At 43.1% G+C, this 144179-nt stretch overlaps 1 protein-coding gene across 2 annotated transcripts in view; it reads left to right on the forward strand.

Annotated features, from left to right (window-relative positions):
• Nucleotides 1-7200, forward strand: part of LOC124038478 (dual specificity mitogen-activated protein kinase kinase 6-like) — a 56684-nt gene extending 49484 nt beyond the window's left edge. For both annotated transcript variants that reach the window (XM_046354408.1, XM_046354409.1), the window contains exons 8-12: nucleotides 388-515; nucleotides 1423-1500; nucleotides 4193-4332; nucleotides 5681-5726; nucleotides 6040-7200. In XM_046354408.1, coding sequence (XP_046210364.1) covers nucleotides 388-515; nucleotides 1423-1500; nucleotides 4193-4332; nucleotides 5681-5726; nucleotides 6040-6117 — 470 coding nt within the window. In that variant the 3' untranslated portion in view covers nucleotides 6118-7200. The remainder of the gene's footprint in view (nucleotides 1-387; nucleotides 516-1422; nucleotides 1501-4192; nucleotides 4333-5680; nucleotides 5727-6039) is intronic.
• The last annotated feature ends 136979 nt before the right edge of the window (nucleotides 7201-144179 follow it).

Raw genomic sequence — 144179 nt, forward strand, 5'->3', positions numbered from 1 at the left:
ACCAAAGGTCAAAGACTCTATTTCTTGTGTCTAAAACCTCAGTGTTCCATGCGTCTGTTTCTGTATTAACATTGCATGTAGTAATTTAAGATGATTGCAGGTTACTAAAATAAAGTGAAAACTGTGCCTAGCCAGCAACCACAGTCCTGCTGCAAATGTGTTTTGAGGGCTGTGTGTTTGAGACTGTTATCTGCTTCCCAGTTCTGTCACTGTGGCTAACTGACTAGGCAGATTAAATCAGTGATGACCCTGTTTCTCTTTCACTTCCGTCACACTCCTCTCTCTTCCATATCTCTCTCTCTCTCTCTCTCTCTCTCTCTCTCTCTCTCTCTCTCTCTCTCTCTCTATAAACTTCCATCTCCTCTTTTTCTCCCCTCTCTCCCTCAGATGTGAAGCCATCAAATGTATTGATCAACACACAGGGCCAGGTGAAGATGTGTGACTTTGGGATCAGTGGTTACCTGGTTGACTCCGTGGCCAAGACCATAGACGCCGGCTGCAAGCCCTACATGGCGGTAAGTGGGTGTGTGGTAGGAGAGGTATAGGGGTTTTAAAATATATACAAAATAGATGTCTACTCAGTAAAATCAAACTATTAAGGATTTAGGCTTAAAGATGCTCATGAGCCAAAGCAGGTTCCCAAAACTGTTGGACAGCTGTGAATGTCATCCAATTCCTATGATATGTTATGTCCTGCAAAAATAGTATGAAAATAAATACATTTCCTTCAATTCACATGACCTATTACGAATTCCAATTCATACAATATGTTACTTGTAAAAAATATATTTTTTTATACATTTAACCTTTATTTAACTAGGCAAGTCAGTTAAGAACAAATTATTATTTACAATGACGGCCTACACCGGTCAAACCCGGACAACGCTGGGCCAATTGTGCACCACCCTATGGGCCTCCCAATCACGGCCGGTTGTGATACAGCCTGGAATCGATCCAGGGTGTTTAGGGATGCCTCAAGCACTGAGATGCAGTGCCTTAGACGACTGTGTCACTCGGGAGCCCAAATGCTGGCTCAGTGAATAACTGTTTACAGAACAGAGATATGATACATGATGTTAATGAATTATTGTACAAGTTTGACTGAGCTGACTGCTTGCTGCCTGTATGTTTAAGTGCTACAGGTCTCTATGTTATGTCATTAGCCATGCCCTTTAATAACCACGGTTAGCTTTTAACTGCTGTGTGTCCACAGAGCCTTTGATTGGCTGAGCAATTTAAGGCCTGGTAGCACTCCGAGAACAGAATGGGTTGTGTGTGTTTGAGGTACAGATGATGGGGGGGAGTTTGGGTCGTCTAGGACAACTAATGTTAATTTGCAATACTAAAGTGATATTATCCGGGTCTCGTGTGTGTGTGTGTGTGTGTGTGTGCGTGTGTGTGTGGTTCTGTTCTGTCCCCCAGCCAGAGAGGATCAACCCAGAGATTAATCAGAAAGGATACAACGTCAAGTCTGACATTTGGAGTTTAGGAATCACTATGGTGAGTCTCTATTCAAATGTTTACTTATGCAGATTATTCATTTATAATTATAAAAAAGTGATTATTACACTAGTAGGCCTATATTATATTTATTAATGCTACAGTAACCACAGATTAAATGTTTTATTTTAGTTTTCCTGGGTGACATTTTGTACATTGCTAGTAATAGTCATAAGTGGAGAAAAAAAAGTTATATTGAATTTAAAATAATTATTGTGCTAATAGAACATGTTTTTCATGTTCAAGAAAAGCTTTGTCTTTCAGTGAGACATGATGACCCTCTACTGCTCTGCTCCAGGAGAGCTGTTACATATTCCTCTCTCTCATTTGCACATCCTAAATTCTATCACACCCAATAACAGTTTGGTGACAAAAGAATGTGATGATCCTCCAGCTGCCAATGGTAGTTTTCAGAAATGTAACTGTCTAGGGCAGGGATATTAAACTCCTAAACTCCGGAGACTGCTGGTTTTCTATTCTACCTGATAATTCATTGCACCCGCCTGGTGTCCAAGGTCTAAACCGGTCCAAGGTCTAAACCGGTGCCGATTAGAGGAGAACAATGAAAAAACACAGTGGAACTGTATTCAAGGTCCAGAGTTGAATTGAGGGGTCTAATGTCACAAATCACCCCATTTCTGGCGTCTAACGACAGAATCTTTAGCTTAGTGCATTTTATGTACAACAATACAATGCTGCATTTTATGTACAACAATACAATGCTGCATTTTATGTACAACAAAGCTATATTTTATGAACAACAATACAATGCTACATTTTATGTACAACAAAGCTACATTTTATGTACAACAATACAATGCTACATTTTATGTACAACAAAGCTACATTTTATGTATAACAATACAATGCTACATTTTATGTACATTTACATTTAAGTCACATTTAAGTCATTTAGCAGACGCTCTTATCCAGAGCGACTTACAAATTGGTGCATTCACCTTATGACATCCAGTGGAACAGTCACTTTACAATAGTGCATCTAAATCTTAAAGGGGGGTGAGAGGGAATACTTATCCTATCCTAGGTATTCCTTAAAGAGGTGGGGTTTCAGGTGTCTCCGGAAGGTGGTGATTGACTCCGCTGTCCTGGCGTCGTGAGGGAGTTTGTTCCACCATTGGGGGGCCAGAGCAGCGAACAGTTTTGACTGGGCTGAGCGGGAGCTGTACTTCCTCAGTGGTAGGGAGGCGAGCAGGCCAGAGGTGGATGAACGCAGTGCCCTTGTTTGGGTGTAGGGCCTGATCAGAGCCTGGAGGTACTGAGGTGCCGTTCCCCTCACAGCTCCGTAGGCAAGCACCATGGTCTTGTAGCGGATGCGAGCTTCAACTGGAAGCCAGTGGAGAGAACGGAGGAGCGGGGTGACGTGAGAGAACTTGGGAAGGTTGAACACCAGACGGGCTGCGGCGTTCTGGATGAGTTGAAGGGGTTTAATGGCACAGGCAGGGAGCCCAGCCAACAGCGAGTTGCAGTAGTCCAGACGGGAGATGACAAGTGCCTGGATTAGGACCTGCGCCGCTTCCTGTGTGAGGCAGGGTCGTACTCTGCGGATGTTGTAGAGCATGAACCTACAGGAACGGGCCACCGCCTTGATGTTGGTTGAGAACGACAGGGTGTTGTCCAGGATCACACCAAGGTTCTTAGCGCTCTGGGAGGAGGACACAATGGAGTTGTCAACCGTGATGGCGAGATCATTTGTACAACAAAGCTACATTTTATGTACAACAATACATTGCTACATTTTATGTACAACAAAGCTACATTTTATGTACAACAATACAATGCTACATTTTATGTACAACAAAGCTACATTTTATGTACAACAATACAATGCTGCATTTTATGTACAACAATACAATGCTGCATTTTATGTACAACAATACAATGCTGCATTTTATGTACAACAATACAATGCTGCATTTTATGTACAACAATACAATGCTACATTTTATGTACAACAATACAATGCTACATTTTATGTACAACAATACAATGCTGCATTCCTGCATTGCACCTCCATTACTAGGTCGCGTCATGCCATTGTTTTGAATGTTCTAAAGCCACCCTCTACCGGTGACGCAATACTGGTGCCCTAAAGTCGTGATAATCCCAGTCATTCTGGGCGGAGGCTAACAACTGTTTAGTGTAAATTACACTACAGTGCCTGGAAATACGATTATATTGCGAAAGTAGTCAAATGTTTAGTAGGAAACAACTTTGCCAGCATTATCATGTTGTCAAATTTACTTTCGACATACGGCAATATTGTCATTAGCCAGCAAAATTCCTCAAAAATAGCTAGCAATGCTAACGTTAGCTATCTTAAATCAGGTGACCTCTCGATCTTATTCTAACTGGCTACCGTTATACTGCATCGAAAGTCAATCTGGCGACATCAAAATGATGGCAAAAGGTTTTACCACAAATTATTTGCCTCTCTTTGAATGGCATTGTATTTCCAAGCCACTGTAATGCACTTTTGATGAAATGCTCATCAGCGCTCATTGACGATGCATTGAGTAGAATGCTCAGTTGCTCATCAGTAGAAAACAAACGTTCAAAATAATATTGTGACGAAACATGCAACCCATGAATAGCCTGCCCTCTAGCAGTGCCCTGTGATATAACTGTGCCCTGTCATCTCATTCCCTGTCATATCCTGTGCCCCCCTCTTCAGATTGAGCTGGCCATCTTGCGTTTTCCCTATGACTCGTGGGGCACCCCTTTCCAGCAGCTGAAGCAGGTGGTGGAGGAACCATCCCCCCAGCTTCCTGCTGACCAGTTCTCCCCTGAGTTTGTTGACTTCACCTCCCTGTGGTACGTTCTCCTCTCCTGTAAAGCTAGCCTGGTCCCAGATCTGTTTGGGCTGTCTTTCCAAGTCTATGTATGGTCGTTGTTATGTTTGTCATGATAGCAACAATTAGATTTGGCAAGACATCAGAAGCAGATCTGGGACCAGGCTTACCTGTACATAATTTAGGCCCTACAAAAGTGTTGTCAGTGTCAGTTATGTCAGTATTTTCTTTCTGTACTTTGCCTCGTCTAATTCCACTCAAGGTCTTTGGCTATTGTATGAGTCCTACTTGAGCGCTTGCTGGATTGAGACTCACAAGTGAATTTCTCTTGACAATTTTTCCAGTTGTTGTTGTAATAGCCACAAGTACTTTATGACCAGGACAGAATGTGATGCATGTGCCTGGGTTCCAGAGACTAGGCTACCCTCTGTGGAATGTGTCTAAATGTACATTCTCACCGGCCTGTTATGTCTACCGCTCACTGTTAGGCCTCCACACCAATTATTTCATATCTACTCATGCCATTTTTCCCTTCACACAACCCTAAAAGGTTTTACATTTGTTTTACATGTAGGCCTACAGTACAGAAGATACATTACATTTTTCCCACCATAAAACCTTACTAATGGTCATCTTGGTCTGTTGTGTTGTACAATGTAGGCCCTAGTTTTTCAGTTTTATGGCTGTCCGAAATGGGAACGTATTACCTGCAGCAGGGATGAGCAACTTTGATCTGGGTGGGGGCCACACAATCTGAACTAATCATGAGGGGCCGGCACTAGCCCTTTGGGAGCCCCCACCTTGCGAGCAAAAGATTTTAGCAGCCTCCCTCTTGACAGCGGAGAGAAAAAAAATTAAGATTTAAAGTTAAGTTCCTGCATTTAAACATGGGGCGTAGAGAAAATGTTGCCATTTTAAAGCAAGTTTGCTGCAATTCTACACTTTTTGCCATGGGGCAGAGAAGATTTGGGATTTTTATAACTAATTTCATATGTTTCTACTCATCGTGCCATGATAATTTGTTTCAGTTTTACAGCTAATTTCCTGCTATTCTACTCATTTTGCCATACTGCTATAAATGTTTTTTTGAATATGAAATCTGTGTGAGAATGATTAACAAAATAAATGCCCCCCCCCCGATCAGTAATTTGACCATGATTACGAGAAGTTTAGTTCGCTGGCTAGATGAATTTACCAATCTTTGGGTTTTTACTCCGTTGACAGGTCCATGTCCGCTTGCAGCTGATTCAATCTGGAGTAGAGTGTAGTGGGAGACACATTACCAGATATGAGTCATCTAAAAGTATCTCTATATGAATCATAGAGATTGCAGTTGTAATCCTTTCTCTCATTGCCCTTTTCATTCGCAGCTTAAAGAAAAATTCCAAAGAGCGGCCAAACTACCCAGAACTCATGGTGAGTGTGTTTTGAACTTTGGAGATGTCTTATTATTTAGTTACACACTTTATTTCAACTCTAAGAAATGTTCAATACAAAGTGAATGTGAGCATGTCCTCTTCCATTACTAACAGTTGACCACTAGATGGCAGACTTAATCCACTAATAATTTGTTTTGTAATAATCTTCCCACTTAATTTAGATCCAATCAATGCTATTGATTATATATCTAACTTTTGTTGAGTATATTCTTTTTATACTTTATTTGATTTTACATGAATCACTTAAACTGTCTCATTTATTTTCTTATCTTTTCTTCTCTTCATCCCAGCAACATCCTTTTTTCATCTCCCACGAATCCAAAGAGACTGACGTGGCTTGCTTTGTCAAGGTCATCCTCGGGGACTGATCTAAGAACGCTCTGACCAATTGCCACAGGGGGAGGCGGGCCTTTAAAAAAAAAGCACCAATCGCAAACCCTGTTACCTGCGGGACTCCACAACGCCTCCCCAGTTCCCGACCCCTCCCTCTGGCACAGATACAAATGGACAGTAGAGGAACTCCGAGGAGATGAATGATGCCCAACCATGTTGGAGGAATGAGGACTTAGCCTTAAGGCCTCAAGGCCCTCACATATAAGATATAGGCAGTGGGGCAACGTGTAATTTACTGTTGTTTTGAGGATTGGAGGGCCGGGCCATATGTAATCTGGATTAATTTAACTGTATGAAATTCGACTCTCGCCGATTCTAATTTTTGTCCCACCCATGTTACTGTACTAGACCCACTGCTCAAACAGTGATTTGGATGTTAGTGAATTTAGGAACGTGTGGATTATGCCCTGTGCTATCGGTCAATCTCTAATATATTTTTAAACTTGGTGTGAAAACATAAAACAGAGTTTTAAAAACAACTGAAAGTGATAAATATACATATATATAATCTAAATGTTTGTATTATACTCAAAGAAAGTTGCATTGGTTTACTAATAGACTGCACATGTACAGAACATATCTACTATATAATGAGTGGGTTTCAGTCCCCTTAGATAAACAGAGAGATTCAAATTCTATGACTGTCCAATGGTTGAGCTGTAGACCGCTAGACAGGCTGGAGGCCTCAGTCAGAACTGCAATGGGTTCTTCAAAGTATGTTACTGCAGTTTGCTCTCAACTGCTCTCTAATGTTGTGGGCTGTGTGTTTGGGTGGGTGGGTGGGTGGGTGGAAGCCTTCCATGCATGTGTTGTGAGATATATGTGGGCGATGTCATTGTTGTGGGAGGGGTGCATCTAATCCTTCCTAGTCACTTCCTGAATATTCTTCTGTTCAACTCGAATAGAACTGGAGATAAGTTATACAGTTATTATTTTAAAGATATATAGCTTTTATTTATACTGATGAGATACAGTATATTCCATTGTGCTTATTTATTAACTGCTGTTTTTTTCCCTTTGAAGACTTTACATTAACAATAGAGAACTTTCTTATTTTACTGTTTGTGTGTATTTATTGTGTGTCGCACTTGACAGGTAATGCTGTACTGAAACAGTTACTCATAACACAAGCCTTATACGCTGACTATACATTAAGGACACCTGCTCTTTCCATGACATAGACTGACCAGGTGAAAGCTATGATCCCTTATTGATGCCACTTGTTAAATCCACTTCAATCAGTGTAGATGAGACAATTGAGACATGGATTGTCAGAGGGTGAATGGGCAAGACAAAAGTTAAGTGCCTTTGAACGGGTTATGGTAGTAGGTGCCCGGGGGCGCACCGGTTTGTGTCAAGAACTACAATGATGCTGGGTTTATCAAGTGCAGCAGTTTCCCGTGTGTTTCCCCCCCCCCCACACACACACACACACACACACACAAAAGGCTTTCCAGCCAACTTGACACCACTGTGAGAGGCATTGGAGTCAACATCGCCACAGCATCCCTGTGGAACGCTTTTGACACCTTGTACGGTCCATGACCCGACGAATTGAGGCAGTTCTGAGGGTAAACGGGAGTGGGGGTGCAACTCAATATTAGGAAAATGTTCCTAATGTTTAGTATACACGGTGTATGTGCTGCTCTAAAAAGTCAAACAAAAACTCTATTGGTGGTCTCATCTTTATTTACTCAGCATGTGTCCCTTTGTCCAATTGGGTCATTTCTGAACAATATTTAGGGGACACCTTTTGGCTCAAGCGCACCACAAGAAGCAAACAATGTATAGTCTCTTTTGTGCAGTGTCAGCCCCTCCACATTTCTCTACATTATCAAGTTTACTATATCGGCTTAAACACTGTAGGATTATATAAATTCAACATTAGCGTGCATAGGTTACATAATTAGTTTTCTGCGCTTAACCTTTCCCCCACACTTACCAAAACCCAGAATACTTTATAGTAACCCAGGCTACTTATTAACCAATAGGGTCAGCCCCTCCACATTTTTATATATCATCAAATTTACATTACCTTCAGAATGTATTCATTCACACCCCTTGAATTTTTCCGCATTTTGACGTGTTACAGCTTGAGTTTAAATTGGATTGAATTAAGATTTTTTTTGTAACTGGTCTACACACAATACCCCGTAATGTCAAAGTGGAATTGTGTTTTCCCAAATTTGTACAAATTAATACAAATTAAAAATTAAAATGTCTTGAGTCAAGTATTCAACACCTTTGTTATGGCAAGCCTGCATAAGTTCAGGAGTAAAAATGTGCTTAATTTAGTTTCTCATTCTGTGTGCAATAGTAGCTTTTAAATTTTTTTAATGACTCATCTCTGTACCCCACGCATACAATTATCTGTAAGGTCAGTCAGCAGCCTCCACTGCTTTCAGCACGACAATGACCTAAAACACAAAGTCAAATCTACACTGGAGTTGCTTACTAAGAAGACAGTGAATGTTCCTCTAAGTGGCTGAGTTACAGTTGACTGAAATCTACTTCAACATTTTACGGCAAGACTTGAAAATGGTTGTTTAGCAATGATCAACAACCAATTTGACAGAACATTTTAAATAGAATAATGGGCAAATGTTGCATAATCCAGGTGTTAAACTCTTAGACATACCCAGAAAGGCTTCCAGCTAACATGTATTGACTCAGGGGTGTGAATACTTATATAAATGAGATATTTTTTTATTTTCAAAACATTTGCTATAATGTATACATACGTTTTCACTTTGTCAGTTTGGGGTACTGTGTATATGTGAACAAAATGCAATAATCCATTTTGAATTCAGGCTGTAACATCAATAGCCTACATCAATGCAAATGCAATCGAAAATCACATCAAGAAGTAAAACTGGCCTCACTGTGATTGATCAGTTTGAAGAAAGAAGTTCCAACAAACTGTGGAATAAGTCAAGGGGTATGAATACTTGGGCTGCAGTGTCATTAACTCGCCACTTGCTTGCATACATTGCAAATGTAGCTGTTAATGCACTTACCCTCTACTAGATTGGGAAAGAGGGATACCTAGTCAATTGAATGCATGCAACTGAAATGTGTCTGCCATAATCAACATCCACAGCACCCAGGGGACAGTGGGTTAACTGCCTTGCTCAGAACAGATTTTTAAGTCTGGCGTTCACTAGTGGCTTGATGCTGTGGCAAAAACCATACAACTAATTTACGTGAGTTTTCAAAAACAGCATTTCTGAAACTCTAGACTAGTTTGATGGAATCCTTGGTTGTTGCATTTTGTTTATTGTGGTGGCTGATATTGTATAGTAGGTCATTGTCAATTACTATTGTGCTTCTTTCGTAGAGTGACTGACAGGATGGATGATGCTTTTGAGTCTCTGCCATTACGCAAGTACTCATGTCATCAATATGAAAACTTGAATTGTTATGATCTGGCAGGATCTTACTATGGTTGTTGTGGTAACCGTATTACTGCCACACTGGCAGTCATGAGTCATGACCGCAGTGAAATTCCATGTCACCATTGAGCCACAGTAATCTCTGGACATGCGTTGGTAGTACACAATCCGCTAACCACGCTAATGGCCTGGTACTCAGCACTCTGTTGTCCCTCTAACCCAGTGGTGTCAAACTCTTTCCATGGAGGGCCTAGTATCTGCTGGTTTTTGGCCTTTCAATTAAGACCTAGACAACCACGTGAGGGGAATTCCTTACTAATTAGTGACCTTAATTCAACAATCAAGTACAAGGGAGGAGTGAAAACCGACAGTCACTTGGGCCTCCATGGAATGAGTTTGACACGTGCTCTAACCACTGACATCAATGCAAATGCAATCAAATCACATCAAATCAAATGTTCTAATCATCTTATTTGTCATGTGCCGAATACAACAGTGAAATGCTTACATACAAACCCTTTTAACCAACAATGCAGTTAAGAAAATAATTATTCATTTTTTTTAAAGTATGAGAGAAGAATAACATAATTATAGAGCAGCAGTAAATAACAATAGTGAGGCTTATGTTACGAATCCCTTTTGGCCCGACAGTCTAGGGGGGATGGTAATGAGACCCGTAACATAACTCATGCAAATTATTATTGTGACAAAGTAAAAGTGTGCACGAAATAACCACGACAACAGAAATCTACCGTCAAACTCTAGGTTTATTTATAAAACACACGGTAATGGGGGGAGCAGGAAAAGGGGCTGAGCTGGACCCAAGGAAAGAAACAATAAATACACAAAAACACACCCCTAAGCTAGACTAGCCTACTTTAACAGCGAACTAACCAAAAATACAGTGGGTGGTCCGCCCAGTTCTACCTAGTGTATTTAACAAAGTTCACCTACGGGTAGTGTATGCCCATGGGCGACTTGTCTTGGTTTCCCCCTTTTCCCACCAGCAATCAAACACAAACACCATAAACAAAAACAATACTCACAGGTGATGACAAAGTGCTATGAGGTGCTTAAACAAAAGAGACGTTAAGACACAAAGCGAGAGTGAAACACAGAGACCTACAGACATGGGATTGACAGAGAGATTGACAGAGAGATTGACAGAGAGATTGACAGAGAGATTGACAGAGAGATTGACAGAGAGATTGACAGAGAGATTGACAGAGAGATTGACAGAGAGATTGACAGAGAGATTGACAGAGAGATTGAGCTGAGCAGAGCTAGAACAAACAAATGATGGGGTTTTTAAACCATGGGGAAGGAACTGTGATAGGTCAGGAAATAGGAGGAGGTGTGTCTTCTGATTGATGATTGATTGTTGACTGATTAGGGAGTGATGGTTTTCACCTGTGAGGGGAGAAGGAGAGAAAAGAAACACACACAGGATACACACACACACAGGATAACTGTATCCGTAACACTATATACAGGGGGAACTGGTAGAGGGTCAATGTGTCAATGTGCGGGGGCACCGGTGTCGAGGTAATTGATGTAATTATGTACATGTAGGTAGATCAAACACATCAAAATAGTTTCATGCTTTTAAAACTCACCTCACTGTGATTGATCAATTTGAAGAAAGAAGTTCAACAACAGGTTGAAACTGAGTGGAAAACATGGTCGTTGTGGATGTTGTTTCAAAACCTAACACAACGAAATGGAGAACGCTTTCTAAGGTGATGATTAATTCAAAACACCCCTATTATTGGAGCTTATGCACACGCATAGGCCTATATATGAAACCAAGTCCGTGAGAAAAAAACTGGTTCATTGGACTGATTGATTGTGCAAGGGCGGCTAACATTTAGCCTACAATTATAGTGAATTTGATTTTGAGTGGCCTTTTCTTAATAAATAGGCTGATACATTGCTTTAGCTGCATAATATCTCACTACTGTATGTTTCCATCTCCTTTCTCGTCTTCATTACTCTCGAGCTGTCACGTTGTTTGTAATAATGATGGTCGGATCAAGGCGCAAAGTACTTCGAGTACAAAACAAAATAAAGTATAAACGAACCATGATGACAATGCAGTGCGAACAGGCAACTAAACATAAACAATATCCCATAACCCACAGGTGGAAAAAATGCTACTTAAGTATTATCCCCAATTAGAGACAACATACAAATCATCAGCATGGAAAATCAAACCTAGAACCCCACATAGAAAATATAAACTAGAACAAAAAAAAACAAATCCCCCCCCAAAGGTGCGGACTCCGACCGCAAAACCTGAAACAAAAAGTGAGGGTTAGGGGGAGTGTCTAGTGTTGGCTCTGGTGCGGGACGAAGTACCCGCTCATCCAGCCATGGACTTTGAAGTTCCGGACCGTGGACCGTCTCAGGAGGTTTCCGGACCGTGGAACCTCTCAGGAGGGGAACCAGGGAACCGTCACCAGAAGCTCTGGACTGAGGATCTTCGCAGGAAGCCTGGTGCTTGGGGGCGGCACTGGTGGTACCGGGCTAGTGACACGCACCTCAGGGCGAGCGTGAGGAGCAGGCACAAGATGTATTGGACTTGGGAGGCGCACTGGAGGCCTGATGCGTGGGGCCGGTACAGGTGGTACCGGGCTAGTGACACGCACCTCAGGGCGAGCGTGAGGAGCAGGCACAAGATGTATTGGACTTGGGAGGCGCACTGGAGGCCTGATGCGTGGGGCCGGTACAGGTGGTACCGGGCTAGTGACACGCACCTCAGGGCGAGCGTGAGGAGCAGGCACAGGATGTATTGGACTGGGGATGCGCACTGGAGGCCTGATGCGTGGGGCTGGTACAGGTGGCACCGGACTAGTGACACGTGCGGGGAGGAGGCACACTGGACTGGGGACACGCACTTCAGGGAAAGTGCAAGGAGCAGGTACAGGACGCACCTGACTGGGAAGACGCACTTGAGGGAGAGTGCGAAGAGCAGGCACAGGACGTACTGGAGACCTGGTGCGTATAGCTGGAAAGTGCGAGGAGCTGGCACAGGACATACTGGGCTGTGAAGGTGCACTGGAGACCTGGTGCGTATAGTCGGCAAGTGCGAGGAGCTGGCACAGGACATACTGGGCTGTGAAGGTGCACTGGAGACCTGGTGCGTATAGTCGGCAAGTGCGAGGAGCTGGCACAGGACATACTGGGCTGTGAAGGTGCACTGGAGACCTGGTGCGTATAGCCGGCAAGTGCGAGGAGCTGGCACAGGACATACTGGGCTGTGAAGGTGCACTGGAGACCTGGTGCATACAGCCAGCATCAATTGTTCCGTTAAGTGTATAGTGCATACGTCTTTTCCCCGTACCCCTGTTCCTGCCTTGTTTGATAATGGGCCATTCTAAACTAATATGACATTTTAGTAAAGACAAGATTAAATTGAGGATAGTCTGATAAGTGAAAATATGATCACTTGATGATAAAACAGGTTGTGCAGCCTGAGGCAAGGAACAGAGCACAAGCTTTTTTTTGCGACTTTCTCAAATCCTCAATAGCCTATAGTTGCGTCATGCAGCCCACATATACTTTGATTTCTAAAGTTTCCAAAATAACTCTAAATCTAGCATATATGACCTGTTTAAAATGATCACTATTACGCTGAACATAGCAACTTCATATGCTCACTCGCATATAAAATCATAGAATATTGTTTTTTAAAGGCACAGGATTTATAAGTATATCTTGTCTGCTAAATTAACTATCCTATAGTCTATGGCATGGCGCACAGCCAGATAACATACAGTAGGCCAACTCATAATCTACTCTTCTGAAATACATTTTCTTTATAACATAGCATCTTTAGACATGCCTAAAACAAATAACGGATGTATTGTGATGGTGTAAATGAAATAGATTTATTTGACTTGTTTAAATGTAGATGTTCCAAGGGTGTGCATCAGCAATTTGTATGTGTGGAGGCCTGGAGATACTAAACTTGTGTATGTTAATTAAAGATCAATTGCAGTGAGACTGGCAGTAATTTGCATGACAGTAATCAGCTGACAAAATGTCATGACAGCAACAGCCCTAGGTATTATCGCATTTCAATAATGAAATACACAGTTCTCTGTCAACACATGGTTACCAGGTTGTCAGTTTGTGCTTTTTTCAAATGTATTTTTTATTTCACCTTTATTTAACCAGGTAGACTTGTTGAGAACAAGTTCTCATTAACAACTGCGACCTGGCCAAGATAAAGCAAAGCAGTGCGACACAAACAACAACACAGAGTTACAAATGGAATTAACAAACATACAGTCAATAATACAATAGAGAAGGTCTATATACAGTGTGTGCAAATGGGGTAGGATAAGGGGGGTGAGGCAGTAAATAGGCGATAGTGAAGAAATGATTACAGTATGGCAAATTAACCACTGGGGTGATAGATGTGCAAAAGATGAGTGTGAAAGTAGCGGCACTGGGGTGCAAAGGAGCAAAATAAATAACAATATGGTGATGAGGTAGTTGGATGGGCTATTTACAGATGGGCTATGTACAGGTGCAGTGAGCTGCTCAGACAGCTAGCTGGTGCTTAAAGCTAGTGAGGGAGATATGAGTCTCCAGCTTCAGTGATTTTTGCAGTTCGTTCCAGTCATTGGCAGCAGAGAACTGGAAGGAAAGGTGGCCGAAGGAGGAATTGGCTTTGGGGGTGATCAGTGAAATATACCTGCTGGAGCGCATCCTGCGGGTGAGTGCTGTTATGGTGACCAGTGAGCTGAGATAAGGCAGGGATTTACCTAGCAATGACTTATAGATAACCTGGAGCAAGTGGGTTTGGCGATGGATATGAAGCGAGGGCCAGCCAACGAGAGCATACAGGTCGCAGTGGTGGGTAGTATATGGGGCATTGGTGACAAAACGGATTGCACTGTGATAGACTGCATCCGATTTGCTGAGTAGAGTGTTGGAGGCTATTTTGTAAATGACATCACCAAAGTCAAGGATCGGTAGGATAGTCAGTTTTACTAGGGTATGTTTGGCAGCATGAGTGAAGGATGCTTTGTTGCAAAATAGGAAGCCGGTTCTACATTTAATTTTGGATTGGAGATGCTTAATGTGAGTCTGGAAGGAGAGTTTACAGTCTAACCAGACACCTAGGTATTTGCAGCTGTCCACATATTCTAAGTCAGAACCGTCCAGAGTAGTGATGATGAACGGGTGGGTAGGTGTGGGCAGTGATCGGTTGAAGAGCATGCATTTAGTTTAGCTTGCATTTAAGAGCAGTTGGAGGCCACAGAAGGAGAGTTGTATGGCATTGAAGCTCGTCTGGAGGTTAGTTAAACAGTGTCCAAAGAAGGACCAGAAGTATACAGAATGGTGTCGTCTGCATAGAGGTGAATCAGAGAATCACCAGCAGCAAGAGCGACATCATTGATGTATACAGAGAAAAGAGTCGGCCCTAGGATTGAACTCCATGGCACCCCCATAGAGACTGCCAGCGATCCGGACAACAGGCCCTCCGATTTGACAAACTGAACTCTGTCAGAGAAGTCTGAAACAAGATTGCATAATGGAGAAGGTACGGTGGGATTTGAAATGGTCGGTGATCTGTTTCTTACCTTGGCTTTTGAAGACCTTAGAAAGGCAAGGTTTGATAGATATAGGTCTGTAGCGGTTTGGATCTAGAGTGTCTCCCCCTTTGAAGAGGGGGATGACCCCGGCAGCTTTCCAGTCTTTTGGGATCTCAGACGATACAAAGGAGAGGTTGAACAAGCTAGTAATAGGGGTTGCAACAATTTTGGCGGATCATTTTAGGAAGAGAGGCTCCAGATTGTCTATCCGGCTGATTTGTAGGGGTCCAGATTTTGCAGCTCTTTCAGAACATCAGCTATCTGGATTTGGGTGGAGAAATGGGGAGGCGAGTTGCAGTGAGGGGTGCAGGGCTGTTGACCAGGGTCGGGGTAGCCAGGTGGAAAGCATGGCCAGCCGTAGAAAAATGCTTCTTGAAATTCTCAATTATCACGGATTTATCGGTGATGACACTGCTTCCTAGCCTCTGTGCAGTGGGCAGCTGGGAGGAGGTGTTCTTATTTTCCATGGACTTTAGTGTCCCATAACATTTTGGAGTTAGTGCTACAGGATGCATATTTCTGTTTGAAAAAGCTAGCCTTTGCTTTCTTAACTGCCTGTGTATATTGGTTCCTAACTTCCCTGAAAAGTTGCATATCGCTGGGGATATCCGATGCTAATGCAGGATGCCACATGATGTTTTTATGCTGGTCAAGGGCAATCACGTCTGGAGTGAACCAAGGGCTTTATCTGTTACTGGTTATACATTTTTTGGAAAGGGCATGCTTATTTAAGGTGGCGAGGAAAGCACTTTTAAAGAACAACCAGGCATCCTCTACTGACAGAATGAGGTCAATATCCTTCCAGGTCGATTAGAAAGGCCTGCTCGCTGAAGTGTTTAAGGGAGAGTTTGACAGTGATGAGGGCTGGTCGCTTGACCGCAGACCCATTATGGATGCAGGCAATGAGGCAGTGATCGCTGAGATCCTGGTTGAAGACAGCAGATATGTATTTGGAGGGCAGGTTGGTTAGGATGAAATCTATGAGGGTGCCCATGTTTACGGATTTGGGGTTGTACCTGGTGGGTTCATTGATAATTTGTGTGAGATTTAGAGCATCAATCTTAGATCGCAGGATTGCCGGAGTGTTAAGCATTTCCCAGTTTAGTTCACCTAGCAGCACGAACTCTGAAGATAGATGGGGGGCAATCAATTTGCATATAGTGTCTAGGGCACAGCTGGGGGCGGAAGGTGGTTAATAGCAAGTGGCAATGGTAAGAGACTTGTTTCTGGAGAGTATAAGCTCAAATTCTTTGGCCACAGACCTGGATAGTATGACAGAACTCTGCAGGCTATCCCTTCAGTAGATTGCAACTCTGCCGCCTTTGGCAGGTCTATCTTGTGGGAAAATGTTATAGTTAGGGATGGAAGTTTCAGGATTTTTGGTGGATTTCTTAATGCCAGGATTCAGACACGGCATCCGGCTAGGACATCCGGGTTGGCAGAGTGTGCTATGGCAGTGAATAAAACAAACTTAGGGAGGAGGCTTCTAATGTTAACCTCTTTCGGATAGGGGACGGTTGCGTCAAACTTTGGCAAAAAACAGGGAAAATGCAGCGAGTCAAATTTTAAAAAATTATATAAAAATCTAACTTTCATTAAATCAAACATGTAAGATACTCAATTAAATCTATACTCGTTGTGAATCCAGCCAATATGTCCGATTTAAAAAAAGCTTTTCGGTGAAAGCATAAGAAGCTATTATCTGATGATAGCACAATAGTGACCAAAGAGAGTAGCATATTTCAACCCTGCAGGCGCTACACAAAACACAGAAGAAAATATAAAACATGCATTACCTTTGACGAGCTTCTTTTTTTGGCACTCCAATATGTCCCATAAACATCACAATTGGTCCTTTTATTCAATTAATTCCGTCCATATATATCCAAATGTCCATTTATTTGACGCGATTGATCCAGAATAAAAAAACTTCCAAAAAATGCAACGTCACTACAAAATATTTCAAAAGTTGCCTATAAACTTCGGCAAAATATTTCAAACTACTTTTGTAATACAACTTTAGGAATTTTTAAACGTTAATAATCAATCAAATTGTAGACGGGTCTATCTGTGTTCAATACAGGAAGACAACAAAACAACGCTACTTTTCATGTCTTGCGCACTCTCAACAGTGTTACCCAGTTCCTAGATGGCCTACTTCTTCATTGCACAAATGAATAACCTCAACCAAATTCCAAAGACTGGTGACATCCACTGGAAGAGGTAGGAACTGAAAACAGGTATATAATTTGCCAATGAGAACTCAGTGAACAGACAGAGACCAAAAAAAAAAAAATCTGAACGGTTAGTCCTCGGGGTTTTGCCTGCTACATAAATTCTGTTGTACTCACAGACATGATTCAAACAGTTTTAGAAACTTCTGTGTTTTCTATCCAAATCTACTAATAATATGCATATTTTGTATTCCTGGCATGAGTAGCAGGAAGTTGAAATTGGGCACGCTATTTATCCAAAAGTGAAAATGCTGCCCCCTATAACTTAAGAAGTTAACATACATGAAACCAAGGCTTTTAAGGTTACAGAAGTCAACAAAATGAGAGCGCCTGGGGAATGGGAGTGGAGCTAGGCACTGCAGGGCCTGGATTAACCTCCACATCACCAGAGGAACAGAGTAGGATAAGGGTATGGCTAAAGGCTAAAATAACTGGTCATCTAGTACGTTCAGAACAGAGAGTAAAAGGAGCAGATTTCTGGGCACGGTGGAATAGATTCAAGGCATAATATACAGATAAGGGTATGGTAGGATATTAATACAGTGGGGGTAAACCTGTGCATAGAGTGACAATGAAAGAAATATTGTCTCTAGAAATATAATTTAAACCAGGTGATGTTATCACATGTGTAGGAGGTGGAACTAAAGTGTTAACTAAGGCTTATTGAGCAGGGATAGAGGCTCAAGAGTGAAATAAGGCAGTCATTTCTAACAATAACAGCAATGGACAAGGCATATTGACGTTAGGGAGAGGCATGCATAGCCGAGTGATCATAGGAGTCCAGTGAGAGGCTTCAGGCAGCTAGCGGGCCGGGGCTAACAAGGTAGCAGAAAGGCCTTTGAGGGATGTCGCGACGGTAGAAAGTCTGTTGTGGCCCCCTAGTGCTGTTACGTCGGCAACCCCTACGGATCAGAAGGGCTCCGTGTGGTAAACCAGGCCAATTGGCAAAATAGGTATAGTTGCCAAAGAATTTGTCCGATGGGCCTCTTAATAAGCTAACAGTCCAATTAGCTCTAGACATCGAGCAGGCCGCGGTTAGCAGGCTAGCGGATGGGCATTCGGTGGACGTCGCGACGGAGGAGCCAGTTGAGAGACCCCCCTGGGCGAATCACGTCGGTAGTCCAGTCGTGATGGGTCGGTGGGGGTCCACGCCAGTCGGCAAAATAGGTATTGAAGCCCAAGGAGTGGCTGATGGACCTCTATGGCTAGCCGGGAGATGGGCCTAGCAGATTGGCCTAGCAAGGCTACCTCCAGGCTTATTGGTTCTTGCTTCGGGACAGAGACGTTAGTCAGGAGTGGCCACTCGGATAGCAGCTAGCTAGCTGTGATGATCTAGGTGAAAAAAAGCAGTGTGTCCCTGCTTTTGAAACTTCCAACAGTCCTTTAAGTAAAATAGTTATATTATTTAAATATTGCTTAACGAGATTACAAAGATACAGAATTACAAACTGCATACATTCATACCTGTATTCCTGTCTCAAGGACCCAGATTTGAGCATGTTGTAAATTAGTGTTAAAGGCAGCTGTGTTAATGAATTGTTAGGACAGCTGTGTTCTCTGTGCCACTTTGGTGTTTAGTCCCACTTTTCTCTTTTGTCTTATTGTGAAGTAGCGTGTTCTCTTCTATAAACTATACAAACATCCATGCATTGATGTCCTCCGCTTGTCTGTAGAGGCAGTCAGCCCTGGGCTATAAAACCTTTCCTGTCCTTCATATCTGTTGGGGCACCTTTCTTTCAGCTCTCCAACTTTGCCGATAACGTCTTCATTGAGGAAAATGTACTTACTACGATTGTGATATGTGGTTGTCTCGCCTAGCTATTTTAAGATGAATGCACTAACTGTAGGTCGCTCTGGATAAGAACATCTGCTAAATGACCTATTGTCCTTCGCCTCTTGGCATGACAGGTGCTGTGCCATCAACAAACATGGATAAGAACATCTGCTAAATGACCTATTGTCCTTCGCCTCTTGGCATGACAGGTGCTGTGCCATCAACAAACATGATTGCTAGGGTCTGCTCACCCACAATGTGGCACTGATTTTATCCCAGCACTGTTCAAAAGAATGTCTCTTTTGAATGGTGTTCCACTGTTAGCAACTTAAAGCCCATCCTCTTCCATAACTGTTACTGTAAGACGGACAATGTTTTATTAAATTAGATTAGACTAAAGATGGATTATAGGACCACAATATATAGGTCATACTTTTTATATAGCACAGACGTAAATACTTCTTTTGTAATGGACAGGCAGTCCAATTCTGATATTTTTTCACTAATTGCTCTTTTGACCAATCAGATCGGCTCTGAAAAAGATCTAATGTGAAAAAATCTGATGAGAATGGTCAAATTTTTTATTTATTTTTAACCTTTATTTAACCAGGCAAGTCAGTTAAGAACATATTCTTATTTTCAATGACGGCCTGGGAACAGTGGGTTAACTGCCTGTTAAGGGGCAGAACGACAGATTTGTACCTTGTCAGCTCAGGGGTTTGAACTCGCAACCTTCCGGTTACTAGTCCAACGCTCTAACCACTAGGCTAATACGAATTAGTGGAAAAAATATCGGAATTGGGCTGCTGATCTAAACACAGCCTAGGTGTGTCCAGTAATCTCCACCCATCTCCTCCAATTCTGAAATAGTCCCATCATTTCAGCTTGCTATTTTTTTAAGTATAGCTTTTAACTCTACATGCACGCACGCATGCACGCACACACTCCTTATCTCTCTCATACACACACACTGACCACTGTGAGTCTTGTGACCACCCACTGATGTCCTGGCTGGGTCCCTTTAGTTGCATTTAGACAGGCAACCCAATTCTGATCTTTTTTTCCACTAATTGGTCTTTTGACCAATCACATCAGATCTTTTCACTTCAGAACTTTTTTTAGAGCTGATCTGATTGGTCAAAAGACCAATTAGTGGAAAAAAAGATCAGAATTGGGATGGCGGTCTAAATGCAGCTTAATAGGCCCAGTCTCCTCTCTATTCATCACACACACACACTCTTTATCACTCTGATTAAATTAACCAGTGGGTCATAGCTGATTTGTAAAGCCAGGGAACACGTGAGTTCAGGCTGAGGACAGGAAATCTAAGTCGGGGACATTTTGTCTGTGGCCACCTATTATTTTGGGATAGACACTTAACATCAAATCAAACAGCTGGCCAGCGCCCAAGCAGGATGGGGAATATTTGGTTCTGTTCCAAGATTAGTGTCCTGATTCGGTGATTAAGGGCTTGTAATAGAACACAGGCAGTTAGTAATTACGTACCCATCTGCTGGTCTCTTTTACAGTGGCGATTTTAGCATGTAAATCTTGGTGGGTCAAACAAAGCCAGCAAAGCCACAACACTAAAGAATACATTAATTGCACTATAACGGTGACAAATGGTGCCCACAAACTGTTAGGGCCTACATAAAGCTGTCCCAACAGCAGAGCTTTCTTAGACTGAAGATGGACAATGGAATGAATCCTTACCACTGCTACACCTGGCTATCAACGGAGCCTTGTCTGGTGGTGAAACAGTTCATTCAGCCTCATTTACTCCCTTTTAAAAGAAACTAACTGACATGGCTGACTTGCTTAAACAAATGTGGTTTATACTGACAATTTAGATGTACAAACTATTTAATAAGGGCACAACAAGCGGATAAGAGGCAATCAGTCATTTCAATTAACACATTCATGAGCAAGCTAGGATGAATGTAGTCAATATAACATTTTTTTCAGCACTTTTGAAATGTACAGCAACATAATTCAGAACATGGGCTGTTCTTACAGTATTATCCCTGTACACCAAGGCAAAAGCATAAGATAAATTAAAGGTGACATATAAGCAGACAATGAAAGCTTTTAAAATATTTTATGATTACATTTCTCTAAAACAGGCTATAGGCTACATGAGCACCACCAAGTAAGAACAGTAGGCTAAGTTATGAGGGGGAAAGGGACCAAATAATTAGGGTGAGGCACATGGGCTACTAACAGCTTACTAAACAACAAAAACTTAGTATTACTTTCTTAGCTACAGTATAAAAAATCTCCCTGGCATGTTAAATCATTTATGCAGCAGCATAATACATGTTTGGACCTGGCGCGACGGTCCTTCTTGTGGACAGATTTTGTCATCAAACTTTGTCATCAAAGTCTGCCATTCTTTGGATTTATAGTGCTTTCAAAACAACTGGAACTTGGGGGAAAAAATAAGGTTGAATCATTACATTTACATTTAAGTCATTTAGCAGACGCTCTTATCCAGAGCGACTTACAAATTGGTGCATTCACCTTATGACATCCAGTGGGACAGTCACTTAACAATAGTGCATCTAAAACTTAGGGGGGGGGTGGGGTGAGAGGGATTACTTAACCTATCCTAGGTATTCCTTAAAGAGGTGGGGTTTCAGGTATCTCCGGAAGGTGGTGATTGACTCCGCTGTCCTGGCGTCATGAGGGAGTTTGTTCCACCATTGGGGGGGCCAGGGCAGCGAACAGTTTTGACTGGGCTGAGCGGGAGCTGTACTTCCTCAGTGGTAGGGAGGCGAGCAGGCCAGAGGTGGATGAACGCAGTGCCCTTGTTTGGGTGTAGGGCCTGATCAGAGCCTGGAGGTACTGAGGTGCCGTTCCCCTCACAGCTCCGTAGGCAAGCACCATGGTCTTGTAGCGGATGCGAGCTTCAACTGGAAGCCAGTGGAGAGAACGGAGGAGCGGGGTGACGTGAGAGAACTTGGGAAGGTTGAACACCAGACGGGCTGCGGCGTTCTGGATGAGTTGAAGGGGTTTAATGGCACAGGCAGGGAGCCCAGCCAACAGCGAGTTGCAGTAATCCAGACGGGAGATGACAAGTGCCTGGATTAGGACCTGCGCCGCTTCCTGTGTGAGGCAGGGTCTTCAGGTTGGAGCTCTAGAAAGAGTCCAGAGTTCCCGACTTGGTTTTCCGAGTTGGATGAACGTTCAAAACATATTGTGACAGCCGGAGCTAGTTTTTTTCAGAGTTCTCAGTTGTTTTGAATCAAATCAAATTTATTTATATAGCCCTTCGTACATCAGCTGATATCTCAAAGTGCTGTACAGAAACCCAGCCAGTGTCTAGGAAAAACTCCCTAGAAAAGGCCAAAACTTAGGAAGAAACCTAGAGAGGAACCAGGCTATGTGGGGTGGCCAGTCCTCTTCTGGCTGTGCCGGGTGGAGATTATAACAGAACATGGCCAAGATGTTCAAATGTTCATAAATGGCCAGCATGGTTGAATCATAATAATCACAGGCAGAACAGTTGAAACTGGAGCAGCAGCACGGCCAGGTGGACTGGGGACAGCAAGGAGTCATCATGTCCTAGGGCTCAGGTCCTCCGAGAGAGAGAAAGAAAGAAAGAAAGAGAGAAAGAAAGAGAGAATTAGAGAGAGCATACTTAAATTCACACAGGACACCGGATAGGACAGGAGAAGTACTCCATGTCACGAATATTACGAAGGTGACTCCACTTCTTGTTCGGGTGGCGCTCGGCGGTCGTCGTCGCCGGTCTACTAGCTATCGCTGATCCGTTGTTCTGTGTTCCTTTAGTTCTGTCTAATTGGTAGCACCTGTTTCTTGTTTGGTTGTTAGGGTAGGGTTATATATAGTCTGTTCAGCCCGCTTCTGTTTCGTGCGGGCTTGTTCGTCTGTTTTGTTGGTTGAGTGTATTTTGTTTGCTTTTGGGTTTCACGCTGTCAGGTTATATTTCTGTTCATTTGTGTTTCCACTTTTGTTCATCTTATGTTTCCGGGACATTAAAGCGTGTTTTTTCCCCCACATCTTTTGCTCTCTGCGCCTGACTCCACACCTCATCACTCATTTACGTTACACTCCAAATATAACAAACTGACCCTAGCCCCCCGACACATAAACTAATGCAGCATAAATACTGGAGGAACTCACTGAAGTCTGAGATTTCCCAGTTCTAAGTTTCCAATTGTTTTTAACGGGGGAGGAAGTCATGCTGTATTGGCAGCGTGGGCAATGTATTCACAGTTTTGCGAGTAAATGTTTATCCTTTTTTAAGCTAACCCTTAAACCCAGACTCGGAGCACACACCCACTCCACTGAATAGCAGGCAAGTGAATGCTTTGTTGAATTTGCAATTTCCAACGTGTTGTGTAAAGTTTATGTCCAATGGCCGATGAGGATGACTGCTTTCAAGCTTGCTAGCTAAGATTTTGAAAGTATCATCAATCCAATCAAAGCTATGGTAGATATAACGTGATTTGATGTAATTTTGTCTTTGGAGAATGACATTGAGACGTCTTGGATGGGTACTTCTCATGTACATCTATAGCAGCACCTTGGGGGCTTACATTTTTGAGCTCTCACCATAGATTTTTCAGTGATGTAGTGTCCTCATGAGTGACAGAACAGTCAGGCAATCACAACGCAACTACCAACCCCTACGCTCCATATTTTCCACTGGGTCCCCACCACTACAGAAAGCACTGAGCTAGGCTGAAACACCTGCATTTTGGAGCTGCCTTACTCAAGAAAGCAAAAAAGACACCATGTTTGTATGTGGCTTTATTATTATTATTATTTTTTTTTACATTTGAAACATTTTGAAACAGGCAATAACAACAAAAAAATCAGAAGTTTGAATACACCTTAGGCAAAAGAATGTTAAATGTCAGAATAATAGTAGAGAGAATGATTTATTTCAGCTTTTATTTATTTCATCACATTCCCAGTGGGTCAGAAGTGTACATACACCCAATTAGTATTTGGTAGCATTGCCTTTAAATTGTTTAACTTAGGTCAAACGTTTCGGGTAGGCTTCCACAAGCTTCCCAAAATAAGTTGGGTGAATTTTGGCCCATTCCTCCTGACAGAGCTAGTGTAACTGAGTCAGGTTTGTAGGCCTCTGTTTGCACAGAATTTTTCAGTTCTGCCAACACAATTTCTATAGGATTGGGGTCAGGGCTTTGTGATGGCCACTCCAATACATTGATTGTGTTGTCCTTAAGCCATTTTGCCACAACTTTGGAAGTTGGCTTGGGGTCATTGTCCATTTGGAAGACCCATTTACGACCAAGCTTTAACTTCCTGACTGATGTCTTGAGATGTTGCTTCAATATATCCACATAATTTTCCTCCCTCATGATGCCATGTGTTTTGTGAAGTGCACCAGTCCCTCCTGCAGCAAAGCACCCCCACAACATGATGCTGCCAACCCTGTGCTTTACCTTTGGGATGGTGATCTTCGGCTTGCAAGCCACCCGTTTTTTCCTCCAAACATAACAATGGTCATTATGGCCAAACAGTTCTATTTTTGTTTCATCAGACCAGAGGACATTTCTCCAAAAAGTACAATCTTTGTCTTCATGTGCAGTTGCAAACCGTAGTCTGTATGGAGGTGTCATGCAGGTGATAGAGGACCCAAAAGCGACTTAACAGAAACAGAGTTTATTCAAGTCCAAACAGGGAATAACAGAAATCCTCTAGTCTGTAGAGGGGAATAACAAGAGAAGCGGCCACAGACTGCAGGTCGCTTCGGGTAGGCGCAGGCCGTAGTTGACAGAGACACCTGCTCACACGCAGCATCTGATGAAGGCAAAAAACACGACAGGACAGGGCGAAACACAATCACAGCACGGTGAATACTAAACAAGGAACCGACGGGACAGGAACGGAACACAAAGGAATAAATAGGGACTCTAATCAGGGGAAAGGATCGGGAACAGGTGTGGGAAGACTAAATGATGATTAGGGGAATAGGAACAGCTGGGAGCAGGAACGGAACGATAGAGAGAAGAGAGAGCGAGAGAGCGAGAGAGGGAGGGGAGAGAGAGGGATAGAAAGAGGGAAAGAACCAAATAAGACCAGCAGAGGGAAACGAATAGAATGGGGAGCACAGGGACAAGACATGATAATAAATGACAAACATGACAGTACCCCCCACTCACCGAGCGCCTCCTGGCGCACTCGAGGAGGAATCCTGGCGGCAACGGAGGAAATCATCGATGAGTGAACGGTCCAGCACGTCCCGAGACGGAACCCAACTCCTCTCCTCAGGACCGTAACCCTCCCAATCCACTAAGTATTGGAGACCCCGTCCCGAGAACGCATGTCCATGATCTTATGTACCTTGTAAATAGGTGCGCTCTCGACAAGGACGGGAGGGGGAGGGAAGACGAACGGGGTGCGAAGAAAGGGCTTAACACAGGAGACATGGAAGACAGGATGGACGCGACGAAGATGTCGCGGAAGAAGCAGTCGCACAGCGACAGGATTGACGACCTGGGAGACACGGAACGGACCAATGAACCGCGGAGTCAACTTACGAGAAGCTGTCGTAAGAGGAAGGTTGCGAGTGGAAAGCCACACTCTCTGGCCGCAACAATACCTTGGACTCTTAATCCTGCGTTTATTGGCGGCTCTCACAGTCTTCCCCGCAGACAAAGGCAGACCGGTAATGAAGTCTAAGGCGATGTGAGACCATGGTCGAGAAGGAATGGGGAGCGGTCTGAGACGACCGGCAGGAGGAGAGTTACCCGACTTAGTCTGCGCGCAGTCCGAACAAGCAGCCACGAAACGGCGCGTGTCACGCTCCTGAGTCGGCCACCAAAAGCGCTGGCGAATAGACGCAAGAGTGCCTCGAACACCGGGATGACCAGCTAACTTGGCAGAGTGAGCCCACTGAAGAACAGCCAGACGAGTGGAAACAGGAACGAAAAGGAGGTTACTAGGACAAGCGCGGCGGCGACGCAGTGTGCGTGAGTGCTTGCTTAACCTGTCTTTCAATTCCCCAGACTGTTAACCCGACAACACGCCCATAAGGAAGAATCCCCTCGGGATCAGTAGAAGCCACAGAAGAACTAAACAGACGGGATAAGGCATCAGGCTTGGTGTTCTTGCTACCCGGACGGTAAGAAATCACAAACTCGAAACGAGCGAAAAACAACGCCCAACGAGCTTGACGGGCATTAAGTCGTTTGGCAGAACGGATGTACTCAAGGTTCTTATGGTCTGTCAAAACGACAAAAGGAACGGTCGCCCCCTCCAACCACTGTCGCCATTCGCCTAGGGCTAAGCGGATGGCGAGCAGTTCACGGTTACCCACATCATAGTTGCGCTCAGATGGCGACAGGCGATGAGAAAAATAAGCGCAAGGATGAACCTTATCGTCAGACTGGAAGCGCTGGGATAGAATGGCTCCCACGCCTACCTCTGAAGCGTCAACCTCGACAATGAATTGTCTAGTGACGTCAGGAGTAACGAGGATAGGAGCGGACGTAAAACGTTCTTTTAGAAGATCAAAAGCTCCCTGGGCGGAACCGGACCACTTAAAACACGTCTTGACAGAAGTAAGAGCTGTGAGAGGGGCAGCAACTTGACCGAAATTACGAATGAAACGCCGATAGAAATTAGCGAAACCTAAAAGCGCTGCAACTCGACACGTGACCTTGGAACGGGCCAATCACTGACAGCTTGGACCTTAGCGGAATCCATCTGAATGCCTTCAGCGGAAATAACGGAACCGAGAAAAGTAACGGAGGAGACATGAAAAGAGCACTTCTCAGCCTTTACGTAGAGACAATTCTCTAAAAGGCGCTGTAGAACACGTCGAACGTGCTGAACATGAATCTCGAGTGACGGAGAAAAAATCAGGATATCGTCAAGATAGACAAAAACAAAGATGTTCAGCATGTCTCTCAGAACATCATTAACTAATGCCTGAAAAACAGCTGGCGCATTGGCGAGACCGAACGGCAGAACCCGGTACTCAAAATGCCCTAACGGAGTGTTAAACGCCGTTTCCACTCGTCCCCCTCTCTGATGCGCACGAGATGGTAAGCGTTACGAAGGTCCAACTTAGTAAAGCACCTGGCTCCCTGCAGAATCTCGAAGGCTGATGACATAAGGGGAAGCGGATAACGATTCTTAACCGTTATGTCATTCAGCCCTCGATAATCCACGCAGGGGCGCAGAGTACCGTCCTTCTTCTTAACAAAAAGAACCCCGCCCCGGCCGGAGAGGAAGAAGGCACTATGGTACCGGCGTCAAGAGACACAGACAAATAATCCTCGAGAGCCTTACGTTCGGGAGCCGACAGAGAGTATAGTCTACCTCGAGGAGGAGTGGTCCCCGGAAGGAGATCAATACTACAATCATACGACCGGTGAGGAGGAAGGGAGTTGGCTCGGGACCGACTGAAGACCGTGCGCAGATCATGATATTCCTCCGGCACTCCTGTCAAATCGCCAGGTTCCTCCTGAGAAGTAGGGACAGAAGAAACGGGAGGGATGGCAGACATTAAACACTTCACATGACAAGAAACGTTCCAGGATAGGATAGAATTACTAGACCAATTAATAGAAGGATTATGACATACTAGCCAGGGATGACCCAAAACAACAGGTGTAAACGGTGAACGGAAAATCAAAAAGAAATAGTCTCACTGTGGTTACCAGATACTGTGAGAGTTAAAGGTAGTGTCTCAAATTTGATACTGGGAAGATGACTACCATCTAAGGCAAACATGGGCGTAGGCTTGTCTAACGGTCTGAAAGGAATGTTATGTTTCCGAACCCATGCTTCGTCCATGAAACAACCCTCAGCCCCAGAGTCAATCAAGGCACTGCATGTAGCACCCGAACCGGTCCAGCGTAGATGGACCGACATAGTAGTACAAGATCTAGATGAAGAGACCTGAGTAGTAGCGCTCACCAGTAGCCCTCCGCTTACTGATGGGCTCTGGCCTCTTACTGGACATGAATTAACAAAATGTCCAGCAACTCCGCAATAGAGGCACAGGCGGTTGGTGATCCTCCGTTCCCTCTCCTTAGTCGAGATGCGAATCCCTCCCAGCTGCATGGGCTCAGTCTCAAAGCCAGAGGAGGGAGATGGTTGCGATGCGGAGCAGGGAAACACCGTTGATGCGAGCTCTCTTCCACGAGCCCGGTGACGAAGATCTACCCGTCGTTCTATGCGGATGGCGAGAGCAATCAAAGAGTCCACATCTGAAGGAACCTCCCGGGAGAGAATCTCATCCTTAACCACTGCGTGGAGTCCCTCCAGAAAACGAGCGAGCAGCGCCGGCTCGTTCCACTCACTAGAGGCAGCAAGAGTGCGAAACTCAATAGAATAATCCGTTATGGACCGTTCACCTTGGCATAAGGAAGCCAGGGCCCTAGAAGCCTCCCTACCAAAAACTGAACGGTCAAAAACCCGAATCATCTCCTCTTTAAAGTTCTGGAACTTGTTAGAGCAATCAGCCCTTGCCTCCCAGATAGCTGTGCCCCATTCTCGAGCCCGGCCAGTAAGGAGTGAAATGACGTAAGCAACCCGAGCTCTCTCTCTAGAGTATGTGTTGGGTTGGAGAGAGAACACAATCTCACACTGCGTGAGAAAGGAGCGGCACTCAGTGGGCTGCCCGGAGTAGCAAGGTGGGTTATTAACCCTAGGTTCTGGAGGCTCGGCAGGCCAGGAAGTAACAGGTGGCACGAGACGTAGACTCTGGAACTGTCCAGAGAGGTCGGAAACCTGAGCGGCCAGGTTCTCCACGGCATGGCGAGCAGCAGACAATTCCTGCTCGTGTCTGCCGAGCATGGCTCCTTGGATCTTGACGGCAGTGTAACGAGCGTCTGAAGTCGCTGGGTCCATTCCTTGGTCGGTTCCTTCTGTCATGCAGGTGATAGAGGACCCAAAAGCGACTTAACAGAAACAGAGTTTATTCAAGTCCAAACAGGGAATAACAGAAATCCTCTAGTCTGTAGAGGGGAATAACAAGAGAAGCGGCCACAGACTGCAGGTCGCTTCGGGTAGGCGCAGGCCGTAGTTGACAGAGACACCTGCTCACACGCAGCATCTGATGAAGGCAAAAACACGACAGGACAGGGCGAAACACAATCACAGCACGGTGAATACTAAACAAGGAACCGACGGGACAGGAACGGAACACAAAGGAATAAATAGGGACTCTAATCAGGGGAAAGGATCGGGAACAGGTGTGGGAAGACTAAATGATGATTAGGGGAATAGGAACAGCTGGGAGCAGGAACGGAACGATAGAGAGAAGAGAGAGCGAGAGAGCGAGAGAGGGAGGGGGGAGAGAGGGGATAGAAAGAGGGAAAGAACCAAATAAGACCAGCAGAGGGAAACGAATAGAATGGGGAGCACAGGGACAAGACATGATAATAAATGACAAACATGACAGGAGGAGTGGGCAAAAATCCCTGCTGCAGTGTGTGCAAACGTGGTCAAGAACTACAGGAAACGTATGATCTCTGTAATTGCAAACAAAGGATTCTGTACCAAATATTAAGTTCTGCTTTTCTGATGTATCAAATACTTATGTCATGCAATAAAATGCAAATTAATTACTTAAAAATCATACAATGTGATTTTCTGGATTTTTGTTTTAGATTCCGTCTCTCACAGTTGAAGTGTACCTATGATTAAAAATTACAGACCTCTACATGCTTTGTAAGTAGGAAAACCTGCAAATTCAGGTTCAAATACTTGTTCTCCCCACTGTACATATATATATATATATATATATATATACATACATACATACATACATACATACATACACACACACACACACACACACACACACACACACACACACACACACACACACACACACACACACACACACACACACACACACACACACACACACACACACACACACACACACACACACACACACACACACACACACACACACACACACACACCATTTTGCAATTATGTTAGCATATCTGAAAACCGTTGTTCTGATTAAAGAAGCAATAAAACTGGTCTTCTTTAGACTAGTTGGGTATCTGGAGCATCTGCATTTGTGGTTTCGATTACAGGCTCAAAATGACTAGAAACAAAGACCTTTCTTCTGTAACTCATCAGTCTATTCTTGTTCTGAGAAATGAAGGCTATTCCAATGTGAGAAATTGCCAAGAAACTGAAGATGTCGTACAACGCTGTGTACTACTCTCTACAGAGAACAGTGTCTAGTTTGAGAAACAGACATCTCACAAGTCCTGAACTGGCAGCTTCATTAAATAGTACCCACAAAACACCAGTCTCAACGTCAACAGTGAAGAGGCGACTCCGGGATGCTGGCCTTATAGGCAGAGTTCCTCTGTCCAGTTTCTGTGTTCTTTCGCCCATCTTAATATTTTATTTTAATTGGCCAGTCTGAGATATTCACTGTATATAGATTTTTCTATTATGTTTTTGACTTTACGTTTGTTTATCCCATGTGTAACTCTGTGTTGTTTTATCTTGGCCAGGTCTCAGTTGTAAATGAGAACTTGTTCTCAACTGGCCTACCTGGTTAAATAAAGGTGAAATAAAAAATAAAAAATAATTAAATATGACTTTTTCTTTGCAACTTTGCAACTCTGCCTAGAAGGCCAACTTCCCAGAGTCGCCACTTCACTATTGACATTGAGACGAGTGTTTTGTAGGTATATATATTTATATTTTATGTTTGAATTATTATTTTTATTTTGTTTGCTAAACAGGTGGGGCTCCAAACAAGTGGAGCTATGTCTGAATGATTGGTCATCACTGCACTTTTAGCTGGCCAGTGAACTTAAAATTTGGTTCTGGTTTCTGAGATTGGTTGACAACCACGTGAAAACAAATGGGACTCTTCACTCATGTTGCATTTGTTTCTTATATCTCGTCAAATACCATTCTATGTCAAGAAATCTATGCTTGATGCTGTTTATCTTTTAACTTAATCGTCAAACGCTGAAAAGCTTTAATATCTTTAGCATCATATAGCTTGCTGTTGGTGAAAGGAAGTTTCAGCTCAGCCAATGTTAGGGGCAGTTTGTGTGGTTACTGTTTGAATTGAGTATTTATATAGTTTCAAGTGGCGCTGTTGAAGTTGATTTGAAATTACATATGTTATTTATGTGCATAAGAGGTTGCAGACAGTCTTTTGTCATATTTAAATGTCTTGTGGATTGTCAGATGAGAGGAGAGTGCTCCGTTTTGTTCTGACCGTATAGATTCTATAATATCAATTCTGGCTTTGTCGGACAGTTGCGTTGTCGGACAATTGCGTTGTACTCTACGTATGCTGTGACTGAATATGTGTGGGGGGGAGGGGTAGTGCTATCTTTATCACCACTGTTCCTGCACTGAGCTGTATTTTACTGGAAGATATCACCAGTCACATGTCTGCCACACACACACACACACACACACACACACACACACACACACACACACACACACACACACACACACACACACACACACACACACACACACACACACACACACACACACACACACACACACACACACACACACACACACACACACACACACACACACACACACACACACACACACACACACACGAGTGTCTTCACATCTGTGTGTGTGTGTGTGTGTGTCTCAGTTCACGTCTGTGATTCTATTTGTGTGCTGGTTAGTAGTACCCACATGCCGTTGAAATTGCCACCCTGTGTTTGTCCTTGTGGCAGGATGTCACAGTGGAAAATATGTCCATTTGATTATATGTCCTCGTTATCATTTCCCACTGTCTGATGATTCTTCCTGGTTTCTGACTTTGAGAGTTTTTTCCAGCTGTATATTTTGGGACTTTGTGTTTGGTAAAATGTGAATTCTCCTTACGGGATTTGGAGGGTTGGTTATTAGTGAAAAAGGGTTGAGGTCACCGGTCAGATAGGTAGAGATGAGTCGTTCTGAATGGTCAGAAAATAAGAATCATAGGAAGTTGTATTTGTCATCATCTTCCTCACCCTCTTCCTCCTCATAAAACCGGTGACATGATGACATCCCATTCACAAACTGGAAATGAAATGCTTTCGTCAGTCTGTAGTTTCCCCCATTGTTTATGTTGGTCTCTATGGAATAAATAATGTATCTGTCAAAGAGAAGAAGCTGTTGTCTTCTCTATACACTTAAAGCCCTTTCTTCAGAAGCTGTAAATAAGTCGTGAGCAACATCATGGTGTAATGTTCTGTTATGCATTTGCTAGACTATATCAAGTGTAAATCGGTCGTGTGTGTCTGAGAAGTGTGTGATTTCATGGAAACGGATGCTTGAATACTATGCTTTTGTTTTCACACATTATTGCACAAAACTTTTGATTGAATGTCCCGCGTTAAGTGAGCTGTGTAGGCATCAGATTAACTGTGTTGTAATATAGAAACTTGTGTAACTTTGGAGCCTGTGGTTGATGTGTGCAGAGGGTTGAGGCGAGGAGAGGGATGGAAGCTATACTGTTACATTGATGCTCTTGACCCGGATCACTGGTTGCTGCAGAAAAGGAGGAGGTCAAAAGGGGGGTGAATGTGGCCGATGTGAAATGGCTAGCTCGTTTATGGTGGTTTGCGCTAATAGTGTTTCAGTCACTCGATGCTTCAGGGTGACTGTTGATGTTTGCAGAGGGTCCCTGGTTCGAGCCCAGGTTGGGGCGAGGAGAGGGATGGAAGCTATACTGTTACACAGGTACATGCAGCTGTGCTTGTCTTATAACGTCGCTGTGTTGAGCTCTTTTGTGGGGAATTCAATTCAAGCCATGATATAAGGACACAAGGTGAGACCCAAATGCAGACACAGGAGGCAGCTGGTAGAGCTCCAATATTTATTATAACCAAGGGCGTAGGAAAAGGCAGGTCGGGGACAGGCGAGAGTTCATACACCAGGTCAGAGTCCAAACAGTAGATAGGCAGTCTCGAGTTTAGGCCAGGCAGGGGTCAGAAACCAGATCAGAGTCCAAAACAGTACAAGGGAATAGGCAGACTGGTAGTTAGAACAGGCAGAGTGGTCAGGCAGGTGGGTTTGGAGTCAGGAAGGGCAAGGGTCAAAACCAGGAGGGCTATAAATAATCAGAGACTGGGAAAAATAGGTGCAAGGAAAAACGTTGGTTGACTTGGCAAACAAGACGAACTGGCACAGAGGGACAGGAAACACAGGGATATATACAACAGGGATAATAAGCGACACCTCGAGGGGGTGGAGACAATCACAAGGACAGGTGAACCAGATCAGGGTGTGACACAAGATTGTGTTGGTGAGAGTGAGACTAAGGGTGGGTGGACGGGTCCTTATTGTCAATGCTGACTGGTTTCAGAAAATATATTTTGGAGAGATGGTTGCAAATGCAACTGTAAGGAAGTGGGGAGGGGGCATATATTTGATTGTTTTGTTGCATGATGGGCGGGTGGGCAGGAGTTAACGTGGCAACAGATGCCTCCGGTAAGACAAAGCATGGCAGCATGTGTCTATTTGTAAATAACAGCTGGTGCACAAAATCTAATACTAAGGAAGTCTTGAGGTAGAGTATCTCATGATAAGCTGTAGACCACACTATTTACCAAGAGAGTTTTCATCTACATCAACAAGCTGTATAAATCCATAAGCAAACAAGAAAATGCTCATCCAGAGACTGCTCTCCTAGTGGCCGGGGACTTTAATGCAGGGAAACTAAAATACGTTTTACCTAATTTCTACAAGCATGTTAACCTCTTAAGCCTAGCCCTGTTTACTGCCTCTAATGGAGGAATTGGGTACCCATATAAAACAGGATACATTTTTGTCAAAAGTTGCAAATATATGCATATAAAAAATATTATCGAATAGAAAACACTCTAAAGCTTCTAAAACCGTTTAAATTTTGTCTCTATGTAAAGCAGAAGTCTCAGGGCATGCATTCTCCCAAAATCTCTCTTGTCATGGAAAAAGTTGGCCCAACTTTGACGTCATCTTAAACGCCTTCCCAAACAACTGCCGCTCTGGGAACAGTTCCTACGTGTTCAGCGCGAAGCCTGCTTTCAATGGGGCTTCTCATTGTGTGAATCGCGCGCTCACGAGACGTTGAGCGTGCCAAAAGGTCTCGGTCACGTGAAAAAAAATTGTACGTTTATGCGCGCTCTGCTCCCACTCTCTCTTTTCTTCAGGATCAATTACAAGACGTGTGTGTTTCACTTCGTCCTCACAATTGCTGTACACCTTTATAACATGTTAAAGCTTAATTATGAACATAGTTTGACAAGTTTACTCGACATATAATATATAATTTTGACGTTTTGGTGCGCATCCACTTGAATTTTGCCTACATTTCGACCGAAAAGTGGCTATTTTGAGAACCGAAAGATGCAGACTTGAAAACTAAACGCTGTTTTGGTAAGTATAATCCCTTCCAGGTCTTTTGATGGAAGAACAGCAAAGGTAAGGGAATATTTATGTGTTAATTTTGGGTTTCTGTCGACTCCAAGATAGAGGAGGCATAATGATACATTTGGAGCGCCGACTCCTAGTATAGCCTAGTAAACGCAAACTGTAACGTTAAAAATAAATGTAACACAGCGTTTGCATTTAGAAGAAGTGTATCTTCCTATACATATGTAAAACATGCATATTTAGTCAAATTTTATGATGTGTATTCCTTGTTAGCTGACGTTATCTGCCGGAGCTATTTCATTTCTCCTGACATTTTAGTAGCATTTTTTGAACGATGCGTCATTGTAAACAGAGATTTATGGATATATATTGCAGATTATTGAAAAAACAATGAATGTACTGTGTAACATGTTATATTACTGTCATCTGATGAAGATTTCAAAAGGTTAGTGAAATGATTTTCTTTTTAATCCTGCGTTTGTTGATTGCATATTTTTTCCTACTTGGCTATGCTAATGAGCTATGTCTGCGGTGGTGGTTTGACATAAATATGTGCTATGTTTTCGCCGTAAAACATTTTAGAAATCTGACTTGTTGCCTGGATTCACAACGAGTGTAGCTTTAATTCAATAACCTGCATGTGTATTTTGATGAACGTTTGAGTTTTAACTAATATTATTAGCATTTAGCGTAGCGCATTTGCATTTCCAGAGCTCTAGATGGGACGCCTGCGTGCCAGGTAGAAGCAAGAGGTTAAATGCGCAGCCAGAGGGGAAAAAAACTAGACCACTATTTACTCCACACACAGAGATGCATACAAGGCTTTTCCTCGCCCTCCATTTGTCAAATCTGACCATAACTCTATCCTCTTGATTCCTGCTTACAAGCAAAAATGAAAGCAGGTGACTCGCTCAATAAGGAAGTGGTCAGATGACGAAGATGCTAAGCTACAGGACTGTTTCAGTCTGCTAGCACAGACTGGAATAAGTTCCGGGATTCCTCCGATGGCATTGAGGAGTACACCACATCAGTCACTGGCTTCATCAATAAGTACATCGATGACATCGTGTCACGAGAATTTTGCTATCTCAATGGATGAACTCAACTATCACTCAAGCTTTGACCAATTTCCAGAGGTTGTATGACTCTAGTTGATGAAGAATTAGACATGCAGCGCAGGTCTTTTTATACACATACACACACTTCTTTCTTATCGTAGGCTACTCTCTGTTTAGACAGGCACAATAATTTTAATCTCGTCTCACAGTTGCTCCCTGCTTGCATAGCTACACAATAATACAATAATACAATGCCCTAGTTATAATTCTAACCAAGCTACACACATTATATTCTTATGATTCTAACACATTTCACAAAGTTTCAGGGTGGAATACTTTAAAATAATTTGTATGTTTAAGATAATGACTATCACATCGTGCCCACAGTGACTGTACCTACATACCCCAACCAGGATGCTTTTAAGAAATCCTGCTATGCCCTCCAACGAACCATCAAACAGGCAAAGCGTCAATACAGGACTAAGATTGAATCATACTACACCGGCTCCGATGCACGTCGGATTTGGCAGGGCTTGCAAACTATTACGGACTACAAAGGGAAGCACAGACGCGAGCTGCCCAGTGAAACGAGCCAACCAGATGAGCTAAATAACTTCTATGCTCGCTTCGAGGCAAGGCATGTGCATATGCTGACCAAATGGCAAGTGTCTTCACTTACATTTTCAACCTGTCCCTGACCGAGTCCGTAATACCAACATGTTTCAAGCAGATGACCATAGTCCCTGTGCCCAAGAACACCAAAATAACCTTCCTAAATGACTATCGACCCGTAGCACTCACGTCTGCACACATGAATCTCTTTGAAAGGCTGGTCATGGCTCACATCAACAGCATTATCCCAGAAACGCTAGACCCACTCCAATTTGCATACTGCCCCAACACATCCATATATGATGCAATCTCTATTGCAGTCCACACTGCCCTTTCCCACCTGGACAAAAGGAACACCTACATGAGAATGCTATTCATTGACTACAGCTCAGCATTCATCACCATTGTGCACTCAAAGCTCATCACTAAACTAAGGATCCTGGGGCTAAACACCTCCCTTTGCAACTGGATCCTGGACTTCCTGACGGGCTGCCCCCAGGTGGTGAGGGTAGGTAACAACACATCTGCCATGCTGATCCTCAACACAGGGGCCCCTTAGGGGTGCTGGCTATGCCCCCCTCCTGTACTCCCTGTTCACCCATGACTGCATGACCAAGCACGACGCCATGAGTTGACTACCTCAAGCTCTAAACCATCAGTGGTAGTAATAACACCTGTGGGAAGAGGGGCATTCTTCTTACCAAACCACATTATTTTTGTTTTGGAGGTGTTCAGAACAAGGTTATAAGGGTAGAGAAAGCTTGTTGGACACTAAGAAAGCTTTGTTGTAGAGCATTTAACACAAAATCCAGGGAGGAGCCAGCTGAGTATAAGACTGTATCATATATCATCTGCATATAAATGGATGATAGAGCTTCCTACTGCCTGAGCTATGTTGTTGATGTAAATTGAGAATAGCGTGGGGCCTATGATTGAGACTTGGGGTACTCCCTTGGTGACAGGCAGTGGCTGAGACAGCAGATTTTCTGACTTTATACATTGCACTCTGAGAGTGGTAGTTATTAAACCAGGCCAAAGACCCCTCAGAGACACCAATACTCCTTAGCCGGCCTACAGGAATGGAATGATCTACAGTATCAAAAGGTTTGGCCAAGTCAATAAAAATAGCAGCACAATATTGCTTTACAATCAAGGGCAATGGTGACATCATTGAGGACCTTTAATTATTAAGGTTGCAGTGACACATTCATAACCTGAACGGAAATCAGATTGCATACCCGAGAGAATGTTATAGACACATCAAGAAAGTCAGATTATTGACAAGTTTTTCCAACACTTTTGATAAACAGGGAAACATAAAAATAGGCATATAACTGTTAGGATCAGCTTGATCTCCCCCTTTAAATTAAGGATTGTGGCTGCCTTCCAAGCAATGGAAAACTCCCCGGAAAGGAGAGACAGGATAAAACATTTGGAGATAGGCTTGGCGATGATAGGGGCAGCCACCTTAAAGAAGGAAGGGTCTAAATCATCTGACTTTTTGGGGGTCAAGTTTAAGGAGCTCATTTAGCACCTCGGACTCAGTGACTGTAGCAGGCAGGGGAAAAAAAGAGGGAGAAGCATTGGGGGATAGTCGCATTAGAAGGGGCATGGCTGAGACAAATATGAATCCTGACTTAATGAAGTGGTGATTAAAGAGCTCAGTCATGTGCTTCTTGTCAGTAAAAACCACATAATCAACATTAAGAGACATCAGCAGCTGTGAGGAGGAGGGTTTATTCTTCAGGTCTTTATCTATTTTCCAGAACTTATTGGGGTTAGACCCACAGAGAGAGAACTGCTCCTTATTGCCTGAACAATAACCAGTCAGCTTGAGTGTGCCTGTGCCAAGCCTTTCGCCAAATGTAATTCTTGAGGTGGAGTAACTCTACAAGATCACGGTCGAACCAGCGGCTGAACCCGTTTTTAATTCTTATTTTCTTTATGGTGAGTGTTTGTTAACGATACCACTGAAAATATCAAAAAAGAATGTCCAAGCGTCTTCGCCAGAGGGGATCAAGCTGATTCTGTACCATTTTACAGAGGCCAGTTCATGAAGGAAGGCTTGCTCAGTTTTTTAACAAGTGTCTATGGCAAATCAGGACAGATTGTTTCACTGAGCAGCCATTACGAACACAGGCTGTAAAACAGTGATCACTAAAGTCATTACAGAAAACACCAGACTGATACCAGACAGGATTATTTGTGAGGATAACATCACGGAGAGTAGCCTTTTCTGGGTGTTTGGAGTCATAGTTGGTGGGATTGGTGATAATCTGAGAAAGATTTATCTGAATCCCATTGCTTTAGGACTTGGTCAGGTGGTTTAAGTATGTCCTAGTTTAGGTCACTTATCAGGACAAATTCAGACTCAGTGTAAGGGGCCAGGAGAGAGCTTAGGGCAGGTAGGGTACAGGCCAGTGCTGATGAAGAACAATAGCACCCATCAACAGTCAACAAAGAGCTATTTGAAAGTTTAATGCTTAAAACCTGTGAATCAATTCTTTTGGGGACAGACTTGGTGGAGACAACCGAGCACTGAAGGTGATCCTTGGTAAATATTGCCACTCCCCCACCTTTGGAAGATGTCTTGCTGAAAAAGGTTATAACCAGAAAGGTTAACGGCAATATTCAAAACACTCTTTCTTAACCACGTCTCAGTAATGATCAACACATCTGGATTGGAGGTGTGAACCCACACTTTCAATTGATCCATTTTAGGTAATACGCTTCTAGTGTTAACGTGTAGAAAAACCAGGATTTTATGAGAGCAGAAATCAGTGAAGCAGATATCAGAGCACAAGTCAGATTTGGGGCTAGCAACAGTAGATGTACGTGCACATTTCCAGATATCGTCAACAGTAATACAATCAAGGCACGGCATAGTACAAGGAGAGCTCTGCAGTGCTGATTTATGACATCTGAATGTGCATCGGATGGCAACAATCTCATATTGTACAGCAATTTCATCATGTAACATGAATACAAAGCCGGCTTGAGGTGGTTAGAATATGATGGGAGGCCAAAGGTCTGTGTAACCAATAGAGAGTCAGAGTCCCAAGTGTGGGAACAAACATAGTCTGTCCCATGATTGGGTAAAGAATGTTTGTAGTCTGTGGAGGGTAGCTTCCTGCATGTGTACCTGCTGAAAAATCCAAGTTTTAAAAAATCCAACTCCCAACTCCAAAGTTGTGGCAGGGGTTGCTGAGATGTTGGCCAGGGTAGGGTTAGCCAGGTGGAAAGCATGGCCAGCTGTGGAGAAATGCTTATTGAAATGATCGATTATCGTAGATTTATCGGTGGTGACAGTGTTTCCTATCCTCAGTGCAGTGGGCAGCTGGGAAGAGGTGCTCTTATGGACTTTACAGTGTCCTAAAATGTTTTGGAATTAGTGCTATGGGAAGCAAATTTCTGTTAGAAGAAGCTAGCCTTAGCTTTTCTAACTGACTGGGTATATTGGTTCCTGACTTCCCCGAAAAGTTGTATATTGCGGGGGCTATTCGATGCTAATGCAGAACAGGATGTTTTTGTGCTGGACAAGGGCAGTCAAGTCTGGGGTGAACCAAGTTATTTATACAGTATAGGGAGTGGAAAATAACATGGCCTTATACAGGGAGTAGAAAATAACATGGCTATATATAGGGAGTACCAGTACTGAGTTGAGGGGTACGAGGTAATTGAGGTCGATACTGAAGGTACATATAGGTAGGGTTAAAGTGACTAGGCAACAGCATTGATAATAGACAGTAGCAGCAGCATATGTGAGAGGTGCAGGGGGGCTGGCTTAATCAACATCCACGTCTTCGGTGCCGGGGGAACAGTGGGTAAACTGCCTTGCTCAAGGGCACATCGACAGATCTTTATATTGTCAGCTTGGGGATTCAATCTAACAATCTGTGGTGGTAGGTAGCCTAGTGGTTAGAGTATTGAGCCAGTAACTGAAAGGTTGCTAGATCAAATCCCTGAGCTGACAAGGTATAAATCTGTTGTTCTGCACCTGAAGAAGTCAGTTAACCCATTGTTTCTAGGCTGTCATTGTGAATTTGTTCTTTACTGACTTGCCTAGTGTAATAAAGGTAAAAATAAATACATGTATTTTGCTTACTGGCCGAATGCTCTAACCACTAGGCTACCTGTGGCATCAGTGGGCATATGTACTGTATGCTTTGGGGTGTCAGTGTACTCTAAGTGAGTGTGTGGTAGAGTCCAGTGTTTGTGCATAGAGTCGATGCAAGAGAGTTAGTGCAAAAAAGGGTCAACACAGATAGTCCGGGAAGCCATTTGATTAGGAATTTAGCAGTCTTGTTCAGCAGTCTTATGGCTTGGTAGGGTAGAAGCTATTAAGCTATGGTAGGGTAGAAGCTACCATGATAGTTTGTTGGTGATGTGGACACTAAGGTACTTGAAGCTCTCAACCTGCTCCACTGCAGCCCTTTTGATGAAAGTGGGGGTGTGCTCGGTTCTCTTTTTCCTGTAGTCCACAATCATCTCCTTTGTCTTGAACATGATGAGAGAGAGGTTGTTGTCCTGGCAGGTCTCTGACCTCCTCCCTTATAGGCTCTCGTCGTTGTCGGTGATCAGGCCTACCACTTTTGTGTCATTGACAAAGTTAATGATGGTGTTGGAGTCGTGCCTGGCTGTGCAGTCTTGAGTGAACAGAGAGTACATGAGGGGACTGAACACGTGCCCCTGAAGGGCCCCTGTGTTGAGGATCAGCGTGGCGGATGTGTTGTTTACCTACCCTTAACACCTGGGGGCAGTCCAGCATCCAGTTGCAGAGGGTGGTGTTTAGTCCCAGGGTGGTGATGATGTGAGCCATGACCAGCCTTTCAAAGCACTTCATGGCTACAGATATGAGTGCTATGGGTCGGTATTAATTTAGGCAGGTTGCCTTTGTGTTCTTGGGCACTGGCACTATGGTGGTCTGCTTAAAACATGTTGGTATTACAGACTCGGACAGGGAGAAGTTGAAAATGTCAGTGAAGACACTTGCCAGTTGGTCAGCGCATGCTTGCAGTACATGTCCTGGTAATCCGTCTGGCCATGCGGCCTTGTGAATGTTAAAGGTCTTACTCACATCGGCCTCAGAGAGCGTGATCACACAGTCTTCTGGAGCAGCTGTTTCTCTCATGCATGTTTCAGTGTTATTTGCCTCAAAGTAGTTTAGCTCGTCTTGTAGGCTCGTGTCACTGGGCAGCTCTTGGTTGTGCTTCCCTTTATAGTCTGTAATGGTTTGCAAGCCCTGCCACATCCAACGAGCGTCAGAGCTGGTGTAGTATGATTCGATCTTAGTCCTGTATTGACTCTTTGCCTGTTTGATAGTTCGTCGGAGGGCATAGTGGGATTTCTTATAAGCTTCCGGGTTAGAGTCCCACTCCTTGAAAGCGGCAGCTCTAGCCATCAGTGCGGATGTTGCCTGTAATCCATGGCTTCTGGTTGGGGTATGAACGTATGGTCACGGTGGAGACGACGTCATCGATGCAGTTATTGATGAAGCCTATAACTGATGTGGTGCACTCCTCAATGCCATCAGAGGAACCTCTGGCATATTCCAGTCTGTGCTAGGAAAACAGTTCTGCAGCTTAGCATCAGCTTCATCTGACCACTAGTCACTGGTGCTTCCTGCTTTAATTTTTGCTTGTAAGCAGGAATCAGGAGGCTTGAGTTATGGTCAGATTTGACAAATGGAGAGTGAGGGAGAGCTTTGAATGAGTCTCTGTGTGTGTGCAGTAAAGGTGGCCAGACGTTTTTTTTCTACCTCTGGTTGCACATTTAACATGCTGATAGAAATGAGGTAAACGTATTTAAGTTTCCCTGCATTAAAGTCCTTGCTACTAGGAGCGCTGCCTCTGGTGAGCATTTTCCTGTTTGCTTATGGCGGAATACAGATCATTCAGTGCTGTCTTAGTGCCAGCCTCTGCCTGTGGTGGTATGTAAACAGCTACGAAAAATACAGATGAAAACTCTCTAGGTAGATAGTATGGTCTACAGCTTATCATGAGATACTCTACCTCAGGCGAGCAATAGCTGGGGACTTCCTTAAATATCGTGCACCAGCAGATATTTATGAAAATACATAGTCGGCCGCCCCTGGTCTTACCAGACGCCGCTGTTCTATCCTGCCGGTGCAGCGTATAACCAGCCAGCTGTATTTTGATAGTGTTGTAGTGTAGGTAGGTCATCTATTTTTTTGTCCAAAGAATGCATGTTTGCTAGCAGAATGAAAGGAAGTGGGGGCTTATTCAATAGCCTACGAATTCTCAGAAGGCAGCCGGGCCCTTTTTCTTCGCCTCTTCACGCAAATCACGGGGACCTGAGCCTGTTCCCGAGAAACCAGTATATCGTTCGCGTTGGACTCGTTAAAGGAAAAAAAGGATTTCGCCAGTCAGTGGTGATTAATCACAGTCCTGACGTCCAGAAGTTATTTTTCGGTCATAAGAGACGGTAGCGGCAACATTATGTACAAAATAGATTTCAAAAAATGTTACAAACAATGCAAATAAACGAACAAAACACAATCGTTTGAGGGCACGTAAAACGTCTGCCTTCTCCTACGGCGCCATTTTCATTTTGTTCTGTGCCATTATTTGCTTGTTTGTGGCCCGCCTCTTAGCTTGCACGATTCTTGCCATCCTCCTTTGACCTCTCATCAACAAGCTGATTTTTGCCCACAGGACGGCCACTGAAGGGATGTTTTTTGATTGTCAAACCATTCTCTGTAAACCCTAGAATCTCTCATGCATGAGAAGCCCAGAAGGCCTGATGTTTCTGAGATACTGGAACCGGCACGCCTGGCACTGACGATCATACCACTGTCAAAGTCGCTACCATAATTGGAATTAATGAATGAATGAAATTCATTGAGGGGAGTTGTTTGTATTTCATAGTATTTCATTGTAATTACAATAGGTTGGTGCAAGGAGGTTGGCCGCTAGGTATTGTGTTTACACATTACAGCATATTAATGAATATTTTGTTATATCACTTCTAGAGGCCTAAACAAAGGCTTCCAAACTGGCAGCGACTACAGGGCAAAACAGGCCAAAAGGACATGGCAAAATTCTCAATAATTTAAGGTGTAAGACTAGGTGCCACTCCAAACTGTCCTCTTTATATTTTAAATTGATGGCGCACATAACCACTTGGAGTTAAATTGGTACAGCATTCTCACTCTCAAGTGCAACAAATATAGTCTCTTACAAGGCAAAATGTGTAAATGAGCCAGAAACAATACCATGCACCCACTAGTGGTCAAAGGGGTTTTGGCACTTCAAAGACACAGTTAGGTACTGTATTCTGTTGGGTTGAATTAGAGTATCATTCGGGAATACAGCAGCTCTTTCCCCACCCACAACATTTTCCCACTATGCACCATCATTTACAGTTTGATGCAGTAAAATGTTTCAGAGTATTTTACCATTGATGATACTGACAATTACCACATAAATGACAGTTTTCTGCTCAGAAAAATGGATTTGCTCATTGTTTTGAACAAGAGAAGAATGAGGTAGGACATTATTGATGACACCCCATAGGCAGTGACTGACTGTCAGTCTGTGTCCTCTGACCTGACCATAATAGTCTGTCATTGACACACCACCTTGGAAGGCTGAGGTTCTAACCGTGTCCCCAATGTCCAGCTCCTACCTTTTGGATATCCACTTTCATTGGAATGAGAATATACAGTAGCTAACCGAAATGTATTTTTAACAGCCCTTACATTTTCTGTGTGCCAACAAAGCTGCCATCCTCCTTGGCATAGTCAGACGTCATTTGCTTCCTCTCTCACCTCAGAGTTTGGTCAATATACTCATAGACAATCTAGGAATGATGCCTTTCTTTTAGCTTTGGGCATGAGGGTTGGGTTAACGCTTTGTTATTGTCTCATACAATACTTGTTTTGCCCAATAGTTGACCCCTGACCTTTGGCTTAATACAATAACAGCCTCACCTGTTGATGCAATAATCAGATCTGGGTGAATGATAACTCTGAGATCTGTGCCAACCAAAATGTAAAAATTTGATGACTCATTCTATTGAAGAAAAAAATGATGTTTGTCACGTGCATATTGTATGTCCACTCACTCTAGAGAATGTCCCAGTATTAATGCTTCTGTATGGCCCAGAAGGGTCCTGGGTTGCATGAGTACTTGCTTGCTTTCTCTGTGCACTGGTTTGAATTTCACAATATAAGCGACTGACTTCCCATACTGACAGTTGATGATGTCATGGAAACTATTCTTTCTGAGTGCACTTAAAAATAATAATTTGTAATGAAACGCAGGCTCTCTCTCTCTTTTTGGGGTGGGGGTGGGCAGATTGGTTGAGGGTGGAGGTGGAGTTGGAGGGGGGGGGGTTCTGTTAGATTGTATTTATTGAACGTGAATCTATGTAACCACGAGCAGCCCTTACGTCCTCCCTGGTCAAAGGCAAGAATTCCTCCTCCCCCCACCTCCGATATTTGAAAAAGAAGAGGAAACAACGCCTGCTCTTAATGCCCTATTTTTTTTTTACGGCCCGTACCGGCCAAAGTTTTTGAACGCTCTCACTGTAATTATATCACAGAACAAAGGCTTACTTGACTTCATTCTGCAGCCCCACTCTTTCTGCAGCAAAGCCCCAGCGCTCACTACTCATGCAGCGCCCATTGAATATAATGGAGCGCCACTTAGGGCTGTGGCTTAGTAGCTGTGTGATGTGACAACTGACGTGACTGGGAGCAGTGGATATTTGTATTCCAGCTGGGGCAGAAAAAAAGGCCCAAATAAAGCATAAGGTCTTACATAAAGATGAAATGTAATTCTAAATCAAAGTCAGGAACTCTTTACAGAACCTTCTTTGACCCGTGTCTTACATGACGTCCCAAATTCACAGAGGTCGGTAATGGACCGAGAGATCCCAAAAGTAACTTTGCTGGATAACAATGGATGGTTTTGTAAGGGGAGAAAATATGGTGTGTGTGCGTGTGCATGCGTGTATGTGTGTATGTGTGTGTGTGTCTGTCCATTGGAGAGAGAGTGAACAAGTGAGAGTTGAAGCAGGCTACATGTTCTCAAATGGGAACAGGGAAAGAGTTGAACTTGTTCGGGTGGGGGTTTTCAAAGGAAAGAGGGGGTTCATGGAGGTTAGAGGAGGGCTTGTGCACCTGCGTTAAAGTAGCTTCTTGGGAAAGGGAAGAAAACAGGACGTGAAACTCAAACAACATCCTGTTGCTTCCCTTGCCTCCCTGCCTCCCTCCCCGCTTATCTCCCTCCCTGCCTTCCCCTCTTCCATCTGTGTCTCTCCCTCCTCTCCCTCCCTGCTTCCCCCTCCTCCCTCCCCACTCCCACTCCTGCCTCCCCCTCCCTCCCTCCCTCCCTCCCTCCCTCCCTCCCTCCCTCCCTCCCTCCCTCCCTCCCTCCCTCCCTCCCTCCCTCCCTCCCTCCCTCCCTCCCTCCCTCCCCCTCCCTCCCTGCGTAGCCCCACCCCAAATCCCTATGCTGTTTGTACTCATGCTATTCTTGCCTCCTGTGTAGATAATTGGAAAGGGATGAATCAGGGGTGGAGAATGGGGTTGAGGAGGGGCTCTTCCTGTTTTCTGGCTTATGCTCATCTCCACTATATTCACTGGCTTGACTGGACTGACTGACACACTCACAAACTATTTCCTATTCATCTTTTTGATTCAAATCTGGGTTCGCAGATCCTGTTGTGAATGTGGGAAATGTGATTCCTTGCCCGTGTATGTTTGTGTCAACTCACGTATGTGATTCTGTTTCCGGGTTAGGTTAGTGTGAGTGAGAGGAAGAGCACGTCCTTATCTGTAAATATAGCTGAAGAGGTATGATCAAGCTTTCTAGTCAGTCACCTTAAAATACAGGATACTCTTCCTTGTGGGAAATGTTTAACGCTTGTGGAAACCCCTCGGATAAAAAAGGAAACGTCCGAGGTCGAGATGCAGGAACATTCATCCTGTTACAAGTAAGAGGCACATTGGCTCTGCACAACCTGTTGTGTGAGTGTGTGTATGTGCATGCATGTGTTTGAGAGAGAGGTGGCCAACTACAAAAGAAAAGACCGGCAGGTTTGTCAGCCTTTTCTATTTCCTTAATAACTGAAGAAACACGTGTATGAACTGTACCTGCTTGTGCAGTCAAGCCTTGTGGACAAAACCACATTAATTTCACATTCCACATGTGATCACGTGATCTTATGTGAAGTTAGTAAGATAACATGTGAAAGTGCTAATTAAATTTTAGGGTAAGTGGTATTCTGTTGAGCTAAAATAGCGTAAACATTTTTATTCAATATGATTACATTTGACATGAGCACAAAGTGCTAACTTTTCAATATGACCCCACCTGGGATTTGAACTCAAAATCTTGGGATTTAGGATAGTCTGACCATTCCACAGTGCCACAAAGTCTGCAACAAAGTATTTTTATTTTTATTATTATCTATAATACATCTCTGTACTTAGCAAAAGAGTGCCTTCCGCACTGCTATATTAATCTGACTATTCTCTCATTATTGAGTTAATTTACTTATTACTGCAATTTGAGTGTTTTCTGTAAAGTTGTCCAACGTTGGTGGGCATATTATTCTGTTTTACTGTTACTCCTTAATATGATTCATATAACAGTTTTTCTGGAGTGTATTTTTAACAAAGCTGAGATTTCTTTGAAGTGCAGAGTTTTGAAATACAGGTGAAAACATTTATTGACACAGACATGGTTGCAGGAAGTTTGGAATGCTATGAAACAGAAGATTGTGAGTTCAAATCCCAGGCAAGGACATGTTGAATAATGAATATTGTATAAACATACGCAATTGAATTATGTGTGTCAAATATGTTAGTTGAAAACACTGCGACTGTGCAATGTACTGGGGACATCCTAATTTGTTTGCAGGGTGTTACCTATGAAAGATATCCACAATTGAAACTTAATGTGAAATATCATTACATATGAAGTGTTCCCAAACCACAATATTTCACATATGAAAGGTTATGCAATCACACATGAAACTTCATGTGAAATATCACCACATGTAAAGTGTTCCAAAACCACGGTTTCACCTGATCAAATTTTACATTTGCAAAGTGGGAAAATTGACATGTGAAATCATGGATTTTCCAAATGTGAAATCGTGTTTTTTCCACAAGAGCAGTTCAAGCACGATTAAACGTATTCTATGCAAATCTGTTTGCTCTGTTGAATCCTGATTGAAAATACACCTGTTTCTTCAGGCTCTACTTGCTTTTTTGTTGTTGTTGTTAATCTTGCTAAATATTGATAGATATTATCATGTGTGACTGAAACGTCAAGCAAGAGGAATGCTGTGTGTTTAAGTGCTGTGCACAGGCACACGTTTGTGTAAGATCCACTTGGTCAATGTTAAGAGTTGGTCGTTCACACACACACACACACACACACACACACACACACACACACACACACACACACACACACACACACACACACACACACACACACACACACACACACACACACACACACACACACACACACACACACACACACACACACACACACACACACACACACACACACACACACACACACACACACACAGAGTACAAAAAGAGGAACCCTGCTAAACAGGAAGTGACCGTCCCGGTTGTGTGCAGTGGAAGGGGAAGAAGAAGTGTTAAAGTTATTAGCCAAGTGGGAGCAGGGTGTTTAGGGGGCATCCTGTGCACAACTACTGCTTCCTGCCCCTACTTCCATTTCCACAAAACAACGATAGAGCAGATCGGAGGGGAGAGGAGAGACAGGAGTTCTGTACTCACTGACCAGCCAACACATTAACCGACCCCTACCAGATACAGGACTTCTATTCTTACTGTCCAGCCAACACATTAACCCACCTCTCCCAGATACAGGACTTGTGTACTCACTGACCAGCCAACACATTAACCCACCCCTCCTAGATACAGGACTTCTCTACTCACTGACCAGCCAACACATTAACACACCTCTCCCAGATACAGGACTTCTGTTCTTACTGTCCAGCCAACACATTATCCCACCTCTCCCAGATACAGGACTTCTCTACTCACTGACCAGCCAACACATTAACCCACCTCTCCCAGATACAGGACTTCTGTTCTTACTATCCAGCCAACACATTAACCCACCTCTCCCAGATACAGGACTTCTGTTCTTACTGACCAGCCAACACATGAACTCACCCCTCCCAGATACAGGATTTCTGTATTCACTGACCAGCCAACACATGAACCCACCCTTCTGAGATACAGGTGCAGACGCAAGGAAACTCACTGTAATAGAAGAACGTGTGCCACAGTATCCAAATCATACACATAGTTTCCCATGGATGGAACGTTTTTTTTTTTGACAAGCGGGGGCATACACACACACACACACACACACACACACACACACACACACACACACACACACACACACACACACACACACACACACACACACACACACACACACACACACACACACACACACACACACACACTTAAAAAGACGAGTGAGGCCTGTAATTTTCATCATAGGTACACTTCAACTATGACAGACAAAATTAGAAAAAAAAATCTCCAGAAAATCACATTGTAGGAATTTTATGAATTTATTTGCAAATTATGGTGGAAAATAAGTATTTGGTCACCTACAAACAAGCAAGATTTCTGGCTCTCACAGACCTGTAACTTCTTCTTTAAGAGGTTCCTCTGTCCTCCACTCGTTACCTGTATTAATGGCACAGGTTTGAACTTGTTATCAGTATAAAAGACACATGTCCACAACCTCAAACTCCACTATGGCCAAGACCAAAGAGCTGTCAAAGGACACCAGAAACAAAATTGTAGACCTGCACCAGGCTGGGAAGACTGAATCTGCAATAGGTAAGCAGATTGGTTTGAAGAAATCAACTGTGGGAGCAATTATTAGGAAATGGAAGACATACAAGACCACTGATAATCTCCCTCGATCTGGGGCTCCACGCAAGATCTCACCCTGTGGGGTCAAAATGATCACAAGAACGGTGACCAAAAATCTCAGAACCACACGGGGGGACCTAGTGAATGACCTGCAGAGAGCTGGGACCAAAGTAACCAAGCCTACCATCAGTAACATACTACGCCGCCAGGGACTCAAATCCTGCAGTGCCAGACGTGTCCCCCTGCTTAAACCAGTACATGACCAGGCCCATCTGAAGTTTGCTAGAGAGCATTTGGATGATCCAGAAGAAGATTGGGAGAATGTCATATGGTCAGATCAAACCAAAATATAACTTTTTGGTAAAAACTCAACTCATCGTTTTTGGAGGACGAAGAATGCTGAGTTGCATCCAAAGAACACCATACCTACTGTGAAGCATGGGGTGGAAACATCATGCTTTTGGGCTGTTTTTCTGCAAATGGACCAGGATGACTAATCCGTGTAAAGGAAAGAATGAATGGGGCCATGTATCGTGAGATTTTGAGTGAAAACCTCCTTCCACCAGCAAGGGCATTGAAGATGAAACATGACTGGGTCTTTCAGCATGACAATGAACCCAAACACACCGCCCGGGCAAGGAAGGAGTGGCTTCGTAAGAAGCATTTCAAGGGCCTGGAGTGGCCTAGCCAGTCTCTAGATCTCAAACCCATAGAAAATCTTTGGAGGGAGTTGAAAGTCCGTGTTACCCAGCAACAGCCCCAAATCATCTGCATGGAGGAATGGGCTAAAATACCAGCAACAGTGTGTGAAAACCTTGTGAATACTTACAGAAAACGTTTGACCTCTGTCATTGACAACAAAGGGTATATAACAAAGTATTAAGATCAACTTTTGTTATTGACTTATTTTCCACCATAATCTGCAAATAAATTCATTAAAAATCCTTCAATGTGATTTGCTGGATTTTTTTACTCATTTTGTCTGTCATAGTTGAAGTGTACTTATGATGAAAATTACAGGCCTCTCTCATCTTTTTAAGTGGGAGAACTTGCACAATTGGTGGCTGACTAAATACTTTTTTGCCCAATAGCCAACTTCTTCGCAGACAGAGTTCAGTGTGTCAAATTGGAGGGCCTGTTGTCCGGACCTCTGGCAGTCTCTATGGGGGTACCACAGGGTTAAATTCTCTGGCTGACTCTAGTCTCTGTATATATCAATGATGTCGCTCTTGCTGCGGGTGATTCCTTGATCCACCTCTACGCAGATGACACCATTCTGTATACATCTGGCCCCTCTTTGGACAATGTTAACTAACCTCGAAACGAGCTTCAACGCCATACAACACTCTTTCTGTGGCCTCCAACTGATCTTAAATGCTTGTAAAACCAAATGCATGCTTTTCAACGGTTCGTTGCCTGCACCCGCCCGCCCGACTATCATCACTACCCTGGACGGTTATGACCTAGAATATGTGGTCAACTACAAATACCTAGGTGTCAGGCTAGACTATAAACTCTCCTTCCAGACTCACATTAAACATATCCAATCCAAAACGAAATCTAGAATCGGCCTTCTATTTCGCAACAACGCCTCCCAATTTACCCTCGTAAAACTAACTATCCTACCTCGACTTCGGCAATGTCATCTACAAAATAGCTCCCAATACTCTACTCAGCAAACTGGATGCAGTCTATCACAGTGCCATCCATTTTGTTACCAAAGCCCTTTATACCACCCACCACTGCGACCTGTATGCTCTTGTCGGCTGGTCCTCGCTACATATTTGTCGCCAGACCCACTGGCACCAGGTCATCTATAAGTCTATGCTAGGTAAAGCTCCGCCTTATCTCAGCTCACTGGTCACGAAAACAACACCCACCCGTAGCACGCGCTCGACCAGGTATATCTCACTTGTCATCCCCAAAGCCAACACCTCCTTTGGCCACCTTTCCTTCCAGTTCTCTGCTGCCAATGACTGGAACGAATTTCAAAAATCGCTGAAGCTGGAGACTTATATTTCCCTCACTAACTTTAAACATCAGCTATCTGAGTAGCTAACAGATCGCTGCAGCTGTACATAGTTCATCTGTAAATAGCCCACCCAATCTAACTACCTCATCCCCATATAGTTTTTATTTACTTTTCTGCTCTTTTGCACACCAGTATCTCTACTTGCACATCATCATCTGTTCATTTATCACTCCAGTGTTAATCTGCTAAATGATAATTACTTCGCTACAATGGCCTATTCATTGGCTACCTCCTCACACCATTTGCACTCACTGTATATAGACTTCATTTTTTTCTATTGTGTTATTGACTGTACGCTTGTTTATACCATGTGTAACTCTGTTGTTGTTTGTGTCGCACTGCTTTGCTTTATCTTGGCCTGGTTGCGGTTGTAAATGAGAACTTGTTCTCAACTAGCTAACCTGGTTAAATAAAGGTGAAAAAAACAACAAAAAAACAAGGTCAGGGCTGGCAGGAAGGAGGCGGCGGTGGCGGACCGGGCTTCCAAGCGGTAGGGAGCGGTAGTTGTCTTGGTGGTGGCATTGGTAGAGGAGGTGGCAAGGCGGCAGTGGTAGAGGAGGTGGAAGTGGAAGGCACGGTGGTGGAAGAAGTGGGTGGAGAGGACAAAACCCCCCACCCCAATCCCCCTGCCCCAGACTGATGTGACCCCTGAGGGAGAAAGTGCAGAGAAAGATGCCTCTGGAGATGTTTTGAGTGAGAGCTCCATGGATAGCACCATGAAGACGGTGTCAGGAGATACGGGAGAAGGGGGGATTTCTGGAGGAACACCTCCCTCATGAAAGAGAAATGCTGAGGAGCGCTCCGACCCCAAACAGGGTGAGGAGAAAAAGGGCAAGGTGGAATGCGAGAGGTCCCAGGGGGAGAAAGAACCTAGAACCCCCCCACCCCTCCCAACCGAATCTCCTTTTAAAGTCCAGTTTTAACCTCCTCTCCCTGTCATCCCCCCCTTACCCCAGAGGGAGAGAGAGAAAGTACCTGAAAAGTGACCTCTTTTTAACAGTTTAAATGCCTTCTTTTACCCACGCCTTTAATGGCTTTTAACATCGCCACAATTAATGTTAGGAGTGTAAAAGCAGAAGTAAGAGCACGGTTGTATCATTTATTTACATAATAGGGTACCTGAGGATTGATTAGGAACATTGTTTGATATGTTTGGAAGAACTTTATGGTAACCTACGGGATTCATTTGTATGCATTTTGAACGAGGGAAACTGGTGGATTACTGAGTCTAGCGCGCCAATGAAACTGACTTTTTTGGGATATAAAGAAGGACTTTATCGAACAAAAGGACCATTTGTTATGTAGCTGGGACCCTTGTGATTGCAACCAGATGATGATCTTCAAAGGTAAGTTTTTTTTATCGCTATTTCTGACTTTCATGATGCATCTGCTTGGTTGGAAAATGTATGTAATGCTTGTGTGTAGGGTGCTGTCCGCAGATAATCGCATGGTGTGCTTTCGCCGTAAAGCCTTTTTGAAATCTGACAACGCGGCTGGATTAACAAGAAATTAAGCTTTTAACTTCACTAGGGTATGGGGCACTATTTTCACTTCCCGATGAAAAGTGCGCCGAAAGTAAACTGCCTGCTACTCAGGCCCAGAAGCTAGGATATGCATATAATTGGTAGATAGAAAACACTCTAAGGTTTCTAGAACTGTTAAAATAATGTCTGTGAGTACAACAGAACTGATTTGGAAGGAGAAAACCTTAGAAAACAATCCATTGAGGAAGTGGGATTTTTTATGTTTGTAGTTTTTTATTGAATGCCATTACAGTAGCCATTGACTTAGGACTCAAATTGCACTTCCCATGGCTTCCACCAGATGTCAACAGTCTTAAGAAATTCTTTCAGGCTTGTATTCTGAAAAATGAGGGAGTAAGACCTCTCTGAATGAGTGGACACTGCAGCGGCCCAGAGCTTTTTCATGCGCACGACCGAGAGCGCACCTTTCTTGTTTACCTTTTATATTGATGACGTTATTGTCCGGTTGAAATATTATTGATTATTATGACTAAAAACAAACTGAGGATGGATTATAAACATCTTTTTACATGTTTCTACGAACCTTATGGATACTATTTGGATTTTTCGTCTGCCTGTTGTGACTGCATTTGAGCCTGTGGATTACTGAACAAAACGCAAACAAAACAGAGGTTTTTGGATATAAACATGGACTTTATCGAACAAAACAAACATTTATTGAGTAAATGGGTGTCTTGTAAGTCTAACCATATGAAGATCATCAAAGGTAAGTGATTAATTGTATCACTATTTCTGACTTGTGTAACTCCTCTTCTTGGCTGGTTACTGTTTGTAATGATTTGTCTGCTGGGCGCTGTTCTCAGATAATCGCATGGTATGTTTTCGTCGTAAAGCCCTTTTCTGACACCGTGGTTGAATTAACAAGAAGTTCATCTTTAAACCCATTTATAACACTTGTATGTTTTATCCATTTTATCCATTTTTATAATGAGTATTTCTGTTTTTGAATTTGGAGCTCTGCAATTTCACCGGATGTTGGCCAGGTGGGACGGTAGCGTCCCAATGAGCTGTAAGAAGTTAACACTCAGAATGTCTTCTATTTTAGGGGAAGTGATCCACCCCGACCAAACCTGTGCCATCCCCGGAAGGAAGATCATGGCGAGAGACAGAAACATGTGGCTTGTAGTCCTAAATTTAGATTTTGAAAAAGCTTTTGATCGGATCTCGCACCAGTACCTTTTCAAGTACTGTAAAAAATGGGCTTCCCAGACAGGTTCTTAGCTTGGGTGAGACTGCTGTATGGGGATATCACCAGCAAAATCCTTGAAGATGGGCATTTGTCAAAAGCAGTGGAAGTACACTGCGGCGTCCGTCAGGACTGTCCATTATCTCCTCTTCTGTTTGTGGCCTGCATCGAACCACTGGCACAGGTCTTGCGAAGGGATCAATGCATCAGTGGGGTGGGTATCTCGGGGAGTGGGGGGGAAGACCGCCAAGTGTGTCTTATACATGGACGATGTCAACATTTTATGTATCAACCTTTTATCTGTTGACAGGACTCTGGAAAGGACAGACTGGTACGGACAAGCCTCTGGGGCAAGACTGAACAGAGAAAAGACAGAGGTCCAATTCTTCGGACCATGGACTGACCCAGACTTGACCAGACTACCACTGTTAAAATGACTGACATAAGGGTACCGGGAGTAAAGTTTGACCGGGAGGGAGGAGGGAGCGGTAATTGGAGTAGGATCCTGGGGACAGTATGACAGAGACAGGGTTTTTGGGGACATCAACAGCTGACTTTTGAGGGCAAGGTTTTAATCATTAAAGCGGTGATGTTACCTGTGCTTTTATTAATCAGTTCTGTTTTTATCCTCCCACGAACAACTCTTTTAGCTTTGGAACGGATGCTGTTTTACTTCCTGTGGGGAAGCAAGTGGGAGAGGCTAAGGGGGGGGGGGGACGTGTCAAGAAGCCCAGGTCCAAGGGGGGGGGGGGGCTTGCCTGACGTCTACTTGTTCCTGGGAAGCTGCTATACAGCGTTACATCTCACTCTTGCCACCTCCCCGGTCAACATCAAGACCCAGGCCCTCGCACGGTTCTGGCTGGGATCTTACCTCAGAACCATGAGGCTGATCCCAGTCGACCTGCGAGCCGGGGGAGACACTTTCTCTGGGAGTGCAGAGCCGCCAGGGACCTGTGGAAGGAAGCAGGCCCCCTGATCTCTCCGTGTCTGCCAGCAGGAGTGGACCTAACGCCCCAGCTCGTGCTGTATGGGGTGGGCCGAAGGCCTATTTCACCGAAGGCCTTCACCAAGCTCGGGCCCATCCTCTCGTGTCTGAAGGAAGCACTGTGTTCCTCCCGCAACCTGCTGGTAGTGAAACGAGTCGAGACCACCCCCCAGGTAGTGGCCATGGTAACTACAGAAGCCCTAGGGTGGTACAGAAGTGGGCCTCGACCCCAAGCGAAGGGTCCCCCACAACACCCAAGGTCACGGCGGCCACGGCCTGACAGGGGTGCGGCATCTAGGGTGATGCACCTAGGGGAGGTTTCGAGGTCACTCTCTTTTCAATGGGTTTTCATTGGAATCGAGATTTCTAAGGGAGGTTTTTCCTTTGTGTATTGAAGAAGTAGCCCTGTTCAATACGAGGGTCACTTCAAGTGTACTGTTTGTTAGAGGTGTGTGAACAGAAAGGTAGCTACAGTTTGTTTTCTTCCTGTATTGTATGACAAAAGTAGTTTTATGCTGTAGTCACATTGCGCAAGTTGGTGAACTGGTGTTTTTCTGGATCAAATGCCCCAAATAAATGGACATTTTGGATATTTATTGACAGAATTAATTGAACAAAAGGACCATTTGTGATGTTTATGGGACATATTGGAGTGCCAACAGAAGAAGCTCGTCAAAGGTAAGGCATGAATTATATTTTTATTTCTGCGTTTTGTGTCGCGCCTGCAGGGTTAAAATATGCTTTCTCTTTTCTTTACTATGGTGCTATTATCAGATAATAGCATCGTTTGCTTTCTCCGAAAAGCCTTTTTGAAATCTGACATGTTGGCTGGATTCACAACACGTGTAGCTTTAATTTGGTATCTTACATGTGTGATTTCATGAAAGTCTGATTATTATAGTAATTTATTTGAATTTGGCGCTCTGCATTTTCTCCGGCTAACGTCCCACATATCCCAGAGAGGTTTTAACAAAGTCATTTAAAAAAAATGTTTTCATGTCTTAAAAATGTTTTACTTTTGTTAAATCATTTGTACACATTTTACAAAGAAAAGTAATTCTATTCATGGTTGTTTTTAACAGCATGTTCTTAACACATTTAAATGTACTATTCAAATGCTGTTTTAATGCTTTCATGCCATTTTTAAGTGTATAAATATATAAATGAGCTGTTTTAAAAAAAAAATTGACTTAAAACCTGTTTGGGCTAGGGGGCAGCATTTTCACTTTTGAATAAAAAGCGTGCCAAGAGTAAACTGCCTCCTACTCTGTCCCAGATGGGAATATATGCATATTATTATTAATGGTGGATAGAAAACACTCTGAAGTTTCTAAAACTGTTTGAATTATGTGTGTGAGTATAACAGAACTCAAATGGCAGACAAAAACCTGACAAGAAATCCAAACAGGAAGTGAGAACTCGATTTTCAAAACAGTGCCATTTGAAGTCCATCTTAGATATGGATGTGCTTGCACTTCCTAGGGCTTCCATAAGATGTCACGGTCTTTAGATTCTGGTTCTATGATTCTACTATAAAGGAGGGGCTCATAGGAGCTCTTTTACTGAGTGGTCTGGCAGAAAGCCTCTGTCTCATTGCACCGGTCACGAGAGAGTGTCCTCCCGTTCCAATGCTTTTCTTCAGACAATGAAATTCTCCGGTTGGAACCTTATTGCTGATTAATGTTTAAAACATCCTAAATATGGATTGCATACATCATTTGACTTGTTTCTACGACCTGTAACAGAACATTTTGAGTTTTTGTCTGGAGGAATTGCTCATTCTTTTTGAGGATTGAATGCTGGGCTGAACAAGCTATCAACAAGTGGCTAAATGATGGGCTTTATGGAACTTTATGGAACAAAACAGTCATTTATTGTCGAACTGGGATTCCTGGAACTGCCTTCTGATGAAGATATTCAAAGGTAAGTGAATATTTATAGTGTTTTTTTGTAGCTTCTGTTGACGCCAAAATGGCGGCTATTTCTTTGCTAATTTGGGTTCTGAGCGCCGTTCTCAGATTATTCTTTTTCCGTAAAGTTTTTTTGAAATCTGACACAGCGGTTGCATAGAGGATACGTTTATCTTTAATTCTGTGAATAACACTTGCATCTTTTATCATTGTTTATTGTGAGTATTTCTGCAAAATCACCGGATGTTTTGGAATCAAAACATTACTGCACGTAACGCGCCAATGTAAACTGAGATTTTATATATATATATATATATGCACATTATCGAACAAAACACACAATACATGTATAACATGATGTCCTATGAGTGTCATCTGATGGAGATAAAATGAATCACTAACCTTTGATTATCTTTATTTCTGCTTTTGTGACTATCTTTGGCTGTGAAAAATGACTGTGTGTGTTTTTTTAATTTGGTGGTGATCTAACATAAATATATGTTGTGTTTTCGCTGTAAAACATTAAAAAAAATCGGATACTGGGTAGATTAACAATATGTTTATCTTTCATTTGCTGTATTGGACTTGTTAATGTGTGAAAGTTAAATATTTATAAAAAACATTTTTTTAATTTCCCGCACCACCTTTTCAGCTGAATGGGAGGGGGTGTTCCTTTTGGGGGGCTCCTAGACATAATAAGCTTGGAACATTTTTGTAATTTAAATCTGAGTAGCATAAGTTTAACAAACATAGATATTGAAAAAAACAATTCTAAAAGTCAACCTGCAAAATAGGATTCAGGGAAATATTATACTGATGGGTGTGGTTTAAGTTCAAAGTGATGTGCATGAGTTAAAGGTCTGTATTAGGGTAAAACTCTGCCCTCAAAATAAGGCCTTATGAAATACATATGGTATTGTGTTAAACACAGTGCATTCGAAAGTTCAGACCCCTTGACCTTTTCCACATTTTGGTACGTTACAGCCTAATACTAAAGTTTATTGAAAAAAAATATTAAATCTACACACAATACCTCATGACAAAGCAGAAACAGGTTTATGGAATGTTTTGCAAATTTATAATAAAAAACACTGGAAACGTTGCATTTATATAAGTATTCAGACCCTTTACTCAGTACTTTGTTGAAGCCCCTTTGGCAGTGACTACAGCCTCAAGTCTTCTTGAGTATGACGCTACAAGCTTGGCACACATGTATTTGGGGAGTTTCTCCAATTCTTCTTGCATTCAGGCCAAAGAGTTCAAACTTGGTTTCAAGTACTTTAGGTGCCTTTTGGCAAACTCCAAGTGAGCTGTCATGTGCCTTTTACTGAGGAGTGCCTTCCTTCTAGCCAATCAACCATAAAGGCCTAATTGGTGGTGTTGCAGAGATGGTTGTCTTTCTGGAATGTTCTCCCATCTCCACAGAGGAACTCTGGAGCTCTTTCAGAGTGACCATCGGGTTATTGGTCACCTCCCTGACCAAGGCGCTTCTTCCCCGATTGCTAAGTTTGGCCGGGCAACCCAGTTCTAGGAAGAGCCTTAGACGGTTCCAAGCTTCTTCCATTTAAGAATGATGGAGGCCACTGTGTTCTTGGGGACCTTTAATTTTGCCTAATTTCTTTGGTACCCTTCCCCAAATCTGTTCCTCGACATAATTCTGACTCTGAGCGCTACGGACAATTCCTTCGACCTCATGGCTTGGTTTTTGCTCTGACATGCACTGTCAACTGTGGAACATAATGTAGACAGTTGTGTACCTTTTCAAATCATGTCCAATCAATTGAATTTACCATAGGTAGACTCCAATAAAGTTCTAGAAACATCTCAAGGATGATCAATGGAAACAGGATGCACCTGAGCAAAATTGTTTGTTGGGGGGTTAACACTGGAGAATTTGCTGTGTGAATATGTCGCCTAGTTGGAAATTACCTTTACATGTCAATCAGAGGTCTTGATTGAATCTAGGCCTAAGTCTTGTCAACGGTATAGTGAAAAGTTCACTACTGTATTAACAGTGTAGTATGCAGATTGGAATTATCCTTGCCTTCAAGGCTGAGATTCCCTCAGAGCAATCTTGAAGGAAACCTCAACTGAGTGGTGAAGTGGTATTGTGATATACTTTACATCAAATGTGTAATTTTGTGTTTTTTTAGTACTTTAATAGACAGCTAATGCTGAATGTGTAAACCTATGCTGCTCAAGTGGTGTCCTCTTGTTCCTTTTCATTGTATATCACACTATCAGATTATCTTCATCCATATTGATGTCACTCACAGCTGTGTATTTAAACCATGCATGGGGCATTCACACATGATCAGAGTCTCCCATGGAGATAAAATAGACCTGAGAAGTGCTGTGTTGCTATGGGCTTGAATTCTTTTAATGCGTCGTTAATACAGTGTGGCTGTATTGTGTCCAACGGCCTCTGTCTTTGTTGAACTTCACAGTGGTTTTGCAAGCCGGTATGGTGTCATCTATCTGATACTGTTGACTGATCCCCTCTGCCATGACATGTAAAGCTCCATCTATGTGCTCCAGAATCAAAAGCCTTCTAAGACTCTGACTTGAATAGTTCAGGGCCGTCAGGGACGGAACTGACCTTACTGGTCATTTAAAAGTGGAGGATTAATAAACACATCCTTGTTTAATACAAATAGTAAACAAGGCTCTATATGGGAAGCCCTGTGGAACAGGATTGTGTTTTGTTTGTACAGTACTGTAAAGTTAAAGGATGGGTGCATACATTTTATGTATAGGTGACCCCCGGGAATTGAACCAAGTATCCTGAGCTACAAAGGGTCACACGTTGTGTAATTGCAATCACTTGTGAGTGGTTGAGAGCATATAAAGAAAATAGATGATTATTGTGTCAGAGGCTTGGAGCGTTTTGTTTTGGAACACCCTCACTGTCTTTCTCTCAGGTACTGCAGTATATTCTGTAGGCAAACAAGAGGTTGGAGAGGAGGGTATTCCATCTTATAGCTCTGACACACCGGTAACATTGTGAAATGTTTGCCTGCCGACAGTACTTACACCTCTGAACAGAGTGTCAGAAGTCAATCTCTTTTGTGTTCACACAGAAAAGACCTTGAGGTTGTCAACCACTCAGCCTTGTTAAAATACTCCAAAACAGAAGGTGTCAGTATCGTTGCTTGGCAATGCATTTCCATGTGTGTTGCTTTATGGTCTAGTCCAGGGCTCACCAACCCTGTTCGTAGAGAGCTACCCTCCCGTTGTAACTAACCTGATTCAGTTTATGCACCCAGATAATTATTAGAATCAGTTTTGCTAGATTATGGTTGTAGTGAAAACCTACATGCCGGTAACTCTCCAGAAACAGGGTTGGATAGCCCTGCTCGTCAATGTTAGCTAACTATCTAGCCCTTGTTGATACTAGTCAGATGACTACAGCTAGATAACAAGCTAGAAAGCAAAGACAACTGTATTCACTGTCCATAATCGCATACAGCCCATATACATTTTTAGCTAGCTGGCGAACATTAGCTAAATGGTTAGCATGATTCACTAACTAGCTAGCTGTTGTGCTAGTGAGGTAAAGTAAATACACTGTATTGACTCTGAGCAGCCAACTACAGGCAGCTGCTTCATGGAAACAAATCCATTGTGATTTCAGTATAATGTTACGAGATACAGTGGACAGATAGCTACTGTAGCTTGGTAAAGCATTTAGTGTTGTGTGCATTGTGCTGTACTTACCACCTTATTAGTTTCCTATGAAGTGTATGTGTGTTACGTCCGTCGTTAGATGAATGAGACCAAAGCGCAGCGTGGAAAGTGTTCATAATTTTTAATATTGAACTCCGACAAAACAACAAAATACAAAACCAAATGTAACGTTCTGCAGGGCTAGACAGCAACTATGCAAAAAAACAAGATCCCACAATCTAAGGTGGGAAAAACGGCTGCCTAAGTATGATCCCCAATCAGAGACAACGATAAACAGCTGCCTCTGATTGGGAACCATACTCGGTCAACAAAGAAATAGAAACATAGATTTGCCCACCCAAGTCACACCCTGACCTAACCAAATAGAGAATAAACAAGGCTCTCTAAAGTCAGGGTGTGACAATGTGACTGCCTTGCTCAGTTAACAAACTTAACCTATTCAACCTATTGGGGCGCTATTTCATTATTGGATAAAAAGACGTGCCCGTTTTAAGCGCAATATTTTGTCACGAAAAGATGCTCGACTATGCATGGAATTGACAGCCTTGGAAAGACAAAACGCTGATGTTTCCAAAACTGCAAAGGTATTATCTGTTAGTGCCCCAGAACTATTGCTACAGGCGAAACCAAGATGAAGTTTCATACTGGAAATGCCCCAAATTCTGAAGGCGCTGTGTTCCAATGTCTCCTAATATGGCTGTCAATGCGCCAGGAATGAGCCTGCCCTTTGTGTCGTTTCTCTAAGGTGTCTGCAGCATTGTGACGTGTTTGTAGGCATATCATTGGAAGATTGACCATAAGAGACTACATTTACCTGGTGTCCCGCCCGGTGTCCTGTGTCGAAATTATTGCGTAATCTGTCGGTCCATGCGCGTTCCATTTCTTCAGAAGAGAAAGTCAACTGCCACGAAGGATTTTATCGTCGATAGATATGTGAAAAACACCTTGAGGGTTGATTCTAAACATCGGTTTGTCATGTTTCTGTCGATATTATGGAGTTAATTTGGAAAAAAGTTTGCGTTTTAATGACTTAATATATATATATATGTATATATATATATATATTTTTTTTTTTCCTTACCCAAACGTGATGAAAAAAACGGAGCGATTAGTCGACACAAATAATATTTTTTGTAAAAATGGAACATTTGCTATCTAACTGAGAGTCTCCTCATTGAAAACATCTGAAGTTCTTCAAAAGGTAAATGATTTTATCTGAGTCCTTTTCTGTTTTTTTGTGAAAATGTTGCATGCTGAAAGACAGGCATAATCCTATGCTAGGCTATCAATACTGTTACACAAATGTTTGTTTAGCTATGGTTCAAAAGCATATTTTGAAAATCTGAGATGACAGTGTTGTTAACAAAAGGCTAAGCTTGAGAGCAAATAGATTAATTTCATTTCATTTGCGATTTTCATGAACAGTTAACGTTGTGTTATGCTAATGAGCTTGCGGATAGATTTACACAATCCTGGATACAGGTTTTTTCGTAGCTAAACGTGACGCAGAAAATGGAGCGATTTGTCCTAAACAAATAATCTTTCAGGAAAAACTGAACATTTGCTATCTGAGAGTCTCCTCATTGAAAACATCTGAAGTTCTTCAAAGGTAAATTATTTTATTTGAATGGTTTTCTGGTTTTTGTGAAAATGTTGCCTGCTGAATGCTAACGCTAAATGCTACGCTAAATGCTATGCTAGCTATCAATACTTTTACACAAATGCTTGTTTTGCAATGGTTGAGAAGCATATTTTGAAAATCTGAGATGACAGTGTTGTTAACAAAAGGCTAAGCTTGAGAGCAAATAGATTCATTTCATTTCATTTGCGATTTTCATGAATAGTTAACGTTGCGTTATGGTAATGAGCTTGAGGCTGTAGTCACGATACCGGATCCGGGATAGCTCGACGCAAGAAGTTAATTTTAGCTAGCTAGCTAACTAATAAGCTAGTGGACATGATCAATCCTAACAAAAAATATCCTTCTTCAAGCACAAAACTCCTTCGCTGGACTTAAAAGATGTAGAGACTAAAAAATAAATAATAAGCAGCTTTATTGTTTTAGTTAGAACAATTCTGATGAAAAGGGGTCAGTTAGACTGGAAAAAGCAACCTGGACTCAGGGGTAGATGTAACAACATAGGGTGTATCTACTCTAATTTCCGAGCACTCTAGTCCGAGTGTGCCTGAACGCAGAATAACTGATGAATTAACAACATACAACACCTGTTGAATATGGCCGGTGTCAATAACTTTGGCAAAAAGGCGTAATTCAATTGTTGCCAGCAGCACAATTACAATCACCAACGCTCTGGATAACATAACAACAGCCTAAACAGCTCTGCTAAGGCGAGTAAAATGATCAGAGTGAGTTGTTCTCTCATTTGTGTCTGGAAGTAGCTAGCAAGCTAGCCAGCGTTAGACAGTTAGCTTGGGTGCTTGACTGCCGTTGGGAGGTGATAGAGGAATTCTAAATTCCTTTATGTTTTAATTGCCAAAACCAATTTCGCACTCGTTTCTAATTCATTAATGATGTGTAAGTTCATTAATTATGCATGAAGTAGATCGAGACCAGTCTTAAAAGCCAGGTAAGAGCATTTAATTCCAGAGAGTACTGACCCAAAATACAAAGAACATTACATTTTAAAGAAAGGGAACATAAAATGACGTCATCAGTTTCACTCCCTCTCCCATCCTCACAAAAGCATAGTATTCAGTCCTAGAGATTTACTCCCCTCATAAAACTACATTCCAACCTGTCTAAAAGATATACTTGTCTCCACTAATGGAATCCAACCAAAACATTCTTATCTGTATGAAAAGCCATAGCATCGCTTCCCCTTTAACTATCCAAGAGACACAGACATTTAATTCGTTCTGCTTATATTTTCAGTAACAGCTTAACCAATATCTTTTACTTTTCATACCATAACATAATAGTATTATAATAAATGGTTCTAATCAATAATGTATACATAATTAATCATCTCAACTATAAATTCCTCTAACAATCCTCCCTTTGATCAAATATTATACATTCAAATCTACATCTAGTTTTATTTAATCATAAAAAATATAAGTATAAACGAACTTAACTAACCTTTTTATAGAGGTTTATCAGATTATCATATGAATAGACACACACATAATCAACAAATTAACATTATTATAAATGTTTATCCAATTCTTCACATATCATTAATCAAATCTAACATTAACTCCAACGTTTTTAAATCTACATCAGAATCATAACTCTTCCTTCCGGATTTTCGTCACGACCTTAAAATAACAGTTTAATCATGGAAACAAATTACAATATAATTCCCCTTCATCTCAACACTAGCCTCATCAAACATAAATTCCCCACAAATGACAGATCCAGATTCGTTCACTTCCTCTGTAGACATGCCTTCAGTCCTCCACAGGTCAGAACCTGGAATCGGCCCACAACGCACCATCTGTAGTGTCATTGATCTCTCCAGAGTCCTGGAAACAAGGCCTCGCAAACAGGGAATTAGACAACAGCCGCATAAAATTAAAACAGTCATGCAGGTGGATACAGCCCAAAACACCATGATTATAACGTTTTTCCATTTTCCAAACGTACTATCAAACCAATTAGCCAGGGAAGTATTCACCCCAGAGTTTTCTGCCAACCCGTGAGCCAGGGTGGTCAAACCAGCTGAGGCTTCGGGCACTGATTCTTCCGGAGCTGTGCTACCCGGGATGTAAGACATGGTCCTGATTACCACGCCCACTTCCCCCTTTTATCTAATGCAATTCTATTCTGTCAGGTGTTCCAGCTGGTTGCTTCAGTCTGTTCTACAAAACCTTTAATAACACTTCTGGTAACTATAATTAATCCAGTCTACATTCTTATTTGAGAGTAGACCACCAGAAAATGCTTGACTCCAATCCTGCTAGTATCTGATTTCTTGCCTTGAACTCCTCCGGCACACCTCGTGGAACCCCAATGTTGTCAATATATACTCTGTCGTCAAAAGACCCAGATGGAGCTTCTCTTCTCTCTCGTTTGTCTAACTTCATGTCTTGGTGTTGTATGAGTGTAAAAGGCATTCCTAACCAGTGCAATCAGTCGGCAATACTGGCCACAAACTCATTCCCCCGCACAACCACCAGATGTCGCCCTGGCCCACTTCAACATATTGAAATCCCCAGAGTTCAACCAGCCTGTCAAATCAGACATGGTCTCGTCAGTGGTAATATTCTCTGTCCTATTGCAAGTACTAACTTCCCCCACGTATTTCCCATGTGTACTGTATCTGGCCAAACAGTAATATTCACCTCTCGTCACGGTAAAGGGAGGAAGTCTTGATTTAAGGGGAACCTGGGGATATAAATAGTGCAAATCAATACAACTGTCATTATCTGGCATTCCTGCTTTCATGAACAGCTTTACGATACCGACCCACACTCCTCTACCCAGAACCGTACTAGGGTGTTGACCAAGACCTGGTCATCACAACCCTTGATCCTTTTCATTTCTTATTTAAAGAGTTAAGCGTATCTTTATGCAATTACATCCCTCTCTCCTGATTACAATCAAAAACTCTCATCTTCACTCTACTCTACCTTCTTCCATACTGTGGTTAGAGACTCCATTTTGGTCTACATAAAACTCCATTGGGAGATCCTTCCCAACCTCTACTCTAACTTCCTGTCTACCCAAATCTAGGGATCTCTTATGCTTATTCTGGAACAAAATCCTCATCGTCTAAACCATGGGTCAAATTACCACTCTCCGCATACTCAAGTAGGATGTGCTGTATTAGGAATATGTCACCCACGATAAGACAGCTTAGATGAACAGCTTCCATGTGAAACCCCACCCTTTCCCCGAGAACACATCACTTAGCAAGAGCCAGACACATCTTCACTTCTATGAACAAAAACAGGGGTGACAGGACAGGGAGGGTTACTTCATTCGAGAGATGGCCCCCGGAATTCTGTTAATTCCAGTTCTCCTCTCGAACACTGTTATTGTTCTGACAGTGAAAATTGTATCTTACCCTCCCGCAGTGCGATATGAATCCGGGTGGCCCACAGGACTGGATTAAGTGTCTTCACCTGTAGTTCACCTGTAGTGCATAAACTCTTGGACATACAGGTTTGGTTAATAAAACAGTTTCTTATTCGTCAAACCAATTAGCAAAAAAAAATTATTAGTTAATTATCCCGTAGGTCACATCCTATTCTAGAACACTATTTACCCATCCCCCCTTTTGTTACCTGGCTCTGCCCAGGTAACAACCTTGCCTTATTGTTACACAATGACTTAGGTAAGATTTTAGTGAATTATCCTTATGTCTGACATTTTCATTTAGGAGTGTCCCTTTCCTTTTCCACATGTCCAATTCTCGCTTTTGTCTCCACTCAGTAACTGTTTATCTACACACTATGTTATCTTTGCTCGTCCTGGCTCCCCTTCTAAAACTTCTCTGCTCTCCAACCTTCAAGGTCTCTGCAGTGCGGGGAGGGCTCTTCTGCCTGCCTGTGGTTGTTTTTCACATTCCCAAATTTGAACTACATGCCTCACTGTTTGGCTTTATAAACTCATTGATTTTCTTTTAGAAAGAACATGTCTATGAGCGGCTTTTCTCTAAAGTCCTTAATCAATATATCTTAATCCTAACAATAATCCTAAATCATCATAGATGTCCTATATTCCTGTTAAATATAATACTATTTAAAAACGTATAATCTAATAAATGCTAACCATATTAAAAATCCTTCCTACACTAACAAGCCCTCTCCTTTGGGACCCTCAGTATTCTATCTGACAATAACATGGATTTAATATGTGTTGCAAAGTGTGGAATAAAACTTTGGTCATGGAAAACAGAGTAAAGCAGAACAAAGCATTCTTATCACCCGATGGGCACCAGATGGGCACCATGCCACCCCTCACAACAGGGAGAACAAACATACATGGGTCATCCTCAGTCAGTCTCATCCTCCCCTGAAAGCATGCTTCACCTCAGCATCTCCAACTGGAGCATCAAGCAAAGGCATCATGCCTGAAGCCTTCACCACATCTGTAACAGACTTCTTAAAACACGGTATGATGCAAGCAGAATACAAGAATTAGGGTCAGAAATCCAGTAACCACCATACCAGTATACTTACCAAACCAGGCTCCCAACCAAGAGGACAGTCAGACTCCTCCACCCCAGCAGATAGTGCATCAAGCCCATTAAGGCCCTTAGATATACTACCATCTGGACTGGTGTTATTAGGGATATACGTACAACATTGTTCACCGAACATCTTGCAGATGCCCCCCTGACTAGCAAGAAGCATATCCTAAGCAAGTCTATTCTGTATAATACAGCCACAAATTGTCCCTACCATCAAAACCAGTCTCCGTGCCTAATTGATCAATAGCTGAATAGTCTAACATTAATTACCTGAATGGGATTTTTAACACAGTGGTGGCAGGTTCGGTCTAGGGGTGGTAGAGGAGTGTGTCTGGCCCTGGTTCGTCTGGGACCTCTGGTTTTGGCAGTACCTTAATAGAAAACACACCCATCGTGTCTGTCCCGGTCCTTTGTAGTCCGGGGGTGTGAGTGCCTACATCAGAGAGCTTAATAGTTTTGATGGTTAGTAGGATTTCATCACCTTTACAAAGTTCAACAGTGCTCCCAGGTTTCCCCCATATCATGGAAAACCTATCCACCTTTGTGGGATCCCCTATGCCATAAGGATATCCTCTTCTTCAATCCCAGAACTGTCCCAAGTTGGTTATCATGTAATCTTCCCCTATTTATTCTCAATGATAAATATGACTTTCTCTCTGTTACAATACCAAATCACTAATAGCCCATTCAAAAATCTTCACAGCTAATGTTATAAGACAGAATCCTGAACCACTTTCTCATTTGCGGTTCAAACAGTAATTCTAAGCCCTCAACAAAAACTGCTTCATTTCTAATGAATTTACCTTAAAACTAGTAACTCAATATGACCCCATTCATTATAAAAAATGACTCTCCCCTGAGGCTGATCAGACCTCAGAAGCCAGTCATGACAAGGTCAAAAGGTCATACCATATTAGACATAACAAACCCTTTATCCTTACAATAGAAATAGTCACCTGTGTAATTAAAACCCATAAAATAACATCTCATAAGGTTCCATATGTGAGCGTGCCTCTTTAAAATCTCCTTGCACTAAAACAAATAATTCTAACAGTTGTTTTATATATATATAATTTGCAGACCTTTTTCAATTTGGTCGTTTAAAGCTGCTCTCTCCCCCACTCTCCCCAAAATTATAATCCCAGGAGGCCTCTAAAAGTGAGACACCACACCCCTAACTATCATTCACTAATGCTAACTCGAATCAGAAACTCAATAAGTGAACTATAACTAAAACCTAATGATAATTCCCCTTTGACTCAAATCATTAATCATAAGTTTTAAACATCGTCTACGGATATGTTTACTTAAATGACCATGCTACCTTTAGATACAATTAACCCGATAACATTATTATCCAATGCATTAGTTTTTCTCTCTGCCGCAAATGTCGTACATTTCACAGTGTAAGGAATCCGTAATTTAATCCCCGATATTTAATAAATATGCATTCGCATTCCCTCATGGCTCCTTTCATTTACTTACTTTTGGGTAAATCCCATCCGTCCCGGAACAAAGAGTTCTATCTAAAACCGCCAGAACACACTGTTCCAGTTTAATCAACCCCTAAAATTGACCATAACCAGTAAACAAATAACCAAAACACTTTTATATCAAATTCTGAAAAGTTACTCGAAGCCTCGATACACACACTAACAGCCATACGATTTGCTCCGTTATCCCCAGTGACAAAAGTGCCTCGCTAGTGACGTCATCATCAAGCGCTCAACCTGCCAATTCGTAGCGACTTCAAATGAATTGTAAATAATTCTTGTTCGATTAACCAAACCTTATTTATCACAACTGTTCAAATCCTGAATTATAATTTACCACCCCACCCAACATCTCTAAATTCGCTAATTTTCTAAAAGCTTTTCGATGGGCATAAATTATAATTGTCTCTTTGTTATCATTTAGAACCCATTTTGCTCTATGTAACTGTCTCATCTTTGACTTAGTATTTTCATTACAACTCTCTTCCCAATACGTTATTCACTTGTCTAATTACAAACTCAGACCAGCATTAGTGAGTGCATGCCTTTAAAATGCCTTGTCTCTGGGAACAGGGAAATGCCCTTAACCCAAACTTTCACTCCTACAATGACACCCAATAATTCCGATGATCCCTTCACATCGTTTGTTTTAAATCTCTTGGTGTATCATGTAACTTATTTTTCTATCTTCGAATTGTCGTCCCACAATATTTTTTCCACTGTCATACACTCAAACCACTGTGATTGATGTGCACTGTCCCTATAAGATAAGACATTTTATTTGTTCCCCGCAATGAGAACGGAAAACAGATACTTTTTAGAATACGTTACCTTTTGTTCAAATGCACTAGCGTTACCTTAACCAAAAATCAATAATCAGAAAAACAATCACAACTTCTTACGATTAAACTATTCTTACCTAATTTATAGTCCAAAGCGTTGCACTATATAGCCCCATTGAGTGTCTAGCAATTCCGTTGCTGGCTATAGCCACAACTCTGCCTGCCTTTGTAAAATATATATTCCCTATTCAGATTGAGTTCAGTTTTAAATTCTAATCATCAGAGTAAACCCAACCGAACTTCTCAATTTACTATACCCTAACATTTAAACGCCCCATGCTATAACGTCCAGATAGCCCGAAATTGTATCGTATCTCTCCGTTATCCCCTACATTTAACTTTAGGTAACTCTCTCTTCTATGATACATTTATTTAAATACGACTCCCATCTCAATACATTCTTCCACCAGATCATTTTGGGCGAAATAGCGTTTTACGTCGAAATTGTCTCGCCATTATTTTTAATGACTTCTTTTATTAATTCTATCTAGAACACATAATATCCGTTCAGTTATATCTTTTGCAAACACTGGCGACCGTATTTTTCAGGCAAAACATGCAAATAGTCAATTACGATCTAATATCACTTTTAGTTAAACGCCTCGGCCGGGAACCGAACCGTGGATTACCGTTGGCGAGACTGTTGCGCTCACCACTATACTACCAGCGCTATGAATTTGACTGAGACTCTCCGCAAATATACCCATTTTTACAGTTATCTGTATTTGTTACTCCGACATCTAGACAACAGAAAATAGCCCCAATTTAATGCCCAAAGTTTTCCCTCAGTTAGAATTCTCGTTTTCTGCGCGTCTCTTTCTCTTTTTTGCTTCCGAAAGCCAAACTCCGGCTGTGTATAACCCCTGTTTATTCTGCTTTTTCACATTATTACCACATTCCTTATGTATCTGTTTTATAAGGGATTCCAGCTTTTCTACATTTAGACGGCCATCAAAATCGTATTTCTTTTTCCATCTTAGACAGAAATCGATTTTTCTCTTGTCTTTCTGTACCATGTAACGCTCGTCTCCCGTTAGTTCCGGGGCTTCTTTCGAGGCATCTCTCCCCATTCTTAATCCTTACCGTTACTAGTAGCAATGTCTTTAAACACTTATCTATGCCTTTCTATATAATTTTAAATTCTATGTGCCTTGCAGTTCTATAAATTTGTAATTTACCGTTACTTAGTTACTTCTAGTTACTATCCTGTCTGCCTATGTGTGTGTTCCTTTAAAAATAATCAGTATGTATTTTCCATCCTGTGAACCGCATCCATAGAAGACTTTTGATCGGACATCACATTTCACCCATAGGATATTCCTTTTGGGACTTTCAATCGTTAATGTCTCGAATCTCACTACTCTAGACTAATCACTTGTCATTTGATATTAATTTCTTTCAGCATTGCACAGGTTCATTTATTCTGTTCGCCTAGAATTTACCCTGCCTTCTCACCAAGCCTAATTTATCCTCACCTGTTTCAACATATCTATCTGCTACTTTCCACAGTCAGCTTCCCATATACAGATAGACTATTAGATAAAAACTTTATTTAGGTATGTTTATTGAATTATTGGCCATCCTATTTGTACGGAACAAGCGTCCTAATTCTCCAATGCGTACTATATCACTCCTTAATAATCCTTCTGGCTTGCAAGACCAGGCTTTATTAAGCTCTAGTTTATTTGATGGTAGCGCACCTTACCTCAGGTCAATTTCGGACCTGCTTCCTTTTCATCGATATCCTGGTTAATACCCCCGGTAGAAACCCATTTTATTTGTTCAGAATATTCAAGCACCTATTATTGATAAAATTAAACTCCTTCATAACATTTTAATCAATAAATATCCTAAATAATCCCTCCCAAATTCGAGAATAAAAGCTACTTTACCTGCTGCCGACTGGGATAAGCATTGTTCGTTTGAATCTAGTCACCCTCTCTGTCCTCTGTGATAATACGCAGGCCTGTTTCAATTTTAACCTCATTTCAGAGGTCAGGTCTTTAGTAAAACGAGTCAAAAACTCATCCATGCACGATTTTCAGCGTATTACCTACAGATAACAGGTAGAGATATTTAGATCCGGCTCGAAGGACCAAATTGATAGAGGAATTCTAAATTCCTTTATGTTTTAATTGCCAAAACCAATTTCGCACTCGTTTCTAATTCATTAATGATGTGTAAGTTCATTAATTATGCATGAAGTAGATCGAGACCCGTCTTAAAAGCCAGGTAAGAGCGTTTAATTCCAGAGAGTACTGACCCAAAATACAAAGAACATTACATTTTAAAGAAAGGGAACATAAAATGACATCATCAGTTTCACTCCCTCTCCCATCCTCACAAAAGCATAGTATTCAGTCCTAGAGATAGTTTTACTCCCCTCATAAAACTACATTCCAACCTGTCTAAAATATATACTTGTCTCCACTAATGGAATCCAACCAAAACATTCTTATCTGTATGAAAAGCCATAGCATTGCTTCCCCTTTAACCATCCAAGAGACACAGACAATTAATTCATTCTGCTTATATTTTTAGTAACAGCTTAACCAATAACTTTTACTTTTCATACCATAACATAATAGTATTAGAATAAATAGTTCTAATCAATAATGTATACATAATTAATCATCTCAACTATAATTTCCTCTAATAGGAGGTCAGAACGCTCTGATCAAACCCTTGGCCAGAGTGTCCAGGGTAAGCTCTGAACGCTTGAGATTGTTGCTAACGGGAAAATCTAACGACGCGCTGAGTTCATGAATGTAGTTACAAAGTTGCTATTCAGCTAAAATAAGCAACCTCTGGGTTGCTAGACATTTGCGTTATACACCCACCCTTCTACCCCAACCAACCACCCTACTTTCGATTTTTGCCTTAAAACTTCTTACGGCTGAAATCCCATTAACCTCTTGAGTGTAGGGGGTAATATTTTGATGTTTGATGTTTGGATGAAAAACGTACCCAAATGAAACTAGAATATGCATATAATTGTCATATTAGGATAGAAAACACTCTAAAGTTTCCAAAATTGTCAAAATATTGTCTGTGAGTATAACAGAACTGATATTGCAGGCAAAAACCTGAGGAGAATCCAAAGAGGAAGTGCCTTCTATTTTGAAAGCTCCCTGTTCTATTGCATGCCTTCCCTCCATTTAAAGGGATATCAACCAGATTAATTTTCCTATGGCTTCCACATGGTCTGAACAGTCTTTAGACATAGTCTCAGGATTTTATTCTGAAAAATGACCGAGAAAGATCACATCGTGTCAATGGATGGCTGGGGGCCAGCTGCGTTTTGCATGCGCGAGCAGCTTGGAGCAGACATTTTCTCTCTCTCTCCAATTGAAAATGCTACAGTCCGGTTTAAATATTATTGATTATTTATTGTAAAAACAACCTGAGGATTGATTATCAAAAACATTTGACATGTTTCTACGAACTTTAAAAAATTACTATTTTGAATTTTCGTCAGCCCCATCGTGACCGCTCGAGCCTGTGGATTTCTGAACATAACGCGCCAACCAAATGGAGGTATTTTGGATATATAAATAATCTTTATGGAACAAAAGGAACATTTATTATGTAACTGGGAGTCTCGTGAGTGCAAACATCCGAAGATCATCAAAGGTAAGCGATTCATTTTATTGCTTTTCTGACTTTCATCACCAATTTACTTTGCTGCTAGCTGTTTGTAATGTTTTGTCTGCTAAGAGAGATGTCCTTACATAAACGCTTGGATAGCTTTCTCCGAAAAGCTTTTTTGAAATCTGACATACCAGGTGGATTAACAACAAGCTAAGCTGTGTTTTGCTATATTGCACTTGTGATTTCATGAAAATTAAATATTTTTTGCAATTTCATTTGAATTTGGCGCTCTGCAATTCAGCGGATGTTGATGAAAATGATCCCGCTAAAGGAATGGGTGCGCCAAGAAGTTAACGGGATCGATTTGACAACAGCCAGTGAAAGTGCAGATTCAAACAACAGAAATATCATATAACATGCAAGTATTATACACCATTTTAAAGAAAAACGTGTTGTTAATCCCACCACAGTGTCTGATTTCAAAAAGGCTTTACAGCGAAAGCACACCATATGATTATGTTAGGTCAGCACCTAGTCGAAGAAAAACACAGCCATTTTTCCATCCAAAGAGAGTCACAAAAAGCAGAAATAGAGATAAAATTCATCACTAACCTTTGATGATCTTCATCAGATGACACTCATAGGACTTCATGTTACACAATACATTTATGTTTTGTTCGATAGAGTTCATATTTATATCCAAAAATCTCAGTTTACATGTTCAGTAATGTTTTGCTTCCAAAACATTCAGTGATTTTGCAGGGAGCCACATCAATTTACAAAAATACTCATCATAAATGTTCATGAAACTACAAATGTTATCCATGGAACTATGCAAAAACAAGATATACTTCTCCTTAATGCAACCGCTGTCAGATTTCAAAAAAGCTTTACGGAAAAAGCACACCATGCAATAATCTGAGTACAGCGCTCAGAGACCAAAACAAGACATACAGATACCCTCCATGTTGTGGAGTCAACAGAAGTCAGAAATAGCATTATAAATATTCACTTACCTTTGATGATCTTCATCGGAATGTACTCCCAGGAATCCCAGTTCCACAATAAATGTTTGTTTTGTTCGATAAAGTCCATAATTTATGTCCAAATACCTCCTTTTTGTTCTCGCGTTTAGTTCACAAATCCAAATTCACAAGACACAGGCACTTAGTTCAGACGACAGTTCCATTACAGTTCTTAGAAACATGTCAAACGAAGTATAGAATCCATCTTTAGGATGTTTTTATCATAAATCTTCAATAATATTCCAAATGGACAATTCCTTTGTCTTTAGAAAGGAAAAGGAATAGAGCATGGCCACGATCGAGACTGAGCTCATGGCATTCTGCCAGACACCTGACTCAAACAGCTCTTATTCGCTCCCCCTTCACAGTAGAAGCCTGAAACAAGTTTCTAAAGACTGTTGACATCTGGTGGAAGCCTTAGGAAGTGCAATCGGAACAAATTGTACACTGTATATTGGATAGGCAAAGACTTGAAAACCTACAAAACCTCCCACTTCCTGGTTGGATTTTTTCTTAGGTGATTGCCTGCCATTTGAGTTCTGTTATACTCACTGACATCATTCAAACCGTTTTAGAAACTTCAGAGTGTTCTCTTTCCAAACATACTAATAATATGCATATGGTATCTTCTGGGCCTGAGTAGCAAGCAGTTTACTCTGGGCACCTTATTCATCCAAGCTACTCAATACTGCCCCCCCCCAGCCATAAGAAGTTTTAAGTAACATTCTGTCTTTTGTAACCATGCCAAACATTTACTACATTATGTCTAGTCTGAGACCAGGCTGAGAAAAAATGTCCTCTTTTTTAATTTTTCTTGACACTCCTGTCAGCTCCCCCACATAGAGGTTTGTGCTCTCTGATTGGCTCAAAATCAAGGTGTCGGCCACTACCGAGCATTTCTATTCTACAAGTAGAAACAGCAGGGTTGTTGGTACCAGTTTGGTACACAGCAGGTAAGTATTTTGTTCTAGCAAGAGAAGGAACGGCCTCCTAATGTTATAAGTACCTATCAGCAGACTCATTCTCTGTGTGTTTCATGCTAAGGAAGAGGAATTTCCCTTGCAGTCAAAGAGACTTTTAGAAAATCGGGGGGAAAAAAAGAGTACGAAAGAGAAGGAAAAAGGGAAGGTGGGAGGTGGGAGGTGGAGGGGGGCTTCAGACGTAATTCCAGGATGTAGTGTGAATTTATCCCTGCAGTTTAAGTTCCAGAGACAAACCAACCAGATAAGTGTTTTAGTAAGAATGGTGTGTGTGTGTGTGTGTGTGTGTGTGTGTGTGTGTGTGTGTGTGTGTGTGTGTGTGTGTGTGTGTGTGTGTGTGTGTGTGTGTGTGTGTGTGTGTGTGTGTGTGTGTGTGTGTGTGTGTGTGTGTGTGTGTGTGTGTGTGTGTGTGTGTGTGTGTGTGTAAGAATAGGAACGTCATAAAGTCAATAGAGGACAAGAGAGCAGAGAGTTGTTGGCACTGTCCCTCGGTTTCTCCCCTTGTGGTTCCATTGTATCGTATATCTCCTGCTCATATTCTTTCCACCAGCTCTTCCTCCCTCTGCTCGGCGTAATTCAAGACCACACAACACACACACACTCTGTTAAGGCCTACCCGGGTCTAAAAACAAAACATTACAGCGAATGGATAAAAAGAAGAAGCAGGCATGGATCAGAATAGACTTTCTCTTTATTCCATTGCCTAGCTTAGCCAAAGAAATGATGAGGTTCTTAGTGAGTGATCATGTCTGCATCCCAGATGGCGCTCTGGTTAAAAGTAGTGCATTATTTCAGGAATAGGTTGTCATTTGTGATACACGCCATGTTATTTTTTCCATTTGGTTTTGTCTGTTTGCATTTTTCCATTCGAAAGGCCAGACTGATCATGTTCCTCGATCGCATTTTGGTTTTCCCTTGTTAAAGACAAATTAGAACCGCAACTAGAGGTTACGTTTAGCTTAACAAAGGATCCATTTGGAAGCCATATGAACTCATGTGTCCTATCTAGACTCAATGCATCAATCCATCTTTCAATCTCTCTCTTTATACATCTGTAAATATAAAGGATATGTTAAGATCACAGCAAGGAAACTAACATTACTGTAGTAGGCCACCATAAAGAGGGAATACCTAAGATAGATCGATTCAGTGAGATAGATATAGAGCAGTTATAGAACATTTTGTAAGCACAAAGATGTTTGAGAGTGGAATAAATTAGTGGTTATATAGACCACAGGGAATGTGTTGCTGCTCTTGTTGTTGTTAGGCCTGAATGAGGGAGAAAGTGTGGGTTTATGAATGTGATATTGATTGTATGAGTAAGCGTGTGATTCCATCAGTTAAAGTTGCTGAGTATCTCAAAGGATGATCTTATGATTGGGTCAAAAACACTACTAAGCTATAGGTGGGTGCACTCATAGAAATAAGGGTATGGTTAGGGTACAAATTGTTCCCTGGAATACAAAAACATAGACATATACATCATGTACATTCAGAGGTACACTCTTAGAACAAGTAGAACCACACAGGGCTTTGGTTTGTCCCCTTAGGGGAATCCTTTTTGGTGCTAGGTAGAACCCTTTGCAGAGAGTTCTCCTTGAACCCTCTATGGTAGGATTCTTCAAAGAACGGTTCTATATGGTTCTTCCTTGAATGAAGGGTTCTACCAATTCCATATAGTTTATTGTGCTTGTTGTCTGTAGCTTATGCCTGCTCATACCATAACCCCACTGCCACCATGGGCCACACCGTTCACAATGTTGACATCAGTAAACGACTCGCCCACATACATACTGTCTGCCATCTGCCAGGTACAGTTGAAACCGGGATCAATCCATGAAGAGCACACTTTCCCAGCATGCCAGTGGGCATTGAAGATGAGCATTTGCCCATTGAAGTCAGTTACGACGCCGAACTGCAGTCAGGTCAAGACCCTGGTAAGGATGATGAGTACGCAGATTAGCTTCCCAGAGACGATTTCTGACAGTTTGTGCAGAAATTCTTTGGTTGTGCAAAACCACAGTTTTCACAAACCCACAATTTCATCAGTTGTTCGGGTGGCTGGCCTCAGACGATCCCACAGGTGAAGAAGCCTGATGCGGTCTGTAAACCATGAGTTTCAGGCCACTGTATATGGGTAAAACTAGGCCTTCTGAGATAACCTATGTAATGTCATAAAGAGTTTAATTTGAATGATAATATTTGAAAGGCAAGGCACACTTTGAAATGATATTGGATTCATGGATTAGTGGGGGTGCGGCTTTCAGTTAGTTAATTTCGGCCACCGGTGAGTGTTGCTAGACCCAGGTTTGAGTCACAGTCAGGGCTACCCCCTGAATTTACTATATTGGTGTCAGGAGTGGGATGGCGGAGAGGTTTGTACACGTGAGGGACATGGTATAGAGAAGAGGTACAATTTTGCCACTTAAAATGAACAAATGACAGTACCCTAAAAAGGTAAATGTGTACCCTTTCTAATGGTATGCTTTTGTACCTGTAGACTATATGTAAGAAAGGTACTATCTATGTACCTTTAACTAAAGCTACAATGGACATACTTTACAGGGTACCACTACAGTGACAAGCGTTTGTACACTTTTAAGTACAATTCACAACCATTTCTTTCTATGAGTGTTGAATAGTCCTGCCAATACCGTTTGGGGAAATGAATAGAATTAGAAGAAAGAGAACCCACATACACCTGTATTAGGCCTTGGCAGCAGAACAATAGAAGTATATGTCATTGCTTTTCTCACACACAGACCACAGTTGAGCACTCCTCCTTGTCAGAAGAGAGATGAAGTGTCTTGTACTTCCCCTAGGCTCACTGCCTTCCCTTAGTGTGGGATAAAGAATAACCCCACCTGCTGTTGTTCTACAATCACATAGGTTGCATCTAAAATGGCACCCTATACCTTATGTAGTGCACTACTTTTGACCAGTCTCTTGCCATATAGGGATATAGGGATATATATATAGGCCATTTTGGATGCTGACATACTGCATACCGTTAGCAAAAAGGCCACAGTACTTTGAGGTCATTCCCTCGACCTGTGTGATTGGCATGGACCAACAACCATAATGACAGAGCTGACCTCCTAATGGCTGCAAATGACAGATTTGATGATGGAAAATACATGATACCCATCCCCAATGACATCTAATAGCTTCCCGCAAACATCTCCCCACTGATACACATCTCATTCACATCTCATTAATTAGCACTGAGCCAAGGGATGGAGATGGATAGTCTTGGGCTTCATCCCAAATGAGACCCTATTCCCTTTATAGTGTACAGCTCTGGTCAAAAGGGTTCTGGTCAAAAGTAGTGCACAATGTAGGGAATAGGGTGCTATTTGGGATGCAGGCCTGGAGATGGAAATTAAATTATACATCCTTGACTGATTCACATCTCATTCATTGGTACTGAGCCAGGGGTTGAGATGGCAGGCCTTAGAGAAAAGATTGAAGGGCAAGAGCCGGGAGTATTTCGTTTGTTCCCATCAGAGATGTTTAATGGACAGCATTGATGGGTTATTAATGCTAGGTTATTAAGATTTGACCCAGGAGGTGATGTTTTAGGCTTGGTTTAGTAGGAGCATGGCAGAGAGTTCATTTTAGCCACCCATGAGAGTAAATGTCATTCCTTTTAATATTTTCTGTTGTAAAGTTATTACATGTTAAGGTTAAACATTTTTTTCAATGAGTCTTAAAGCTGTGTATGTGTATGAGTTCCTTGAAAGCCTATGTAAATCCAATTGTTGGGGTACAATAAGGTAGTATACCTTATTATAATGTGTATGACATTTACTATCACGGCTGGCCAATAAGATCTATCTGAAAACCATGCCCCTAATAAGCCATGCCTTCTGAAAATAACCTAAGGATTATATTAAAAAAGACCCAGCTGCTAGGTCAACCCAGCATGAGAGTAAAAAATACCCAACTGATGGTTAAATGAACCCATGTTTGGGTAATCCCAACAACTCAACATGTTATGTTATTCAAGCAGCCCAACTGGCTGAGTCAAAATAACTCAGCGTGTGTTCCTTCCAATAGTAACCCAGCATTGGGTTACCAAATAACCCAAATTGGGTTGTTTTTAACCCAGCATTTTTTTGAGTAAAGTGAACTATATTGATATATTTACATTAAGTTGCCCTTTTACCTGTGATGCTGTTATTACTATAGCAACAACATAGTAATAGAGTGAATCATTGTTGTTGTAAGCAACAACAAACACAGGACTGTTTGAGATATTTGACACGTATATAGCTAACAATAGATGGCCTTTAAAACGCTGTCCCATCCACATCCTTCCTTACATGTTACATAACATCAACACATCAACATCCATCAACAGCACATTCTCCTACAGCGGTTGCTTTGTATATTAATCCATAATGCCGCGCAACTCAGCCGTGCATCAGATCTCTACTGGGCTGACAGAGTCTGCATCTCAAATGGCACCTTATTCCCTACATACTGCACTACTTTTGACCAAGGCCCACAGGGAAAAAGAAGCACTTCTCTGTAGGGCCACAACTGCCAACACAGAAGAGGCGCAGCCATTCATGCGAAGCACGGCAGAGACGCAGCAGTACAGAGAGGCTGTCGTTTGTCAGCTGTGTCAGAGGAATGCAAGTTAGACAGGTGGAGAGGGTATTGAGAGTGAGAGTCGGATGAGTGTGTCCCAAATGGCACCCTTTGGACCCTGGTCAATAAAAGTGGGCTATATAGGGGAAAGGGTGCCATTTGGGATGCAGACTATGTCATGTCACAGAGCCCTGCATGCAGAATATCAAATCAAATTTATTTATATAGCCCTTCGTACATCAGCTGATATCTCAAAGTGCTGTACAGAAACCCAGCCTAAAACCCCAAACAGCAAGCAATGCATGTGTAGAAGCACGGTGGCTAGGAAAAACTCCCTAGAAAGGCCAAAACCTAGGAAGAAACCTAGAGAGGAACCAGGCTATGTGGGGTGGCCAGTTCTCTTCTGACTGTGCCGGGTGGAGATTATAACAGAACATGGCCAAGATGTTCAAATGTTCATAAATGACCAGCATGGTTGAATAATAACAAGGCAGAACAGTTGAAACTGGAGCAGCAGCACAGTCAGGTGGACCCGGGACAGCAAGGAGTCATCATGTTAGGTAGTCCTGGGGCACGGTCCTAGGGCTCAGGTCCTCTGAGAGAGAGAAAGAAAGAAAGAGAGAATTAGAGAGAGCATATGTGGGGTGGCCCGTCCTCTTCTGGCTGTGCCGGGTGGAGATTATAACAGAACATGGCCAAGATGTTCAAATGTTCATAAATGACCAGCATGGTCGAATAATAGTAAGGCAGAACAGTTGAAACTGGAGCAGCAGCATGGCCAGGTGGACTGGGGACAGCAAGGAGTCATGTCAGGTAGTCTGGGGCATGGTCCTAGGGCTCAGGTCAGTTGAAACTGGAGCAGCAGCATGGCCAGGTGGACTGGGGACAGCAAGGAGTCATCATGTCAGGTAGTCCTGGGGTATGGTCCTAGGGCTCAGGTCCTCCGAGAGAGAGAAAGAAAGAAGGAGAGAATTAGAAAACGCACACTTAGATTCACACAGGACACCGAATAGGACAGGAGAAGTACTCCAGATATAACAAACTGACCCTAGCCCCCCGACACAAACTACTGCAGCATAAATACTGGAGGCTGAGACAGGAGGGGACAGGAGACACTGTGGCCCCACCCGAGGACACCCCCGGACAGGGCCAAACAGGAAGGATATAACCCCACCCACTTTGCCAAAGCACAGCCCCCACACCACAAGAGGGATATCTTCAACCACCAACTTACCATCCTGAGACAAGGCTGAGTATAGCCCACAACGATCTCCTCCACGGCACAACCCAAGGGCGGGGCGCCAACCCAGACAAGATGACCACAACAGTGAATCAACCCACTCAGGTGACGCACCCCCTGCAGGGACGGCATGAAAGAGCCCCAGTAAGCCAGTGACTCAGCCCCTGTAATAGGGTTAGAGGCAGAGAATCCCAGTGGAAAGAGGGGAACCGGCCAGGCAGAGACAGCAAGGGCGGTTCGTTGCTCCAGAGCCTTTCCGTTCACCTTCCCACTCCTGGGCCAGACTATACTCAATCATATGACCCACTGAAGAGATGAGTCTTCAGTAAAGACTTAAAGGTTGAGACCGAGTTTGCTTCTCTGACATGGGTAGGCAGACCGTTCCATAAAAATGGAGCTCTATAGGAGAAAGCCCTGCCTCCAGCTGTTTGCTTAGAAATTCTAGGGACAATTAGGAGGCCTGCGTCTTGTGACCGTAGCGTACGTGTAGGTATGTACGGCAGGACCAAATCACAGAGATAGGTAGGAGCAAGCCCTGGTTGTGGTTCGATTATAAAAATAAAGAAAAACTATCTTTAAATTCCATTGGAAACTTGTAATCTACTATGTTACTCCTGTGTGTGTGTGTGTGTGTGTGCGTGTGCGTGTGCATGTGCGTGTGCGTGCGTGTGCGTGTGCGTGTGTGTGTGTGTGTGTGTGTGTGTGTGTGTGTGTGTGTGTGTGTGTGTGTGTGTGTGTGTGTGTGTGTGTGTGTGTGTGTGTGTGTGTGTGTGTGTGTAATGTTTTTCTATGGTCACCCAGGGTTGCGGTTCCTACAGGAAGCAGGTTGTCATCCAAATACGGGCCCTCTCTCTCTCTTCTCTCTATATCTAGTGCCTTAAGGTAGGAAGGGAAGCGGCCCCCGCCCCCACTATATTTAGGCCACAGCTGTCCTCCACGGAAACATCCAAGGCCCCTAGAAGCCCCAGGGAAGAGAGACGAATTGCACTTTAAACTTAGAGTCGTGAGTAGAGTATGCTGTCAGGCAGGTGTGGGACTACAGAAACAGTGTAGATAGGTGGAGGGTGTGGACTGAGGATCGGTGTTTAGAAGCTGTGAGGACTGCAATATCGGTTAGACAATAAATAGATACATGAGGGTGGAACCCATTATGTGCCTCCATATGCCTTGGATGAGAGAGAGAGAGAGAGAGAGAGAGAGAGAGAGAGAGAGAGAGAGACTGTAGTGAAACTTTAAACTGCACTAGATCAGACCACCTCTAAAAATAAAGGTTTCATCCACTCGTAAAGAGCTGTTTTTATTATGTAAAGGTTAAGCAGGGCCGGAATGCCTCCTTCCTGTATTTGTCTTAATCATGCTCCTGTTTCCACAAAGGGGCAGATACACCACAGCCACATTCAGCCATGTTCAGTGCTGTATATGATTTACTGCCAGCCAAGTCCACTGAGTTCAGGGATGTAGTGTCAAAATGAGTTCCCCACGCCGTCTTATAAAAAGTATGTTATTGAAACTAATCTTCATAGACAATAGAGAATGGATAAAGGCAAGCAGGCAGACAGTCATCCTATGCACTAGCTTGATAAGGAAGATTTGTCAGGGGATTCAATCAAGAGATATTTGAGAAAATGTTTGTCTCCTTTGGGGAGAACAGGAAACCTTGGGACAAGCACACTTCCTGAGATGAAGGCACAGATCACAAGCAACCATGGAAGTATTGAAATCTGACCAGTGGTCAAACAGGTCAAGGCTTACAAACGTCAAACTGCAGTTTGGTTAAATAAGTTAAAAGCTAATGATTGGTGGTAGCTCTCCAATTGAAACTTAATATATGCCATTTAGCGTGTGTGGATACATTTTACATAGGAGTAGGCCCAGGAATTGAACCCACCATCTTGCCATTGCAAGCACCATGCTCTACCAACTGAGACATACAGAACCGTAAGTGACCTAATTCAACAAATAAAAATGCAGTATGATGTCATTCGTGACAAAAGAAAGCTCTCCAAGGCAATTGTATTTACATTAGAGTCCTAAAGGTTTTACCGCAACTGTCTGCTCTCGTCAATTCTGTCCTGTGAACGTTCACTTGATAGTAGGAAAACCATTGAACCGCTTGTCAGTAGTAGAGTTGGTTACACTTAATTGTCTTCTGTGTGGTAGGATGACAACAACAGAGAGAGAGAGAGAGAATCAGTCCAAAGGAGTGGGTAAAACAGAGAAAGACAAAGTGTTCTTGTATTCCGTGGTCAGTTTAGATGAGACAGGACAGAAAGAAGAGAGGAAAAAACAGTGTCACCACAACTAACATCAGAGAAAGATCTTCTAAAAATACTGTGTGGTTCTGAATGTAAGAGAACAGAAACATAAATAACAGAACAATTGAACAGACCAAATGCTCAGGGTGTCCCGGGGTTAGATATGGGTAATCAAATACTCACCTATTTGCTTTTATAACATTCTTATGTAACATTCCCCAATAAAACATGGTCAAATTAAAATTCTAATTTTTCAGGCCTTCAGGAGTGAGTTTACCTGACTGACTGACTCTTCATCGGTGGCTCGTGAGTCGTGATGTGCGCCATGTTGTCTGGGACTGCCTTGTCGTGCCTCAGGCCGGAGGAACAATGTCACCGGGTAACCATCATGTTTCAGGTAATGGCCACGTATGGCCAGTAGCCACTAAGGAAGCCATCAGTCCGATTTTATTTCCAGTGAATGAAGCAGTGGAGGCTACTGAGGGGAAGACGGCTCATAATAATAGCTGGAACAGAGCAAATTAAATGGCATCAAACACATGGAAACACATGAAAATAAACATCCCTTTTTCATAAAAATCCAAATAACTTCACAAATCTTCATTGTAAAGGGTTTAAACACTGTTTCCCATGCTTGTTCAATGACCCATAAATAATTAATGAACATGCACCTGTGGAACGGTCATTAAGACACTAACAGCTTACAGACGGTAGGCAATTAAGGTCACAGCTGTGAAAACTTAGGACACTAAAGAGGCCTTTCTACTGATTCTGAAAACACCAAAGGAAAGATGTGCTCTTCACTGACAAGTCGCGGTATTGTCTCACCAGGGGTGATGGTTAGATTCGCGCTTATCGTCGAAGGAATGAGCATTACACTGAGGCCTGTACTCTTGGAGCGGGATCGATTTGGAGGTGGAGGGTCCATCATGTTCTGGGGTGATGTGTCACAGCATCATTGGACTGAGCTTGTTGTCATTGCAGGGAATCTCAACACTATGTGTTACAGGGAAGACATTCTCCTCCCTCATGTGGTACCCTTCCTGCAGGCTCATCCTGACATGACCCTCTAGCATGACAATGCCACCAGCCATACTGCTCATTCTGTTTGTGATTTCCTGCAAGACAGGAATGTCAGTGTTCTGCCATGGATGGCCAACGAAGAGCCTGGATCTCAATCCCATTGAGCACGTCTGGGACCTGTTGGATCAGAGGGTGAAGGCCATTCCCCCCAGAATTGTCCGGGAACTTGCAGGTTCCTTGGTGGAAGAGTGGGGTAACATCTCACAGCAAGACCTGGCAAATCTGGTGCAGTCCATGAGGATGAGATGCACTGCAGTACATAATGTAGCTGGTGGCCACACCAGATAGTGACTGTTACTTTTGATTTTGATCCCCCTTTGTTCAGGGATACATTGTTCCATTTCTGTTAGTCACATGTCTGTGGAACTTGTTCAGTTTATGTCTCAGTTGTTGAATCTTGTTATATTCATACAAATATTTACACATGTTAAGTTTTTGCTGAGTTTAGATCTCACAGTCTCACGTCAGAATTGGACGTTCATTCAATCATGAAGTTTGCAGACGACACAGCATGATTACCAATGACGACGAGAGAGCCAGAATGGAGGAGGTGAGGGCCTTGGCAGAGTGGTGCCATGAAAATAGCCTCTGCCTCAACTTCAACAACTTCTGTTTGCTGAAGAAAGTTGACTTGGCACATAAGACCCTCACAAACTTTTACAGATGCAACATTGAGAGCATCCTGTCGGGCTATGTCACCACCTGTTATGGCAACTGCACAGCCCGCAACCGTTGGGTCTTTCCAGAGGGTGGTGCAGTCTGCCCAACGCATCACCGGGGGCACACTGCCTACCCTCCAGGACATCTACAGTACCTGTTGTCACAGAAAGGCCAAGAAGATCATCAAGGACCTCAGCCACCCGAGCAATGGCTTGTTCACTCCGTTACCATCCAGAAGGCAGGGTCAGTACAGGTTTATCAAAGCCAGGACCGAGAGACTGAAATATATCATGAAAGTTTGAAAGTTTCTTCAAGTGCAATCACAAAAACCATCAAGCGCTATGAGGAAACTGGCTCTCATGAGGACCGCCACAGGAAGAAAAGACCCAGAGTTACATTTGCTGCAGAAGATAATTTCATTAGAGGTAACTACTCCTCAGATTGCAGCTCAAATAAATGCTTCACAAAGTTCAAGTAATACACATCTCAACGTCAACTATTCAGAGGAGACTGTGTGAATCAGGCCTTCATGGTCAAATTGCTGCACAGAAACCACTACACCAATAATAATAAGAGACTTACTTGGGCCATGAAACACTAGCAATGGACATTAGACCAGTGGAAATCTGTCCTTTGGTCTGATGAGTCCAAATTTTAGAATTTTTGTTAGAGCTGCCGTGTCTTTGTGAGATGCGGAGTAGGTGAACGGATGATGTCCGCATGTGTGGTTCCCACAGTGAAGCATGGAGGAGGATGTTGCTTTGCTGGTGATACTGTCTGAGATGTATTTAGAATTCAAGGCACATTTAACCAGCATGGCTACCACAGCATTCTGCAGTGATATGCCATCCCATCCGGTATGCGCTTAGTGGGACTATCATTTGTTTTTCAACAGAACAGTGACCCAACACACCTCCAAGCTGAGTAAGGGCTATTTGACCAAGAAGGATAATGATTGAGTGCTGCATCAGATGTCCTGGCATCCACAATCACCCGACCTCAACCCAGTTGAGATGGTTTGGGATGAGTTGGACCGCAGTGAAGGGAAAGCAGCCAACATGTGCTCAGCATATGTGGGAACTCCTTCAAGAATGTTGGAAAAGCATTCCAGGTGATGCTGGTTGAGAAAATGGCAAGAGTTTGCAAAGCTGTCAAGGCAAATGTTGGCTACTTTGAAGAATCTCAAATGCATTTGGATTTTTTTGCTTACTACACTTTTTTGCTTACTACACAATTCCATGTGTTATTTCATAGTTTTGATGATTTCACTATTATTCTACAATGTAGAAAATAGTACAAATAAAGAAAAATCCTTGAATAAGTATGTGTGTCCAAACTTTTGACTGGTACTGTATATACTATTCAGACCCCTTGACTTTTTTGTTACGTTAAAGCCTAAAATGGATTAAATCAAATCCCCCTCCTCATCAATCTACACACAATATGCCATAATGACAAAGCAAAAACAGTTTAAAAAAAACGGAAATATTGTATTTACATTTTAGAATAAGGCTGTAACGTTAACAAAATGTGGAAAAAGTCAAGGGGTCTGAATACTTTCCGAATGCACCGTACACACACGCACATTTTTACTCCGGACTCCGACATTGCTCATATTTCTTAATTCCATTCTTTAACTTTTTGGATTTGTGTGTATTGTTTATTGTCCGATATTACTGATCTATTGGCACTAGGAACACAAGCATTGTGAATAAGAATCTGTATTTAACTGACTTGCCTAGTTAAGGTTAGGTAATAACTCTGAATGTTAAGGTTTGGGAATGCGTTAAGAAATGGGTTAAGGTGTGGGATAGGTTTAAATACAAAAAAATGTAAAAATGACTTTCTATAGCTGGATTTAAACTTGCAACCTTTAAAATCAGAAGCAGATACTTATGCCCATCCACCAACCCTGTCCACTACACCCTAGCAAAACCGAAACCGACTTGAAGGTAACAGCGCTCACTGTTGCAGTTAGGGCCCATTTTCCATGTCAACGCCAGACATCCTCAGACATGGATGTACATCGAATACTGATTTGTATCACGGATGACCTGGCTTTAGTCCTCACCACCACAACAGAGCTCCCCCAGAGCACGTCTCACTTACAGTTTCCATTGGCAACAGCAGCAATAAAGATTTATCACAGCTATATGTCTCAGCTTTCATCAGACTGAGACTGCAAAAAATCTCTCTGGTATGAGACATGACAACATGTTCTTCAACCATCCCTACCCTATGCTTTTGTGTGACAAAGCTTCATTTGAAACTCTGCACAGTCAGAGTTATTTCTAAACCGAAACAGAACTCGTTGTTTTTGCCCATCATCCGGAGCACAATGACACACAGCTTTGACGGAGATAAATCCTTTTAGGGTATTTCCCCATTTATATTCTGTGTGATTTCCTGTCACTCCCAGTCGTCAATTAAGCACATGACAGACACATGAAAACAGGAGGTCCCCTCTCTTTAACTTAACCAAAGTGAACAAAGCCTTGTAGCACGGTACCCAAAAGACATCAAGCGACATCAGCGTAAATCCAGTCATGCCTGCTGCCATTTAGGCCCAAGTCAGCCCTTTCATGAACTGTACTTTTAGAGGTGGGTCATGGTGTCACCAGGCTTATCTTTTTAGTTTCAGGGATAAACGGAAGAGTACAACTGGGGCACATCAAACTGCTGGGCAATGATGTACTCTGTAGGGCCAAAATTCCTGATGAAACATTGGTTTCAACTACTCTTCAATTCATGCACCTTGGTTTGAGAGCAAGGTAGCAGCAGTGCTCCTTTCCCTCTGTAGTCAGCTGGCTAGCCTACATAGCTTCCATACACATGCTGCTAAAACAGCTGTCTGACACCAAAAGTAACAGCAAACTGTATTCCCTAAACTATTTTACCATATGGCATAAACTACCAGGGGGTCTGCCTTGAGGGAGAAATTATCCCTGAATTTCTCACTAGGAGGCTGATGCACCACTCAGTTACTAAAAAACAACAGGTCATCAGTGAACAGATTGGACGACAGAACAGAGATAAGGGCTTCTCGCTGCCAACAACGTCACTCCCCTGAAACAAACTAAGGTCTAATTTCACAAGAGTCAGGTCAGGGTAATGAAAGTGTTGTTGCTGTCCTGAATAACCCTGTCCAACAGGAGTAATATTCAGTATCTGCGCAGTTTAACACACAAACATCTGATCTAATCTTTACCCTAGCTATCGCTTTAACAGGCCCATGGACAACCAATTCAATTAGTAAAGGAGCAATAGAGAGAAGCAGGGATGGTGAGATAGAGAGGTTGGTTTTCCACTTCTAACCAGGCCGACAGGTAACAGGAGAGGGCTGAGGAACCAACTGCTCCTGGATATCCTGAGATAAGGAAAAGAGGGGAGGAGGAGGACATGGCAAGGAAATGGTCCAATTCAATCACTTATCAATAGAACATCCCTGGTCATCCCTATTGCCTCTGATCTGCTAGACTCACTAAACAAATGCTTATTTTGTAAATTATGTCTGAGTGTTGTAGTGTGCCCCTTACTAACAGTAAATAAATAAATAAAAACAATAAAACATTGCCATCTGGTTTGCTTAATAAGGAATTTGAAATTATTTATACTTTAACCTTTGACATTTATGTATATATTACACCATATACTTTTAGACTTTAATGCAAGTAGTATTTTACTGGGCAACTTTCCCTTGTACTATAGTGATTAACACTTGTCGACATTTGACTATTCGGTCTGGTTGGCTGATACAAGTAACAGAGAGGCAGAAAGACAGAGGAGCGTTCCTGTTACCAACAAGAAAAACAAAAATGTCACTCAAACAGAAGGGGGAACTAACAGACACTGACCAACATCCAAAAACTTAACAGGTGGGGTTTGAGGAGAAGTTCTGAAAGACACTCATGGGGGTGTCGACTGAAAGTTGACTAGCAACTGGAACCTAAAAGACACCCACCATGAGAGCTCACTAAATTTGCCAAAGAAGCAAACAAAATAAAAACCCACACCAAACTTAAAGACAAGAAGCAAAGCAAACCAAAAAAGTGGAACAAAACAAAATCTGACAAAGAAATGTTTAGGGTGGTTAAAATAATTAATTCTCATTCATTCTTAATTAATTCTATTTACAAAAACATCAAACAAAAACAAACCTCAGGGGAGCATCGTCCCTCCCCGTCATACCTAACCAATACCTAACCCTTTCCCTATCTCCTCTTCCCTAATCTATCCCCTTACCAAACTCACTCTAACACTCCCAGCCCTAAACCCCCTTTCCACCTCTCCCGTGCCGCATGCTTCCCCCACTTCCTCTCCTCCCTCTTCATCCTCCCCCTCAAATCACCTTCCACCCTTCTCACTATCCCTTCCACCCCCCAATCTCTCCCTGTCTTGACTAAATTCTGCCTGGCTTCCCACAGTCCCTTTTTAAAGAGACTCATGAGAAGCCAGAGCAGAAACCTGTCCCTATCCATTCCCTTTGCTCTCCCTGCGCCTCTCTCTAGCCTAGCCCATGTCAAAACAAAATCCCTCCTAACCACACCTAGCATCACCCGTGCCCTAACCCATACTAGTCCGGCACAGGCACAGTCCCCGAAGGCATGGCGCACAGTCTCCTCCCTGCCACAAGCAGATCTTGGACAGGTGGGGGATCGCACCACACTATACCGGTACAAGATGGAAAGTACCGGCAAGCACTTATGGAGGCCCAACCAATTCAGGTCCTTGAGCCTGTTGTCCAGGCCCCGCGCCTGCACTCCCTCCCAGACCACTGACGAGATGCCCGCTACAGGCGCAGGACTCCCTGCCTGCCTGACCTCTTCGTACAGGTGCCTGTGATCTAAACCTACTCGGGCAACTTCAACCTCGGGGTGCGGACGCAGCCACTTTGCCGCATGGCCAAAGTGCCACGGCAGCTGTTCCGCCCGAGGACCCGCGTTAGACCACACCATTACGCTTCTCACCTGGTACGAGAAGAACACCCGCAGGAGGTAACCGGACGGTGTATCACTGGCTGAGCAAGCTCCGCTAACAAGATAGAAACAAAAATTGAGTCCAGCTTGAGGGGGAAATGTGGTACCCCTCTACCTCCCTCCCCGATGGGACAGATCATGCGTGCCCTGGCGACCCACTCTCACCTGCCACTCCACTTAAACTGAAACACAAGCCTCACTAGAGGCCTGCTCAGACAAGCCGGCAATGGGTAGATGTATGCCAAATACAAAAGAGACGGCAACACATCCACCTTTAGGACCAGGACTTTGCCCATAAAAGACAAATACCTAGCCTTCCACATTGCTAGCTTCCTCTGCACCACTGCGATACACATGTTCCAGTTTAGCGTCGCTGAGCCGGTGGTCTCAAAATGAACCCCGAGAATCCTCAGGGCCCCTTCGCAGAGAGATAACCCCCCAGGCACATCCGTTCTACCGTGCCATCTTCCGAAAAACTTGACAGAAGACTTTGCATGGTTCAGAACTGCTCCCGACGCTCGGGTGAAATCCCCAAAGATGGCAAGGGACCTTGTCAGGCACGAGTCCTTGCACAACAGCAAGGAAGTGTCGTCGGCGTACTGCGTCATCTTAACACGCAGCCCACCACTTCCAGGGATCAACAAGCCTTCCACCCCTGTGTCTGCCCTAATGGCAGCCCCCAGAGGCTCCATGTACAGAACGAAGAGGAGACCCGAGAGTGGGCATCCCTGCCTGACCCCAGACGGGAGGTCAAAAACGTCACCTAAATGACTATTTACACTAACTCGACACCCCGCTCCGACATATAATGTACGAATCCATCCTATAAACTTCTCCCCAAATCCTAATCTACCTAACACCCTGAATAGAAAAGATCTATTCACGCGATCAAAAGCTTTCGCCTGATCTAGCGCTGCTACCATTAAAGGCAGCCCTCTATCTTCAACCCAAGTGATGGAATCCCTGATCAACTGTAGGTTCCATCTTATAGAGTGGCCCTCTACCCCGCAAGTCTGATCCTCGTGGACGACGTAGGGAAGTGCTGTGCGCAACCGGTCTGCTAAAACCTTTGCAAGAATCTTGTAATCTACGCACAGCATGGTCAAAGGCCGCCAGTTGCCAAGGTCTGTTGCTTCCCCCTTCTTATAAAGAAGTGACAGCACACCAACAGCCATTGATCCCCCCGGGACCCCGTCTCAAGGATGGCCTTCAAGACTTCGAGAACCACTGGTCCAAGTATACCCCAAAACTTGAGGTAAAACTCAGCCGGCAGCCCATCCATCCCAGGCACCTTCCCTTTTCCCATCCTCCTAAGAGCGCTCTCAATCTCTTCTAGTGAGATCTGTGCCTCCATCACGTCTCTAATGTCCTCTGGCAACCGCCGGGACAAGTGTTCTAAAAACACGTTTCCCTGCACTACATCTATTTCCCTTTCCTTAAATAAACCTTGGAAATGATCAGTTGTCACCCTGACCATTTCCTCTGGTTTACTTACTATACTACCATTTTCTTCCCTAACTCCATGCATTACCTTCCTACTCTGCCTGGCCCTAACCGACTTAAAGAACATAGCGGAACAAGTCTCATTATGTTCTAGAAAGCCACTATGCGCAAGCTCCAGGAAAGCTCGAGCCTTCTGCTCCTGCAGCTCCCTGAGCTGCACCTTTAAGGTTGCGGATCTCTCCCAGTCAATCGACCCGCCGAGGTTGCCTGCCTCGTACTCGAGTTCAATTAACCTTTGGATACGATCCACCTCCCTCCTTTCCTCCCTTTTTTTCCCTAATCCTCACCTTAACTAAATCCCACCACTCTAACACCCCTTCGCACATAGACCGGAGGCCGTCAAGCCTCCGAAAGAAACAACAAAAATGCGTCAACGAAAGCCTGCTCCTCCAGTATATCCCGATCTAACTTCCAGTACCCCCTACCGAAGAGGCAGACTGGCGACCCTACCTGCAGGAACACCCCGTCGTGATCCGTGAAGAAAACAGGCACCAGCCGCCCAGACAACTGACCCAAAGACCTGGATACAAAAATGTAGTCGAGCCTCCGCGCAACCCCCCTGGAGTTGCGCCATGTAGGACCGACCATTGCCGGAGTAGTGTGCAGGCCACCATCAATCATACCATGGGAAGCCATTAGCCCAGTGATGGCGCCTGCACTGCTATCACCACCTACCGCTAAATCTATATTAAAATCCCCTCCTATCACCTAGTGCCTGTTTGTAACACACAGGGGCGCCAGACAGTCCACCATCTCCCTCCTGTCTGCCGCCACCTGTGGCCCATACACCCCAATTAACCTATATCTAACTTCTCTATACTTGACATCTATCCCCAATACTCTACCCTGCATTATAACAAAAGTGCTCTCTACCTTAACCTCTCTATTCCCACACATAATCCCTTCTCCTGTTGAGTGCACCCCTCCTATGCCCCCAAAAGATTCCCCCTTATCCCACTCCCTCCTAAATCTACACACATCCCCACCATCCCTCAGGTGAACCTCCTGTAAAAAAACAGAAATCAAACCCCACACCCTCTAAATAACAAAAAAACGCCCTCCTTTTAACATTATCCCTTAACCCCCTAACATTTAGACTAAAAAAAGAAACAGAACAATTCATTTAATTATTTTCAACAAATAAACCCCAAAAACCAAAGAAAAAACCAGGAGACTCACCCGATGCTCCCCTGGTCCATCTCCATCGGCGGGGAAGTCCTCTCCACTCCTGACGCCCCCCCGCGTCCTCCATCCCAACCCATGACCCAGGCAGTGTGTTGGGTCCCCCCTCCCCACCCACCAGCCCCCCCTCCCTGTTTGCCTAGGGGCTGCATGTAGGGGGACCCCATCTCCTCAAACAGGAGTTGGGATCCCTCTAGCAAACAGCCCACCGACCCCTCACTGGAGTCATCCACTAAAATGCAAGGGGCTGAGGCAAACTGGGAGGACAAATTACCCCTTACTCTTAATTACAAATTACCCCATTACTCTTAATGCTTTTTCACGTCGTAGTGGTACCCACAGTACAACATATCATATCATCGCATAACTCCGAGTTTAGTTCAACGTGATGATTTATTATACAAATATTTGTGGATAAAGGAGCTTCCACCACAATTGTCACATAATTATACTTTTTACAGAAACAAAAAGATCCCACAATGTTGAACAAATAAATTGTCTGGCGACATTAATGAAATTGTACCGGCAAATCCGCTTTCCATCAAACCTGTCATGATATATATTTTATACTGCATTAATTTACTCGCATAAAAATTGTGATTGGAAAGGATAGTGTCACCATAAAAGGTGAATGGAGGGCACTTTCCAGATGGAGTTACTGTCTACTGCTCATTGTGCACATGTGCACAGTTTTAGAATGTCTGATTTATAATGTGAAACAAGCATATATGGCATGCAGCAAGTTTTTAATTCTCAATATTCTAGATCACCTTAGATTTTGTTTTTAAATGACCTGACGGAAAACTGATTTTTTTATTGTTAATTTTAGGTATTACCAACACTCAAAAAATCTATGAAATGTGTTAATGCAGCATACTGTTAATTAATGTGCATTGTGGAAAAATGTCTGTATTTCGAATGGTACTGTAATTCCACCCCACAAAATACAGTACCATATTGTGTCTTTGGCGCACCAAAACCTTTTGACCACTAGTGGGTGCATGGCATTGTTGTCTCTGTCTTATTTTAACATATTTTGAGGCATGCCTTGTAAGAGGCTATATTTCTTGCACCTGTGAGTGAGAATGCTGTACCAATTTAACTCCAATGTGGTGATTGTACCCCCATTTCTTTTAAATATACAGTGGGGCCAAAAAGTATTTAGTCAGCCACCAATTGTGCAAGTTCTCCCACTTAAAAAGATGAGAGAGGCATGTAATTTTCATGTACACTTCAACTATGACAGACGAAATGAGCAAAACAAATCCAGAAAATCACAAAGTAGGATTTTTAATGAATTTATTTGCAAATTATGGTGGAAAACAAGTATTTGATCGATAACAAAAGTTTCTCAATACTTTGTTATATACCCTTTGTTGGCAATGACAGAGGTCAAACGTTTTCTGTAAGTCTTCACAAGGTTTTCACACACTGTTACTGTTATGCAGGTGAATGAGGACCCAAAAGCGACTTGGCGAAAACAGAGTCTTTATTCCAGTAAAGGATATAAGCAATACTCCTGGACAATCAGAGCAGAAAACAAAACATAAAAAACTTAATTCCACTCGTAGTGACGAGGACAGACTGGAGACTCGACCATTAACTGTAGGTTGCCTCGGGAAGGCACCGACCGTAGCAGACTCAGACACCTGCTCACACGCAGCATCTGAGGGAAACAAGACACGACAGGGCGAGACAAAGACACAGCACGGCGAACATCATACAAGGATCCGACAGGACAGAAACGGAAAACAAGGGGAGAAATAGGGACTCTAATCAGAGGACAAGATAGGGAACAGGTGTGAAAAGACTAGATGATTGAGTAGGAGAATAGGAACAGCTGGGAGCAGGAACGGAACGATAGAGAGAGGAGAGAGAGGGAGGGAGAGAGAAAAAGGGAACGAACCTAATAAGACCAGCAGGGGGAAACGAACAGAAGGGAAAGCATAATGACAAGACAATAGAAGACAAAACATGACAGTACCCCCCCACTCACTGAGCGCCTCCTGGCGCACTCGAGGAGGAATCCTGGCGACAACGGAGGAAATCATCAATCAGCGAACGGTCCAGCACGTCCCGAGATGGAACCCAACTCCTCTCCTCAGGACCGTAACCCTCCCAATCCACTAAGTATTGGTGACCCCGTCCCCGAGAACGCATGTCCATGATCCTACGTACCTTGTAAATAGGTGCGCCCTCGACAAGGACGGGGGGGGAGGGAAGACGAACGGGGGTGCGAAGAAAGGGCTTGACACAGGAGACATGGAAGACAGGATGGACGCGACGAAGATGTCGCGGAAGAAGCAGTCGCACAGCGACAGGATTGACGACCTGGGAGACACGGAACGGACCAATGAACCGCGGAGTCAACTTACGAGAAGCTGTCGTAAGGGGAAGGTTACGAGTGGAAAGCCACACTCTCTGGCCGCAACAATACCTAGGACTCTTAATCCTACGTTTATTGGCGGCTCTCACAGTCTGTGCCCTGTAACGGCAAAGTGCAGACCTCACCCTCCTCCAGGTGCGCTCACAACGTTGGACAAACGCTTGAGCGGAGGGAACGCTGGACTCGGCAAGCTGGGACGAGAACAGAGGAGGCTGGTAACCCAGACTACTCTGAAACGGAGATAACCCGGTAGCAGACGAAGGAAGCGAGTTGTGAGCGTATTCTGCCCAGGGGAGCTGTTCTGCCCAAGACGCAGGGTTTCTAAAAGAAAGGCTGCGTAGTATGCGACCAATCGTCTGATTGGCCCTTTCTGCTTGACCGTTAGACTGGGGATGAAACCCGGAAGAGAGACTGACGGACGCACCAATCAAACGACAGAACTCCTTCCAAAACTGTGACGTGAATTGCGGACCTCTGTCTGAAACGGCGTCTAATGGGAGGCCATGAATTCTGAGCACATTCTCGATGATGATTTGTGCCGTCTCCTTAGCGGAAGGAAGCTTAGCGAGGGGAATGAAATGTGCCGCCTTAGAGAACCTATCGACAACCGTAAGAATCACAGTCTTCCCCGCAGACAAAGGCAGACCGGTAATGAAGTCTAAGGCGATGTGAGACCATGGTCGAGAAGGAATGGGAAGCGGTCTGAGACGACCGGCAGGAGGAGAGTTACCTGACTTAGTCTGCGCGCAGTCCGAACAAGCAGCCACGAAATGGCGCGTGTCACGCTCCTGAGTAGGCCACCAAAAGCGCTGGCGAATAGAAGCAAGAGTACCTCGAACGCCGGGATGACCAGCTAACTTGGCAGAGTGAGCCCACTGAAGAACAGCCAGACGAGTAGAAACAGGAACGAAAAGAAGGTTACTAGGACAAGAGCGCGGCGACGCACTGTGAGTGAGTGCTTGCTTAACCTGTCTTTCAATTCCCCAGACTGTCAACCCGACAACACGCCCATAAGGAAGAATCCCCTCGGGATCAGTAGAAGCCACAGAAGAACTAAAGAGACGGGATAAGGCATCAGGCTTGGTGTTCTTATTACCCGGACGGTAAGAAATCACAAACTCGAAACGAGCGAAAAACAACGCCCAACGAGCTTGACGTGCATTAAGTCGTTTGGCAGAACGGATGTACTCAAGGTTCTTATGGTCAGTCCAAACGACAAAAGGAACGGTCGCCATTCGCCTAGGGCTAAGCGGATGGCGAGCAGTTCGCGGTTACCCACATCATAGTTGCGTTCCGATGGCGACAGGCGATGAGAAAAATAAGCGCAAGGATGAACCTTATCGTCAGACTGGAAGCGCTGGGATAGAATGGCTCCCACGCCTACCTCTGAAGCGTCAACCTCGACAATGAATTGTTTAGTGACGTCAGGAGTAACGAGGATAGGAGCGGATGTAAAACGTTTCTTGAGGAGATCAAAAGCTCCCTGGGCGGAACCGGACCACTTAAAGCACGTCTTGACAGAAGTAAGAGCTGTGAGAGGGGCAGCAACTTGACCGAAATTACGAATGAAACGCCGATAGAAATTAGCGAAACCTAGAAAGCGCTGCAACTCGACACGTGACCTTGGAACGGGCCAATCACTGACAGCCTGGACCTTAGCGGGATCCATCTGAATGCCTTCAGCGGAAATAACAGAACCGAGAAAAGTGACGGAGGAGACATGAAAGGAGCACTTCTCAGCCTTCACGTAGAGACAATTCTCTAAAAGGCGCTGGAGTACACGTCGAACGTGCTGAACATGAATCTCGAGTGACGGTGAAAAAATCAGGATATCGTCAAGGTAGACAAAAACAAAGATGTTCAGCATGTCTCTCAGAACATCATTAACTAATGCCTGAAAAACAGCTGGAGCATTAGCGAGACCAAACGGCAGAACCCGGTACTCAAAATGCCCTAACGGAGTGTTAAACGCCGTTTTCCACTCGTCCCCCTCTCTGATGTGCACGAGATGGTAAACGTTACGAAGGTCCAACTTAGTAAAGAACCTGGCTCCCTGCAGAATCTCGAAGGCTGATGACATAAGGGGAAGCGGATAACGATTCTTAACCGTTATGTCATTCAGCCCTCGATAATCCACGCAGGGGCGCAGAGTACCGTCTTTCTTCTTAACAAAAAAAACCCCGCCCCGGCAGGGGAGGAAGAAGGCACTACGGTGCCGGCGTCAAGAGACACAGACAAATAATCCTCGAGAGCCTTACGTTCGGGAGCCGACAGAGAGTATAGTCTACCCCGAGGAGGAGTGGTCCCCGGAAGGAGATCAATACTACAATCATACGACCGGTGAGGAGGAAGGGAGTTGGCTCTGGACCGACTGAAGACCGTGCGCAGATCATGATATTCCTCCGGCACTCCTGTCAAATCACCAGGTTCCTCCTGAGAAGAGGGGACAGAAGAAACAGGAGGGATAGCAGACATTAAACACTTCACATGACAAGAAACGTTCCAGGATAGGATAGAATTACTAGACCAATTAATAGGATTATGACATACTAGCCAGGGATGACCCAAAACAACAGGTGTAAAAGGTGAACGAAAAATCAAAAATGAAATAGTCTCACTGTGGTTACCAGATACTGTGAGGGTTAAAGGTAGTGTCTCATATCTGATACTGGGGAGATGACTACCATCTAAGGCGAACATGGGCGTAGGCTTCCCTAACTGTCTGAGAGGAATGTCATGTTTCCGAGCCCATGCTTCGTCCATAAAACAACCCTCAGCCCCAGAGTCTATCAAGGCACTGCATGTAGCACCCGAACCGGTCCAGCGTAGATGGACCGACATAGTAGTACAGGATCTTGATGGAGAGACCTGAGTAGTAGCGCTCACCAGTAGCCCTCCGCTTACTGATGAGCTCTGGCTTTTACTGGACATGAATTGACAAAATGTCCAGCAAGTCCGCAATAGAGGCACAGGCGGTTGGTGATCCTCCGTTCCCTCTCCTTAGTCGAGATGCGAATACCTCCCAGCTGCATGGGCTCAGTCTCTGAGCCGGAGGAGGGAGATGGTTGCGATGCAGAGAGGGGAAACACCGTTAACGCGAGCTCTCTTCCACGAGCTTGGTGACGAAGATCTACCTGTCGTTCTATGCGGATGGCGAGTGCAATCAAAGAGTCCACACTGGAAGGAACCTCCCGGGAGAGAATCTCATCTTTAACCTCTGCGTGGAGTCCCTCCAGAAAACGAGCGAGCAGCGCCGGCTCGTTCCAGTCACTAGAGGCAGCAAGAGTGCGAAACTCTATAGAGTAATCCGTTATGGATCGATCACCTTGACATAGGGAAGCCAGGGCCCTAGAAGCCTCCCTACCAAAAACTGAACGATCAAAAACCCGAATCATCTCCTCTTTAAAGTTCAGGTAATTGTTAGAACAATCAGCCCTTGCCTCCCAGATAGCTCTGCCCCACTCTCGAGCCCGGCCAGTAAGGAGTGATATGACGTAAGCAACCCGAGCTCTCTCTCTAGAGTATGTGTTGGGTTGGAGAGAGAACACAATATCACACTGGGTGAGAAAGGAGCGGCACTCCGTGGGCTGCCCGGAGTAACAAGGTGGGTTATTAACCCTAGGTTCCGGAGACTCGGCAGACCAGGAAGTAGCAGGTGGCACGAGACGAAGACTCTGGAACTGTCCAGAGAGGTCGGAAACCTGAGCGGCCAGGTTCTCAACGGCATGACGAGCAGCAGACAATTCCTGCTCGTGTCTGCCGAGCATGGCTCCTTGGATCTCGACGGCAGTGTTACGAGAATCAGTAGTCGCTGGGTCCATTCTTGGTCGGATCCTTCTGTTATGCAGGTGAATGAGGACCCAAAAGCGACTTGGCGAAAACAGAGTCTTTATTCCAGTAAAGGATATAAGCAATACTCCTGGACAATCAGAGCAGAAAACAAAACATAAAAACTTAATTCCACTCGTAGTGACGAGGACAGACTGGAGACTCGACCATTAACTGTAGGTTGCCTCGGGAAGGCACCGACCGTAGCAGACTCAGACACCTGCTCACACGCAGCATCTGAGGGAAACAAGACACGACAGGGCGAGACAAAGACACAGCACGGCGAACATCATACAAGGATCCGACAGGACAGAAACGGAAAACAAGGGGAGAAATAGGGACTCTAATCAGAGGACAAGATAGGGAACAGGTGTGAAAAGACTAGATGATTGAGTAGGAGAATAGGAACAGCTGGGAGCAGGAACGGAACGATAGAGAGAGGAGAGAGAGGGAGGGAGAGAGAAAAAGGGAACGAACCTAATAAGACCAGCAGGGGGAAACGAACAGAAGGGAAAGCATAATGACAAGACAATAGAAGACAAAACATGACAGTTGCTGGTATTTTGGCCCATTCCTCCATGCAGATCTCCACTAGAGCACTGATGTTTTGGGGCTGTTGCTGGGCAACACGGACTTTCAACTCCCTCCAAAGATTTTCTATGGGGTTGAGATCTGGAGACTTCTAGGCCACTCCAGGACCTTGAAATGCTTCTTACGAAGGCACTCCTTCGTTGCCCGGGCGATGTGTTTGGGATCATTGTCATGCTGAAAGACCCAGCCACGTTTAATCTTCAATGCCCTTGATGATGGAAGGAGGTTTTCACTCAAAATCTCACAATACATGGCCCCATTCATTCTTTCCTTTACACGGATCAGTCGTCCTGGTCCCTTTTGCAGAAAAACAGCCCCAAAGCATGATGTTTCCACCCCCATGCTTCACAGTAGGTATGGTGTTCTTTGGATGCAACTCAGCATTCTTTGTCCTCCAAACACGATGAGTTGTGTTTTTACCAAAAAGTTATATTTTGGTTTCATCTGACCATATGACATTCTCCCAATCTTCTTCTGGATCATCCAAATGCTCTCTAGCAAACTTCAGACGGGCCTGGATATGTACTGGCTTAAACAGGGGGACACGTCTGGCACTGCAGGATTTGAGTCCCTGGCGGCATAGTGTGTTACTGATGGTAGGCTTTGTTGCTTTGGTCCCATCTCCCTGCAGGTCATTCACTAGATCCCGCCTGTGTGGTTCTGGGATTTTTGCTCACCGTTCTTGTGATCATTTTGACCCCACGGGGTGAGATCTTGCGTGGAGCCCCAGATCGAGGGAGATTATCAGTGGTCTTCTATGTCTTCCATTTCCTAAAAAATGCTCCCACAGTTGATTTTTTCAAACCAAGCTGCTTACCTATTGCAGATTCAGTCTTCCCAGCCTGGTACAGGTCTACAATTTTGTTTCTGGTGTCCTTTGACAGCTCTTTGGTCTTGGCCATAGTGGAGTTTGGAGTGTGACTGTTTGAGGTTGTGGACAGGTGTCTTTTATACTGATAACAAGTTCAAACAGGTGCCATTAATACAGGTAACGAGTGGATGACAGAGGAGCCTCTTAAAGAAGATGTTACAGGTCTGTGAGAGCCAGAAATCTTGCTTGTTTGTAGGTGACTAAATACTTATTTTCCACCATAATCTGCAAACAAATTCATAAAAAATCCTACAATGTGATTTTCTGGATTTTTTTTCTCATTTTGTCTGTCATAGTTGAAGTGTACCTATGATGAAAATGATAGGCCTCTCATCTTTTTAACCTCATAGTCCGCCCCATCCCGCATGCGGGATCGTGACTACAGCCTCAAGCTCATTACCATAACGCAACGTTAGCGATTTCTAAAAATCGCAAATGAAATGAAATAAATATGCCTGCTCTCAAGCTTATCCTTTTCTTAACAATCCTGTCGTCTCAGATTTTCAAAATATGCTTTAGAACCAGAGAAAATCATTCATTTGTGTAAGAGTGGTGATAGCTAGCTTAGCATTTAGCGTTAGCATTTAGCACGCAACATATTCACAAAAACCAGCAAAGGGATCAAATAAAATAATTTACCTTTGAAGAACTTCAGATGTTTCAATGAGGAGACTCTCAGTTACATAGCAGATGTCCAGTTTGTCCTGAAAGATTATTGTGTAGGACACAACGTTCCGTTTTGTTACTATGCATTTGGCTACCGAAACTAACCGAAAATTCAGTCACCTACACGTCAAACTTTTTTCCGAATTAACTCCATAATATCGACTGAAACATGGAAAACGTTGTTTGAATCAAACCTCAAGGTGTTTTGTCATATATCTCTTCATTGAAATGCCAGTCCTAGAAGCCTGCATTCTTCTCTGATTCGGATGGAAAAATACTGGTAGGTGACTTTTGCGCACCAATTTCCATGCAGACACCGTGCGGGACACTTGGCAATTGTAGTCTCTTATGGGGAAACGCTAGAAAGTGTCCGTTCATTCCTGTCGCATTCACAGCCATATAAGGCGATCATGGAAAACGTACCCTCAAAAATCCTGTTCATTTCCTGGTCGCTCAAACATCTTGGTTTTGCCTTTAGCTTTAGTTCTAAGGCACTCACAGTGAAAATATTTGCAGTTCTGGAAAAGTCAGAGTGTCTTCTTTCCAAAACTATCAATTCCAAGCATAGTCGAGCATCTTTTCGTGACAAAATATTGGCTTAAAACGGGCACGTCTTTTTATCCAAAAATGAAATACTGCCCCTAGAGTCTTAACAGGTTTTAAGTGGGAGAACTTGCACAATTGGTGGCTGACTAAATACTTTTTTGCCCCACTGTATAGGGGACAAATTGGAGTGGTAGTAAAGTCTTTAAATGGTTGAGCCTTTTGCCATGCCTTTTTGATAATTTTTTCACTGTAGTCACTGACATTTTGGAAGAATTTGTTGATGAATATTTGGTGTTTTATATCACTTGCACTTCTAGTCCTTAATATTAGTGATGTTACATTTGATACCAGAGCTCTGAGGCATGCGTCAAAATTCATAAGCAGTTCAGTTCGAAGCAGTTTGCCGATGCCTGAATACTTCATCAGAAGCACGTGATCAATGACATCCAAAACATCCTTTTGTCGAACAACCACCTTATTGGTTTGGTATTGGTTTCGGTAGAAGGCAAAAAGGCTGCACTGCGTACACGCTACGACGTGTGCAACATCATCTATACTGAACAAAAATATAAATGCACCTAGTGTTGGTCCCATGTTTCATGAGCTGAAATAAAAGATCCCAGAAATGTTCATTACGCACAAAAGTATTATTTCTCTCATATCACACATTTGTTTACATCCTTGTTCGTGAGCATTTCTGTTTGGCCAAGATTATCCATCAACCTGACCATTGGCGGTCAGTGACTTTTAAAGATGAGGGTGAAACTTTTTTTTAATGAGCATGGTCTTATTTTATTACAGCATATTGGATGACTGTCATTAATTTTCCATTCACCCAGCTCAAGGTAACATCAATAGGTTAAGGCTACTAAATAATACTCAACCTAGCCTTGTTTATCCCCGTTTCGTTACATTTGCTTCCGTTTAAGAAAAGTCTTTCAACAGAATTGGGAAAATGAGTACACCCCTGATCACACTCAACAGTTCACTTTCATAACAGCCACATAAAAACAGCATGATCACTTTGCTCGTTGCATACTGTATATTATTCCTTCTCGCAACTATCTACGCATTCTTCTCCTTTTACCTTTTACCTTCGCTTCTGGACATCAGTGCACAACACATCAGCTGTCTGTGACAGACCAAAAAAACTTTCCAAGCCAAACCTTCATATCATGACCGCTAACCGCTGCACACAGCCTACATCGTTGTCACAACACAGTCAACTAAAACTAGTAGAATTAACGTGTTAGTTAACTCACTACAATTATGCAGTACGGTGTACAGTCAGAAAGCAGTTACACCGGTGGGCCACAGTGGCAAGAAATTAGTAAAATTAAAAACACACCTTGACTTGGAAGAGTTCCAGTATTGGAAGATAGCATCCCTCGCTGTTTGAGCCGAGTATTTGAGCAGGCTAAACTAGCTAGCTGTCACGCCTTGGTCATTGTATTTTGTGTTTTTGTAATATGTTTGGGTAGGCCAGGGTGTGACATGGGTTTATATGTTGTGTTTCGCATTGGGGTTTGTAATATTTGGGATCGTGGCTGATTAGGGGTGTGTCTAGTTAGGCTTGGCTGCCTGGGGCGATTCTCAACCAGAGTCAGGTGCTTGTCGTTGTCTCTGATTGAGAACCGTATTTAGACAGCCTGACTTTCGCGTTGTATTTTGTGGGTGTTTGTTCCTGTCTTAGTGTTGTAGTCACCAGATAGGCTGTAATAGGTTTCACGTTTCGTTTGTTGTTTTCATATACAGTTATTTCATGTACCGCAATTATTTTCATTAAAGTCATGAGTAACCTACACGCTGCATTTCGGTCTGACTCTCTTCATACAACAGACGAACGTCGTTACACTAGCTGCATAAGCAATTTGGCAGTTTAAAGTTTTTTTTAAAAATACAACCAAAATAGCTAGCTCTTGCTCTCTCGCTCTCTCTCTCACTCATTCTCTCTTGCTTCTCCTTAATTTTGGAATAAATTAAATTGTTCAAAACTGTTAAACTATTGTCTTTCTCTCTTTGAGTCAAATACCCACCACATTTTATGCACTACCCTGCTAGGTAGCTTTTAGTTCTAGATTAATTCTATGATCCTTCGATTGAGTGGACAAAATGCCAGTTCATGCTGTGAGGATGTCCTCTGGAAGTTGTCATAATAACTGTGCAAGTCTATGGAAGGGGGTGAGAACCATGATCCTCCTAGGTTTTGTATTGAAGTCAATGTACGCAGAGGAGGACAGAAGCTAGCTTTCCCCTTGCTACATTATAGTGCTACCCAACAGAATGCTGTTGAGGATACTGTCGATCTTCATTGCAAAACAATGTGTTTTAATAAATTATTTGGTGGAGTAAATATATTTTTACAAGTTTTATCTAAAAAGGATACCTCTGTATATGCATTCTTTTCACATAACACAATGCCACAGATGTCTCAAATTTTGAGGGAGTGTGCAATTGGCACACTTACTACAGGAATGTACACCAGACCTGTTGTCAGATAATTTAATGTGCATTTCTCTACCATAAGCCACCTCCAATGGGATTTCATAGAATTTGGCAGCATGTCCAACCGGCCTCACAACCGCAGACCACGTGTAACCACGCCAGCCCAGGACCTCCACATCCGGCTTCTTCACCTGTGGGATCATCTGAGACCAGCCACCAGGACAGCTGATGAAACTGAGGAGTATTTGTGTCTGCAATAAAGCCCTTTTGTGGGGAAAAACTAATTCTGATTGGCTGGGCCTGGCTCACCAGTTGGTAGGCTTGGCTCCCAAGTGGTTGGGCCTATGGCTGTTCCCCTGCCCAGTCATGTGAAATCAATAGATTAGGGTCTATTGAATTTATTTCAATTGACTGATTTCTTTATATGAACTGTAAAATTGATGAAATTGTTGCATGTTGCATTTATATTTTTGTTCAGTATATAATAATGTGGCTGTTCTAAATTACTTTGACCAGCAGGTGCCACTAGCATACACTGTGTTTATCAAAGCCTCGAGTAATAAACCTATTTTCGACAGAATTGGCTGTAAAGCCTCAACGCATCAGGAAGCTTTACATTGTAGGTATTATTTTCAGAAATTGCGCACGCAGATATTTAGTGTGAATTTTATGCAACAGTTATAAATGAGGCCCCTGAGTCCTTTGCAACTTCCTGTGTTGGGGGGAGGAACCACACCCAGGGATAGCCAAAAATGACAAAATACAGATACGTTGATCTTTATGGTATTATATATCATAATCAACTACAAAATACATTAGAATGATAAATCACTATCGCATCAATTACATTTCCCCTCAACAAAGTATTTATCAACATTATTACATATACATGTATACAGTATTTAGTTAATTTAGCAGATGCTCTTATTACACTATATTGCTATCATACTTGTGATACCAACGCAGGATGAAAGGGGGACCACAAAATGTGAACCGCTATAAAAAAAATCGACATACAAATTACGGTATTTTAAAAATACATTTTAAAATACATTGTAGTGTAGTTCAGCCCGATCTAATTCAAATGTCAAAATACTCAGAAGTAACAGAAATACTGCCCATCACTACCTACATCTTCTTCAAAAGCACTGACTGACAGCTTGGGGTCATGGCTAGATGGGATACAGAGTTTAGCTTGTTTGTTAACCCTAAACCTAAACCTTTTCCTAAGCTTAACCTTATTCTGGGTAGCAGGTAGAGCGTTGGCCCAGTAACCGAAAGGTTGCTGGATTGAATCCCCGAGCTGACAAGGTAAAAATCTGTTGTTCTGCCCCTGAACAAGGCAGTTAACCCACTGTTCCTTGGTAGGCCGTCATTGTAAATAAGAATTTGTTCTTAACTGACTTGCCTAGTTACAGTTTTTCTCAATTGCTAAAACACTAAAACCCATTGGCTGAACAAAGTTCTCAGTTGCCTGGACTCATTTAGCTAATTATGCAGTCTGTTGTCAATACCTTAAACCATTTCACATGACAAAACTCAATTTGCAGATCTCACTTAGACTTTTCAGCAAAACTCTAAACACATTCTCATTCTCAAAACACATTCTGCACTTTAATGCACATGTCATCCATACTGGTAAACACAAGTGGCAACAATCAAATATAAATAGAGAACATACAGTTGGGAGAACAAGTATTTGATACACTGCTGATTTTGCAGGTTTTCCTACTTACAAAGCATGTAGAGGTCTGTAATTTTTTATCATGGGTACACTTCAACTGTGAGAGACGGAATGTTCACTATCATTACACTTAAACACACCCATTTAACATGTACTTCAATTTAAAATGCTTTAATTGTGTTATTAGTATTTCAATTCAAAATAAACTTGGAGTTGCAAAATGGGGTTAAAATTGATTTAATTGTCATTTGTTTGTCAACAATCTACTCAAAATACTGCACTCTCACTGCTCGTGTGCAACAACGTCAGTTCTATTTGTGACACCAAAAGCAGTGCAAGTCCTGCCTCTCCCATCTCCTCATTGGTTTATAGAAACAGATACCCACGTGCCATCTCCTCATTCGTTATACCCACGTGAGTGATTGGAAGATTAACTGAGTTTGGTCGGTCGTCGTGGTAACGCCAATTGCCATATAAAGTCCAAAGAGGAAAAGGCCTGGAAGGAGGAGAGATGACTACAAATGATTTGGTTGACCGTTTTGTGTGGATGAATTGTGCATTTCAGGTAAAATACCTCAATGTTTATATCCCAGGACAAATTAGCTTGCAACAGCAAGCTAGCGAAATAGGACAAATTAGCTATCAACTGCAAGCTAGCTGGCTAAATTGCCATAAATGTTTAATGATTTTCAACCTGTCCCCAAACACTGTCAACTGTGTTTATTTTCAGCAAACTTAACATGTGCAAAATATTTGTATGAACATAACAAGATTCAACAACTGACCCTGAACAAAGGGGGGGTCATAAGTGACAGTCAGTATCTGGTGTGGCCACCAGCTGCATTATGTACTGCACTGCATCTCCTCCTCATGGACTGCACCAGATTTGCCAGTTCTTGCTGTGAGATGTTACCCCACTCTTCCACCAAGGCACCTGAATGTTCCTGAACATATCTGGGGGGAATGGCCCTAGCCCTCACCCTCTGATCCAACAGGTCCCAGACGTGCTCAATGGGATAGAGATCTGGGCTCTTCGCTGGTCATGGCAGAACACTGACATTCCTGTCTTGCAGGAAATCACACACAGAACGAGCAGTATGGCTGGTGGCATTGTCATGCTGGAGGGTCATGTCAGGATGAGCCTGGAGGAAGGCTACCACATGAGGGAGGAGGATGTCTTCCCTGTAACACACAGCGTTGGGATTGCCTGCAATGACAACAAGCTCAGTCCGATGATCTGTGACACACTGCCCCAGACCATGATGAACCCTCCACCTCAAAATCAATCCCGCTCCAGAGCACAGGCCTCGGTGTAACGCTCATTCCTTCGATGAGAAACGCGAATCTGACCATCACCAATGGTGAGACAAAACTTTTTGCCAGTCTTGTCTGGTCCAGGGACGGTGGGTGTGTGCCCATAGGCGACGTTGTTGCCGGTGATTTCTGGTGAGGACCTGCCTTACAACAGGCCTAGAAGCCCTCAGTTCAGCCTCTCTCAGCTTATTGCGGACAGTCTGGGCACTGATGGAGGGTTTGTGGGTTCCTGGTGTAACTCGGGCAGTTGTTGTTGCCATCCTGTACCTAATCCGAGGTGTGATGTTCGGATGTACCGATCCTGTGAAGGTGTTGTTACACGTGGTCTGCCACTGCGAGGACGATCAGCTGTCCGTCCTGTCTCCCAGTTTTTAAACCCTTTACAATGAAGATTTGTGAAGTGATTAGGATTTTTACGAATTATCTTTGAAAGACAGGGTCCTGAAAAAGGAACATGTCTTTTTTTGCTGAGTTGATAATTGGTTCAGAGTTTGTTTAGATTTTTTTAACCTGCGTGTCGTGATCACATTTGGTGTGGGGGGACGAAATCCATTAAATCATTTGATTAACTATAACTAAAATATAGTTGTTGCATATAATTGCAGCCCCTTTGGTTAGGCACATCTAAATATGTTCAGGCGTAAAATGTGGCTTAACAATACACATAATATGTTAGATTATAACTCTGTGTGAAATAATAGGTGTTGATGTGATTTTTAAATGACTAACCTTTCCTCTGTTCCCCATACAGTATAGTCATGGCCAAAAGTTTTGAGAAAGACACAAAGAATTTTCACAAAGTCTGCTGCCTCAATTTGTATGATGGCTATTTGCATATACTCCAGAATGTTATGAAGAGTGATCAGATGAATTGCAATTACTTGCAAAGTCCCTCTTTTCCATGCAAATTGACTGATTCCCAAAAAACATTTACACTGCATTACAGCTCTACCACAAAAGGACCAGCTGACATCATGTCAGTGATTCTCTCGTTAACACAGGTGTGAGTGTTGATGAGGACAAGGCTGGAGATCACTCTGTCGTGCTGACTGAGTTCGAATAACAGATTGGAAGCTTCAAAATGAGGGTGGTCCTTGGAATCATTGTTCTTCCTCTGTCAACCATGGTTACTTGCAAGGGAACATGTGCCGTCATCATTGCTTTGCACAAAAAGGGCTTCACAGGCGAGGATACAAGATTGGGCCTAAATCAACCATTTATCGGATCATCAAGAACTTCAAGGAGAGTGGTTCAATTGTTGTGAAGAAGGCTTCAGGGCGCCCAAGAAAGTCCAGCAAGCAAAAGGACAGTCTCCTAAGGTTGATTCAACTGTGGGATCGGGGCACCACCAGTACAGAGCTTGCTCAGGAATGGCAGCAGGCAGGTGTGAGTGCATCTGCATGCACAGTGAGGCGAAGACTTTTTGGAGATGGCCTAGTGTCAAGAAGGGCAGCAAAGAAGCCACTTCTCTCCAGGAAAACCATCAGGGACAGACTGATATTCTGCAAAAGGTACAGGGATTGGACTGCTGAGGACTGGGGTAAAGTTATTTTCTCTGATGAATTCCCTTTCCGATTTTTTGTTGCATCCGAAAAAAAAGCTTGTCTGGAGAAGGCAAGGTGAGCTCTACCATCAGTCCTGTGACTTGCCAATAGTAAAGCATCCTGAGACCATTCATGTTTGGGGTTGCTTCTCAGCCAAGGGAGTGGGCTCACTCACAATTTTGCCTAAGAACACAGCCATGAATAAAGAATGGTATCAACACATCTTCTGGGAGCAACTTCTCCCAACCATGCAGGAACAGTTTGGTGATAAACAATGCATTTTCCAGCATGATGAAGCACCTTCCCATAAGGCAAAAGTGATAACTAAGTGGCTTGGTGAACAAAACATCGATATTTTGGGTCCATGGCCAGGACCTCTCCAGACCTTAATCCCATTGAGAACGTGTGGTCAATCCTCAACAGGCGGGTGGAAAAAACAAAAACCCACAAATGCTGATAAACTCCAAGCATTGATTATGCAAGAAGGGCTGCCATCAGTCAGGATGTTGCCCAGAAGTTAGTTGACAGCATGCCAGGGCGGATTGCAGAGGTCTTGAAAAAGAAGGGTCAACACTGGAAATATTGACTCTATGCATCAACTTCATGTAATTGTCAATAAAAGCCGTTGACACTTATGAAATGCTTGTAATTTTACTTCAGTATTCCATAGTAACATCTGACAAAAATATCTAAAGACACTGAAGCAGCAAACTCTGGGAAAATTAATATTTTGTCAATCTTTTGGCCATGACTGTACATACATCTGTAAGGTTGTAACGGTTCTCTTGTAGTGAAGGAGAGTCAGACCAAAATGCAGCGTGTAGATTGCGATCCATGTTTAATAAACAAAACGTAAAACACAAATCAATACAAATACTACAAAACAAAGAACGTAACGAAAACCGAAACAGCCTTGTGTAAACTAACACAGAGACAGGAACAAGGACACCAAGGACAATCACCCACGAAACACACAAAGAATATGGCTGCCTAAATATGGTTCCCAATCAGAGACAACAATAAACACCTGCCTCTGATTGAGAACCACTTCAGACAGCCATAGACTTAACTAGAACACCCCACTAAGCTACAATCCCAATACCAACACACCACATACAAAAACCCCATGCCACACCCTGGCCTGACCAAATAAATGAAGATAAACACAAAATACCTCGACCAGGGCGTGACAGAACCCCCCCCCCCCCCCCCCCCAAGGTGCGGACTCCCGGACGCACCTCAAAACAATAGGGAGGGTCCGGGTGGGCGTCTGTCCATGGTGGCGGCTCCGGCGCGGAACGTGGACCCACTCAATCACCGTCTTAGTCCCTCCTCCTCGCGTCCTTGGATAGTCCACCCTCGCCGCCGACCATGGCCTAGTAGTCCTCACCCAGAACCCCACTGGACTGAGGAGCAGCTCGGGACTGAGGGGCAGCTCGGGACTGAGGCAGCTCGGGACTGAGGGAAAGCTCGGGACTGAGGGGAAGCTCGGGACTGAGGGGAAGCTCAGCACTGAGAGGAAGCTCAGCACTGAGAGGAAGCTCAGCACTGAGAGGAAGCTCAGCACTGAGAGGAAGCTCAGGCAGGTAGTTTGCTCTGGCAGATCCTTGCTGGCTGGCGGATCTGGAAGAGTCTGTTTGACTGGCGGATCTGGAAGAGTCTGGTTGACTGGCAGATCTGGAAGAGTCTGGTTGACTGGCAGATCTGGAAGAGTCTGGTGACTGGCAGATCTGGAAGAGTCTGGTTGACTGGCAGATCTGGAAGATTCTGGTTGACTGACAGATCTGGAAGAGTCTGGCTGACTGGCGGATCTGGAAGAGTCTGGCTGACTGGCGGATCTGGAAGAGTCTGGCTGACTGGCAGATCTGGAAGAATCTGGCGGATCCTGGCAGACTGACGGATCTGGCTGCTCCATGCAGACTGGCAGCTCTGGCTGCTTCATGCAGACTGGCAGCTCTGGCTGCTCCATGCAGACTGGCAGCTCTGGCTGCTCCATGTAAACTGGCAGCTCTGGCTGCTCCATACAGACTGGCATCTCTGGCTGCTCCATACAGACTGGCAGCTCTGGCTGCACCATGCAGGCTGGCAGCTCTGTCTGCGCCGAACAGGCAGGAGATTCCAGCAGTGCTGTAGAGGAGGAAGGCTCTGGCAGCGCTGAACAGGCGGGAGATGAGGAAGGCTCTGGCTGCGCTGAACAGGCGGGAGACTCCGGCAGCGCTGGAGAGGCGAGGCGCACTGTAGGCCTGATGCGTGGTGCTGGCACTGGTGGGACTGGACCAAGAACACGCACAGGAAGTCTGGTGCGGGGAGCTGCTACCGGAGGGCTGGGGTGTGGAGGTGGTACTGGATAGACCGGACCCTGCAGGTGCACTGGAGCTCTTGAGCACCGAGCCTGCCCAACCTTACCCGGTTGAATGCTCTCGGTGGCCCTGCCAGTGTGGCGAGGTGGAATAGCCCGCACTGGGCTATGCAGGCGAACCGGAGACACCGAGCGCAAGGCTGGTGCCATGTAAGCCGGCCCAAGGAGACGCACTGGGGACCAGATGGGTAGAGCCGGCTTCATGGCATTTGGCTCGAAGCTCAATCTAGCCCAGCCGATACGCGGAGCTGGAATATACCGCACCAGGCTATGCACCTGCACTGGGGACACCGTGCGCACCACAGCATAACACAGTGCCTGCCAGGTCTCTCTAGCCCCCCGGTAAGCACAGGGAGTTTGCGCAGGTCTCCTACCTGGCGTTGCCATACTCCCTGTGAGCCTCCCCCCAATAAATTTTTGGGGCTGACTCCCGGGCTTCCTTGCCAACCGTGTTCCCTCATATCGCCGGCTCCTCTCTCCGGCTGCCTCTGTTCTCCTCGCTCTGCCTCCACCTGTTCCCATGGAAGGCGATCCCTTCCCTCCAGGATCTCCTCCCATGTGTAGCAACCCTTGCCATCCAATATATCGTCCCATGTCCAATCCTCATTGCGCCGCTGTTGCTGCCTTTGTTACTTCTCCTGTGGCTCCTGCCTGTTGACATGCTGCTTGGTCCTGTGGTGGGTGATTCTGTAACGGTTCTCTTGTAGTGAAGGAGAGTCGGACCAAAATGCAGCGTGTAGATTGCGATCCATGTTTAATAAACAAAACGTAAAACACGAATCAATACAAATACTACGAAACAAAGAACGTAACGAAAACCGAAACAGCCTATACTTGTGTAAACTAACACAGAGACAGGAACAAGGACACTAAGGACAATCACCCACGAAACACACAAAGAATATGGCTGCCTAAATATGGTTCCCAATCAGAGACAACGATAAACACCTGCCTCTGATTGAGAACCACTTCAGACAGCCATAGACTTAACTAGAACACCCCACTAAGCTACAATCCCAATACCAACACACCACATACAAAAACCACATGCCACACCCTGGCCTGACCAAATAAATGAAGATAAATACAAAATACCTCGACCAGGGCGTGACAAAGGTAAACTATTTCAGGTATAGAATCAACTGCAAAGACCAGGGAGGCCTTTCGAAAGCCTCATAAAGAAGGGCATGGATTGGTAGATGGGTAACAATATCAAATCAAAAATTGAGTATCTCTCTTCAATTTCTGAACTGAGCTACAGACAGGAATGAAACTATTCAGGGATGTTACCATGAGGCCAAATGTGATTTTAAAACAGTTAGAGTTAAACGTTTGATGGGAGAAAACTGAGGATCGATCAACAACATTGCAGTGACTCCACAATAATGACTTGAATGACAGAGTGAAAAGAGGAATACAAACATACAGAATGCAAATATTTCAAAACATGCGTCTTGTATGCAACAAGGCACTAAAGTAATACTGGAAGAAGGCAAAGCCTTATGATGGGGGCAAATCCAACACAACACATCACTGATTAACTGCCTCCTTATTTTCAAGCATGGTGGTGTCTGCATAATGCTATGGGTATGCTTGACATTGGTAAATATTGGGGAGTTTTTCAGGATAAAAATAAACTGGAGCTAAGCACAGGAAAAATCCTAGAGGAAAACCTGCTTCAGGCTGCTTTACACCAGACACTAGGAGATTAATTCACCTTTCAGCAGGACAAAAACCTACAACACAAGGCCAAATCTACACTGGTTGCTTACCAAGAAGACATGGAATGTTCCTGAGTGGCCAAGTTACAGTTTTGACTCAAATCTTCTTGAAAATGTATAGCAAGACTTGAAAATTGGTGTCAAGCCATGATCCCCAACATCTTGACAGAGCTTGAACAATTATGAAAAGAGTAATGGACTAACATTGCACAATTTACGTGTGTAAAGCTCTTAGAGATTTACATTAGATGACTCAATGCTGTAATCGTTGCCAAAGGTGTTACTAACGTGTATTGACTTAGGGAGCTGAACATGTATGTAACAACAATATTTTATTTATTTACTTATAGCAATCTTATAACAATGTTAAAAATGGTCTTACACTTTGACATTACAGAGTATTTTGTGTAGATTGTTGACCAAAAATTACAAGTAAATAAAATAAAATAAATACAATAACATTTGAAGAAATCCAAGGGGTATGAATACTTTTGCAAGGCACTATAGTTTGAGTGCTAAAAATGACTTTTGAAGTACTTTCTGAATTCCTATTCAGAAGAGTGTAGAGACAGTAAGGAAACATGCACAGCTGAGAAACATGCTTTAAGAGACTATAATTTTTCTCAAGAAAATATACTTTTAAGTATACTTTCAAAAAAGTATATTTAACTTAAATGTCCACAAAATGTATTTAAAGTGTACTTTCAAAAAATCATGTGCCAAAAATATGCACATTATCCAGCATCCTTTTCTGCAGCTGGAGTTTTTATCTTTAATATATTGTTCCTCACGTTTAGCTTATTCATACATTTTGATGTTCATGTTCAAACTGAATAATGTTGTAATTATAATTACACATTACATATTACACATTTTTTTTAAATGTGAATTTGTCACAGTAATGAGAACAACTAAGGTGTGAAATGCCAATGGTGCACAGTTAACAAACACATCACTTGTAAATTGCTGTTCCAGCCACACCTGCTTTATAAATGGTGTGCTAACATTGGCAGAGAAGAAGCATTGGTCGATCAAGGTAACTTTTACATGATTACAATATCAAATGTGGATAATGAGTAAAGTCTTTTTGTGAAAAATAGAATCGGAATACATTATGAATGCACTTTTAAAAAATACAGGAATTTTAATTCAAATACTATTTTAGTATACTTCAAATATTATGAATATACATACATAAATGTACTTAAAGTGTATTTAAAGTATATTTGTTTCGCTCTTTGTCCAATACACTAAGAAAATACATAGGTAGAAAAATTGTCCCAATTTAGATAATTGAAAATGTGTTTAGTATACTTAAATTTTATAAAAATTAAACATGTTTTCACATTAAATGCAGTACACCAATTTAGATAATTTTAAACATAGCTCTATTTATCACAGGCCTATTTAAATATATTATAATATACTAAAAATATATAATTTAGGTATATTTCAATGTTTGTATTATTCACTTAGCATTACATTAACTGGAATGACACTCTCACTCACGGTTGCACAAAAAGAGCTGTGAGTAAACCACGGCCACAAAATATTGTAATGAACCACCACTAAAAGAGGAAAGGACACTTTTCTGAATTGCAAAGATCCATTTTGAGCCATTATGGTTCCATATAGAACCATCACCCTTCCCAAAGAAACTTTGAGGAAACCTATTTTCTTAGTGTGTAGTACTCAGGGCAATAGAGGTCTGCTGTGACTGTATCAGAGACTAACTGAGACAGTAGCGACAGCGACAGCAGGGGCATTAGTTCAGGTGATAGAGGCAAACAGAGAAAGAGCACCATTAGCTCCTACAAAAGCCCAGCCTGTCACCATCAATCAGGGGCGGATTCTGCCCTGGCATTTTAGCCCCACCATACAGGCAGTTATGCTACTGACACATAATATAGGCAGTAAACTATTGTACGGCGTTTCTCATCTTTTACTGTACCAGTGACCGGTGAAACATAGTACTCCTCCATTTTTAACAAGCTCTTTTTAACCAGCACATGTTTAAGGAACTGGCAGGACATCTGTGTCTCTATGTTGTCTTCCTACCTCCACTTCACTCACCTCTGAGCTGTCTCTGCTAAGCCTAACATACTTTCCCACAGCACTGGGACCACACTGCCTGTGCTGGGCCCAGCAACATCTTAATGTACAACTTTATTTTAAGGGTCCATCATAATAAACCATTTGTGCGGCATTTCAAACCTTTTTCTCACCATTTATTAACCATTACTACGACATTTGCAAATGTTAGTAAGCTAGTTTTCCACACATGTGTGTATATATATATAGTATATATTTCCTTAAACATCCTGCGTTGTGTGCTTGTTCTTTTTAACAGGTACAGCAGGAATGTCTACCAATGGCATGCACATCTTTTTGTGACAAATTACACTGGTCCCTCAGACATTTATAAAGTATTTATAAAGTATAAATAGCACTCACTTTAGATTAGGGACTGCAAAAATACTTTACTAATAATTAGTAAATTATATATTAATGTGGGAGTCATCCAATTTGTAAGTCGCTCTGGATAAGAGCGTCTGCTAAATGACTTAAATGTAAATGTAAATGATTAATAAATGGTGAATACACAATTTATGAATGCCTTATAAATAGTTTATTACGGACCTTTAAAATAAACTGTAACCCATCCAAGTTGTGAATTAATAAACACATATATTAGACAAAGAAGAAAATCTCTGAATGAATGACCTATACTATAGATGACCATTGTCTTATATAATACATTATAACACCCTAACTGCATATTTCAATATTAGTGCCTGTCATGTGTTCCCCCTAGCCCACTTTTAATTTATTAAATATTTTATTAAATATTAGACTACATGTAATTCAATAGAAGAAAACAGAGAGAAAGAAGGAGAGAGAGAGACTGCCAGTTCCTTAATGTAATTCTCTCTTGCCCCCCCCTCCTGTTTTCTTCTATTGAATTCAAAATAAAACCTTCTGCGTTTGTCAAACAACGATGCCAGGACTAGTTTTTTGTGGATGCGGACAGATTTCTAGTGTTGTGCTTCATATCCTTCTGCCAAGAAGTGCCAGGTCTTTCAACGAATGAAATAGATGGGAAATAGGCAGGACTTTCCAGTCTCCAGTGGCGGTGACGAAGGCTATGTAATGTAATCCGACACCAGAGCACTTGTTACTACAGCTCATAAACTAAGACCCACTCGCTGGCTGAAGAGACTGAGGCTCAGAAGCGAATAAACATTGATAAAACAATAAATAGTCATAAACACTGGGATTGGAACAAAGATTCAAAAATTTTAGCCACACCAGCCCACAGTCATCGTGCGCACCCGCCCCCAATGCTACTTGCACACACAGGCAGGCCTATCAGAAAACCGGGTTGGCACATCTTGATAAAGGGGTCTGTCACGCCTTGGTCATTGTATTTTGTGTTTTTGTTATATGTTTGGGTTGGCCAGGGTGTGACATGGGTTTATATGCTGTTTTCGTATTGGGGTTTGTAGTATTTGGGATCGCGGCTAATTAGGGGTGTTGTATAGGCTTGGCTGCCTGAGGCGATTCTCAATCAGAGTCAGGTGATCTCGTTGTCTCTGATTGGGAACCGTATTTAGGGAGCCATAGTTTTGCTTTGTATTTCGTGGGTGTTTGTTCCTGTCTCTGTGTTATAGTCACCAGATAGGCTGTAATTAGTTTCACGTTCCGTTCTGTTGTTTTTGTATTTAGTATTCAGTTATTTTCATGTACTGCGTTTTCCTTCATTAAAGTCATGAGTAACCAACACGCTGCATTTCGATCCGACTCTCTTCTTTCAACAGACGAACGCCGTTACAGAAACACCCACCGCTCACGGACCGAGCAGTGTGTAAACTGGCAGGAGCTAAAGGAGGACGTTATGGACGGTAGAGGCATGGATTATACGACGTGGGAAGAAATCAACAGGTGGGCGGCCGACCCGGAGAGAGTGCAGGAGCCCGCCTGGGATTCCCTGCAGCAATGCGAAGAGGGCTACAGGCGAATGGATTCAAAAAGGAAAACACGGCGACGCAGAGCGAAAACCGAAAGTAACCCCCAATTATTTATTGGGGGAGGGCGCAGAGAGAGAGTGGCTGAGTCAGGGTTAAGACCTGAGCCAACTCTCCCTGTTAATCGTGAAGAGCAGTTGCAGTGGGAGAGGCTGCACCACTTGGAGAATTGGACATGGGAGGAGGAATTAGACGGTAAAGGACCCTGGGCTCAACCTGGAGAATATCGCCGTCCCAAGGAAGAAATAGAAGCGGCTAAAGCGGAGAGGCGCTGGTATGAGGAGGCAGCACGGCGACGCGGTTGGAAGCCGGAAAAGCAGCCCAAAAAAATTATTGGGGGGGAGGCTAGAAGGGAGTATGTTTATGCCAGGTAGGAGACCTGCGCAAACTCCCTGTGCTCACCGTTGCGCTAGAGAGACCGGGCAGGCACCGTGTTATGCTATGGAGCGCACGGTGTTTCCAGTGCGGGTGCAGAGCCAGGTGCGGCACATACCAGCCCTTCCTATTGGCCGGGCTAGAGTGGGAATCGAGCCAGGTAAGCTTGGGCAGGCTCGGTGCTCAAGAGCTCCAGTGCGCCTGCACGGTCCGGTCTATCCAGAGCCATCCCCACACACCAGTCCTCCGGTAGCAGCTCCCCGCACCAGGCTTCCTGTGCGTGTCCTCGATCCAGTACCACCAGTTCCAGCACCACGCACCAGGCCTCCAGTGCGCCTCGCCTGTTCAGCGCAGCCAGCACTTTTCTCCTCTCCTGCGCTGTCGGAGTCTCCCGCCTGTTTAGCGCAGCCAGAGCCTTTCTCCTCTCCTGCGCTGCCGGAGTCTCCAGTCTGCCCAGCGCCGCCAGTGCTCCCAGTCTGCCCAGCGCCGCCAGTGCTCCCAGTCTGCCCAGCACCGCCAGTCTGCCCAGCGCCGCCAGTGCTCCCAGTCTGCCCAGCGCCGCCAGTGCTCCCAGTCTGCCCAGAGCCGCCAGTGCTCCCAGTCTGCCCAGCGCCACCAGTGCTACCAGTCTGCCCAGCACCGCCAGTGCTCCCAGTCTGCCCAGCGCCGCCAGTGCTCCCAGTCTGCCCAGTGCTCCCAGTCTGCCCAGCGCCGCCAGTGCTCCCAGTCTGCCCAGCGCCGTCAGTGCTCCCAGTCTGCCCAGAACCGCCAGTGCTCCCAGTCTGCCCAGCGCCGCCAGACAACCAGTCTCTTCCAGATCTGCCAGACAACCAGTCTCTTCCAGATCTGCCAGACAACCAGTCTCTTCCAGATCTGCTTGTCAACCTGAATCTTCCAGTTCCGCCAGCCAGCCAGGATTTACCGGAGCCTACTGCCTGCCTGAGCTTCCTCTCAGTACTGGGCTTCCTTTCAGTACTGGGCTTCCTCTCAGTACTGGGCTTCCTCTCAGTACTGGGCTTCCTCTCAGTACTGGGCTTCCCCTCAGTACCGGGCTTCCCCTCAGTACCGGGCTTCCCCTCAGTCCCGGGCTGCTTCTGTCCCGAGCTGCCCCTCTGTCCCGAGCTGCCCCTCTGTCCCGAGATGCCCCTCTGTCCCGAGATGCCCCTCTGTCCCGAGATGCCCCTCTGTCCCGAGCTGCCCCTCTGTCCCGAGCTGCCCCTCTGTCACAAGCTGCTCCTCAGTTATGTGGGGATCTGGGTAAGGACTATTAGGCCATGGTCGGCGGAGAGGGTGGATTATCCCAGGACGCGAAGGGGAGGAACTAGGACATTAATGGAGTGGGGTCCACGTCCCGAGCCAGAACCGCCACCATGGACAGACGCCCACCCGGACCCTCCCTATGCTCTTGAGGTGCGTCCGGGAGTCCGCACCTTAGGGGGGAGGTTCTGTTCTGTTATATGTTTGGGTTGGCCAGGGTGTGACATGGGTTTATATGTTGTTTTTGTATTGGGGTTTGTAGTATTTGGGATCGCGGCTAATTAGGGGTGTTGTATAGGCTTGGCTGCCTGAGGCGATTCTCAATCAGAGTCAGGTGGTCTCGTTGTCTCTGATTGGGAACCGTATTTAGGGAGCCATAGTTTCGCTTTGTATTTCGTGGGTGTTTGTTCCTGTCTCTGTGTTATAGTCACCAGATAGGCTGTAATTAGTTTCACGTTCCGTTCTGTTGTTTTTGTATTTAGTATTCAGTTATTTTCATGTACGGCGTTTTCCTTCATTAAAGTCATGAGTAACCAACACACTGCATTTCGGTCCGACTCTCTTCTTTCAACAGACGAACGCCGTTACAGGGTCCTGCCGTTGCCCACTAACAATTCAAATGCTCAAATATATTCTTATGACAAAAGCCGGGCATGTCCCTTTTAATTTATTGGTCTGGCCCATCTGGCTTTTGGGGCGGCAGGGTAGCCTAGTGGTTAGAGCGTTGGACTAGTAACTGGAAGTTTGCAAATTCAAATCCCTGAGCTGACAAGGTGCAAATATGTTGTTCTACCCCAGAACAGGCAGTTAACCCACTGTTCCTAGGCCGTCATTGAAAATAAGAATTTGTTCTTAACTGACGTGCCTAGTTAAATAAAGGTAAAACGAAGAATTAAATGAAAAAAAGAAAGGGGACCTTAATGATCTTCGGAACTGGTGCCCAATTAACCTCCTCTCAGTCAACCACAAAATCATGACCTTGGCCCTCCGCAAATTATTCAAGACACACCTCCTTTCAGTAAAGCCCTAGACCAGACCTGCAGCATCCCAGCTAAGTCAATCAGTGATAATCTGCTCCTGGTGAGAGATCTCATCCTGCACTCACAGGAGAGGAGGTCCCCTTTGTGCCTTCTCAGCCTAGACCAGGAGAAAGCTTTTGACAAGGTTAGCCATGGCTTCCTGCAGGGGGTGCTAACCAATATGAACTTCGCCCAATACCTCATCCAGTGGACAGAGCTATGCTACCAGAAAATTACACTTCTGGTAAACAACACCCTCACAGACCCATTTCCCATCAGATCCGGCATACGTCAAAGCTGCCCCTTAGCCCCTGCTCTACGTCATCTACCTGGAGCCTTTCCTATCGAAGATCAGGTCAACACCAGGAGTCCCTGGCTACCAGATACAAGGGGCCCAGGGGGAGAGGCTTAAAGTGCCGGTGTACATGGATGACATCACCATCGTTGGCACAGATAGTCGCTCCATCGCCACTGCAACAAAAGTGGTGAACGACTACTGTGCAGCCACTGGCGCCCTTGTCAACAGGGGTAAGATCCCGTTGACAACTATACCTGTGACAAGACTGGCATGAGACTCTCACCACCTCTTTCCCTGTCAAAACAGAGGCCATCAAGCTGCTTGGGGTCACCTTCCAGACGGATGGAGGTAGCTCCGTCAGTTGGGAGACCATCCGCCACATCTAACAGAACATCTGCAAATGGAGCGCTTGGTCCCTCACAATGACGGGTAAGATCCTGATCCTGAAGGCAATCATTATCCTGTACTTAGACAGGGTGTTTCCCCCAGACAGTGACTAGCAAGAAAATTGAGTGCATGATGTTCACCTTTGTTTGGGGGACTCAACCTCACACTCTGTACCACCCCTCTCCATTTCTCTCTGCTCTGACCTTCCACTATCACGCTCACAGAACCATAACAAGCCCAGAACCAGGAGGGGGGTCCAAACATCAGACCTTCACCCGGAGCGAGCGGACCACAGGGGAGTGCCATCACTGACCACTGGATCGTGGGTTCCTTTGAGTGCCTGATTGGTCCTTAGGTTGTCCTTCCTTCCCTCTGCATATCCAGCACCAGTCCCAGAAACAATCCAGATCCCATTGGTCAGCCCAGCACCAGACCACCACCTCCCCTCTACAGATTATGACCCAGCATCATCCCAAGTTCCCGGTTCCAGTTTCTCCCAGGCCCACAGTCCCAACACCAGACCCAGCACCAACCACTGGTTTTCCAGCCCTGGTACCAGCACGATCTCCAACCCGGCCCCAACACCAACCCAGGTTTTCCTGGTAGCAGCCTCAACACCAGAACCAACACAGCACCGACCAACCACAACAGCCTACTTCATCCAGCACACTCACCGTCAACCTCTCCAGCAGACCAACCATGACTGACTAACAAATTGACAGACTGATGATTGTTACATGTTTTTGAACAAAATCATTTTAATTTTGTTTTTTTGTCAATAGTTGTTTTTTATTAACTTAAGTTGAATTTATTATTTATTGTTTGAATTGTTTATTATTTCAGCTGAACTAAATTTGATTAGAAATTGTAACATGTACAAACAGTTTAAAAATGTTTTATCTTAATTAAAGGTCCTGAACAATCATTCTGAAAAGTACTTTTTCTGTCATGGCTAACTAGTTAGTTTAAAAAGAAAGGCTGAGTATGTCACGAATCCCGTTTCCTGAGTCTGTTTTTTGCCTGTGTTCTGTCCTGGAGTGTTTTTTTCTGGCATCCTGGAACGCACCCTGTCTGGTTGCCGGGCAATGTAGCCAGTTGGGAGTTCTGATTACCCGCACCTGTATCCCATCAGCTATCTGCACACCTGGTCCTGATCATCATCTCTCCTCTTCATAAGCCCGGACCTGACATCCATTCCCTGCCGGATCGTTAGCCATGAACATTACTCACCCGGATCATTTACCCCATTCCCGCCTGGTCGTCAAAGGATTCCGCTACCCCATTGGATCCACCTATTTACTCCCATCAACTCACCACCGCTGCCCACTACGCCACCTGGATATATCTACCCATTCACATTCACTTGTAAATAAATACTCACCTTCTTCCTACTCTCCTTGTCCTGGTCTGCTTCTGGGTTCGATTTTAAAAGAACGTGACAGAGTAGGTGGAGAGCTTATATTCATCAGCTCGCCTTGACTGACAGGTCTTTGAAATGCCTATGTCAAGCAACTTGGATGCAGTGTTGCAATAAAATCATATCAAGAAAACTTGGTGATACTCAAAGAAACTCAAACAACATTGAAATTGATAAGTTTTTTAAATGATACACCGAACGAAAAAAAAAATACAACACGCAACAATTTCAAAGACTTTACTGAGTTGCAGTTCTTATAAGGACATCAGTCAATTAAAATAACACAATTAGGCCCTAATCTATGGATTTCACATGCCTGGGAAAACAGATATGCATCTGTTTGTTCACAGGTACCATTACAAGAAGGTAGGGGCGTGGATCAGAAAACCAGTCAGTATCTGGTGTGACCACCATTTGCCTCATGCAGCGCTACACATCACCTTCGCGTAGAGTTGATCAGGCCTTGGTAATGTTGTCCCACTCCTCTTCAACGACTATGTGAAGTTGCTGGATATTGGCGGGAATTGAAACATGTTGTCATACACGTCGATCACGAGTTTCCCAGACATGCTCAATGGGTGACATGTCTGGTGTGTATGCAGACCATGGAAAAACTGGGACATTTTCAGCTTGCAGTAATTATGTACAGATTCTTGTGACATGGGGCTGTGCATTATCATGAGTTGATGGCGGCTGATGAATGGCACGACAATGGGCCTCAGGATCTCGTCACAGTATCTCTGTGCATTCAAAGTACCATTGATAAAATGCAATTGTGTTGTCCATAGTTTATGCCTGTCCATACCAAAGCCTCTCTGCCACCATGGGGCACACAGTTCACAACATTGCCATCATCAAACCCACACGACTCCATACACATTGTCTGCCATTTGCCCGGTACGTGGGATTAATCTGTGAAGAGCACACTTCTCCAGCATGCCTGTGGCCTTATAAGGTGCGCATTGCGCATTTGCCCACTGACGTCAGTTATGACACCAAACTGCAGTCAGGTCAAGACCCTGGTGAATGATGACGAGCACGCAGATGAGCTTCCCCCGAGACAGTTTTTGACAGTTTGTGCAGAAATTCTTTGGTTGTGCAAACCCACAGTTTCATCAGCTGTCCGGGTGGCTGGTCTCAGATGGTTTTGCAGGTGAAGAAGCCAGATGTGGAGATCCTTCCCCCTCTTTTGTTCCATGCTGGATGAAGACCTAGCTAGCCAGTAACTAGCTAACACCAGACACAGATGAAAGAGGAAACATAAGTACCTTTGTCATAGATGAATAGGGCAAACTTTTCATTAGAATTGCTGACACCCTACAGTCAAATTGTGACACCAGTAGAGTAGCTATATAGCTATATAAAACATGTTGGTTACAAGGCAATACCTATTTAAATTAGGCAAGAGCATATCAGGTTACCATTGGTGTATTAATATGAGAGTTAAGATGATTTCACCTTGTACCCTTAATAATGAATCCAGGTGTTGGACATGGGGGAGGGAAACAGTAACTTTTTGATCAAACTTTATCAACGTAGAAGCAACAGTCATTTTTCATACTTTGGTCATCATACTTTGATCTTGTTTCTGTAAGATATCATCACATTTTGTCAAAAACATGATTTTGACTGTTCATAACCTTAAATTAAAATACATGTACTTTATATTCCAAATACAAAACTACATTTGCAAGTAGCTGGCCCGAATAGCAACAACTGTAACGGTTCCAGAAACCTTGTACTTGCTATAACTGTGATATTTGTTTTTTTAACTACCTTAGTTGAATGCACTGATTGTAAGTCACTTTGGATAAGAGTGTCTGCTAAATTACCAATTACTATTTTACTGTAAACAAATTGACAACAAATTATCAAACACAATTTGCTGATGGAAAAATGTATATGTTATGGATTTAAACCCCTGCTATATTGTGGATAAAGAGTTACTTGTCCAACACAACACAGATGGTGTCCAACATAATCCAGGTACAATCAGGAATTCCCCAGGGCAGCTGTCCAGGCCCCTTACTTTTTCAATATTTATTAATGACATGCCACTTGCCTTGAGAAAAGAAGTGTGGCTATGTATGTGGATGAATCAATACTATACACTTCAGCTACTACAGCGATTGAAATCACTGCAACACTTAACAAAGAACTGCAGTTAGTTTCAGAATGGGTGGCAAGGAATAAGTTGGTCCTAAATATTTAAAAAAAAATTAATGGTATTTGTGACAAATCATTCACTAAACCATAAACCTCAACTAAATATTTTAATAAATAATGTAAAAAGTGAGCAAACTGAAGTGAACTGTCATAGTCAAAACATGTTGATACAACAGTAGCTAAGATGGAGAGAAGTCTTTCCATAATAAAGCACTCCTCTGCCTTTTTTCAAAGTAATTGACAAGGCAGGTCCTACAGGCTCTAGTGTTGTCACACCTGGACTACTGTCGTGTAGTCAGGTGCCACAAAGAGGAACCTCTTAATGGTACAATTGGTTCAGAACAGGGCAGCACGGCTGGCTCTTAAACGTACATAAATAGCTAACATAAAAAATATGCATGTAAATCCCTCATAGCTCAAAGTTGAGGAGAGATTGACTTCATCATTACTTGTTTTTGTAAGACGTGTTTATATGCAATCCCTAAGTCAAGAACAGACTACAGGAGGCACACAGTACTACATAGAGCCATGGCTACATGGAACTCCATTCCACATCAGGTAACTGATGCAAGCAGTAGATTTAGACATACATCACAGAAAGAAAACAATATATATCTTATGGAAAAGCAGGGACTGTAAAGAGACACACACAGGCGCAGACACACATGCACCTGATAAGACACACAATCTACACACACATGCACATGGATGTTGTATTGTAAATATTTGGTGGTGGAGTGGTGGTCTGAGGGAACACACTGTCAGGACCCGGTTACAAACCCAGAGTGAGAAACAGTCACTTAACCAACTCAGCCACGAATAGTCGGCAGAACCCAGAAGATGAGGCAGACACAGCAGTACTTGAGACGGGTGTATTTAATGAAGTAAAAAGTGAAGTCCTTCAGGAAAACATGTAACTCCACAACCTCAAAAGGAATTCCACAAGAACAAAGGTAATCCTCCAAGACAAAAAAGGTAAATCCACAAGGTGGTAAGTATAGCATAAAAAGCCTCAAAAGAAAATAAAAAATAAATAAACAAGAACAAAAAAACAGAATTCCACAAGAGAGTCCACCGGGATCAACAATAGTTCACATAATACTAGGGCTGGGTGCTAACATACAAACACAGAGCAAATAACTGAGGAAAACTAAGGGTTTAAATACAATCAGGGGAGACGAGGCACAGGTGCAAATAATAATGGGGATCAAGGGAAAACAAAAGGTCAAAAAGCACAATGGGGGCATCTAATGACCAAAAACCGGAACAACCCTGGCCAAATCCTGACACACACTGAATGTGTTGGTAAGGTGTTATAAAATGTAATGTTATGTAGTATTTTAAAATGTATGTAACTGTTTTATGTTGCTGAACCCCAGGAAGAGTAACTGCTTCCTTGGCAGGAACTAATAAATACAAATACACCAGAGCATGTTAGGTGTTAGTATGAATGCATTGCTCATGCACCCTATTAATCACCCCTCTTACCAGATGTATCTTATATGCCCCATATGTTAGAACACATTTCCCTAAACTCTTAGAACAAAGGGTTAATTGTGGTTAGTTGATAGCATCTTTTAGGAGTGCCATATATGAACAAGCCATAAAACCCTTTTATCTAAGATTTAATCAATTTCATGTCCTTTTTATCCTCCCCTTTCTCTCATGTTTTGGAGGTCAAAAGTCAAACCAAAGCCTTATATCTAGAACGTGTCTCGCTGCTGGACACAATAACTGAGAGCAGAGAGGTGTTTGCCAGACTTCTGCCACCATAAGCCAGGACTCACTTTACGTCTTTCTGAATCTATTCCATCCTTTTCATCCTCCCTCCACAGCTGTTATTTTCTCTCTTCCCCTCTTTGACCAGTCCAGTCCTGCCCCAGTCCCCTTTATCCCTCCAGTTAGTAGCCCCCCATGAACCACACTGACCACTGAATAACTCCACCCCCTCCTCATCCCTCTATCCATCCAGTTCGCCCTCACCCAGGAGAAGTTAATCCTCTCTTTATTTATCTGCTGATATTTGGCACACACAGCAGTGGCAGCCCTGCCTTACCCTATCCTGGGCCTTTTGTGGCAATAGTTTAATCATTCACAATGTCTTTGTATATCCCTCATCCTGCCTGATAAAATCATGCTATGAGCCATCGCTCTAACCAAATAAAAATGAATGACGGAGGATATGTCCCAGAAGGCACCCCTATTCGCATAGGGTTCTTGTTAAAAGTAGTGCACTGTATAGGGAATAGGGTGCCAATTAGGACACATTCAAAGAGGGAGAGGGGCTATGGTACGTTTGGGATTTTTTTATTGACTTAGCGTGGGCTGACTTGCTTAGTAGCGATGTCATTTTAAAGCAGACTAAATGATCCGTCATGATGAATAAGTGACATTGAGCATTTGCATATACCTGCATGTCAGTCTCTCCTGGCTCAAAGTTGAGGAGAGATTGACTGCATTACTATTGGTGCGAGGTATTAATGTATTGAAGGTACCAAACTGTCTGTTCAAGCAGTTGGCACACAGTTCAGACACTCATCGGTACAACACAAGACATGCAACCAGAAGTCTCTTAACAATACCCAGGTCCAGAACAGAGGCTGGGAAACGCACAATACTAAATAGAGCCATGACTACATGGAACTCTCTGCCACCCCAGGTAACTCAATCTAGAAAAAACAGATAAAAGAACACCTTACTGCACAAAGGGGACTGTGAAGATACACAGCAATTTTATATATATTGTATTGTAATTTGCATTGTCCTATATACTAGACCTAGATATTGTGTATATGTACTGATATGTAGACTACGTGTGATGTTTTAAATGTATTTATTTCAGTCCTTGTGTCACGGTCGTCCTCCTCTTCATCTGAAGAGGCGAGAAGGATCGGAGGACCAAAATGCCGTGTGGTATGTGTTCATCATGAATTTTAATAAAGAAAACACTGAACACTGAAACACTATACAAAAAACAATAAACATAATAACGACCGTGAAGCTAATGAGAACTGTGCTGACACAAGCAATCAACATAGACAATCACCCACAAACAAACAGTGCAACCCAGGCTACCTAAGTATGATTCTCAATCAGAGACAACTAATGACACCTGCCTCTGATTGAGAACCATACTAGGCCGAAACATACAAATCCCCAAATCATAGAAAAACAAACATAGACTGCCCACCCCAACTCACGCCCTGACCACACTAAATAAATACAAAACAAAGGAAATAAAGGTCAGAACGTGACACCTTGACTAATAATGTTCTGTACTATGTATTATGTCATGTTTCATGTGGACCCCAGGAAGAGTAGCTGATCCTTTCGCTGTGGCTAATGAGAAATATAATTAATACCAAATACCAAATATACCCTGCCCGTTCCCCTCCGCCATATTGCAATGTGTGCTACCCATAAGTGAGAAACCTACATGCCAAGTATAGAGCATGTAATGGGGATTCTGATATTTGTGCTTTTCTATAAACCTATTTCTGTGCTCATGCAAGTGGTTGACTGAACAAATCTTTCTCTTATCAGTAGCTGCAATTTGGCAGTACACCCAGGCCTTGTTTTGAGAACAAACAAAAGATATCTCTTTGTCAAGGTCCCAGTTTAAAGAGGAGAAGCCTTGTGAGGTGTTGGTCTGTCACATGTTATGAAACAGTAGTGGTCAGTCACATGAATGAAACAAAATGGCAACAATGAATTATGCTAAATCATGCAAATATAACTTGTCTATGTATAGTCGTATATAAGACAACTGCTGGGTCTGCCCAGGGAAAGTTCCTGATTGACATATGTACTTTGGTGCATTGAGTTGGTTGGAACATCTCCAGCGCGCAAACAAACAATGATTCATTTAAGAATGACTTTGAATGTTCTTGTGTAAGAATTTCCACAACAATTTGGCATCAATGAACAGCATGATTGATTCTGCCTGCAGAGCTTTCCAGTAGGGGTCTGCGAGGAAAACCGGTTAAGCATTTTATGAAGCGTGAGTGAAATTCCTGTCTGACCAGACCAGACCCTTATTGTGAGTTGCCCAGGCTTGAACAAATCATCCACGAAAAATTGAGAGACGGCAACTGATTTCAGTAAGTAAATTTAAATTAATCTGTAAAAAAAATAATTATAATTATAAAGAAGAAAATCAAGGTGAGTAACGCAAAAGAAATACCCATAGTCATATAGACAGAATGCCATTCACTAATCCTATGAGAAGACTAGAGCGAGTGCGTAACGGTACCATGGAATGCCTGCTGACAGCTGTCTGTAGGCATTTCTAAGAAATGGCTATGTGGTCTGCAGCCACAAAAAAATAACACAAGCTATTTTTGAGTACGGGGTGTTATTTATGTGCATAGGAAGTAATGACATAGAGAATTATTGACGACACACTTGAGTAATGAGGAGATTGACGAGTATGTTTGGGAGTAGTACTAAGTGAATGTGGATGTGAAAGTTGTGAGATATGACATATTAAGCTGATTGCAATTTGGCTGATTGAAATTTGAATAACAAATTGATTGAAATGATTACTGTTATGATTGGAATTTGGATAAGGAGATTGAAATGTGTATAATAATAGGATTGCAATTGAGCTATTAATTATTGAGTGAATGAGAGCTTACGTGTGAAAGAGGTGAATGAAAGCTACAACCAGTTCTGTGTAAGCTGTTTTTTCCAGTTCTTTGAGCTGAGCTTTCCAGTTCTGCGTGAGCTGATTAGTGTTATCTAGGGGTCTATCCAACACCGCCGTTGGATCTACAGGTAGAGGATAACACGTCTCAGAAGTCAGATACGTAACGTGTCTCAAAGGATAACATGTCTCATTAGTAAAGAGGTTAACATGTCTCATTAATGTCGAGAATAACGTCTCATTGGTAATGAGGTTAACATGTCTCTGAGGATAACATGAGTTTAGATTATGTGAGGACAACGTGTCTCATCAGTGGAGTTTAATGTATAACGTTATTATGTATAGAGATATGAAAGAAGAACTATTTCCCGAATATACTGTTAAATAGAACTAGTGTAAATATTTAAACCCCTGTATGGATAGAACATTTGTGATGTAACACAAATGTGTAATGGGTTACTAACATACTATATACAGTGGGGCAAAAAAGTATTTAGTCAGCCACCAATTGTGCATGTTCTCCCACTTAAAAAGACGAGAGAGGCCTGTAATTTTCATCATAGGTACACTTCAACTATGACAGACAAAATGGATGTAACGGTGTTCGTCTGTTGAAAAAAGAAAGAGAAAGAGAGACGGACCGAAATGCAGCGTGTTGGTTACTCATGACTTAAATGAACTGAATCACGGTACATGAAATAACTGAAATACTAAATACAAAAACAACAGAACGGAACGTGAAACTTATTACAGCCTATCTGGTGAATACTACACAAAGACAGGAACAAACACCCACGAAATACAAAGCGAACTCAGGCTACCCAAATACGGTTCCCAATCAGAGACAACGATAAGCACCTGACTCTAATTGAGAATCGCCTCAGGCAGCCAAGCCTATACCACACCCCTAATCAGCCGCCATCCCAAATAATACAAACCCCAATACGAAACACAACATATAAACCCATGTCACACCCTGGCCTACCCAAACATATAACAAAAACACAAAATACAATGACCAAGGCATGACAATGGAAGAAAAAAATCCAGAAAATCACATTGTAGGATTTTTAATCAATTTATATGCAAATTATGGTGAGGCAACGCCTTGGGAGAGCAGTTAATTGTACCCGGATCCAGCTGTTAACTTGTTATGGCTGCAATCCCAATACCGGGATCGATATGACAACTACCAGTGAAAATGGAGGGCGCCAAATTCCAACTACAGAAATCTCATTACAATTCCTAAAACATACATGTGTTTTATATCATTTTAAAGGTAATCTTGTTGTTAATCCCAACAAAGTGTCTGATTTCAAATAGGCTTTTCAGCGAAAGCACCGCAAATGATTATGTTAAGTCTCCACGAAACCACAAAAAGCACAGCCATTTTCCAGCGAAATATAGCATTCACAAAAACCAGAAATAAAGATAAAATTAATCACTAACCTTGAATTATCTTCATCAGATGACACTCATAGGACTTTATGTTACACAATACATGCATGTTTTGTTTGATGAAGTTCATATTTATATTTAAAAAACGGAGTTTACATTGGCTTATTAGATTCACTTGTTCCAAAAACATCATGTGATTTTGCATAGCCACATCGTTTCAACAGAAATACTCATCATAAATGAGTAATAATACAAGTTATACACATGGAATTATAGATATACCTCTCCTTAATGCAACCGCTGTGTCAGATTTGTGTCAGATTTCAAAAAAAGTTTATGGAAAAAGCAACACATGCAATAATCTGAAACAGTGCTCAGAACATAAGCCAAATTAGCCACCATGTTGGAGTCAACAGAAACCAGAAAATACATGATAAATGTTTCCTTACCTTTGATGAACTTCATCAGAATGCAGTCCTATGAATCCCAGGTCCACAATAAATGCTTGATTTGTTCGAAAAAGTCTGTTATTTATGTCCAATTAGCTATTTTGTTTAGCGTGTTTGGTAAACAATTCCAAAGTCACAAAGCGCGTCCACTATAACGTGACGAAATGTCCAAAAGCTCCGTAACAGTCAGTAGAAACATGTCAAACGATGCACTGAATCAATCTTTAGAATGTTGTTTACATATATCTTGAATAACGTTCCAACCAGAGAATTAGAATGACTCCAGATGAGCGATGGAATGCAGGTCCTTCATCTGTGAACGCGCATAGTGAATGCATGGTCAACTCGTGGCAGTAGTGACTATTTCCTGTGTCATTCAACCCCCCTTCACATGAGAGTCATCAGACAAAGTTCTATTGACTGTTGACATCTAGTGGAAGGCGTAGGAAGTGAAAACTCATATCTCGCTGTAATTTCAATGAGAGCTTGGTTGAAATTCTGCCACCCCCAGAAAAAAAACAGGAAGTGGAATTTCTCAGGTTTTTGCATGCTATATGAGTTCTGTTATACTCACAGACATAATTCAAACAGTTTTAGAAACTTCAGAGTGTTTTCTATCTAATAATAATAATAATATATGCATATAATATGAATATATTAGCAACTGAGACTGAGGAGCTGGCCGTTTACAAGGGTCACCTTTTCATCCAAGCTACTCAATACTGCCCCTGCAGCCATAAAATTAAGGGACCTCCCAAATTAAGCAAGGCCTGGCCATTTTGTTTGTGTTTAGCCTATGTTTTTTAAACACATGCCAGCACCCACACACAACCCACCTGAATATTTGTTAGTGGTTAATATTTGTTAGTGGTGTCACGCCTTGGTCATTGTATTTTGTGTTTTTGTTATATGTTTGGTTAGGCCAGGGTGTGACATGGGTTTATATGTTGTTTTTCGTATTGGGGTTTGTAGTATTTGGGATCGCGGCTGATTATAGGTGTTGTATAGGCTTGGCTGCCTGAGGCGATTCTCAATCAGAGTCAGGTGATTCTCATTGTCTCTGATTGGGAACCGTATTTAGGTAGCCTGAGTTTCACTTTGTATTTCGTGGGTGATTGTTCCTGTCTCTGTGTAGTGTTCACCAGATAGGCTGTAATAGGTTTCTCGTTCCGTTTGTTGTTTTTGTATTGAGTTATTTCATGTATCGTCACTTTTCATTCATTAAAGATCATGAGTAACAAACACGCTGCATTTCGGTCCGACTCTCTTCCTTCAACACACGAACGGCGTTACAAGTGGTTAATACTCTGTTTGATGGTGTGTTGTTATTTTAAACTAAACTGTTGTTCTGGTCTGTCCTCTCTCGAGGTAATGGTAAAGATGGTATATAGATGCATGGAAGATGATTCGGCCGATGAACAGCCAGCAACAAGTACACAACAGTCGAAGCTATCAACTGCCTTTAATCTCATGCTTTTTCTCTGAGGAGTGCGACATTGGGTCCATGTGGAGTGAGCATGGAGAGAGATCCAGTCCAAGCTTCTCTCATGCTGCTGGTTTACATAATGACTGTAAAGGTAAAATACATTTTTAAGAGCCATCCACTTTGAACATGTGCCATTAAAAGGGAAAACTGAAACACTACCTGAAGAAGAACATGAAACGGCAGGAAAGGAAGAATGAATGCCGTGAAGGGGGTGGTCAACCGTGCCTGTAATTTATTTAAGATTATCCAAAATTGTTTATTTGAGGTATCAGGTTGATTGTGAAGGTCTGCACACTGCAAAAATTATTGTAAATTTAGACCAAGAAGGCATTGGTATTTCAATCTGTCATTTATGCCATTTTATGCCATGCCATTTAGCAGACGCTTTTATCCAAAGCGACTTACAGTCATGTGTGCATACATTCTACGTATGGGTGGTCCCGGGGATCGAACCCACTACCCTGGCGTTACCACAAGTGATGAGAAAAGAGGTCTTAAATTTAAATGATAGAACCAACGTGAAGCACTAAGAACTGTCATAATATTGATAATTTATCAATAGTTATAATTATGATATGGAAAGTCAAGGCTTCTAGAGACAGAGCTGTCCCCCCCAAAAGGAGGAGAGACACAAGATTATAGCTTGGGCTAACCTTGCAGCAATCTCATTCTTAGCAAGGTTGGTGTGAAACTATTATAACATGTGTTCACTTTCTCCTACCTGTGAAATGTTATTAACATGCTATAAGGCAATGTGCCTCTCTGGCTGATATGATTTCAGCAGCTAACTTGTTTTCTACTCCTCCAGAAGATGGTGAAACAGATGTCAACTCTGGATGAGCCCCCATTTCCCCCTGTAGTTGCAGACGATAAGTAATGATTGAAGGTTGATTTCTGTTAACAACTTGAGGTTCTGTCATCTAAACCCTTATAAACTTCTTGCGACTATCAAACCCGGATCCGGGAGCGTAATCATAGCCTCAAACTAATTAGCATAATGCAGCGGACATAAATCTTCCTACAAAATCTTCCTATTCATGAAAATCACAAACTAAATATATTGAGACACTGCTTAGCCTTTTGTTAATCACACTGTCATCTCAGATTTTCAAAATATGCTTTACAGCCAACGCTAGACAAGCATTTGTGTAAGTTTATCATGGCACAATGCTATGCTAGGCTCTGCTGGCAGCAGGCAACATTTTCCCAAAAATAAGAAAAGCAATCAAATTAAATAATTTACCTTTGAAGAACTTCGGATGTTTTCACTCAGGAGACTCCCAGTTAGATAGCAAATGTTCCTTTTTTCCCAAAAATATTATTTTTGTCGGCGAAATAGCTCCCGTTTGTTCATCACGTTTGGCTGAGAAATCGACCGGAAAAGGTCACTACAACACCAAACCTTTTTACAAATTAGCTCCATAATATCGACAGAAACATGGCAAATGTTGTTTAGAATCAATCCTCAAGGTGTTTTTCACATATCTATTCGATAATATATCCGTCGGGACAAATGGTTTCTCATAAGAAGCGATTGGAAAAATGGCTACCTCAGTACTTTACGCAAGATTTTCTGCTGGAGCCATCATGTGACCACTTGCTCAATGTGGTCCCTTACGGATATTCTTCAACATAAATGCGTAAAAAGACGTCACAATGCTGTAGACACCTTGGGGAATACGTAGAAAACGTAAGCTCATTCGTAGTTCATTCACAGCCATATAAGGAGTCATTGGCATGAAGCGGTTTAAAAAAATGCGGCACTTGCTGATTGGATTTTTATCTGGGTTTCACCTGTAACATCAGTTCTGTTGCACCCACAGACAATATCTTTGCAGTTTTGGAAACGTCAGAGTATTTTCTATCCAAAGCTGTCAATTATATGCATCGTTGAGCATCTTGTCGTGACAAAATATCCCATTTAAAACGGGAACGTTTTTTATCTAAAAATTAAAATACTGCCCCCTAGTCGTAAAAGGTTACATTATGTGGAACACTGAGCTCATGAGCCAGCACCAACCTTTTGAAGGTCTTAGCAGAATTGTTAAACAACAGGGTTTTATATTTTGACTAGGTTGATGTCCCAGGGACAGTTAGTGAAATCATAGGTCAATGCAACCCGACTGTGGTAAGAAATATGGAAACAATGTTTAACATTGATAGATCTATTCACCTCTGAATTTATCAAATCGAAATGCTTACATTAAAATGTTATGATCATAATCACACATAGTGATAAGAGGATGGAATGTAATGGGAATTTTAATAGTTGTGCTGTTCTATAAACCAATTCATGTCTTTTTGCAAGTGGTTGACTGAACAAATCCTTCTCTTATCAGTAGCTGCAATTTGGCAACACGCCCAGACCTTGTTTTGCGAACAAACAAAAGATATCTCAGTTTCAAGGTCTCAGCTTAAAGGGTAGAAGCCTCGTGAGGTGTTGGTCTGTCACATGTTATGAAACAGTATTGGTCAGTCACATGAATAAACAAAACGGTAATGATGAATTAATTATTCTAAATCATGCAAATATAACTTGTCTGTGTATAGCCGTATATAAGACAACTACTGAGTCTACCCAGGGAGAGCTCCTGATTGACATGTGTACTATGGTGCATTGAGTTGGTTGGAACATCTCCAGCGTGCTGACAAATAAACAATGATTCATTTAAGATTGACTTCGAGTGTCCCTGTGTAATAATTTCCACAGCAACCATATACTGTGTTCCCTACAAGCTATAGAAAAGAGCAGAAGACCCCAGTTCCATTTACAGTTTATGAGAAATTTGCTCTTTTAGTATTTTCTCAGTAGGTTTCCTGGAGGTGAAAGCCTTCACTTTGATGTCAAAGATAATAAACCACTACAGTAAATACTAAGGTATACTAGTCTGCAACACTACAATAAATACTATAGTATATTCTACATTTTAATTTTATTACTGGAGTTATACTATAGTTAACTGTAAATACTACAGTATACTACAGTAAATACTACAGTCCACAAAAACACTACAGTAAAGTCATCAAAACACTACAGTGACTACTGTACATTACTATTCATACCATAGTATGCTATTGTATTTTTTCATGTCGCTAAGAAGTACATGGATATTTATTTCTCCAGCATTAATTGTTTATTGCTATCTTTCATTACAAACCCGGCATCATAATACTTTTCATTTATACCCAATCTCCACATACAGCATACCACACAACACAGTGCAGTAAGCAATCTGAAATGGTGCTATTCTAACACTTACATTCAGAAACATTATCAGGTGCTTAATGAAAAACAAAACAACAACAACATATGGCCTGATGAATGAAGGAATTGTTTTAACAGGTCAAGTAAGGTAATGTCAGCAGCTGCAGTAGTAGTAGTCTAGTCGGCATCTGAAAATTCTGTCGGGGTGAGTTTCAGGCAACTGTATTCGGGTAAAATAAGGCCTCATGAGATATGTAATGTATTGTTAGAAAGTGGTTAACTTTTTATGATAATATTAGCTTAGGAACTTACTTGGTGAAGGCCACAGAACTGAAAATGAAGGAATTCAATGACCATGTCTCTGTCACTAACAAATACAGTCATTGGTGGTAACTCTACAATTCACGCAAAAAGGCAAGGCACACTGGGAAATTATATTGGATGGCTTAGTGGGGGTGTGGCTTTCAGTTATCTATTTTTGGTCAACCGTGGGTCAGTCGCTGGACCAGGTTCAAGTCCGAGGCGGGGTTACCTACCAAGTTCCTTATATTGGTGTCAGGAGTGGGATGTTAAAAAGCTGTGTACACGTGAGGGACTTAATATATAGAGAAGGGGTACATTTTTGCCACTAAAAAGGAACAAATGGCTTTGTCACTGTGGTGGTACCCTAAAAAGGCACATTTGTACCTTTTCTAAAGGTATGCTTTTGTATCTGTGGAATATATGTAACTAAGGTAATATCTCTACACTTCTAACTAAAGCTACAATTGATGTACCTTACTGGGTGCCACTACAGTGACAAGTGTTTGTACCCTTTTAAGTACAATTCACAACTTTCTTTTTGAAGAGTGCACTTGACCTCCCGCACGTGGCCACACCACACATTGATTGTGAAAGCTCTTGTGAGGTCTAAATTCCGTATGGATATCAAGCTTGGTCCCATTTATCATAGGAACCGGAAACTGTCATAACACCCCATGGCTGTGAGACGATGTGGTGCAGGAGCTGGTGTCATAGGACATGTGAAACAGATCGATACAGGGGGAGAACATCCCCTGTGTGTGTGCATGGGCGTGTGTAAACATCACAGTCGGTCGGGGTGAAGGATGTGGATCTGCCAGCAGTGTGCACTCAGCACAGCACAGCACGCTGCAGTAGGGTTGGTAGGTGTGTGTGTGTGTGTGCCTTAGTAAAGCATGCCATGGCATGTGACAGCCTGCCACCTACTCCTCCTATAGCCCTCCCAGTTGCTCCCTCCAAGTCTCCCCAGCCCCCCTTTCCGCCCCTCTCCAATCCCCCATGGAAAGTCTGATAGGTTCAGGTCAAGGCCTCTCTGTAAAGCATCTAATGTGTTAGAATGCCACTGGACTACATCCCTGTGTTCCCATGGATCTTCTCCTACTCTATTTATATGCTTTATTGGGTTGCCATTGTATTGCACGTGCCTATATTACTTCAAAGCTTAATGGCGTGATTTTCACAACCCTATTCTATTCTTCTTTCTCGTGTGGAACAAGACATACTGTACATCAGCCAGTCCATCTCTGACATGGTGGATCTGGGATTCGAACACATGCATGACACAATGATCTCAAATAGCACCGCTAACACCACTGACCTACAAAAAGCCAAGACATTTCTGAGTCTGGGAAAGTGGTACACTATTCCCTATATAGTGCAATACTTTTGAGCAGAGCCCTATACCATTTTAAGAATGGACATGAGACTTTGGCACTAGCACAGCCACAACAACCACAACAATTGCTGTGGTAAACAGTAACACATAAGCATACTATTACATTTTATTCACAGACAGACAGGACAAGCTCCTGATGATGGAAAAATCCCAGGCTAATGTGTCTGACATTCCTAACCTTTCATATCCGTCTGTACCTCTTCTTCTTTTGGTCCTGGCACCTCTACTCACCCCTACTCTGTCTAAGCTGGACACTAGCAGCTGTCCGAGCCCTGGGTGCTGCTTTTGGGAATGTTACTGGCTTTAGATGGATGGTATTGGGTAACAAAGTCTGCCACCTGGAGAGCTAATGGGAAGAGTGGATATTTTCAACCACAGCCCTGCTCGTCAAATCTCTAAGGTCTCCTAGGAAACATTCAACAAGGCTTGGTAAATATTTAGTCAATTAAGGAAGAAGACAGGTACTGTTGTATAATAACCTGCTTTGCTTTTTTTACTCTGAGCCATCGATATTGCATAATTGTATTAATCTGTCTAACAGGTGCCTTCTCTATAGGTCTGATAGCCCTCTCAGATTTGAAAACAAAATTCAATAACACACACAAACAAAAAATATATAGTGCCAAATAAGGGTTATTTGGCTTGTAACTATAGCAGAACCCTTTTTGGTGCTAAATAGAACCCTTTTTTGAAGGTTCTATCAAGAAACATGCTCACAAAATTCTAAATTGAACCTTTATGGTGCTATAAATAAACCTTTCTTAAGGTTCTACAAAGGAACGTAAAAAAGGTTCTATATAGCACCAAAAAGGGTTCAGCTATGGTAGCTGTATGGAACACTTTCTTTTGGTTTTTAATATAATCTTTACAGAGAATGTTTCTACAAAGAACTTCTCTCAATCACAAATGTTCAAGAAATAACCTTTTGAAGAACAGTTTTTTCAAATTCTGGTTAGCCATATTGTAAAAATTATAATTGTATTAATTCACAAGTTGAATCTGGTGTGCTAGCTCTGGAACGGCTGGGGTCCCTGATGAGAGAATTGAGAACTACTAATTTAGTCAACAGTTCTCAACTGACACAATGCCTAACACAATGCCATAGCTATATTTGACAAGTAATGACATAACACAAAAGATGAGATAAACTGTAATGACACTCACCCACAGTTCCACAAAAAGAGCTGTGAGCAAACCAGACCCCTTTTCTGAATGGTAAAGAACCATATTATGTAGGCCTATTATTTTGACTCTTTGCACTAGTATCAAATATGCAACTAGGCCTACATGAGTGTGCAGCACTCGCCAACAAGGCTATGTTGTTTTCTCTGTTGTTGCTATTACTCTCTTGCTCATTTCTAGTTTTACATGATAGAAATGACAGAAGGAAAACATTACATTAGATTTGCAGACTAATCACTCATGTTTGTAGTGGCTATGTCATGTTTCTAAGAAAAGGGTGAGTGAGATAAGATTGAATTAACCAGAGGATCTAGCCGTGTAATGATGATGATGATGACGATATGAATGCTTCCTAATTAGGTGTTATTGTTTACGGTTGTCAGTGGGGAGAGGCAACGTATCCTGGTATCCAGACCAGTATTTGTTTCCTTTTAAACACTTTTCAGCCTTTTATTGAGCCTGCCTGATGGGTGGAGTTGCACTTTTGGTATTATTCTAATGATTCCATCGCATCAGGCATCTCAATCAAGCGCAGATAAAGTATTGGAAGTGAAAACAAATGCTATTTTAAAACAGAGGGGTGTACTACAAAGCAGGATTAATGAGTTAGTCAGATAACATCTAAATATTCTGAAATATATATATTTGAAGATAAGCTTGAAATGGGTATGGTCTAATTGACTCAACAACCAAAAACGTATACTTAAGTTCAGCTTTCTTAATTAACTGAAATAAATAGTTATTTTGGGTTATTTATCAAAGTTAGCTGGCTAACTCATTGATCCTTCTTGATATTATACCCCTCTGGTCTGATTCAGACCACGAAGCAGCTAGGCACAAACCATGGACTCGTCACCCTCCCTGATGCAATGTCATTTAGATGTGGTACTCCACATTAAACCACAATATTATTTTGTTATTACAGCGCTGCATTGCAATCCCTTTTTCACATTCATGTACTGTCTATTATGCTAATTAGAGTATAATTAGAATAGAATCGGTATCATTAATCCAAGATTATGATTACAGTTAACCATAGCACTTTCTTCAACAGCTAGTTTATTGTGCACATTGCTGAAAATATTATGATATATTTACTCAAGGTAATTTTACTCAAGGTAATTTGAATGTACAGGATCAGCCATAGCCTTTTGGGGGCCCTAAGCGAGATTTGGTTGCCCCCACTTCACAGGAAAATATTTTAAGTGGACCCCTCTTGATGACGGATAGAACATTTTTAGTTGTAATCTTAATTTCCTGCAATTCTACACATTTTGTCATGGGGTGGAGATAAATGTTAGCCGTTTTAAAGCAAATTATCTGAAATTCTACCCGTTTCGGCATGAGATGGAGATAAATGTTAGCAGTTTCAAAGCAAATTTTCTGCAATTCTACACATTTTGCAAAGATTAATGACATGTTAATTGGTAGAGGCTAATTGGAGGAGCTATAGGAGAATGGGCTCATTGTAATGGCTGGAATGGAATTAATGGAAAGGTATCAAACACATCAAACATATGGAAACCACACGTTTGACTCTGTTCCATTTATTCCATTCCATTCATTACAATGAGCCCATTCTCCTTTTGCTCCTCCGACCAGCCTCCACTGATGTTAATGATATCTGAGTGAGAGTGTCTAACACAATCAATGGGGCCCCCCAAAGGTCAGAGCACATGGACACATGCCCAGCATGCCGGTCGGTATTCGGCCATGATTACCACAAGTTTAGATAGCTGGCTAGACTAACTTACCAATCTAATAATCGTTAGCTGATATTGCTAATTGAGTGAATGTCAGTAACTGACATAACAACATAATAATTGCTGATGCACAACCACATTTTTAAATTGCACCTTGTGTATTTTAGTGTTCTAACTCTCAAAAGTAAGTTGAGACCCAGAATGATTTTGGACGGGGGCTCTAAACGAACGCTTATGTCGCTTATGCCTGGAGCCGGCTCTGTGACTGTATTTTCTTACAAAGCCAGGAATTCAGGGATGCACCTGCCCCTGAACATTTTGGTTGTGTTCCAATTGGCACCCTACTCCCTTTATAGGTCTAAAGTAGTGCGAATAGGGTGACATGGGACGCATGCATTGAATTAACTAGACTAGAGTGTTTTAAATTTGTTTTGTCAATTGTAGTTCATGGTGTTGTAATGGAAGGTTGGTAGGTCTGGGGTTCAACTTCAGACTCGATTCCATCTCTGTCTGGGTATATTTTAAGGCCAAGGAACAAATTCAGAGTACACTTTAAAGGTCCCGAACAGTCAAAATCATGTTTTCATGAAATTGGACATTTATTTGGATGAAACCAGATTGAAGTATAATGACCAAAGTATGAAAAATGATTGTTGCTTCTATATTGCTAAAATTGAATCATTACGTTACTGGTCCCCTCCCCTATGTCAAACACTTGGATTCTGGAGGTGGGATGGCGGTGGGATTAAGCAACGTTGCAGAAGGCATGTTCACAGAGGGGTGTTGTTTACATAGCTAGGTAGCTAATCTACTGATGATGCCAATAATTTGACTGCAACGTGTCATCAAATACAATTAGAGGTTTCCCCCATTCATCTGTGTCTGGTGTTAGCTAGTTACTGGCTAGCTAGATCTTCATCTGTGTCTGGTGATTGCTAGTTACTGGCTAGCTAGGTCTTCATCTGTGTCTGGTGTTAGCTAGTTACTGGCTAGCTAGGTCTTCATCTGTGTCTGGTGTTAGCTAGTTACTGGCTAGCTAGGTCTTCATCTGTGTCTGGTGTTAGCTAGTTACTGGCTACCTAGGTCTTCATCTGTGTCTGGTGTTAGCTAGTTACTGTCTAGCTAGGTCTTCATCTGTGTCTGGTGTTAGCTAGTTACTGGCTAGCTAGGTCTTCATCTGTGTCTGGTGTTAGCTAGTTACTGGCTAGCTAGGTCTTCATCTGTGTCTGGTGTTTGCTAGTTACTGGCTAGCTAGGTCTTCATCTGTGTCTGGTGTTAGCTAGTTACTGGCTAACTAGGTCTTTCTCTGTGTCTGGTGTTAGCTAGTTACTGGCTAGCTAGGTCTTCATCTGTGTCTGGTGTTAGCTAGTTACTGGCTAGCTAGGTCTTCATCTGTGTCTGGTGTTAGCTAGTTACTGGCTAGCTAGGTCTTCATCTGTGTCTGGTGTTAGCTAGTTACTGGCTAGCTAGGTCTTCAGCCAGCGTGGAACAAAAGCACGGGAAGGGTTGCAGTTGTCATGTCATTACATCAAGAGACATGCCAAATGGGAAATTCATAATGTACAAATTTCTAGATGTGCCAAAATGGCAAAATAAAGGAAACACTTGAGTAAATGAGAGATACCATGTATATTTAAAGTAGGTGTTTCCACACAGGTGTGGTTCCTGACTTAATTTACCAACTAAATCAAAATCAAATCAAATTTTAATGGTCACATACACATATTTAGCATATGTTATTGCGGGTGTAGCGTAATGCTTGTAAAAACGTCCCATCATGCTTGCGGTCATATATGAAAATACCCAGTTGCCCATTATTTAGTTTGCTATGGCAAGAAGAGATCTCAGTGACTTTGAAAGAGGTGTGTACTCAACCCAATTGAACACTTATGGGAGATTCTGAAGCGGCACAATAGACAGCATTTCTAACACCATCAATAAAATACTGAATTGTGGAATTTCTCGTGTTGCATCCCTTTGAGTTCCAGACACTTGTAGAATGTATGCCAAGGCACATTGAAGCTGTTCTGGTGGCCCAACGACCTAGACACGTTATGTTGCTGTTATTTTGGCAGTTACCTGTGTATACAGTGCCTTCGGGAAGTATTCAAACCCCTTTACTTTTCCATATTTTGTTAGGTTACAGCCTTATTCTCAAAAGGATGAAAAACATTTTTTTCCCTCATCACAATACCCCATAATGACCAAAGAAAAAACTCCACCAAAACGTTCCCCAAATGCATGTCATGTTTTGTCTTATATTGTCTTGTCATTTTGCTTTCCCTTCTGTTCGTTTTCCCCCTGCTGGTCTTATTAGGTTCGTTCCCTTTTTTCTCTCTCCCTCCCTCTCTCTCTTCTCTCTATCGTTCCGTTCATGCTCCCAGCTGTTCCTATTCCCCTACTCAATCATCTAGTCTTTTCACACCTGTTCCCTATCTTGCCCTCTGATTAGAGTCCCTATTTCTCCCCTTGTTTTCCGTTTCTGTCCTGTCGGATCCTTGTATATTGTTCGCCGTGCTGTGTCTTTGTCTCGCCCTGTCGTGTCTTGTTTCCCTCAGATGCTGCGTGTGAGCAGGTGTCTGAGTCTGCTACGGTCGGTGCCTTCCCGAGGCAACCTACAGTTAATGGTCGAGTCTCCAGTCTGTCCTCGTCACTACGAGTGGAATTAAGTTTTTTATGTTTTGTTTTCTGCTCTGATTGTCCAGGAGTATTGCCTATTTCCTTTACTGGAATAAAGACTCTGTTTTCGCCAAGTCGCTTTTGGGTCCTCATTCACCTGCATAACAGAAGGATCCGACCAAGAATGGCCCCAGCGACTACAGATTCTCGTAACACTGCCGTCGAGATCCAAGGAGCCATGCTCGGCAGACACGAGCAGGAATTGTCTGCTGCTCGTCATGCCGTTGAGAACCTGGCCGCTCAGGTTTCCGACCTCTCTGGACAGTTCCAGAGTCTTCGTCTCGTGCCACCTGCTACTTCCTGGTCTGCCGAGCCTCCGGAACCTAGGGTTAATAACCCACCTTGTTACTCCGGGCAGCCCACGGAGTGCCGCTCCTTTCTCACCCAGTGTGATATTGTGTTCTCTCTCCAACCCAACACATACTCTAGAGAGAGAGCTCGGGTTGCTTACGTCATATCACTCCTTACTGGCCGGGCTCGAGAGTGGGGCACAGCTATCTGGGAGGCAAGGGCTGATTGTTCTAACAATTACCTGAACTTTAAAGAGGAGATGATTCGGGTTTTTGATCGTTCAGTTTTTGGTAGGGAGGCTTCTAGGGCCCTGGCTTCCCTATGTCAAGGTGATCGATCCATAACGGATTACTCTATAGAGTTTCGCACTCTTGCTGCCTCTAGTGACTGGAACGAGCCGGCGCTGCTCGCTCGTTTTCTGGAGGGACTCCACGCAGAGGTTAAAGATGAGATTCTCTCCCGGGAGGTTCCTTCCAGTGTGGACTCTTTGATTGCACTCGCCATCCGCATAGAACGACGGGTAGATCTCCGTCACCAAGCTCGTGGAAGAGAGCTCGCGTTAACGGTGTTTCCCCTCTCCACATCGCAACCATCTCCCTCCTCTGGCTCAGAGACTGAGCCCATGCAGCTGGGAGGTATTCGCATCTCGACTAAGGAGAGGGAACGGAGGATCACCAACCGCCTGTGCCTCTATTGCGGACTTGCTGGACATTTTGTCAATTCATGTCCAGTAAAAGCCAGAGCTCATCAGTAAGCGGAGGGCTACTGGTGAGCGCTACTACTCAGGTCTCTCCATCAAGATCCTGTACTACTATGTCGGTCCATCTACGCTGGACCGGTTCGGGTGCTACATGCAGTGCCTTGATAGACTCTGGGGCTGAGGGTTGTTTTATGGACGAAGCATGGGCTCGGAAACATGACATTCCTCTCAGACAGTTAGGGAAGCCTACGCCCATGTTCGCCTTAGATGGTAGTCATCTCCCCAGTATCAGATATGAGACACTACCTTTAACCCTCACAGTATCTGGTAACCACAGTGAGACTATTTCCTTTTTGATTTTTCGTTCACCTTTTACACCTGTTGTTTTGGGTCATCCCTGGCTAGTATGTCATAATCCTTCTATTAATTGGTCTAGTAATTCTATCCTATCCTGGAACGTTTCTTGTCATGTGAAGTGTTTAATGTCTGCTATCCCTCCCGTTTCTTCTGTCCCCACTTCTCAGGAGGAACCTGGCGATTTGACAGGAGTGCCGGAGGAATATCATGATCTGCGCACGGTCTTCAGTCGGTCCAGAGCCAACTCCCTTCCTCCTCACCGGTCGTATGATTGTAGTATTGATCTCCTTCTGGGGACCACTCCTCCTCGGGGTAGACTATACTCTCTGTCGGCTCCCGAACGTAAGGCTCTCGAGGATTATTTGTCTGTGTCTCTTGACGCCGGCACCATAGTGCCTTCTTCCTCCCCTGCCGGGGCGGGGGTTTTTTTTGTTAAGAAGAAAGACGGTACTCTGCGCCCCTGCGTGGATTATCGAGGGCTGAATGACATAACGGTTAAGAATCGTTATCCGCTTCCCCTTATGTCATCAGCCTTCGAGATTCTGCAGGGAGCCAGGTTCTTTACTAAGTTGGACCTTCGTAATGCTTACCATCTCGTGCGCATCAGAGAGGGGGACGAGTGGAAAACGGCGTTTAACACTCCGTTAGGGCATTTTGAGTACCAGGTTCTGCCGTTTGGTCTCGCTAATGCTCCAGCTGTTTTTCAGGCATTAGTTAATGATGTTCTGAGAGACATGCTGAACATCTTTGTTTTTGTCTACCTTGACGATATCCTGATTTTTTCACCGTCACTCGAGATTCATGTTCAGCACGTTCGACGTGTACTCCAGCGCCTTTTAGAGAATTGTCTCTACGTGAAGGCTGAGAAGTGCTCTTTTCATGTCTCCTCCGTCACTTTTCTCGGTTCTGTTATTTCCGCTGAAGGCATTCAGATGGATCCCGCTAAGGTCCAGGCTGTCAGTGATTGGCCCGTTCCAAGGTCACGTGTCGAGTTGCAGCGCTTTCTAGGTTTCGCTAATTTCTATCGGCGTTTCATTCGTAATTTCGGTCAAGTTGCTGCCCCTCTCACAGCTCTTACTTCTGTCAAGACGTGTTTTAAGTGGTCCGGTTCCGCCCAGGGAGCTTTTGATCTCCTCAAGAAACGTTTTACGTCCGCTCCTATCCTCGTTACTCCTGACGTCACTAAACAATTCATTGTCGAGGTTGACGCTTCAGAGGTAGGCGTGGGAGCCATTCTATCCCAGCGCTTCCAGTCTGACGATAAGGTTCATCCTTGCGCTTATTTTTCTCATCGCCTGTCGCCATCGGAACGCAACTATGATGTGGGTAACCGCGAACTGCTCGCCATCCGCTTAGCCCTAGGCGAATGGCGACAGTGGTTGGAGGGGGCGACCGTTCCTTTTGTCGTTTGGACAGACCATAAGAACCTTGAGTACATCCGTTCTGCCAAACGACTTA

The sequence above is a fragment of the Oncorhynchus gorbuscha genome, linkage group LG06, assembly GCF_021184085.1.
Source record: "Oncorhynchus gorbuscha isolate QuinsamMale2020 ecotype Even-year linkage group LG06, OgorEven_v1.0, whole genome shotgun sequence".
Taxonomy (NCBI): domain Eukaryota; kingdom Metazoa; phylum Chordata; class Actinopteri; order Salmoniformes; family Salmonidae; genus Oncorhynchus; species Oncorhynchus gorbuscha.